The following is a 120,926-nucleotide window of genomic DNA, read 5'->3' on the forward strand; positions in this document are numbered from 1 at the left end:
ATAGCATCTAGATCAAGGGAAGTAATAGTGCCACTGTATTCTGCTCTGGTCAGACCTCACCTGGAGTACTGTGTCCAGTTCTGAGCACCACAGTTCAAGAAGGACACTGACAAACTGGAACGTGTCCAGAGGAGGGCAACCAAAATGGTCAAAGGCCTGGAAACGATGCCTTATGAGGAACGGCTAAGGGAGCTGGGCATGTTTAGCCTGGAAAAGAGGAGGTTAAGGGGTGATATGATAGCCATGTTCAAATATATAAAAGGATGTCACATAGAGGAGGGAGAAAGGTTGTTTTCTGCTGCTCCAGAGAAGCGGACACGGAGCAATGGATCCAAACTACAAGAAAGAAGATTCCACCTAAACATTAGGAAGAACTTCCTGACAGTAAGAGCTGTTCGACAGTGGAATTTGCTGCCAAGGAGTGTGGTGGAGTCTCCTACTTTGGAGGTCTTTAAGCAGAGGCTTGACAACCATATGTCAGGAGTGCTCTGATGGTGTTTCCTGCTTGGCAGGGGGTTGGACTCGATGGCCCTTGTGGTCTCTTCCAACTCTATGATTCTATGATTCTAAGTCAGAGATTCCTACACACACCTCCCTCTCCATCCTCCATCTAAGCATGCAAGAGGGATTGTAATAGTTCAAGGGCAGGATTCAGCCAGGAAAAAGCATTGAAGAAGTGGGTGGCGCAGAGCCAGAGAGGAGCAAGGTCTGGGAAGTGGGGGCAAGGGCCACATTTTGCCCCTGAGCCTGAGATTTCCCACCCCTGCTGTGCAGGTTGCAAAATTCACTATTTCTTGATATGGGAGATTTCCTTCTTGTGACCCACTTGACTAATATAAGAGGCTGCTTTAGTTACCATGCCTGGATTTCCAATTGTTCCGCACCAGCTGAAGTGGCCTCATCAGAATGGTCTGCCCAATTGCTTTTTAAATAACTTATTGTGTTCTACTGAGCTGTTAAAAAACCCACATGTTCCCCCAAGAAACTGGCTGCATTTCAGGCATAAAAGGGCAAACTCCTTCGTCAGTGTGCTCCGTCTAACAATCTGTAAAGCTTTTTTGAAATCTTGGGCAGGGGATGAAAGGCACTATATAAATGCAAGATATTTATAGTCTTCCAAGCATTACTACCCAGGCAAATTGCCAGACAGACCTTGCCGGTTTGCTTTGTTGCCATAACATGAAGTCAGCAAGCAATGCTTTCTAGGGGGACTATTTCCTTGCCATGTTGCACTGCAAATTGCAAACCTCTGTGAAAACCACAAAAAGTCAAGTCAAGCCCTAAATAGAGAACCACCCATCTGCTTTGAGCATGTCCACAATGCAGATTTGCGATGATTTTTTAAATAGTTATCCCCTTTCCCCAGGGAAGTTTGACAGTGGAAAGTGTATTTCTGTCACAGAGCTTAGGAATCTGTAACGGAGAATTCTCACTGACTGCAGTAAAACAACAATTCTCCAGATTCTGTGGAAGAAGCCATGACAGGGAAGTGAGCCCAAAAGCAGAAGGGCAAGGTCACATCCCTGCCATACATTTCGTACACTCTTCTGCTACTTTAACAGTCATGGAGAATCCTGGGAACTGTTAAGGGTTCTGAGAAGTCCATCTCTTTGAGGCCAGCACCCTTAACAAACTGCAGTTCCCAGGATTTCCCATGGCTGTTAAAATGGTGTAAATTTACAGTGGGGATATGATCCAGTTGGCAGTGTGGCTTCTCAGTTGTATGACACACAAATGTTGAGGATATGAAGCTTCCCACCTGTCACTATTGAGACTCTGAGGAAATCTTCATTTGTTCAATTTCTGTGCGTTGAGCTGCTGCTAAAGGCACAGGACCAAAGGCAGTGATCAAGGGACCTAAGAAGAGCCTGCTGGATCAGGCCAAGGGCCCATCCTGTTCTCACAGCAGCCAGCCAGCTGTCTCTTGTGGGAAACCTGCGAGCAGGACCTGAGCACAAAGGGCACCTCCCCGGCTGTGGTTTCAGAAGCATTGCTGTCTCCAACTGCGGAGACAGAGCAGAGCCTTTATGGCTAGAAGCCATTGATAGCCCTTCCTGAATGAATTTGTCTAATCCTCTTTTAAAGGCATCCCAGCTGTTGGATGCCCCCAGTGGGAATGAGTTCCACAGTTTAACTATGCCCTGTGTGAAGAAGCTCTTCATTGTATCTGCCCTGAATCTTCCAATGTTCAGCTTCATTGGGTGTCCATGAATTCCAGTGTGGGGGGCGGCGGACTTTTCTCTATTCCCTTATGCCATGCATAAGTTTATGAATTGCTATCATGATACTTGCCTTTCCTGTATAAACTAAAAAGTCCCAAGCAACGCAACCTTTTCTCACAAGGCAGTTGCTCCACAGCTGGTCATTTGGTTGCCCTTTTCTGTTTTGTTTTGTTTTAATGATATTTATTAAAGTTTCAGAAAAGATTACAAAAATAGGAAAAAGGAAAAAGAAAGAAAAGAAAAAATACAAAATACAGAAAAATAAAAACACTTAAAAACAAATCAATCTTTCCATGTCTTGTCTTTCATTTACTTGTTTCCCTGACCTCCTCACACCTCCCTTTTTTGTATTCCAGTTCAGTTAGTTAATTCAGCAAATCCTTTCCCTCTTTGTTTTTATCTTAATCCTTTAACTTAATATATTATAACTTTAGATTCTCACCTGTTAACAATCCATTTTTACATACTCTTTTGTAACATTGCTGCTAAAACCACTTAACTTCATTCTGACATCATTCTAACATTCATTAATTTTGCAGTATTTCTGTAAATAGTCTTTAAATTTCTTCCAATCTTCTTCCACCGACTCCTCTCCCTGGTCTCAGATTCTGCCAGTCATCTCCGCCAGTTCCATGTAGTCCATCACCTTCATCTGCCATTCTTCCAGGGTGGGTAAATATTGTGTCTTCCAGTACTTTGCAATAAGTATTCTTGCTGCTGTTGTGGCATACATAAAGAAAGTTCTGTCCTTCTTTGGCACCAATTGGCCAACCATGCCCAGGAGAAAGGCCTCTGGTTTCTTCAGGAAGGTATATTTGAATACCTTTTTCATTTCATTATAGATCATATCCCAGAAAGTCTTAATCCTTGGGCACGTCCACCAAAGGTGAAAGAATGTACCTTCAGTTTCTTTACATTTCCAACATTTGTTATCAGGCAGATGATAGATTTTTGCAAGCTTGACTGGGGTCATGTACCACCTGTATATCATTTTCAACCCTTTTCTGAACCTTTTCCAACTCTGCAATACCTTTCTCAAAGTGAGGCGACCAGAACTGTACACAGTATTCCAAATGTGGCCAGACCATAGAGTTGCATAATGCCTTGTCATATGGGCAGCTTTATTTTCAATTCCTTTCCTAAGGACCAAGGGACCGTGTGGTGAAGGGCAGGCTCTAAATTTGTTGGATAAATTAACAAACAAACAAACAAACAAACTCCCAGGTATGCCCTTGACACATGAACTTAGCCCAGTGCAGTGCTCTTTAGGGCCAAGGTATTTTGGAGAAGGCATGCACAAGTTTTGAGTCACACAGAAGACCACATCAAATACAGAATGAAGAGGTTGTTAATGGATGCTTACAAAGAGACCAAATTCTAGTTAAAAATGCAAGCAGTTCAGGTCATAAAAATTCAGCTCTGAACTTAAAATTGTATGGAACAGTCATCCTTGAGAAATTGCACCCCACACATAACCAGATGATGATGATGATAATAATAATAATAATAATAATAATAAGAAGAAGAAGAAGAAGAAGAATTTCACCTGCTTTGCCTGCAGGGTGATGTGGGGGTTTTCAGGCATAGGAAACCACACACAATGAGCTTCATGGCTAAGTAGGATTTGAAACCTGGTCTCCCAGGTCCTTGTCTGACAGACCAACTACCACACACTTGCTTTTGAATTACAACTCCACAGTGGTTGGGACATCTGAAGGGCTCCAGCTTAGTCAATCTACACTTACTGACAGCCGGTCACAAAGGTATTAGACAGGAGTAGCTCTCCGCTTTGCCTGGAGATACCAGGCTCAAACTTAGATTCTTCTGCCTGCAGAGTGTGGGCGCTGAAGCCACGGCCCTTTTCTCTGCTACTCTCTTGTGCATCTTCCTCCCGCCCCCAGCTCCCCCTTATGGTGTCTTTATCAAATTTATACTCTGCTTTTCCATCCAAGATAAAGCTGCTACAGTACAAAAAATATTCATGTACACTATAAAAGAAAATCACCAATGTTTCTGCATTTTTTAAAATCAGACTTTTTAATTTATTTCATAAAAAAATGTAAAACGTTGAATACCCTTCTGGCTTCTTTTTGAAGCAGCCAGTGTTTACAAAGCAGTTCAAGTAGTAGCTGGAAAAAATACACTCAGTTTTTCCAACTGATTTCCTGTAAATTCTTCAGACCTTTCCACCAATAGGGCACAAGTGCCAAAAAGAATATAGCAAAAGCACCTTCCTGGTGTAAGTAGGTCGGGAGTTTCAGTTTGGGTGCTGCCACACTAAAATATCTATAAAAGATATAGAGAGATATTTGTTTAATTCCAGAATTTCAGTAATGGAACGAAAAGCATATGAAACAAGTCAATTCAGTGACTAAAAGGGAGGTAAAAGGTGGAAAGGTACAAATGATAGAGCAAGCATGTGCAAAGTGCCTTTCCCTCCAGAGCATCAGAACTTAGAAGAAAAGGCCACCCACTTAGGTCTGCATTCCTCTTCTCTTCTCCTGCTGATTCCAACTCTGACTGAAACATTGAGTAGAACAACACCATACATTTAAAGCACATGAGTGTGATGCAGCAGCAAAATAAACCAACGCAATTCTTTGGCTGCATCAACAGAAGTCTAGTGTCCAGATCAAGGGACGTAATAGTACTGCTCTATTCTGCCTTGGTCAGAGCACACCTGAAGTATATGACCAACTTTGGGCATCCCAAATTAAAAATAATGTTGTGCAGAGCAGTGTGACCAAGATGATCAAGGGCCTGGAAACCATAGAATCATAGAATTGTAGAGTTGGAAGGGACTCCCAAGGGTCATCTAGCCCAACCCCCTGCAAAGCAGGAATCTTTTGCCCAACGTGGGGCTCAAACTCAGGAGCCTGAGATTAAGAGCCTTGTGCGAAATGACAGCCATCTTCAAATATCTAAAGGGCTGTCAAACGGAAGGTGTAGAAAGCTCTTTTCCTGCTGCTCCAGACGGGAGGACCCAAACCAGGGGCTTCAAATTGAAAAAAGGAGGTTCCGACTAGACATGGGAAGAGCTTTCGGAAGGTGAGAACTGTTCAGCAGTGGAAGAGATTACCTGGGAAGGTGGGACTGGCCTTCCTTGGAAGTTTTAGAACCGCGACTAGCTGGCCTGCGATGCTTTAGCTGCGCTTCCTGCCCTCGGGAGCCCCTTCCAAGTCTGCAATTCTATGAGCCTCCCAAGGCTCGCGGCGGCGGGGGGGGCAACTTGAATAAAATATTGTGGGGGGGGGCTGTAAGCCCCGCCCCGCATAACTGATCGCATGATGCAATGCACAGACACTATTTGAATGAGAATGTCCACCAACTTTTTTGGGGGGGGCGCCTCAAATATTTTATTGTGGGGGCCGAAGCCCCCCCCCCGGCCACGGGACTGGGCTCCTGTGACTCGCGGGAAGTGTAGTTGTTCCGGGTGCTGCTTGGCAGTTGCTCGGGCGCGCCTTGCCCGGTCTGGGGCGCCTCCTTAAGCGGCCGGCCCCGCCCCGGCGCTGCCCGGCCGGCGGGCGGGCGGGCGCTATGCAAAGGAGGCGAGCCCGTGACGCCGCGCGCTCCGGCGGCCGCGGCCAGTCGCAGCGCCCGCGAGCCCCAGTCAACGAGCGCGGCAGGAGCGGCGGGCCGGGCGAGGCTAACATGGCGCTGGGCTGGAGCGGGCGGCCGCGCGGCGGAGGGGGCGAGGCCGGGGCGGCGGCGAGGCTGGTGGCGCTGGTGGCGCTGCTGTGCCCGGCGCCCGGCAGTGCCGCCGCCCGCGCGGGGCCCCCCCGGGTGCTGGGCATGAGGCTGGAGAGCACCGACCTGCCGGCGCCCGGCGCGGCCAGCTTCTCGCCCATCCAGGTGCTGGAGGGCGCCGAGATCAAGCTGCGCCTCTACGGGCTGGGCATGCACGCGCGCGTCTCCGAGCTGGTCTCCTTCTCCGAGGTGGGCCCGGTGGGCAACGCCTCCTCCGCCTTCTGGGGCGAGGCCGCCAACGCCACCTGCCCCGAGAAGACGCAGGACCTGGTGGTGCAGCCGCGCGCCGAGGAGAGCCGGGACACCTCGGCCCTGGTCTCCGTCAAGGTGCAGCTCCTGCGCAAGGCGGAGAAGTCCAAGCTGTACGTCCTGTGCACGCAGAGCGGCCCCGGGCAGCCCTGGCTGCCCCTGGAGGGCCGCGACGCCTTCCTGCAGGTGGTGGAGGAGAAGAAGCACCTGCTGCCCCTCTGGTTCCAGGTGATCCTCATCGGCTGCCTCCTGGTCCTCTCGGGCATGTTCAGCGGGCTCAACCTGGGCCTCATGGCCCTGGACCCCATGGAGCTGCGCATCGTCCAGAACTGCGGCACCGAGAAGGAGAAGCGCTACGCCCGCAAGATCGAGCCCATCCGCCGGAAGGGCAACTACTTGCTCTGCTCCCTCCTCCTGGGCAACGTGCTGGTCAACACAACGCTCACCATCCTCCTAGACGACCTCATTGGCTCGGGACTGGGGGCCGTTGTGGCCTCCACCACGGGAATCGTGATCTTTGGGGAGATTGTCCCGCAGGCCCTCTGCTCCCGCCATGGCTTGGCGGTGGGGGCCAACACCATCATGGTCACCAAGTTCTTCATGCTTTTGACCTTCCCCCTCTCCTTCCCCGTCAGCAAGCTCCTGGACTGCGTGCTGGGTCAAGAAATTGGCACGGTCTACAATCGGGAGAAGCTGGTGGAGATGCTGAAGGTGACGGAACCTTACAATGACCTGGTGAAGGAGGAGCTGAACATGATCCAAGGGGCTCTGGAGCTTAGGACTAAGACCGTGGAAACTGTCATGACCCCACTGCACGACTGTTTCATGATCAACAGTGACGCCATCTTGGATTTCAACACCATGTCTGAGATCATGGAGAGTGGCTACACTCGTATCCCCGTCTTTGAGGAGGAGCGGTCCAACATTGTGGATATACTTTACGTCAAGGACCTGGCCTTTGTAGACCCTGATGACTGCACCACCCTCAAGACCATCACCAAGTTCTACAACCACCCTGTCCATTTTGTCTTCCATGACACCAAGTTGGATGCCATGCTGGAGGAATTCAAGCTGGGTAAGGCAGATGGCTGTTAACCATAAGGTTGGTGGTTTGCAGGGGGTTGGACTAGATGATCCTCGGGGTTCCTTCCAATTCTATGGTTCTGTGAAAGGGGGGGGGTGTGTGCATCTAATACTAGACTGGCAAAGTTAGTGCCCTTGTAGGGCCACCCCACACATTAATATGGGAAACCTGGGTTTGTTACCTAGTGTATTCTCACCCAGGAATTTCAGCCAGTCACAGGTCTCCAGTGAGTGTCTGTATAACACTCGTGTGCGTTCTCATGTTGCATTTACAGCAGTGTGGGAAGAGGCTGAGTCTAGAATGGGCTGAGTTTGGTTGTCTTCTTGAATAGGTTATGTAGCCCAGTCCTACAAAGATTTACTCAGAAAAGCAGAATTGACATTTCATTCTAACAATGATCTTCAATTCTAGCATCAGCAAAACTCTGAAGTGGAGTAATACCCGTTGTATGCTAATATAAAACATCCTTTCTCTTATGCACACACACAAACATCAGATCTGTTTGAAACAAGGTCTTGAAAGCCCGTTTTGGGGGTTACATTGTACGTACATTTTTTCCATGTTGGGAAACTATCTAACAGGGATAAAATAGGATGAAAGTGAGAAATGAGATATTTCCCGCCTTGGAGCAGATTAGCTGGGTGAAGGGCTAAGAAATTACAGCTGATTTCTCTAGCATTAAACCAGAATCACTGAGAATCTGGGCCTTGGGAAACTAAGTTGCAGAGGAAAAATATTTTAAAAGCTTTGAGAGTTGATAAGTGGGGAGGGCAGGTATATTGGACGCCCTCAGCGATTCAGCTAACTGCTGTGATGTTTCCCCCCATTTAATATGCTTCAGTTCTTAGCGTTGTTGATACAGTTTCATTGCCAAAGGGATGTTTCCAACCATTTCTGGAGGAGTACCAGGAAGTCTAGATGTTAAGATGAAGTCAACCCTGCTTGATGCTGGAAGCTCTTAAAGCCACACTGCTAAAGCCGCAACCTGTGTGTTGCTTTGCAAAGACCCCCCTCCCCACCCCCTGCTCCACCCCCGTTTCCCTCCTGGAGGATACAGTAATGTTTTGATTTCTTTGCAAAGCTCCACCGAGGCCCACAGGGCCTCTCAGTTAGTAGAGCATGAGACTTTTAATCTCAGAGTCGTGGGTTTGAGCCCCCGTGAGGAAAAGATTCCTGCCTTGCCGGGGGTTGGACTAGATGATCCTCGGGGTCCCTCCCAACTCTGCAATTCTAGGATTCTGTGAATCATAAAGACACGCTGCACCTGGAAATTCACAAGCACCATTTCTCCTCATTTCAAAGGAGTTCAGCACAAGAAGACTGCACCCTGGTATCGCTGTTGTTTCCAACAATTAAACATGTTGACATGTATCAATAAAGAGAAAGGGGAAGGTTGCCTATGGCTGGGGAGGGGGTTACCCTTATATGAATGTCTTCCTGCATTTGCAATCTAAACATAGCCTCATGGGATGATGGTTGAAATCTTGCCGAAAAAGTGAAACTACTCAGTCTGTACGTGCATGTACTTTGTTCTTCTTCATTTCCTACTTGAAGGAAGTGCATCTGCCCTTTTCTGCACTGAGTCTGTGGGTGAAGAGCAAGCTAGCTGAGGTTTCAAAAGTACTGCGGAGTTCTGATGTGGTTAAATGCCATTGCAATGTTTGTAACATGGCAATGACCCTTTATAGCCAAAACATTGAACACCTCCTTTGGGTGGAAGGAGATTGCCTTTAAGACCAACTTTCACTAAATTGGACCAAAAATCCCATCGGCCGCACTCAGGCTGGAGATGGTTGGAATTGTAGTCCAAAACATCAGGAGGGCACCAGCTTGGCAAAGGCTGTTGTAGACAGTTGTTCTAAACCAGGGGTCAGCAAGGTTTATCTTTCCTGGGCAGAATCGGTCCTGTGTGGATCCCACCATGGTTTGGATTGTGTGCCCGCCTGCGATTTTTGGTGTCTGCATCTGTGCAGATGCGACTTCTGTCACCGCAGAAGCGAGTCCCCATGCTGCACTGCGCCTGTTTAGCGCAGTGCGTGAGCGGGCAACTCGGTTCGGGGCCGGCTCATGGGCCCGTCAAACAACCTCCGTGGGCCACTTCCGGCCCATGGGCTTTAGGTTGGTGACCTCTGTTCTAAACTGTGTGCCCTGAGAGGGGTGTTATGGATGCAGTGAGAAACAAATTAATATTCAGTTGTTTAAATGCATTAACACTAAATTGCTTTTTTTAAAAAAACACAATTAAAGGCTTGGGTGATCTCCATGCACTTGTCCTCGAAGGTGAGGCTGCTTGCTGCTCCTCTGCATGATGCATTGCACAGACTTTGCCAGTTGCCACCTTCCAGTGGGGGTGAGTAACTACTTCTGCATTGGGTGTGATGGCACGGCCTCAGAGGAGGTTACCCATTGCTTCTATGTGAACCATTACCTCTGTTCTAATTAGTTTGTATGGCTGGGGAGTTATTTTGCTGAGTACTGGTTTTGACCTGGTCATTCATTCAGTTACTGCTGATGCAGAGATGATGCAGAATTGCTCACCCTCCAAGGAAGCTGCCCGTTGTGTCCACTGCTTTGCAATGAAGAGGCAAACTGAGATCTGTGACTCATGCAGAACTACAGGATGTGAACTAACAGCACAGTCCTCAGATATATACTTGGCCCGTTTAACACCCAGCCATGGCTTAATATGATGAACATATTGTGGCTGCTTTGCTTCTGCACTGAGCTCAGCTAAGCTGTGCTTTAGCTCAGCCTATCATCCAAACCCTGGCTCATAGGTTAGCTCTCTCCAAACAAACCATGAGCTGTAACCAAGGCTTGCCCAGGTGAGCAAAACCACAGGTCCAGGTTTCAGTGATATACTAAGCTTCTCTCCTAATTGAATTGCTCTAAAAACTGAGATCATCCAGCAGTCACCAGATTTGGGGTGCAGGAGTAGCCCTCCAGATGAAATTGGACTGCCTCTCCCACCTGCCCCAACCAGTGTTCGAAAATAGCCGGGCACCAGGCACAGTTTGCTACTGGAGTGGGACCAATTGTGGAGATTTCTGAGCACCAGATTGGCGACCACAGTTTAAAAATCTGCCTTAGTCCATAGTTAATGCCATTTCCATTTCCACTGTGTGTGTTTCTTCTCCGGTTGCATACAATTCAAAAGTGAATTGTTGGAAGAGCAAGCTACAGTCGAGTTAGTTAAGATCATAGAATCGTATAATTCTTGCATTGGAAGGGACCCCCAGGGTCACCAAGTCCCAACTTCCTGGCGAATAGACATTCTCTTGTGGCGACCTTAACCTAGATTTAAGTTTCTAACAGTGGCCCCAACCAGCATGGACAGTGGTCAGAGCTGATGGGTGTTGTAGCCCAGCAGTATCTGACGGGCACTGTGTTGGCTATTCTTGCCTTAAAATGCAAGAATCTGTCATGGGTGGCTTTGACCCTCTGTGTGAGAGTATAGTCTCATGAACTTTTCCCGCTGCATCTCTTGCTATGTTTGAGTCACCAGAAAGGCTTCCCAAAGGCACGGGGGATTCTGCTTCTTTTCAAAGGCCTAGGACTGAAAGACTTTAAAAGCTTTGTGTCTATACTTTGCGGCAGACTGAAGACCTTGACGCTGATGGTCTGAGCTGGCATGTTCCATTCTCAAAGGACTTAAACTGCTTGCACTCCAACTTTGGTGAGGGAAGGGAAAGTTGTCAGTTTGACTGGGATTATAGACCTCACACAGGGATAGTTTGGGAGACTGGGAACTGGTCCTGGTTTATATAGAAACTTTTAAGGGACCAGAGGAGTTGAAGGAAGGGATCCACAGTCATTCATGGAACCTGAAGAAGCAGCAGATAGAGGACAGTGCTTAAAGTTGCAGTGCTAGGGTCTGGAGGGGTGCATGTTTGGAGGCAAGGGGAGAGGAGTGTTAAGAACAGTGTTCGAAACTGAGATATGAAAGCTAGGAGCTAAATGGCACTTTAAACCAATGTTATGGGTGCAACAACGGAATGTCTGGGCACGCTTTTTTATAACAAGAATACAAAGCTGAAAATGAATGAACTGCAGCTAAAATATTATGTTCATTTTTCACATGGTCTAGTTCTTTCCCTGCCCACCCCCCTAATATGGGGGATGGCTAAAGGAAGTGGGACAGAGTGGCCGTGGCCAGAAAAGCAAGTGTCTGAGGGGGGGAAACAGTTGGTGGACCTGGTGTGCCAAGAAGCTAGTCTGATTGGAGCATTGCTACAGGGGTTCTCCGTTTGTGGACCACCAGTGGTCTGTGAGCTTCATTTAGATAGTACGTGGCATCGTTGTGTATCCCCATAGTAGCTGGGATGTGGAGGGATGCCTTTTGGATTTTCCAAGTTGGACATCAAAATGTCTTTGTATAGCTTTGGGAAAAGATGCCAGCTTGTCTGGGAGCATTTAGCTGGTACAAGAACCAAGCACTTAAAAATGAGCTGTTAAGGAGGACTTGAAACTGAGAATCTACTCAAACCGCAGTAGCAAATATCCTCTGTGGGCTGGAGGGGGGAGAGAGAGCACTGGCAAAAGGCAGAGGCCAAGTTCACAGATGGACGGACAGCTCGCTAGCTGTAAATCGATGGGAGGAGCATGTGACAAGCGCCCAATAGCTCACCCAGCCCAGAGGGCACATCAACAGCAGATGAGGGAAAACAAGAAGAGACAATGGCTGTGGAAACCCAGAGCTTAATTTGAGCTAAAGCTCAGCGAAAGCTAGGCCCCATATCTTTCAATGCAGGCATGCATTCCTGAAGCCTGTGAAAATAATACTGCAAGTTTAGAGCAATTAAGCATGTGCAGAGTATAATTCCCTCACCACATTCGGTCCCCTCTCCCAGTGTCTGTGACAGGCAGAAATGGCTTCCAGGGAGGAATCATAGAATCATAGAATCATAGAGTTGGAAGAGACCACAAGGGCCATTGAGTCCAACCCCCTGCCAAGCAGGAAACACCATCAGAGCACTCCTGACATATGGTTGTCAAGCCTCTGCTTAAAGACCTCCAAAGTAGGAGACTCCACCACACTCCTTGGCAGCAAATTCCACTGTCAAACAGCTCTTACTGTCAGGAAGTTCTTCCTAATGTTTAGGTGGAATCTTCTTTCTTGTAGTTTGGATCCATTGCTCTGTGTCCACTTCTCTGGAGCAGCAGAAAACAACCTTTCTCCCTCCTCTATGTGACATCCTTTTATATATTTGAACATGGCTATCATATCACCCCTTAACCTCCTCTTCTCCAGGCTAAACATGCCCAGCTCCCTTAGCCGTACCTCATAAGGCATCGTTTCCAGGCCTTTGACCATTTTGGTTGCCCTCCTCTGGACACGTTCCAGTTTGTCTGTGTCCTTCTTTAATTGTGGTGCCCAGAACTGGACACAGTACTCCAGGTGAGGTCTGACCAGAGCAGAATACAGTGGCACTATTACTTCCCTTGATCTAGATGCTATACTCCTATTGATGCAGCCCAGAATTGCATTGGCTTTTTTAGCTGCCGCGTCACACTGTTGGCTCATGTCAAGTTTGTGGTCAACCAAGACTCCTAGATCCTTTTCACATGTACTGCTCTCAAGCCAGGTGTCACCCATCTTGTATTTGTGCCTCTCATTTTTTTTGCCCAAGTGCAATACTTTACATTTCTCCCTGTTAAAATTCATCTTGTTTGTTTTGGCCCAGTTCTCTAATCTGTCAAGGTCGTTTTGAAGTGTGATCCTGTCCTCTGGGGTGTTAGCCACCCCTCCCAGTTTGGTGTCACCTGCAAATTTGATCAGGATGCCCTTGAGTCCATCATCCAAGTCGTTGATAAAGATGTTGAATAAGACCAGGCCCAAGACAGAACCCTGTGGCACCCCACTAGTCACTCTTCTCCAGGATGAAGAGGAACCATTGATGAGCACCCTTTGGGTTCGGTCAGTCAGCCAGTTACAAATCCACTGAGTGGTAGCATAGTCAAGACCGCATTTTACCAGCTTCTTTACAAGAATATCATGGGGCACCTTGTCAAATGCCTTGCTGAAATCAAGGTAGGCTACATCCACTGCGTTCCCTTCATCTACCAGGCTTGTAATTCTGTCAAAAAACGAGATCAGGTTAGTCTGACACGACTTATTTTTCAGAAATCCATGCTGACTATTGGTGATCACAGCATTCCTTTCTAGGTGCTCACAGACTGTTTTCTTAATGATCTGCTCCAGAATCTTCCCTGGTATTGATGTCAGACTGACTGGGCGGTAATTATTTGGGTCCTCTCTTTTCCCCTTTTTGAAAATAGGGACAACATTTGCCCTCCTCCAGTCTGCCGGGACTTCGCCTGTTCTCCAGGAATTCTCAAAGATGACTGCCAGTGGTTCTGAGATCACATCTGCCAGTTCTTTTAATACTCTTAAAGATTTCCCGCAGGAATGGCTTTAAGAATTACCGTAAGCGCTGCTTTGGGGATATATTTGCACCTCCAGCTGCCTCCCTTTTAGCATTGAAGGAGGAAAGAAAAAGACCAGTGCAGAGGATTTTTAAATCTCTGAAGGCAGGAGCAGCCTATGCCCTGGGAGACCAGATCCTAAAAAGGCATAACACAAAAGGAAAAGGGATTGGATGGGAGGTGGACGAGAGCAAACCCTGGCACTTGTTCTTGGTTGCAAAGTTCAGCCAGCTGGAATGGAAAGAGTTAATGGAGCAGAGGATCCAAAAGTTGCTGATCTCACAGCAGAGCTGGAAGAGTGCATGGGAGTAGCAATGGGGGGGGGGAGCTGCCCCCAGTCAATAAATAAAAATAAAAATACATATCTAACTGAGGTTCTGCCCCCCCCCAAACATAAATCCTGACTACGCCCATGGAGGAGTGGTCCTGCTCCTCTTCTGCTGGTCTGCTCTAGCTGCTTCTTGTTGTTGTCACAATAAATAGTACGTAGATTTTGCTCAAGGCTGGGCCAAGGCTTGAACCTCCATGGGTCACACTTTTAGTCCGTTCTGGATCCCTGTTGCTGGAAGCCACAGGAAGGGCAAGAGCTCTTGTGCCTTGGCGCTGCTTGCTGGTTTCCCGCAGGCATCTGGGTGACCACTGTGAGGACCACTGTGAGGACCACATGGACCATTGGCCTGATCCAGCAGCACTCTCCTTATGATGTTCTTCCTTGCACAACACCAGTAGAATTCAGCATTTACTGGTGCAATTCTTTAAAAGTCATATTTTGATTCAGACAAGAACAGCAAGCCATTCATAGTTACCCACACACAGTGGCGTAGCGTGGGGGGTGCAAGGGGGGCCGGCCGCACCGGGCACAACATCTGGGGGGGCGCGCTCGCTGCCTCCGGAGTCTCCGAAGAGCCTCGGGCGCAGGCTGTAGCAGAGCCCCATGTCTCGTGGAACCGACGAGCTGTGCTCGCGCCCGGGCTGAAGGCGTCCGGCAGGCAGCGGCTCTCAGCACTCGTCTGGTCCCACCAGGCAGCCCCTCCTCACAGCCCCGCCTCCGCCGCTGCTGCTGCAGCTGCTGGGCCATGTTGCATTTTCCTCGCCTCTCTGCCCTCCTCCTCCTCCGGGCAAGCAGCGTCGTTTGGGCGGCAGCGCCAACGGCAACTCGCCTCAGATCGGCAGGTTAGGGGTTAGGGGGGCGCAAATTACTTGCCTTGCCCCGGGTGCTGACAACTCATGCTATGCCGCTGCCCACACATAAGAGCCTATAGAAGAATACTGTGAACAGTCAGCAGCATCCCATCTTTCCTGTTCCTGCTCCAGACCTTACAATCCTAAAAAGCTTTCAGAGATCAGATTTTCTTTCCAGGTGCCATCATTTCTCTTAAGTGTCCAGAAGGATGCATGTTTGACTGTGTCAGTAAAGAACAGCACACACCCTCGTCCCTGTTTGGTGTTAGGGGGGCTACTTTCAGGAAGGTCGGACTTTTGGGGTCTTCCATCCCACAGATCTGGAGGGGCATCCTTTGAATTTCTGGCTTGTCCAGTGAGGGTACTTGAGAGGCCTCAGTCGTTGTTTTGTGGACTGTGGCTCTGCAACGTTCTCTTGCTCTCTCTGCTGTTTTGGGAGTGGCAGGGGAGACGAACCTTACTCTGCTTTTCAGGTCTTGTTTGCCTAGGGCTGTGTCCGCCTTGAGTTGCAGGCATTACCCTCCCCCCCCCATCCCCACCTGAGGAGAACTTCCTGTCACTGCTGTGACCCATGGCCAACTGGCTGACACAGAGCTGGACTGCCCTCACTACAAAAGAAATGGCCATCATTGATGGCTTGCTGCAGGGGTCGTCAACATGGAGTTCTCCAGATGTTGGATCCCAGCTTAAATCAACCCCAGCTAGCACTGCCATTGGTCAGGGAGGATGGGAGCTGCTGCCAATAACATCTGGAGGCCACCAGGTCCACACTCTAAGGAGCAGTTGCAGCAACTGGGGACCCCTCACCCTCCACCCGTTTATGTACCTTCCTCCAATGGGTAGAGTTCATGCAGCCGGAGACTACACCTTCATGAAAGCTGCTTCTGCTCTTCCCACTTCAATTCTCTCTTGGCTCTTGGAGACAGTGGTGCAGGAGAGGGTGGGGAGGCACTTGCCTGGCCTGCCTCTTCCTCCTCTTCCTCCAGCTCTGAAGCTTCTTCTGCCTCTGATTCTTGCCTCTTGGCTGGTACAGGTCCCCAGGTCACTTCCCTCCGCTCCTCTCCAGCCCCTCTTCCCCGGTGCACACTTGCCCTCATCCTGCCAGTGGCTTGCCAAGAGTATGAGTTGGTGCCAGAAGCAAGATTTGAACTAGGGGTTCTTGGCTTGTGCTCCTAGTTGCAGTGCAGTGCTTCCTCTGAGCTGCTCATGGAACTTGGAGTTTCAGTGACCGATGATCCCGGAGTGTTCTGAGAACTTGAGGTGCTCTGTCCGCAACCCCCACCCCAAGCTGGAGGGTATGTGGTACATCTGAATGTGCCACATGTAGGCCGTGTTACCTCCACCAGAGCCTCACATAGCCAGCCTTACTCCCAAATGGGTGGATTCCTCAGCCTCCTGCCCACCTGTTGCATCTGAGGGCTGACAAGCAGGGATGGACGGATGAGTTTATTTCTGGTCCATGGCTGCCAGGCTGATTGCTGCCAGGCCCTGCCCCCTCTGCCAGTCCCAAGGGTAGTCAGAGCCCTGTGGGTCCCTTTACTTTCAGAGGCCACCTGCTGAGCCCCATCTCTCATCAACCTTAACCCCTTACTTTCCTTCTTCCAGCCTCTTTCTCTTGCAGTATCACCCACTCTCTGCTCTCCTCCTTTCTGGCTTCTCTGACTTCAAAGCCATCCGCTCTACCTGCTTTCTCTCCCTCAGTTTGGGACCCATCCAGGGAGATGCTGCCAGCTGCCTTTTCATTCTGTGGCTATTCCTGCTGTGCTGGAAGCCTCCTTTCTCAGAGGCTGATCAATCCTGCTGGCAAGCCGTGGAACCTGCTCCTCACACCTCGATTCATAAATCGGCTGGACCCTGGTTCTGCAGCAATCTGTGCATTTAAAAGGGGGGGGGGCAGAGAAAACTGCATTTCCCCCCTCACAATATGCATTAGTCCACAGCATCTCCAGGTACGGCCCCACCTGAAATCCCTGAGAGGCTCTCCACTCAGTAGAGACAGTGTGCAGCTAAAGGAACCAAATGGTTTGACTCTAGAAGGCTGCTCCATATGGTACCATGAATATGGGGTGGGAGGTAAAATGGATGCCTCCCCACAAGCCCTTGGTTCAGACCTGTCCCTTCAGAGCAGTAAAGGCCTCTGAATACCAGTTGCTGGAAATCACAAGTGGGGAGAGTGGCTATTTATTTATTTTATTGTTATTTATTTATTTACTTTGTATACTGTCCTATACTCTTATATCCCAGGGCTGGTTGCAACATAAAGTCACAACATAAAAAACAAAAAGTACATAATAAAAACAAAGACAACCCAATAGCCCCCCTTCCGCACCACATTTTAAAAGGGCATCAGATGTCAACAAGCCTGGTGAAAGAGGAACCTTTAAAGGTGTAGAACGAAGGTGGCAGCCGAACCTCCCTTGCCCTCTGTTCCTGCTTTCAGGCTCCATGCAGGTTCCTGGTTGGCCACTGTGAGACAGGATGCTGGACTAAATGGGCCCCCTTTGGTCTGACCCAGTGGCCAGTTCCTGTGCATTAGATGGACAAATAAGTCACAGTGTGCAAACACCCTGCCCCCCCCGCCCCCAACTCAACCTTCCACCAGTTTCCTGCCACAGTCACACCATGCATGTGATACCCCTTAAAACAATCATGGCTTCCCTCAGAGAATCCTGGGAACTCTGTGAGGGGGAAGAGGAGTCACCTAACCACCCAGTGCCCTTAACCGCTCCCAGGAGTCTTTGGGGGAAGCTGCGACTGTTTAAAGTGGTATCATAGAGCTTTAAACATGCAGTGTGAATGTGGCCTCCCTGCACAATCCAGAACGTCAGTGTTTTGAGAGAGAGAAATGGTGCAAAATCTCCTGTCCACTTTCTTCACCCCCTACAGGCCACCTTTGCTGCATCTTGCTTACACTTGGGAAGGTTTGGACGCTTCGATCTGAGGATACTCTCCTCTTCTCTTGGCAAAGCTGAAAAGATTTGCCATTTCTGGTTGTCCTGAGAAAAGAACTGCAGCTGTCATGGGTCTAGTTGGGTGGTTGCTGCTAACCCCTTTCAAAGGCATGTTTTGAAGGATATAGGATTAAACTGGCTCCTGCCAGAGCTGGTGCCTGTTACAAATGAGCTTAGCTCCTGCTTTCCTGCTGGGGTGGAAATGTGATACTTTGGAACAGGATCCCCAAGAGTTTGTTAGGTTCCCAAAAATGTAAAATGAGAGCGTGTATGTTTTCTGTGTGGTGCCCTAAGCCTAGTTCACACAAAATGAGGTAGCTAAAAAGTGTACCAGTCTGAGCTGCAGGTGAGAAGCATCTTATTTACTTAACATATTTTAATTACCCTGCCCTTGGGTTTTGCGAAAACTCCTAGGGCAGCTTACAATTAATTAAGACAACCAAGAAAAACTAGGGATCTTCTGCATGCTAAACACCTGCTCTACAACTGAGCTGTTACCCTTCTTGAAGGATCACATTTTGCTTCCACGAATCCTTTTCCTGGTTTATGCTAACCAGGTTAGTTCATGATTCAGGTTTCCTGGATAACATCACCCCTTGGCTTCTAGCTGTGATTAAGGAGGAACTATGGCTGACATTATGGCAGAAGTTAACCTGTCTTTTGATGTAATGCTTTCCTGGCTAAGACTGGCCCCGGGCAATATGGGCCAGAGAGGAGTGTGGGTGGAGGAACTTAACTGCAGCTAAAAGTTCAGGCAAAACTTTGCTCAACAGCAAATCAGCAGTAACAGCGGCCTGTAGAAAATGAAGTGAGTCAGCACTTTGAGGGTTTTTTGGTGTGTGTTTTTGTAACTTTGCAGAATTACTGCCCACCTTCAAGGCGACTTATGCTGAGTCAAGCTGGGATATGGAAACTTGTAGCACATCTGCAAATATTAGTTGAGAGAGAAAGGGATGCTGGTTACCATGGTGGGTGGAGAAAGCGGGGAGGGGCGGAGCTTGTATGTTCCAAGGAACCAGGGTTAGGTTTCTTTGAGTTAGTGTCACCGTGTGTGGCGAGGTCCCTGGGCCCCGCAGCCTCCTCTGAAATAAATACGCAAACAGAAGTAAATTGGGTTAATGGGATAAATAAGGCCACAACTTTATTGGTTACAGATGTGAGCGGTTTGGCTTAGGCAACTGGGTGAAGCAAGACAATATCCTGACTCCTGCCTGACTGCAGGAAGTCTCATAAGGGTCAACCACCGGAAGGGGGAACCTTATAATATACATCAATTAAGAGCACCCCCAGCATCACAGTTGGGATCATGGCATGGCCCTAGCCCACGCCCAGGCTTTGGACAGGAACCACACACCCCCCCAGATCCCTTTAACGGGATCTTCTTCTTCTTCAGTGATCACTCTTAGCCGAGTAAGATAGTCTTCCATAAACACGGTTTTAGCAGTGAGTCCGTAAGTGACTGTGGAGGCCAATTCTGGATCCACACATCCTTCCACAGTGGGGACAGTAGTTTCTGGGTGGGAGTTGATCATGGTGTGGATTTGCCAAGCGTGCCTGAGGGGCAGGCGGAGGCAACAACCTCCCCTCCCATAATAAGGCTTACCCAATGCCTAACCATACAAATTTGTGACAATTGCTACTAGGTAGGTGACAACCAAATGGCTAGTGCCAATTTTGCCAAGTGAAAAAATTCCTATCTGGCCCCACAACCAGGCGACCGACATTAGTCATAGCAAGGCCATAGTCAATCCACACAAGAAAAGAGGGTGGGCGGGCTGGGAGATCCCGAGAATGGAGGCAAAAGGAAGCGGTTTCCCAGGCCACGCCACAATTTAAACAGTCGTAGCCACACCCCCAGGCAAACCCGATTGGCCGGGCTGCGTGACGCAGCCGGGGATCTTGCTGACATGGGCTGCGTTCCTCCACCCACTGCTGGGTCGCTGCAAGGACCCAGATTCCCGCCCACATAGGGGAAACTGACTTCCCACCGCACAGTCCTGAAGTGATTTACAACAAGAATCAGAGATGGTAATGAGCCTGCATAAGCACCTCTGTATTTAAAGGCCATCTCTCTCTCCTGCCCCTGTCCCCTCAAATCTGAGGATGGTGCCAGAGAACCACGTAGCTGAGGGGACCCTCTCTGTCTCTGGGTTGTTCAGGCCTGAGGCGGGTTTCTGCTATGTACCTGAAACTCCATTTCTGATGCCATCTCAGACACCAGGTTTCTGAAGGCTTCCCACCTCTAGCGTAGCTAAGAGGCACACACGTGTGTGTGTGTGTGTGTGTGTGTGTGAGTGAATCAACCATTTCATTGGTAAATAAAGTAATAAAAGGTTTTAAGATAATTCAGTGCACAGAAGCATTTTAGTGCGCCTTTACTCTTTGCCAAACAGAGAGAAAAAGATGGGATACAAATGCAATGGCAAATAAATAAGTAGGAGAATTTCCCAGAAAACCCACCTTGCTGTGTATAAAGGAGGCCAATAAGTTGGTGGGGCAGAGGTGGTGTGTGCACAGGTATTGGGAAGCGAGTGTAACTGAAGCCTGGAAGAGTCATGAGTACCGGGGCAAAGATGGGTCACTTGGGAGGGTTTGTGTACTGAGAGAGACACTCCCTTCATTATCATCGCCGCTTCTGAAGCAAAGCTCCCCACCCTCAGGGCAGTTAACTTTGTCCTCTTGGACAAGGCTGATAGCGGCTGTTGTTTTCCCCTCTACGTGACAGTGACCCTGCTTCTCTTACCGGCTTTTCTGGTTCAGACGGTCTGCTCAAAGCCCTTGCCCCCAGAGGGGAGGCTGCTTGCTGCTAGACGCTTCTTTGTGTGATGCGTTGTGGTGATTTTGCCACCTTCCAGTGGGCGTGGGTAACCCTGTATACCATGGGTAGGCAACCTAAGGCCCAGGGGCTGGATCTGGCCCAATCACCTTCTAAATCCGGTCCGCAGATGGTCTGGGAATCAGCATGTTTTTACATGAGTAGAATGTGTCCTTTTATTTAAAATGCATCTCTGGGTTATTTGTGGGGCATAGGAATTCATTCATTCCCCCCCCCCCAAATATATAGTCCGGCCGCCCACAAGGTCTGAGAGACAGTGGACCGGCTCCCTGCTGGAAAAGTTTGCTGACCCCTGCTGTATACGGTGCCTCTGCCTTGCGTGTGACAGTATCTTTCAGATAGTCCTGGAATGTCCTGGAATTACCTTTCTGTGCATCCTGGTAGTGTTTTGAATCTCTGGACTTCTAGTCCATATGCCCTTGGACGAGCTGGGATAACTCAGTCAGTAGAACATGAGACTTGCTCTCAGGGTTGTAGGTTTGAGCCCACATTGGGCAAAAGATTCCTGCATTAATAGAATAATGCAGGCGGTTGGACTAGGTGACCCACGTTGTCCCTTCCAACTCTGCAGTTCTATGAGTCTATTATCTTTGTGATGATTCAGAGTGAGCTGGATTCCTCCGGGCAGGGCCAAGAGGGGACAGCTATTTTTACAATTAGATTTTCTGTTTATAGCCCAAATATGTAACCCTGTATAAAAACAGGCAAACCAATAGTTTTAGAATGATCCTTTTGCACAGCTCCCACCATGAATTCCCATCATGAATTTCCCAGGAGAAATTTCCAGGGGACTGTTGCCCCATGGCTCAAGTCTGCTTTGCACATGGAAATTCCCAGGTTCGGTGCCCGACGCCTCCAGGAAAATGAGCCCTGCTTGAAATCTGACTGAAGTTGCTGCTACTTGATAGACCATTCTGGCCTGATGGACCATTGATCTCACTCTGTACAAGGCAGATTACTGTGTTCCTATTCAGAATTCATTTAGAATTATGCGGACTGGAATCTTACTTGGTCCTACGAAGGGCTCCAGCTCACTGACAGAGCCTATGCTTTACACCAGTAAAGCATTTTTTCCAAACCAGTTGTTTTTAGACTGCAACTCCTATCATCCCTAGCTAGCAGGACCAGTGGTCAGAGATGATGGGAATGATGGTGATGAAGGGCCAGCTAGGGCTGCTTGAAACCCTGGAGCTGTCCACTAGTAGACAGACATCTTAGATGGCCCAGTGGTCTGACTAGGGCTGTGTACACACATTCAAATCACACTGCTCCTCTTTTAAGAGCCTCCCCAATCCACCCCTCCTGCCCCACTCATTCAGCTGCCTTTGCTTCCCTTGTGGTCCCTAACAGGAAAGAGTCCAGCATCCTGAGTTTTATCTGCTCCTGTGGAGAGGAGACACCATTAACTGTGGGCAACCACAAGGCTGCATTTCTCGGACTTGTGGTGTGCAGATGCGCCACTGGCTGCCACCAGCCTGCAGATTATGCTTTGGCTTAGATGGGGCAGGAAACTTGCTTTGCTCTGAGGGAGTCCTGGAGGGTTGCTGAGATGGGAATGTGGCTTTTTGGATGAAAAAGGTTCCCCACCCCTGGCCTCTGAGCATGTGCTTAGCCCGGCAATATGGGTTTGTATCAGAAATGATTTTACCGTCCTTTTGCCCAAGAAAACCTGAGCTTTCTTCATTTCTGCTGCATAATGCGGGTGGGTGGGGAGTGATTTTATAGTTGCCACAGTTAAAACAGTTGGGAGTCAGAAACCCTTGCTGATCTTCTCCTTATAACCCCGGCGTCTCCTGGTCTATCTTCTGCTTGCCTCTGCTTCAGCAGACCTTGAAGACTGCCTGGCGGAGCAGCTCTAGCTCTGTGGTGAAGCATCTGCCTGGCATTCAGCTTCAGTCCCTGGCATCACCAGTTAGCGCAGAAACTCTCCCCCATCTGGACCCCAAAGGGCTGCTCTCTGCCAGTGTGGACAATACTGACCTAGACGGAGCAGTGATTTGACCTGGTACAATACAAGGTAGCCTCTTATATTCCAAAGTAGATCCCAGAACTGCTGCCTGGGACCCTGCGGTTTGTGGGAGGGGCCCTTCAGGAGGAATTTGAACATTCCTGTGTTCCCAGGGATTTGACAGCAGAAGGACCCTGAGATCACTGAATGAGACAATTTTTTAAAGGAAAAAATATTTTTAGAATGTTTTAACTGTAACTCTTTTTAGAATGTTTAAACTATTTTTAGATTGCTTTTTTTGGGATTCACTGGCGGAGGAAGAGGAGTGTGGGGGGAGTGCACCGCCCCCGGCAGCGCAATCCTGGTGGGGTGCCATCGCGGCTGCCCCCCCACCCGTGCTGGACACTACACCCCCACCTGCGCTGGCGCACCACACCCCCAGGACGCGCGCCAGCCACGCCCACGCCTTCTCTCTGCCCCCCCCCCCGGTGCTGGATCATGAAGCTCCGCCAATGTGGGGTTTATGGTTGTTAAGGATGCATTTTGCCACCCTGGGCTCCTGCACGAAGAAAGGCTGGATAAATATGTCCAATAAATAAAACAATCTTTTCAATTCATTAAATGAATAAGGGAAGCTCCATTTTAGTTGAAACAACACTACCACTTTCCCCAAAGGGAAACTTCAGAACGAAGCTGAAGTAAACAGAAAATGGATTTCATTAGCAAATCTGACAGTGGAGACCTTGGGTCTTAGCAAATCCTGGGTGTGGCTCCTTCACTACAGAAAATGATTTTTCTCCTTGAGGTGCCTATTTGCCCTGCGGATCTGGCCCTGCCCATGTGCCTCACCCAGCGGCAGCTCGCCAGGAGGGAGTGACACCCCTCTTGATGGGCTCTCCTCTTCCTTGGATTGGATCTCGTGTTCATAGGTACACCTGCGGCGCTTTCTCTCTTGTGTTGCTTGACCTTCTGTCCTTGCTTTGTGGTTTAGTTATTTTTAAATAAATTCTGTACTCAGAGTTGTTGCAGCGACTCAGCTAAGGACCGAGCTAGACGAAGCACCCTAAATGCAATTGGCGATTTTGTGGACGGCTTATTAAAAGTAAAATACCTGGTCCCTAGAGGTGGGGAGGGGGCAATCCGAACTGCATCCTGGTGTGGGAGGAAGGGCATATGGGTTTTAGATCATAGCGGCCACCCCCACCCCCCAGCAGTTCCAATCCAGTTTGGCTCCCCCCCCCCTGCTTCCTGCAGGCCTTCTTCTTGCATTGGGACAACTCCATTCATGCCTATAAAGTTTTTATTATAGTGCAGATAGCAGCCATAACCAGCCTGAAATGGGTCATGATTACCATGGGTGAGGGACTTAAAACCCCTAACCTTCCTTCCCTGTTGCTTTCCATGCATACTATTTAGGTTTTTTTAAGCCGTTCACACTCTTGCTAACTGTGTAAACTGGTGTCTTGTCCAGTTTGGCACCCTGGTGGCCGCTTGGTGTTTCTGATGAAGCCATTCTGGCCCCATGTGCACACAGTGATGAACCTTTTTGGCTTATTGTGGCTTCCTGCTTGCAAGCAGTAATCTGGTGCACACTGCCTTATAGCTCCCACAAAGATCATGGCCTTGGGCTCCCTAACATACCATGAGGGCTAACCAGCCAAGGACTCTTAAGGCTTTTGCCCATTAAAACCTTGTGCCATAGCAAACTGTTCAGTCTTTAAGGTGCCACAGGTCTCTCTGATATATAGAGACATTTCCCCATAAATCCCAGTTTGCAGGGGGTGGTGAGGCAACAACACAGACCGGATGCCTTTAGCATTCAAGCAAGGATGTTGGACTAGGATTTGACCCAGCAAGACCATCCTTGGGTTCTTAATTGGCTTTGGCAGCTGAATTGGCACAGAAAGCCAGTGTGGTGTTGTGGTTAGGGTATTGGTATTGGACTAGGACCTGGGAGACGAGGGTTCAAGTCCCCTGCTCAGTCATCAGCTCACAGGGTTGTTGTGAAGATTATGTGGCGGGGGGAAGGGGGAGTCATGTACGCCACTTCAAGCTCCTTGAAGGAAAGGCGAGATAGAAAGGCTAATGATTATGATAATTGGAACTGTAATGAACGGAGCCTCCAGGCTCAAAGGCTGTAATGCCTGCCATATAGAAACACTGTGCTCTGAGGCTGAGTGGGTTCATCCTGAGTAAGCCTGCATTTCTGTCTGTCTATATACATGCACACCATCAACTGCTTCACTTTCTGGCTTTTGGTGTCCTTTTCACCCGCTCTTTTTAGTGCAGGGCCCAGAGATCCCAGGCAGCGACAGGTAGGCAGAGAAGGACAGGCACCTGGGAAGGGGTCCTGCCAGGACGCGCCTTGCTTGGCAGTGGCAGCCCCCAATGTGCTGCTCTGCCGCCTTTGCCAGGGCAGGGCGGAATTCCTGCCACCAAGCCGGCACCTGTGGATGGGTGCCTGGTTGCGCCCCCTAAAACTTTTGCACCTGGGGCCAGCCCCCCCCCACTATGCCACTGGGTCCCCACTATACCACCCAAGTTCCTGCAGGATCTCGCAGGAGCATCCCGGAGCCTGTGGACCTGGCATGCAGTAAGAGAGCTTAAAAGCTATGGTGCTTGATGCAGAAATCCAGGGGGTGGACTAGGGGTCTCCTGCAATTCCACTTGCCCGAAGTATTTTGGACTGGGGGGAGCAATCCCCCAATCTCTTCCCAGGTTCTTTGATGATGGCATTGCACGGAGTCACTGCTGGCCGCAGGAGCCTTCTTGCTGCGTGAGGTCACCATTGCCTATTTTTGGAACTGGAGTTAGTGTGACTTAATCCTCTTCAATTATGGCTGTCTGGGAACCCGGTGACAGAGCACACAGCAGTCTGGCAGCGCTAGCAGACTGAAACCTCCCAGCAAGAGATGTTTCTGTATGTTGCAGAGCTAGGAGTTGGGAAGCTGCCTTCTGCCGAGCCAGACTGTCCAGCCCAGGACAGTGGTACCTCGGGTTAAATACTTAATTCGTTCCGGAGGTCCGTTCTTAACCTGAAACTGCTCTTAACCTGAGGTACCACTTTAGCTAATGGGGCCTCCTGCTGCCGCCGAAGCACGATTTCTGTTCTCATCCTGAAGCAAAGTTCTTAACCCCAGGTACTATTTCTGGGTTAGCAGAGTCTGTAACCTGAAGCGTATGTAACCTGACGTGTATGTAACCCGAGGTATTGTCTAATCTGGCTGACAGTAACTCTGTGGGGTCCTGGGCAGAGGTTTTTCTGCTCCCCTTATAACTGAGGATGGCATAAACTGAGCCTGGGGGAGAGTGCATGCAAAGCAGACCCCTTCCAGCAAGGCAAGGAATGGGAGTGCTGCATCCGCAGCATATGCTCTTTCCAGCCCAGAATTCAGCGCATTCTTCAAAGGTCTTGAGAGCGAGTTTCAAGCTGTTGTTGGACTACAACTCCCATCCTCCCTAGTTAGCAGGACCAGTGGTCAGGGATGATGGGAATTGTCTTCCAAAAACAGCTGGAGACCCAAGTCTGGGAGAGGCTAGTATAGTGGCTGCTTAAAGGGCCAGGTGGTGCACATTTTGCTCTTACAAGTGCCTCATGTATGGTGAAAACCAAATTTTAACCATCTGACTCCAGTCCTATGCAGACTTTTGCAGGGAGTGAATCCTATTGAATTCAATGGAACTTACTTCAGAGTAAACGTGCGTAGCATCATGCTGCACACAGTTTGGTGCCCCCCCCACCTGACATACAATTAACATGTTTTCACAGCCACAAAGTGTGGTAGTGCCTGTTGGCATTTGGCGATATACTGCCTTTAGCCTGGAGCTTTTACTTAGTCTGCCATGGCTGATATAACCACTGCTGGAACTGTTCTCCATGATTTTCTCCTCCTCTCTTTTTAAAAAAGCCCCCCCAAATTTGTGACCATCATCATATCTTGTGGTAGTTTGATAAAGCAAGGATGGGGGTTGGAGCTGAGCGAGGGGCTGAGTTGAGTCATTTGGATCTGCTTCTCAAGGCTTTGTGTGTTTCCTGCTTCCCAGAGAACAAAAGCTCAGTGCCTTGCCTAAGGTTCAGGAGAAGAACTTCGCACGTGTGTTGTGTGGGCAAAAATGACTAATTTATTTAAATCATTTCTATACGGCTTTATCTCCTTTTTTAAAAAAATATGATAAACAGTTTACAATCTAAATTAAAACATCAAATAAAGCATTGCAAAATGTCAAAGCATTATATATGAAGGTTAAATATACAACATACCGTATTTTTTGCTCATATGACGCACCTAGTTTTAGAGGGGGAGAACAAGGGGAAAAAATCTCTCCCTCTATGTGCAGAGCCCCTTCAGTGAAGCGGCAGGAGAAACGGAGCCCCTTCCATTTCTCCTCCTGCTTGCTCTCCTGGCTTCAGCGAACGCAATGTGAAGCCTCTGGAGTGCAGAGGCAGCTCCCCCTGCGCTCCGGAGGCTTCAGACGGCTATCCCGGAAGCCTGGAGTTGAGAGGGGTTGGTGCGCACCAACCCCTCTCGCTCTCCTGGCTTCAGCGAAAGCAACGCGAAGCCTCTGGAGCATGGCAGGAGCGCTCCCTCTGCGCGTCGGAGGCTTTGCGTTGCTTTCGCTGAAGCCATGGAGCCTGCATTCGCTCCATAAGACACACACACATTTCCCCTCAATTTCTGGAGCGGAAAAAGTGCGTCTTATAGAGCAAAAAATACGGTACATTTAAAGCAGCATAATTAACAGAAAAACAAAATATTCATACAAACGTTTGCATCCCATAGCTTTAGATGTTAGGAAAAACAATATCTTGTCTTTGGCAGGTAACAGCTGCCACCCAAGACATAGTGTCTTCTTTCTGTCTATCTGCAGGTTGTAAAATTGCAAGGACAGCATCAGTTGTTATCTCTTAGATTCACTAGCCAAGGGACATCAGCTTCCACCTTGGACTTCCCAGGGTGATGTTTGATGCTGAAATTGAAATCAGCCATTATTGATACCTGCCAGTGAATGGTGGCGTTATGCCTGGTGGAGGTAAAGCCATATTCTAAGGCTGTGCTATCACTGTAGCCAGAGCTTTCCAAACTGTGTGTTGTGACCCGTTAGTGTGTCGGCTGCAGTGTCATAGGTGTCTTGCACGAGCGCTTCCCACACTCCTCCCAGGACTGGAAAGGGGTTAGTTTAACCTCTGGTTTGCTAGGAAAACTGAATTACTGTGTCGCAAAATGATGCATGTCTAAAAAGTGTGTCATTAACATGAAAAGTATGGAAAGCTCTTTTGTAGACTATAATATTAATTCATTCATTTTATAAAATTTATTCACTGCTTGATTGTAAAAAACCTCAAAGCAGTTTACAAAAAGATAAAACAATATAATCGAGGGAAAATCACAGCCATACATTAAAACATACAAAAATTAAAATACTAAGACAGATTAAAATCACCTCAACTTTCTAAGCACCTGAGTCGGCTTGTCTGACCAAGAATGTTCCAGCAGGTGTCAGGAAGAGCACAGGGAGTCCCAGAGTGCACATGAAGCAACTGAGCACCTTCACATGCAGAACGGGCATTGTGTGGCACCTGTAGCAGTGCCAGCTCCCCCGGTCGAAGCGGCCAAGTGGGCACATGTGGGACAAGCCCATCTCATAAGCAATAGAGATCGTTCTGGAGCCTCTTTGCGACCGTCCACTGCAAGGCCAGGAACTCCAGTTTTCCTGAGTGCTTGCGATACGTTTTCTGTCCTGGTGCTAATGTCCTTGACCCATAGCTAGTATCTCAGCTGGCTTCATGGCATTGGTAGAGAATGGCACCGAGCCCTTCGCTGAGGGCATCTATCAACAGGTAGACTAAATGCAGTGACCTATTTGGGGTCTCCAGCACAGCTCTTTATGTCAGGAGATTGTTCTGGGCCATCAATACACTTTGGAGTTGATCAGTCCAGGTTAACAACACTACTTTAAAAGGATATACTAAAGAGGCTTGTCTGGGATAGCTCAGCTGGGAGAGCATGAGACTCTTAACCCCAGGCTCATGGGTTTGAGCCCCATGTTGGGACCAGATGACTCTTGCAGTCCTTCCGACTCTATGATTCTATATTTTAAAAGCATCATGAATGTGAATGTATCATAAGCATCACTGTTGTGGGACATCTAGGAGGAGATCTTTGTAGAAATAATAAAAAATACTGGGAAAACCTGTTAAAGAAGAAAAAAAAACCTCCCAAAATAGTATTGTTGGGTATATTCAGTGGAAACAACCGGGGGTTATTATATAAACATTTAATTGGTGACTTATTAATGGCAGCAAGAATGCTGATAGCTAGAAATTGGAGAGAGGTAAAGGGTTTAAGTGTTCAAAAATGGTATAATGTCATTGTTTGAAAAACAGACGCAAAAACATTGTGTACTTAGAGGGCAAAAATAGAGGGAGACTTTTATAGTGGATTGATGGCCATTCATCCAGCACAGAAACAAAGAATCTGCGGGACAAACTGTGCCTGCTGCGTTGCATAATACACGATTGCATTAGCATCTTCCTTTATACTGACATAAGCAACTTTTGGACTCTCTCCAGTGCTTACCGTATTTTTCATCCCATAGGACGCACCTAGTTTTTTTGGGGGGGGAAATAAAGGGGAAAAAAATTCCCTTTATTTCCCCCCCAAAAGCAGGTCGGGGAAACTGAACCAGGTCGAGGAACAGTGGGATGGCGGTGCTGCGCCTCCCTGCTGTCCCCCGAGCTTGTGGGGCTGGCCCATGTCTGCCCAGCGCGAGGGGCGCTCTGCTTCAGGGCGCCCCACCCGCCGGGCGGCAGGCTGCTATCCGCAGCGTGGGGAGCCCTGCGGGGAACTCCTGCAAGGTTCCCCACGCTGTGGATGTCTGCCCGGCGCGAGGGGCGCTCTGTTTCTTTTTTTAAAAAAAGATATTTATTAAAGTTTCCAATTTTTTGCAAAACATAAAAAAATAAAAATATTAAAAACACATACATTTCACAGCTTATTTTCTTATAACCTATTTCCCCGACCTCCTCATACCTCCCCTTCTTGTATTCCCAGTTTGAATTGTTTATACAGCAAATCCTTATCTCAAAGCATTACAGCTTAAAGAGAAAAAAAGAAAAAGATAGAGAAAAGAAACACCTTATTTTCTCTCCAACATCTTAAATTGTTGCTTACAAAAAGAAACTCGTTTTATCATAATTACAGCTTTAAACCACTTAATTTCAATCCAACATCATTCAACATTCCTTAATTTTGCAGTATTTTTGAAAATAGTCCTTAAATTTTTTCCAGTCTTCTTCTGCCGACTCTTCTCCCTGGTCACGGATTCTGCCAGTCATTTCTGCCAGTCCCATACAGTCAATCAGCTTCATCTGCCATTCTTCCAAAGTGGGTAGATCTTGTGTCTTCCAATACTTTGCGATAAGTATTCTTGTTGCTGTTGTTGTGAGGGGCGCTCTGTTTCAGGGCGCCCTGCCCGCCCGGCGGCAGGCTGCTATCCGCAGCGTGGGGAGCTTTGCGGGGAACTCCTGCAAGGCTCCCCACGCTGCGGATGTCTGCCGGGTGCGGGGGGCGCTCTGCTTCAGGGCGCCCCTTGCGCTGGGCGGCAGGCTGCTATCCGCAGCGTGGGGAGCCCTGCGGGGAACTCCTGCAGGGCTCCCCACGCTGCGGATGTCTGCCCGGCGCAAGGGGCGCTCTGGTTCAGGGCGCCCCTCGCGCTGGGCGGCAGGCTGCTATCCGCAGCGTGGGGAGCCCTGCGGGGGACTCCTGCAGGGCTCCCCACGCTGCGGATGTCTGCCCAGCGTGATGGGCGCTCTGCTTCAGGGCGCCCCTCGCGCCGGGCGGCAGGCTGCTATCCGCAGCCTAGACATCCCTGCGGGACCTCCCGCAGGGCTGCCTAGGCTGCGGATGTGTTCCTGAAGCCTGGAGAGCGAGAGGGGTCGGTGCGCACCGACCCCTCTCGCTCTCCAAGCTTCAGCAAAAGCCTGCATTCGCCCCATAGGACGCACCCAGATTTCCCCTTCATTTTTGGAGGGGAAAAAGTGCGTCCTATAGGGCGAAAAATACGGTATATGGATTTTATTTGTATTATTTAGATCTGAACTATGTCATACTGGCCACATGACCCGGAAGCTGTACGCCGGCTCCCTCGGCCAATAAAGCAAGATGAGCGCCGCAACCCCAGAGTCGGCCACGACTGGACCTAATGGTCAGGGGTCCCTTCAGGCCTTCAGGCTGGGTCAAAGGGGGGGTCAGTTCGTCACCCCTTCCTTTCAACGCTTAATATAGGTGGTTTTTTACTTCTTTATATAATGGAGGGGGATGGAAATGTAGGTCTTCTGAACTGGCTGTTGGTTTTATAGACTGATACCCATCTGTAATGGTGGGATTTGCCCCAAGTTTCCATCAACTATGGAAAATGTCATGATTCTTCTCCCAGTATTTGTTGGGCTATTTCTTTCTGTGGTTCTGAAAGGCTACACAGGTCTACAGATGGTCCAGATATACTCTCTTGCCCCCTTCCTCCCACTGATATGATTCAGGATCAGTGCTAGAAACTGGGATTTAAAAGCTATTTGCCACATGGCTCCTGGAACCCAGATTGTGGGCACCAAAACAAAATGTCTAGTCCCATTTTTTAATTATTCGACAACACTTTTTATTTTTATTTTTTGAAAAGCAAGGATTAAAGATGTGCGTCTTTTGGTGCTGCACGAGCAAGGTGATCCATTGGGGCACCAAAAGGCTGTGTCTTTTGCCCCCGCGCAATCCCACAGATCAGCTGATTCATGAAGCAGCACAGCACCAAAAGAGGTGACATAGAAGATATGGATAAAGAACCGAGAACGTCTCAGTTTTCAGTTCCATCACAGGCACATAATCACTGATGCTAGGGCCTGAAGGCAAAATTGGTTCACAAGGATGAAAATAGGTCTTCAGAGTCACTCTGTGGGACATATCCTGTCCTTGTCATTGATGACCATTCTTTTGGAGATCCAAAATAAAATCTGCAAAAAAAGATGTGTCAGTTGGTCTTCTTAAGAAAGAAACAAATTTCAGTCCTATGAAGCGGCATAGCATGGGCAGGGGGGCCGTGGCCCAGGCACACAATCTGGGGGGGGGTGCAAACCAGCCCCCCTCTGCAGACATCCCCGTCATGCCCTCTTTGGCTTGGCAGCAAGGGCTGGGGGAGTGTGGAGGGTGCCAGCGGCAAGGGCTGGGGGAGCATGTTCCGCCCCCGCCTGACGAGCACAGTCCACCCCCGCCTAGAATGCTTCCACACGACCTGCCCCAGGTGCCGGCAAATGGCGCTATGTGCCCCTGGTCCTACAGAAGCACAGAGAAAGGGAGAGTTCCAGCAACTATTGAAAATGAATGTAGTGGGTAAGGAAATGAACGTTATCATATTAATAAACATGTGGACAGTGTACAACACAATAAATCACATTGTGAAGCAGCAGCTCTCAGTGAGTCCTGTCCTAAGCAAGTTCAAGTCTTCCCTCATCCTGTCCATCTGGCTCCTTTTCAAAAACAGCCCTTTGCAGCCTGGGCGCTAAGCAGGAAGAGGGGAACAAATTAACGTTCTTGCTGAGCTGTTTGTGCAATTGAACAGAGGCCTAAAACCTGACTGTCCTGGGGCAGTGGGAGGGCATAGCTCAGCGTTAGAGCATCTGTCCTGCTTGCGGAAGGCCCCCAGGTTCAATCCTCAGCATCTCCGGGTGGGGCTGGGAGAGACCCTTGTGTGAGACCCTGGAGAGCCACTGCCAGTCAGCGCAGGCAGCACAGAGCCAGATGGACCCGGGGTCTGCTTCTAGTCCAGGCTTCCCTCTCTTTTCGGAGAGAGCGGCTTGGTTTTTGCTTAAAGGGGCAGCAGCATATTAACATATTAACTAACCATGCAGACAAAGATTAAGGCAGACTATACATTTACATACGATTAAGGCAGACTCCACTTGCCTTGTACTGAGTCCGGCAGTGCCCAGAGCGTCACGACACCCCTGCGCCTGCCGTAAGGGAAGGGCAGTAGGCAGCTCAGTGGGTAGAGCACCCAGGTCCAGTCCTTGGCGACTCCAGGTAGGCCTGGAAGAGGCACCTGTCTGGAACCCTGGAGAGGCACTGCTAGTCCTTGTCCAGTCTGGTGCCCTCCAGGTGGCTTGGACTACAACTCCCATCAGCCCAGGCCCGCACAGCCTGTTGGGAGTTGTAGTCCAACTGGGTGGGGAAGGCTGCTGCTGACAGGCCCTGAGCTTGGTAGAAGGCAGGTTCTTGTGCCCTTCTCAGGTGTTCCTATGCCATCTTCTTTAGGGACAAGGGAAAAGTGGTGGCAGTGGCGGTGGTCTCCGCTGTGATCCCCAGCCTTGCCCAGGCTGCAGTTTCTTAGCAACACCCCTCTCTCTTTCCTGATGCCTCAAGGAGTTTACCACCCACCAGCTGTTTGCTTGTGGATTTCCTAGTCTCCTGAACCCATAATCCTGGGTTTATCAGGCAGAGAGGAGAGGTTGGGAGGGAGGAGCTGTGCATTTGCTTCTTAATTACTTTGGTTTCCCTGCTCTGTGGGATGGATCCCTGGGGGCTGCCTCTTATTGCTGTCCACTTGCAAAGTTCCTACACCGCTGCTCACAGGACAAAGTTCAGACTCAGCGTTGGAGATGTGACTTTATTGGGGTGTAATGGCCACTTCATTCCACCCAAGGGTGGTGAGAATCCACCCTTGTGAGCAGATGGTGCGTAAAATGCCTCTCCAACTAAAATGTTAGTTTAGTTAGCTGTTTGTAGACTGCCTGTCATATGGCATTTGAAGGCAAATCAGCAAGAATGCCACAGTCTATTAAGCAAATAAAAATATCAAAAGATTTAAAAACTTCAAAAAATGAAATTCAACAACAGGGCAAATTAACATAATGCCATTTCTGGAACTAAACATTGCAAGGACCTGGGAACATGGGTGTGAAGGCACCATAGCACCAATAGTTTTGCCGCTCGTTTGCATTCCATTGGGAAGTGATTCCACAAAGAGGGAGCCACCACAGAAAAGGCTCTATTCCCAGTCACCACCAGACACAATTCCCCACAATGGTGTACAGTTAAGGGGGCTCCTCAGCCCTTTGCAGTGACTGGATGGGGCAGTATGAGAAGAGGCAATCCGTCAGATAACTTGATCCCAAGCTGTTTAGGGCTTTGTAGCTCAGAGCCAAAGCCTTAAACCTGTCCTGGAAGCTGACAGGCAGCTGCTGAGGTTCCTTCCGGCATGGTGTGACATATGTCTGATTGGGCCCTGCAGTGCGCAGCCAAGGTGCCACATTATCCACTGGCTGCACCTTCCAGGCGAGCCCTGAGGGCAGAACACGCCAGCCTTCACACCTCCGTCTGCTCCTTCTGCCACTGCTTTCCCCCCTCATTGAGCACACAAATCTGCATCACTCCTGCATGTTCAGCATAGACGTGCAGCAGACTGGTAGCAAAGACACGGACTGCTCTGTTGTTTTGCCACCAGCTCGCTGTGTCTCTGTTCCGGCTGCACAGAAGCCAAAGGCCTGTCCTGGGTGTCTGACACAGAAGCAGCCTGGAGGCATGGATCACTTCCTGCCTTTCGCCCGCTGTGTTTCTACACTAGATGCGCAGGAGATGTGCCTGCTGTGCAGCTGGTGGGCAACAGAAGGAAGGGCTGTGCCTTCTCCCCACCACCAACCCACTGGAAACAAAGGAGGGAGCACACTCAGTGTGGAAATGCAGTGGGCAGCCAGGAGATGGCAGAGTGCCCATGCCTCTGTTGGCAGCCCGCTTGGTTTCTCTGCTGGGTGGGGAAGTGAGGGCTTTCCCCACTTCCTGCCCAGTGCCCGCCATTTAAAAAATGGCTTCCAGTTATAAGAAAGGAGATTCTGACTCAACATCAGGAAGAACTTCCTGACAGTAAGAGCTGTTTGACAGTGAAATTATCTCCCTCGGGAGGCTGTGGACTCTCCTTCCTTGAAGGTCTTTAAGCAGAGGTTGGGTGGCCGTCTGACATAGATGCTTAGCTCAGTGTTTCCCAACCACTGTTCCGCGGCACACTAGTGTGCCGCGAGATGTTGCCTGGTGTGCCGCGAGATGTTGCCTGGAGGGAGGCGGGCGAGTCGGGCGGCGAGAGGCGGGGCGGCGGCGGCGAGGAGAGGCCGCCCAGCGCGGGGCTCTCGCCGTCTGCCTGCCTGGCTGCCTGCGAGCTCGGCGGGCAGCGCCTCCGTCCGCAGCGCCCGCCTCGCGGCTCTCATTCCCTGCCCCTGCCAAAGCTCACCCAGCCAAGCCGCGCTCTCCTTCCTGCCTCGCTTTGCTGCCTCCTCCCCCCCCACCCCAAAGCTTGGAGGTTCCCCGGCAAGGGGGAGGGAAAAAAATTGAAACTTACACTTTCGTGCGTCCCTCCCGGCGTGACGCTGCGCGCTGACGTCACGGGGCTGTAATGGTGGTGTGCCTCGAAATTTTTTTCATCAAACAAGTGTGCCTTTGCCCAAAAAAGGTTGGGAAACACTGGCTTAGCTGAGATTCCTGCATTGCAGGGGGTGGACTAGATGACCCTGGGTCCCTTCCAACTCTGCGATTCGATGAGGGCTGTGGGAGGAGGGGCTGAGCAATCTCTCACTCCCATGGGTGGAATTCCTAGTCACCTCTGGTGAGTGGTTAAAAACAAGGGTGAGTTTGTTGTTGTTTAGTCGTGTCCGCCTCTTCATGACCCGCTGGACCAGAGCACGCCAAGCACTCCTGTCTTCCACTGCCTCCCGCAGTTTGGTCAGACTCATGTTTGTAGCCTCAAGAACACTGTCCCACCATCTCGTCCTCTGTCATCCCCTTCTCCTTGTGCCCTCCATCTTTCCCAACATCAGGGTCTTTTCCAGGGAGTCTTCTCTTCTCATTAGGTGGCCAAAGTATTGGAGCCTCAGCTTCAGGATCTGTTCTGAGTTACATCTTTTTAACTTGCTTGCCCATGAATTGTGTCCAGTAATTTTAAGTTGTTTTAAACTTTTTTTAAAACAACATTGCCTCTCCCCACAGCTAGCAAAAGCAGAATTATCATGTTCTGGTCTGACACCAGATCCCATGCAGTGGGGCAGGTCAGGAGTTGCAGGATCACAGACCAGGCTGAGGTGGCAAATATCCCCAGCAGAAGCCGAGAGCAAACTGAGGCCCTTGAAGCCTCTGTCTCCAGACTGTCCCTTCTGGGCCCTCAGACAGCACTCCTCTATTCCTTGGCTGCCTCCTTGGTGTGTTCCTTGTGCCACTTGGCCCACAAGGTGCTGTGGGAAGGAGCGTGTTTGGTTCCTCAGGGGAAGGCACCCATAAGGATCCTGGCTCTGGCAACAGAGGCTAGCCCACGAGGGTCAATGGGGTGCTGTCCATCCTCCTGCCTTCTTACTAGCTGAACTTCTGTATTCCCTCATAGTGTCTTAAATGTGTGTTGATGTCATTTTCTAATGCACAGATCACAATTGCCATAATTAACGTGTTCATTACTGCCTTTCCCCAAAGATTCATTTCCGCTATTAAGATCAGAGGGGCCGTGTCTCGGTGGCAGAGTGTCTGCTTTGCATGCAGAAGGTCTCGGGTACAGCCCTCAGCCCTGTCAGGTAGGGCTGAGAGAGAGACCCCATCTGAAGTCCTCGAGAGCCTATTTGTGGCGGTGGTAGGGGTCTCAGGGCAGTGAGGGGAGTGTCTGTAAAAATTACTAGCCCACTTGGACACAACATGCTAAGGATATAATCTGTCTGTAGCACATGGAGGTTTTTTTTTGGCGGGGGGGGGGGGAAATCTGTGCCTGGTCACTTGGAGGCAATTCTCTTCTCGCCTTGGGCAAACAGCTGCTTTAGGACATTTCTTGCCTGCAAGCAGAGGGTCATGTATCAGGGCAGAACCTCTGAAAGAAAGTGGTGTGTTCAAGGCGAGTTGTAAGTATACTGTTTATTTTAAATTAAGTTTAGTACATATCATGGTTTTATTTGGTGTTCCATTTTATTGTTTTACTTGCATATATTGCAAACCATAAAAGGTGGCTTAAAAATGGAACAAATAATAACAATTTTAATGGGTGAGGCAGTGAATAAGTGGCACCTGGTTTTCTGCTGCCAGGTTATTGACAGGTGTTTCTGCACAAAGTTAGCCACCATCTTTTTTGCATGTCTCTGTGTTCCTGGGCCCAATTCAAGGTGTTCGTTTCGGCCTGAAATACTTGGGACCCAGGTAGTTCTCAGGGTGCCTTTCCCTTTTGACAGACTGGCCAAGGCCATGAGATCACGGGGAGGGGACAGGAGACAGGGCCTTCTCTGTAGTGGTGCCCCGGCTGTGGAGTGCTCTCCCTCTGGAGGTGCAGATGGAGGCAACATTACTCAGCTTCTAGACCTGGTTACAAAAATGTGTTCTTTTAGGCCTTTGGAGATACCCAAGCTAGTTTGGTTTTACCTGCTGCCCAACCTCACATACTTGGGCGTCAGCTGCCATGCGTCTTTAGATACCTTGGAAATTGCCTTGTGGTTACTTTGTAATGAAGGGTGGTCTGTTAATTTTGTTAATAATAAACAAATGATGATCATAAGGATGCTGCTGTTGGGAGTGCAGAGACCCACTGGTGTTTCCAGAGTAGTTAGCAACTGAGGTGAGAGGTGAAAGGCCACACTCCGTTCTGTAGCAAAGAAGGATTTCATATTAAGCTCTGGCCAGTAGAGTTTAGCAGCATTACTGTTCCAAGGAAGAAGACAATTGCCCTGACTCTGTCTTTGCTGTGCACTGCAGTGGTACAGAAACAGCACATTTGTCATGAGAAATTATGTATTTCTCCTGGAATTAAAGATTAAAGGTGGGTCCTTCCTTGCCTCTCATCAGATTGACTAGGAAATGAACTACTTATTTGCTGGGGGGCTACTTTGAACGGGGATACAGGGACAAAAGGCCCACCCCACAGGGAACCCTCTAATCCCATGAGTCCCATGCAGGAGTGGGTTTTTTCCCCACCCCCGTTTTCCCAGGGCCAGCTCTCTACCTGAGAAGCCTTCTCCTGCTCAAAGTGGGAGAAGAAGGGGGGGGGGACTTCTGGTGCTGGCCCCTCCTTTTGCAGGGAGCGTTTCCAAGCCCCTGGAACTCATTTCTCTCCCAGCAAAATCTCCAGCCCAAAGGACCCAAGCCCAGAGGAGGATGCCTGCCACGTCTCTGCATGATCTGTTAGCCCTGCCTTGCCTCTTGCTAGTTCAACCTCCCCTGGGATCAGGGAATTCTGGCTAATTTCTACACTGGTTTGATTGGGAGACTCAGGCACTTTTGACACTGGAAGTCTTCACCTCTAACGCATCAGGGGAGCAGCAGGACAATGTGCTCTGCTTCAGCCTCCCATCTTTGCATGTTGAGCAGGAGGGTGGGGGGGATTTTTGGACATTCAGCTAATTTTCCTTAGAACCCTCCATGTAACTGGGAAGCCCAGTTTGCACAGGATTCCCATTCAGGTGGAGATTATAAACATACTCAGATGAACACATGACGATGTTTGGGTGGAGCCAGCAATGATGGGACAGGGCATGCGCCTTCCTCAGTGCATTCTGAGAGCACATGAGGCAAATGCTGACCTCCTGGCTCTGAGGCAACCTTTCCAACCTCTAAATGTTTTGGACTACAATTCCCATCAGCCCCAGTCCTGCACATCTGCCAAGCTGGTCAAGGTGGCTCTGAGGACAGGCCGTTCTTGTCCTTTACATTACTTAGTAATGGATCAAAATGTGCCTCTAAACTTTGCTTTTTTGTATTTGAAATGTGTTGCACATTCTTGTTTGGAATCAACGCATGTAGGCAAAATGGCTCTCTGCCCCCCTGCATTAATTAAGACAAGTTTGCCTATGAATAGCATCACACAGTGTTAAAATGACAACATAAATGATTTAGCCTACAAAGATGAGTAGATGGAGAAGACCAATTAAGCATATGAAATGGTAGATACCAAAGGTGAGTTCAGTCGTTATGCTTGGCCAATGTGGCACCTCCAGATGTTAGTTGACTGCAGCTAGCATGGCAAGATGGCTGGGCCAGATCTGGAGGGCACCAGCTTAGTAAAGGCTGACATGTGGTTAAAACATCATCAACCACATGTAAGAATCCTAAAAACCATTCTTTTGGGGAGGGGGAGTAACCCGGGGGCGGGGGGGGGGACAAAAAAAACCCCCAACAGCTCGGCGACTGAAGATACTTAGTGACCAGATAATGTTGTATTTCTGTTGGGGGGGGATGAGTGGGGGATGGGATGGAGTATGTTGCGGGTTCCACTTGTATCACCCTAATTTTTTGGAGGGGTGCTTTGACGATCGGAAATTTGGGGGAACTGTGCAGTAGCGGAGCAGACCAAATGCTCTGAGGAAGGCCTGAGTCCAGAACTTTTCCCACATAGCTCTGCACGGTGATGTATGTCCCTGTTGCATTCTGGAAAGAGGAGAGCTGGCTAGTCCCGCCGAGAGCACCTTCAGAGTATTCACAGCTTAGCAGTTCTAAAGGGCAGGAAAGCTCCCAGCTTTAGTGTCCCCCAGAGTCAGGCTCATCTAGGCATCTTTGCTTCACAGCACCAGGCCCTGCTGCTGATCTCCACTATCTTGTGGCTAGCACATGACCTGCCAGTTTCCAACAATGTGCTCAGGAAGAACCGCAGCGCAGGGAAAGGCAACTGGTTCCAAGGACTTCATTCACCAGGGCAGGATTAAATCAAGAAATAAGAGCTCCCTTCTGTCCATCAGGCAGCGCCCTTGAACTCTTATTCCCAGATTTCCATCATGGGCGGTGGCTTTTTGTCCTCCTGTTATTTAACTGTTTAATTATTTATTTCACAAAAATTATATACTGTGTGATTGCAAAAATCAAGAAAACCTCAAGCAGTTTGCAAATAAAATAAAGCAGTGAAAACAGGCAAAACCAACTTTTTAAACTTTTTAAACGTTGCTACCAAAAGGTAGCTGCAATTCCAAATCAATTCCAGAGATTGTGGCTCTAGGTAGGGAAGAGGGGTCTCCCCAGCATGTTCAGCTCCTTTAGCAGACTACAGTTCCCAGAATTCTTTGGGGGAAGCCATGACTGTTTAAAGTGGTAAGATCCTGCTTTAAATGTGTAGTGCAAATGGGGCTGGCATGGGAACCAAGAGCTGGCACAGATGACATTAAGCACCCAGCGATCTCTTCCAAATTCCCACTCGCCCGTGGCCTGCTCATGTGAGCAGTTCGACACTGAAGGAGAAGAATTGCATGAAATTGCAGCTCCCCTTCCAGTGTCTCAGAAACCACCTTTCCAATCAGCAGTGGCTGAGAAGAATTCCTGCCTAGCCTGGGAGGTCTCCTCCCACCCACAGCGCAGAAGGGGAGAAAAGTGGTTCTCCCCCCTCCTTAATTGCCAGGACATCTAATTGCCTTTCTGTCTCTCTAATGCTGTAATAACAGTCAGAATTGCACAGACTGATCCTCCACCGGGTTTCGTGAATGCCCCAAGAGTGAGGAACAGGAGAGCATTGTGCAAAAGACTTCTGGTTTATTTTTTCAGACTGTATTCATGTGGGAACCTTCTGCCTCTCACTGCCATCCCTGCCTCCAAAACTTCCCACAGCCCTCTCCCTGCTCATGTGCTCAAGCTAGCCTGGCAAACAAGCGCAGCCCTGTGGAGCCACTTGAGGCACAAACTCACTCTGGCCTGCTGTGGTCACCTTGGCCTCCTACCAAAATCATTCAAGCCCTTTGTTTAGAGTGTGTGGTACCCTTCCCTAAATTAAAACGAATCCCTATAGTTTCCCTTGGTCCTTGGTTTGATTTCCTCACAACATTTAGGGTGGTATCCAGTGCTAGTCCTACTCAGAGTAGACCCTCTGAAGTTAACAGACATGACTACCTTAAGTTATTTAATTTCAGTGGGTTTACTCTAAGACATAGTTGAATACAACCCCTGACCCCACATCTTGACACCAAGGGTTGTTTGTGACCAGTGTCAGTCCTACATCAGAGTAGACCCATTGAAACTAATAGACACGGCTAACTTAGATCCTCTAATTGGAGTGGGTCTGTTCTTAGTAGAAGTTTGTTGGATCTGATGCCAAGATTCCAACCTTCCCACCGTCTATGACCAGCTGTCTTTGAGCAAGAGGGACAGCTTAGGGTGAGTTGGCCACAGTCATAGGATTTCATTTTCCCAGGACTCTGCAGCAGCAACCAGGCAGATGATATGTTTCCAGAATGCATAACATTTGTGACTCTTTCTGTGGTGCTGTAATAGCTTATCTCGCTCTCTCTCCCACAGGTAAATCGCACCTGGCCATTGTCCAGAAGGTGAACAATGAAGGCGAAGGTGACCCTTTCTATGAGGTGCTGGGACTGGTGACACTGGAGGACGTCATTGAGGAAATCATCAAGTCAGAGATCCTGGACGAGTCAGATATGTACAGTTAGGTCCCTTCCAAATCTCTGCTATTGCTGGGCAGGGGGGTGTGATGGCAGATCGGCTGTATAGTAATAAATATGTGAATATGTGGATAGGACATTTTGTGGGTCTTCCTATACCATAGGGCAGGGACAGCCAGTGTGGCACCTCCACCTGCTTTGGACTATAACTCCCATCAGTCACAGCTGGCATGACCAATGATCTGAGATGATGGAAGCTGCAGCTCACATCTGAAGCTGCTTGATTGAGGGTCTCCTGAGGATCAGGTTTCATCCATGCAATATGCTGGAAGATTCAGGGCAGGTAAAAGAAAGTACCTCTTCTCACAGAGCACAGTTAAACTATGGAACTCACTTCCACAGGAGGCAGTCCTCTTTTAAAGTTATCTGAGATGGTGGCCATCGCTGCCTCCTGCAAGAGCAGATTCCATAGTTCATGATGTCTTGGCTGGCTCACAGATACTCCAGGCCTCTTCCCTAATGTCAACCATTTCTTTTTTCAGTTGCATACATTTGGCCACATTGCAGCCTGGTCCTCAAGCACAGTGCTTTACTTTTCCCATGAGTGCTGTGTCAACCACACACTTCTCAGGGAGAACTTTAGGGTTGCAACCTGCCCCAGCGTTTGAGAAGGATTTGACTACTCCCAATGGTGTCCATAGTGTTAACTATGGGTCCCATAGAATTTAATTTGAGTTGTGCTCACTTCGAAAGCAGGTATACTAAAATTGGAATGATACAGAATTTAATGTGTAGTCCTGATGACTAGAAAGATGTAAATTATATGAAAGCAGAAGACTTCCAGGAGTCTGAGTTACGTGCCCTTGTGGTAGGCATGAGGGTGCATGGAACAAGCACAGTTTGCAGTAATACACTGAATAGTGAACTTGTTCTTGGGGGGACACCCTTCTTCTCAACCTATCCCCTTCCTCTTCTGCAGCTGACAACCGATCCAGAAAACGAGTGAATAACCAGAAGAGCAAAAGGGACTTCTCTGCCTTTAAGGACAATGACACAGAGTCCAAGGTGAAGATCTCCCCGCAGCTGCTCCTAGCTGCTCACCGCTTTCTCTCTACGGGTAAGAGATCCTTTGGGAATCACTCCCCATTCTTGGTTTGAAATCCTGGTTCGCTGGAGAAGCATCAAGCACCATCTGCTGCTCTTGATATAATGCAGACATTTTGCTTTAGGAATCTCTCCCCCCTACATGTGGAGCACAGAGAGCCAGGGAAGTACTGTAGCTGCAAATGAGTCATGGGCCTTACAAGACACACCTCCTTAACATGACCTTTGACCCCTGAGAGGTGGGTTTTCAGGGCCAACCCTATCATTTGTAATCTATTTTTGTATTCGTAATCTGCTTTAACTTTTTTTCAATTTAAGCCCAAAATCAAAACCAGGGCCTGCTGTTGAAGGGTGCGTGGTGATGATGATGGTGGTATAATAATACTGTACAGGTCATATGGGCTTCAAGAAGCACAGCAGCTTCAGGCTGCCATGGGGTCCCCACCCTCTGTGGGACTGTGCTTTGGCTGAGTGTGAGAATGTGTGGCATGGGGCAGTTTGGGGAGGAACTGGCATATTTACATGCCGCTTAATACTAAAGCGGTCTCCAAGCAGCAAAAAATAACAAAAAAATATAAAGCAAACAATTAAACCATAGGCATATCCGGTCTAAAATACAGCAATACCCTATAAATGCAGTAAAATTTTGGAAAGGTGAAGACACATGGGAAGCAAAAATCACTCAGAGGGCAGACTCCTTGACAGGGGCTGCTTTGGGTTTCTCACAGGAGCCCATCTTACCTTTTTCTTGGCACACCAGTGCTGCCCGGCACATTTTTTGGAAATGTCTGACTTGCATCATTTGCAAGAAATGCATCCACACCTGCGCAGGCAGGTACCCCCACCGTTTGATGTGGAATCATGTTCCCTTTGCTGTCTTATCTTGAGGCCCATAATAAGAGCTGCCAAATCTGATTTCAAAGACTAATACGAGAGCCTTGTGAGAAGGTCATTCCCATTGTCTCATTCACAAATTACAGGGGATTTACCTTCTCAGAAAGACAAGCCCTCCATTATCCTGTCTGCTGTGGCTTTAGGCTTGAATGGGAGGTTGCTGCTGGGTCTGTCTGTTTATCCTCCCCCCTCTTCCTCGGCGTCTCTTCCTTGCATCAAAGTCAACAAAACACAGCCCCAATATGGTTGGCAAGTTTCTAGGGAGGTCAGCCAGCCAAGGATAGGCTACAACTGAAGATAGGGCAATGTAGGTTGTATCCAGTGCTGGTCCTACTCAGAGTAGACTCCCTGCAATTAATGACATGGCTAACAAATGTCCACTGCTTTTGGTCAGTCTGCTCTGAGTCCACCTTAGATACAACCATTTGCTTGTGGGGGCAGGAGCTGCAAGAGGGAGCATTCCTCCTTAGAACGTGGAAATGGCAAAGCCAGCTGAGAAGGAAAATTCATTGCCAGGGAAGCCCCCACTGAGAGAGGCAGAGTCTGAGACCGAGAGAATATATAGATTATGGCGGGGGAAATCCCAGGGCGCTGCTGGTTTTTAATAAGTTGTTATTTATTTCATAAAATTTGCATGTCACTTGATAGTAAGAAAAAAGACCCCAAAGCAATTTACAAAAATAATGGAGCTATAAAGTTATCAATAGAAACATTTAAAGGCTGCTATTTAAACAAACAAACAAAAAACAAAATCAATGGTAAGCTGAAAACAGCAGAGGTACAGTTCCCAGAGTTCCCAGTGAAGACTGATTGATGACCAAACCAATCCGTTGTAGATCTGGGAGGGATTCTCTTTGCAACTCTCCATACCTTTAACAAACTATAGCTCCCAGAATTCTTTGGAGGAAGCCGTGACTGTTCAAAGTAGTATTGTAGCACTTTGAATGTTTGGTGTGAACCTGGCCTGGCTCTGTATCATCCGCAGTGACTGGCTGTGGCTCTCTCCCAGACCTCCCTGGAGAAGGCTTTGGGGACGGGCCTTTTGCATGCAAAGCAGGTGTTCTGCCGCTGACCACTGCCCTTCCCCAACAATTCTCACCCACTGAGGGTGAAGAAATATCAGGTCGATAACAGCCTGGATTTCTGGTTTCAGTACACGTCTCTCCCGCCCCCCCCCCCCCATATCTGCTTTTTTCTGGGTTTCACTGCTCCCACTTCTTTGCAATGCCTGGACCTGCCCTGAAAGGTTGATTCCCCTGGATGTTTCCCTCTGGGGTCTGACTTGCATGTCCCCCGCCTGCTTTTTGCAGAAGTGACGCAGTTCACCCCCTCCCTCATTTCGGAAAAGATCCTGCTCCGCCTGCTCAAGCACCGCGACGTCATCAATGAGCTGAAGTACGACGAAGAAAACAAGAAGTGCCCCCAGCACTTCCTCTTCAACAGGAACAAGCCAGCCGACTTCTTCATCCTCATCCTGCAGGTAATCCAATCCCTTTGGCGTTTGGAAGCAGGGAGGGAAAGATTCTCACCAGTTTAAGGCAGTAGTGGGCGGGGCCAGGGGCAAAAGTGGGAGGAGCAACAGATGAGACTTTGCTGCAGCCAGCTCCATTCCAGCCATGCAAAAGTCAGAGTTTTCCTCACCCGACCACCCAAGGAGTGCTCAGAGGAGGGATGGAGAGGAGCATCCTGAGGGCCAGGTAGAGGGCAGCATTGGACCTCCGACATGAGGCTCACCCCCTCCGTTGTGCCTGGTATGGAACAGGACTGGCTAAACTGATGCCCTCTGAATGATGCTGGACTCCCAACTTCCCTCAGTCCAGAATGGCCGGTGGTCAGGGGTGATTGGGGGTCCCCCCACCCAGGGGACCAGGAGGATTGTGGGAAGCGATACTTGGTGTTCCCACAGTCTGTGAGGGGCAGAGGCCAGCCTGTGAGGCCTTCCAGCGCATGTGTGCTGAGGATGCTGTTCTGCCATGCCCCCTCCCCCTGCCCATGTGGTGCTCGGCTTGAAAAGTCAGATGAGCGCCACACTCCATAGTCGCCTTTAACTGGACTTAACCATCCATGGGGGGTGCTCTGGTACAACCCACAGGCTCCCCTCAACTCCCCTCTGCCACCTTTTCGCTCCTTCAAAGATGTATTGCCCCAAGCCGGGTTTCTGATAGGTGTTTCTCAATTCCCTTTGTTCCTGCTGCCACCACAGATACTTTGTTCTGAACTTTTCTCACCTCTTGCATAGCCAGTCAAGAGGCATGTGGTGCAATTTAGTAGCACATGAACATTTGGCCTCAGTTTGGAATTATCTCTTTGTTCCTTTGTCTCACACAAAGCGAAGGCTGATAACAATTCTGACCCTCCTCTGTTAATCCACCCCTGCTGCCCTCAAATCCACCTCTTGCCCCAACTCAGCTTCCAAATTGTCTCCCACCAGCATTTAAACTCCTTTTCAAGCTCTTATCCAATCACCAGTCATTTCCACCTGCACACATTGCCTCCTGCTTCCAACCTAACACATACCTTAATTTAAATATTATACTTAACCTACACATTTACCTTACAATACTGCACATGCACACAAATACAGATGTTCCCTAAAGAAATGCCGAAACTTCTCCCACACCTGTTTGTTGCAGGTAGAGGCTGACATTCATAGGCTGACTGTGCTCCCCCCCCCCGCTCCCCCCTTGGAAGCTTGTGTGCCATTTTTCACCTTCTCATTGAAAGATCCCTTTACCGTGCTGCAACTGCTGCTGACTCTGGCTGCTACATGGAAGTTCCTGAGAATCTCACATGGCTCTTTGTCTTTCTCACAGGGCAAAGTGGAAGTGGAGGCCGGCAAGGAGAATATGAAATTTGAGACCGGTCCTTTCTCCTATTACGGAGTGATGGCATTGAGCCCGTTGGTCACCACAAGTAAGGACCTGCATGCGGAGGGGGCCAAAGGGAGACAGCCACAAAAGGGGCATGGGGCCGGGCACCCTTCCCAGTGGAGCCCGCTCCCTCTGTCTGTCAGTGGCAGTGGGCGGGAATGGTCAGCTGGCAAGCCATGAGGCAAGCCGGGCCCAGGAAGTATTGTTTTTACCAAGCCCCCTGGGTGGGTGTCCACCAGGGCATGCAAACCCTGATGGACTTCAGCTCCCTTCAGCCCCAGCCAGTATAGCCAGTGGTTAAGGATGATGAGAGTTGTAGTCTGGCAACTTTGGGAGGGCCCCACACACTTGCCACCTCTGCCTTAGGCCTCGCTCAAGGCATGGTAGCAAAAAGTTATGCCCATCATTCACTTATAAGGGAAGGCAGATTCCATGGGAGAGAAGGAGGGCTCAACTCTCCTCTTTAGGCTTTGGATGTGACACACTATCCATGCCAAAGCGCATGTGCTCCATAAATGGGTGGGCCTGATTGTTCGCAGGGGGTGTCTTTCTTGTGCCTACCCTCCATCAAAAGGGGTTGTGCTGCATAATACACATCATGCACCCCCTGTTTGCAGAAGGGGCTGGGCTTCCAGAATACTGTTCAGCCGGGCAGCCATGCCCATCCCAAGATGCTTTGCTTTTCCCTCGTAGCTGCACCTCCCAATCCTGGAGGAGACTGGCAATAGCTGTTTCAGAGAGGGGTCTTTCCCAGCCCTACTCAGAGATTTTGGGGATTAAACCTGGGATGCATGCAAAGCTCAAGTTCTACCAAGCTATGGTCCTTCCATGCTTAGGGCCCCCTTGCAGTATCAGAGGTTTCTGGCGCACAGCTTTTGACTCCTGTGTAGCCAGGCATGAATTCAGGAGCTGACCCTCACTAGGACATTGCAAGAGGTCCTGGCACTCATCTGGAGAGCGGGCTGAAATAACCCTTGAGCTGTGGCAACCAGAAACCACAAAACAGCCCCCCATGAGCATATGAAGTTGCTTTCTCCCAGCTTAGGCTTGTTTCTCCATGTAGCCCAGAAGCAGAAGAAGCTCTCTAAGGTGTCATGCAGGACTTCCCCAGCCCAAGACCTGTAATCCCTTTAAGCAAGAAGTTAGGGCAGCAAGAGGCCGGCCCCCTCCTGATGTTGTGGGCTGCAGTTCTTATTGTCACTAATCATTGGCCTTGCTGGCTGGTGCTGCTGGGAGTTAGAGTTCAAATCTTAAGGGCACCACATTGGCTTCCCCTATGTAAAGGGATTGAACCTGGGATCTTCTGCACACCGTCTTCATGCCCTAAATCAGAAGCCTCTCGCTCCTTGAGGGCCACTTTGTCCTCTGCGGGCATCCCTTTGTCTTGAGAGACAGTGCAGTGCACCTCAGGGCATGAAGTCAGACCCCTGTGTTAGCAGCACTGAAATGACCTGGCCTGCTCAGACAACAAGACCCCTTTCTTGGCCTCTCTGATGTGGTCCAAAGGAAAGCAGAGCAAGACCTTTGGCACCAGCTTAGCTGCAGGAATTGCTGGAAGGAGGCGTACAAGGTGCCATCCAACCAGCTTAGGGACTTCACTCTGGATTTGTGTAGGGTTCACTCCTTAGCCTTTTCTTCTCCCAGTGATGTTCTTCAAGGCAGCGGAGGTTCAGGATCAGAGTTTTCCTTCTCCTAGATGGGTTCCCTTCCCAGGTTGACAAGCCCCATCTGCTCCAACTCTGTCCTCTAGCGGGATGGAAGAACAACAAGAAGTATATTCCAGAAATTGCCCTGCTCAGCTGCAAGCTCTTGAGCTCCATACTCCATATGCTGCCATCTTGCATGAATGAATGGGTGCTTAGTGCTAAATAAGCCATTGATGGAGCAGAGGGGGCCGTCTTAGGAATGGCAGTCCCCCCCCCTTTCAAATCACCACTCAGCTGAATTGGATCTTCCCTTTACTTCCACACAGCAGTCGTGTTACACCCCCTACCGTGGAAGGTAAACAGCCACATAGAAAGCTGTCTTAAGCTGAGTCAGAGCATAGGTCTGTCTTCCTCAGTATTGCCTACACTGACTGGCAGCAGCTTTCTAGGATTTCAGAGAGCGAGTGTCTCCCAGCCCTACCTGGCGATGCCAGGGCAAGGCAGATGCTCTGCCACTGAGCCTCGTCCCCTCCCCAGGACGGGAAAGGCAGAATGTGTGCAGTGCGGAAGGAGATAAGGTGGTGGTCAGACCAAGGAAATTCCACCGCAGAGAGGTCAGGCTCAGAACAGTTCTCAGTGGAGACAAGATCAAAGGACAACAAACAGGGGCAGATATATACAATCTTGTGTGCTGTATTAAGATTTGTTTGTTTGTTTGTTTGTTTTGGGAGGAGTGACTTGCAGGAAAGTTCCCATCAGCCTAAGTGTGCAAGCGTGGGAACAAACTCTCCAGTAATTTAACACCGGACTCTCCCCCCACCCCACCCCCGAGGTGGCACCATCTCATTCTACATCTGTGGCTCTGCTTCTGTGTGCTCACTTCTTGGGTTTCCTCAGCTGGGTCAGAGGGGGCAGAAGGGGGGCATTGGCAAAGAGGAGGAAGGTTAGCCAGCCAGGAAGACTGGAGGTGAAGGTTGAGGGAAGAGTCCACTTCAGGGGCCAGACATAATTGCTCCAGGGGCTGGCTGGGGCTCACAGGCCACCGACTGCCCATCCCTGCCCTGATGCTTGAAGAAAGCGGACTCTGCCGCTTCTTGGGTTGCTGCTGTATTTGATGTTAGACTTCTGCCCCCTCGTGGCCGACCTGCTGCACGTGGTCCTGTGCCACAGAATGCCAGGTGGCTCCTGTCCATCTATAGCAGGGCTGGGGGACCTATCTCAGCACGAGGGCCACTTTCCCTTCTGGGGAATCTTCCGGGGGCCACATGCCAGGGTGGCAGGTCCAAAGCCTGAAGTCACTTTTATCGAGCAAGCTCGTTTCCACACCTCCACATTCCCCTCTTGCTTGTTAGGAAGGAGGATGGAGTTCAAGGAGACCTAGCCATGCCAGGACACTTGGGGGGGGGGGGGTGGCATGAAGCAGGACCTGTGAGGGGTAAGGCCTGTGGGGAGCCCCAGAGTGCCAGACAGAGAGGCCGGGAAGGCAGTGGTCAGCCACTGAGCCTGAGATTCCCCACCCGTGAGCCAGTGTTTCACATTACTGTTTTTTTCATCCAAACAACTACTTGTGGTTCAACACATTGCAAAACTTCCCTTGTACTCTTCCCTTGATATAAATCTTTATCTGATTTTATTCATAAAATATTCTGAAAGTTTTTTCATGATACAATAAGATAAAAGAAAGTAAATAAAAAGCAGAACAGAGAAAGAAAGATCACAGAAAATGCAGAGTCCTCTCTGAAAGGTGGATCATGGCCCTTTCCTCACACAGAAAGGGGGGGCCTCCCAGCTCCCACCAGGGAGCTTCCCTTTCTTCTCCCCGTCTCTCACCCTGGGAGCTCTTCCCTTCCCTGCCTCTCAATCAGGCCTCTGTCTGAGAAGCTGCCTGAGGCCAGGCCAGGTGAGGTGGGCACTGCTGGCCATGGGCTTGGGATGTTGCTGTGAGTGGCAGTGCAGGGGGCACTGATCCTGTCCCTGGCCGCCAGGACGTTCCCCTGCACAAGGTCGACTGGAAGCAACCAGAGCTTCATAACAGCACAACAACAGTCCATTCCCAGGGGGAGGCTTCCAGGGGAGGATGCCCTGTGGCAAGCACAAGCAGGCGTGGACTTCATTTGGGCTTTCCGCCAAGGGCACCAGAATGGGCTAGCAACAGACCCGCAAAGGGGCTGTGTGGTCTTTCTCCATAATCAAAGGTTTCTTTGACTTCTCCTTTTGCATCTCTCTCTCCTTCCTGTCCTTCTCTGTGTCCATGTTGGGTTCTAGCTTTGCCTGTCGCGCCCCAGCACCAGCCTCTTATGCCCCGAGCATCTTTGTTTCCCAGGGTGTCAGGTAAACAACACTTGTGCATGGTGTGAAAGGTGCACATTAACCCCTTGCCTGGCAGGTTGCATTGACTCAGCCCTGCTTTTCTGGGGGGCACCAGATTGACAAAAGATGGTATTTGGGGTACATAAATTAAAAATGCAAATGCACTGGGCTGCAGATTATTTTCTTTACAAAAATTGTGTTGCGCTGCAAAGCCCAGTCCAAATTTTAGCCCAAACAGCCCCAGATGTGTTTACTGGGGCTGATGGGGATGCTGTCCAAAACTTCTGGAGGGGACTGGGGAGGCAAAAGCTGCCTTAATCCAGATCCCCTGCTCCTCTTTGCTTTTTCTTTCTTTCTTGGTTGTTCCTTTTTTAAAGTGTAGTTTTAAAAGCTGGCGTTAAAAGCAACAAACCAGTTGATCCAATTTGAACAAAAAACAAATTGTTCATGCAGCCAGAGAGTGCATGGATAGCCCTTTCCATTGGCTTACACCCCTCTTGGGTGGCATCACTTTTTGCGCGGTTGGCAAGACAGTTCGGAGGGGGGAGGAAGGGCACGGCTTGGTCCCTGGCTCATTCTTCTCTGTGTCTAGTTTCAGAGGTGCGTTCTCCATCTCATTTGAGCAATCTGAATCGGTCGGCCTCCCTCTGCTACCACGAGCGCTCCGACTCCATCTCCTCCAACTTCAGCGGCAGCAACAACCAGCTCAACGCCAGCGGCAGCTCCCAGTACATCTCCGACTTCAGCGTCCGCGCCCTTACGGACCTGCAGTATATTAAGGTGGGTCTTGGGCCTGAGTCTCAAGAGGCACTCAGCTGTAGGGGGGGGGGTGAGTAAATGAACATGTGTTGCCCTGCCCACTTTGGATCCTGGCCCACCACTGACAAGCAGCCTAGAAAGGAATGTGGCCCTTGAGCTGAGAAAGGGCCAGACTTCTGCTTCAGACTACAGGTAGTGGCTTGCAGGATAGCACACAGCTGCCCTCCATATCAAAAAGCAAATAATCTCTTCACAGAGGAAGCTAGTTTGTCAGGGAGAAAGATTTCAGCCTAACTTTTCCTGTGTGAAGGAAGTTATCTTGTGTGGATGAGCATCCCATCAGGTCTGAGGTAGATGTTCCCTTGGGGATCTTTAGCCAGGGCTGTTGGTGTTCTGTGCAAGTGCAGACTTCAGTCCCAAGTGCAGAAATTCCGCAACCTGAGTGTTTCAGCAATTTTCATAAAGTACATTTCTAGTCCTTATGGTTGTTCATGTGCTGGCAATGCCTTGGGAAAATTCAAAAGTCAAGAGGCAGAGATCCAAGGACCTTTTCTGTCAGTCAAAAGGCAGGGTGTCACCTGGATTTCCTCATGATTACCAGAAACAGAATTTGTTAAGCAAAATAGGTAAGTGTTTATACACGTGTGTATTTAAGAAGATGCACTTTTAATAATAATAAATTTACATAACCTATATGCATTATGGAATTTTGCTTTTATCGTGCAAAATTTTGCTTTGGGGGGGGGGGGAATTGTGCACACTGAGCAATGTGTTGAGGGCTCAGCTTCTATCTCCTTCTCCACCTGGCAGATCACACGCCTCCAGTATCAAAATGGTCTCATGGCCTCCCGCCTCGAGAGCTGCCCCCAGTCTCCTGAGGGCGGCACCCCCAAATTGGACACCTCCTTGTCAGAAAAGGCGGAAACCTCAGTGACGGATGAAACAACCAGCCTTTTGAACGAGAGGAACTGCCAACACCACAAAGCAAACCACAGCCCCCCAGACAACGTCGTCTGACCCCGGCCTTTGGGCGACCCAGTCTGGTTGGTTTTGCCTCAGTCCTTCCCTTCCAGAGACGAGAACTGGGGGGCGGTGGGGGGGGGAAACACGCCAGTGCCCACAAGAGGATTCTGATTGTGTACCTACAAACCTCAGGTAGTGGCTGCAGCCAGGGAGGGAGAATATCCAGATAATTTTCTCTCGCTAAGCTCTCCCCACATCCACACGTGCACACACTCTTCCTTTGCAGGACGGTTTGATCCATCAATGGCCGGCAGCCTGACCGTGGAAACAGCTGCCCAGCTGCTGATGAAAAGGATGCGGGTTCTGGATACCAAAGGGAACTTGGTCACGGAGGGCCAAAGCCCAAACTGTGTGCTGCGATCTGGATGCTCCTGTTTTCATTTCAGGTGGGGGTTGGGGAGGGGCTGGCTGCCCTGAAGATTTCCAAAGGGAGTTTGCTCCCTGCTTGCTTTTCTACACCAGCTTTTTATTTAAACAAACAGAAAGAGACGAAGTGGCACCACGGCCAGGCGCATTCAGAAGAGAGGAATCCTATTCTGGAGCACACCTGGCTCTTCTCCAGCTGAGACCACCTTGTGGAGAGTGGCACTCCCTGCCTCCAGTCCAGAGGCTGGCAGGTAGAGAGACCACACAGAACTGGCCAGAAGGAGAGCAGGGCAGCTGCTGGGGTCCTACGAAGGCAACAGCAGCCCCTGCTGAGAGGACAAGAACCCTTTTTCTGTCTCAGGAAGTTCTGTATCTTGCGTGTTGTCTGGGCGTCTGTTCTGTTATTCTGTTATATTTTTGTTTTTTTATCCAGCCCATTGGGCACTGGACAGGAGACGAGTGTCTGACAAACATCTAGGAACTAAGCAGGGTTTAAAGGTTGGTGGAACCTGCACTCTGCCCCTGCCTGCCTCCTGGGGCTGTGGGGAGAGTGTTTCTGCTTGGAGGGAGGGGAACTGTTGCTTCCTCATTCGGGCTCTGATCCCACTGAAGAAAGTGTGCCCCAAGGATAATTAGATGAATTGTGCCGCTTCACGAATGCTTTCCTAGTGTGCTGTACGAAAAGCTCCCTGGAAATCAAAAAATGAGTGTAGCAGGGAGAAGGCAGGGCTAGAATTTGTTGTACTCTTCTCTACTTGCAGGGAGTTTATGTTCTCTTAGTTGTTGCTCTTGTTTGTTTTTATATGGGGGGTTGGGGAACATTCAGAAATGGTAACCTCCAGATACAGACTCAAATGGTACAGTCCCTTCTGCTTCTCCCGTGTAGATCAGGCCAAGAATGAGCAGCTCTGCTAGGCTTCTAGTTTCAAGGTCTCATGCGGAAATCTGACAGAGCCAGTGACAGTTCCCAGTTCCTGTATGTGGTGCCTTTTGGGACTTAACAGAGTTGGAAGTGACAATAGCAGTTGCAGCACAGGAGCAGCCCTGAAGGGTTTCCAGATGCAGGAGTTTTCAGCCATAACTGAAATAATAAATTGTGTTTTGCTTTGTTCCTGTAAAGCCTGATTTCTATCTAAATTGATTGTGGCACATGTGAAAACAGCAAATTCATGCAGTCACTTACTATGGGGGATATGACACCACTTCGAGATGTCCCTTCCATTCTTCTGTAGTTACTTTGGATAGATTACTTTCCACTGGGTGGAATCAGGACACAGCCACTTGAGGATTAATTTTCAGTGGTCAAGAGTCTTTTCATTATGCCTCACTACAGAATTAATCCAGCCCAGCCGTTGCTGCTGGGTCAGTTTGCCCCGAGGGGATTTGGGTGGTGTGCAGACGTCTCTCATTATAGTTGTCTACTCTCCACCTTACTAAATGGAGCTCAGGACCATCTTCAAACACTTTTGTTAAAACTGCTCTGGAGATTTGAAGGGTGACATGTTCAAGACCTCTGCTCCGAATATCCTCCTCTGATCTTTGCCCTCCAGCCCTCAGTCCCCCAAAGATCTCCTGCCCCCCTTGCCTTTTGTCCTTGCTGCCCCTTCATGCCCCCTTGTCTGGCACTGTCCCCAGGGCCACCTGCCTAATGCCACCTCTCTTACTTCCTTCAAAACCTGCCTTCTCCTTGAAGGACACTAACAGCAGGCCACACAGCCATGATCCATTCATCCCCAGCATCACACATGCTGATGGGAGTTGTAGTCCTGTGCATCTTCTAGAGGGCACCTGGTTGGGGAAAGGCTGCCCGGTAACAAAGCTTATGCACCGGCGATTGAAGTGCTGCACACATTTTACCTGTGTGCACCCCATCTCCCATTTTCCTTCCCTTCGTCTGCTTAGTGTCAAATGAAAAAATGTAAGCCCCTCAGGGCAGGGACCTGCCCTTTTGTAAAGCACCAATGCACATCAATGGCATTACATAAATACTACAGTTACTGCTAATAGTAACATTACAGGTTACCCACCATGACTGGTCATTTCCAAGGTTCAGCTGAATCTCTCCAGTAACCTGTGAGGAGTCCTGGGTTTGTGGCTTTTTTGTTTTTGGCAAACTTGTCCAAGGGCAGAAATAATCTGTGTTTGCATGTGCCTGCTGAGGACTCTGCCCTCATGCTCTTAAAAGGTCTGTCTTCACATTCTGATTGACCCTCCAGATTCACTTCCTTTGATCTCCACTGAAACCTGTCAGAAACTCTTTGGGCTGTCCAGTGGCAGGAGGACCAAAAGGGGAGGGGGCTGGTCAGGCATATTTAGCTCTGCAAGAAATGCAGGCATTTTGATGCTGCTGTCCTGATCCCCCTTTTACTTTCTCTTCACCCGGGCAGGTTGTTTTGTTGCAGAGCTGAGGAGCCTGTGACCCTCAGGATGTTGCTGGACTACAACTCCCATCATCCCTGACTATTGCAGGAGCTGGCTGGGGCTGTTGGGAAGTGAAATCTCACAGTATTTGGAGGGCCACAGAGTTCCCCATTCCTCTTACTAAAAGGATGAGGCATCTAATCCAGGAGAAGACACCAAATCCAGGGTAGGAGATAAGGAACCAAGGCAGGATGGAAGACACTGCAGCTGTATCACATCGCCCAAAGGCGTAAGAAGGTGCCCTTCTCCAGGCATAGGCCAGGGATCACTTGGCCCTTTCCAGCCCCTGTCTGCTGGGATTGGGGAAGAGTTGCAGTCAGGTGGAGCTTAGATGATTCAGTCATTCACGCTGTAGAGAGTCAGTGTTGCCTGTTCCCCAGAGAGTGTTCCCCTTGCGTCTCTCAGCCCAGTCTCATGGCTTATTCAGTGACCCTGGCGGAGTCACAGGTGCCTGCTTTTGTCAGAGTGTCTTTCACTTGAGGACTTGTGTTTCATGAGTCACAGTGTAAAGTACAGTTATATATCTGCACAAAAAGCATGTAAAAATTGATGTGGGCAGAATGTGAACGTCTCTAAGTAGGAGTGTTTGGATGAAAGGCAATATTCATTCGCTGCAATTTCCCATAAACCAAAATGGAGTTGGTCCTGAGCCTGTTCACTTGGAAGCAAGTCCCACTGTGTTCAGGTGGGTTTACTCCCAAGTAAGTGGGTACAGGAGTGCAAAAAGTGATCTGAAATTTGGTCACCAGGTTTGGCTTGGGGAGGGAGGGACCATCGCACAGACTGTATGATTGTACCCAGATGTGTTGATGTTCTATTAAATGGTGTAGCAGGATTGTACTTTTATAGCACAGCATTGCACTTCAAACATTGCAGTTTCTCATAGGAAGCATGTTGGTGGGTAAAGACGCCCCAAGAGGTTTTTGTACCTGAAGTAGAAAATACAAATGGTGCCCCCTCCACTAAAAATATAGTTTTAAAAAACTGTCCGCAGTTGTTTTGCCTAGCAGAAGGCGTGTAGATCACAAGGCTGATGAGAGTTGCGTCCAAAACTTCTGGAGGGCACTAAGCTGGCAAAGGCTGGCATATAGGAACTTTGCCAAATTCCAAGTGGCTGGGAGACTTTCTTGGCCCTCAAACCTCTTTTACAGGGCCAAAATTGGTTTGGGAAGGTGATGGGCTTGCAAGGACACCCAGGTTTAGAGCCAAGCAGTGTTACCATTTCCATAGCAAGTTCATGGCTCTGGGCAAAGTCATGGACTCATAGCCCCAGTGGGACATCCATCAAGCATAAAATGAAGGGTTGCCAACATTTTGAATGCCATCTGTTGATATGCCTTCAACAGCAGCTCAATCTGAGGACAGCAGTGGGGAGTCATGTTTAGCTCCAGTCAAGCTGCTATGTAGGCACAACTGTAAGCCTGGCTGCTTCCCCTCCCAACCCTCAGTTGGCAACCCTGAGAGCACTGCAGATCTCCAAGTGGCTTCTGGCTCAGTCAGGCCGTGGGGTGGGGGTGGGGTAAAACCCACAAGGGGGCTATGTCTTGGTTTAGCTTTCTGGCCTCCTGTGGGATGACAACCTGTCTAGTATTCTAAGGGCAGCGTTGAAGGTTCAGCAGAAGGAAAGTTAGAGTGTTGGAGTGGTGAAGTCAAAAAGTTCCAACAAGCAGAACACTAGCACATCAGGCGGAAAAGCAGGGAGAGGGCTGGGTTACATCTTTCTTCCCTGCCGAGCTAGTTCTCTGATTGCAGGGATTTGTTTATTTTTAATAAGAAAAACTGTGACCACCCATCTCATGATTATTCTCCCGCTTGGCCAGGCCAGTGTTTCTTCCTTCTCTTCCTGCATTTTCCTAAGCACAATTGACTTTGAAATGTTGGGTTAGGTTAGCAATACTTGATTCTGGAACTGGGGCGAGGGGAGTAGTTCCTTCATTTGCTTTGTGACTGGTTTTTTAAAACTGCAGGATCCCTTTTCCTGCCTCCAGGGCTATTTCCAACGGATGTCTGTGCTTCTAAGCAGCTTTAATTAGACTGTATATGTGTCTCATTTGAATGTAGCTTTTTGTCTGAGTTTTAAATTTTTGTTTTGTGTGTGGGGATTGTTGCGGTTTTTATTTCCCTTTTTAAAAAATATTGTTATTATTATTATTATTCCTAAGGAAAGCACAATGGTTTTTCAACATTTGCCCCTTTGTGGGTGACATGATGTAATTTATTGTCTTTTTTCTGATTTTAAAATACAAACACTAAACCTAAGATCCTAGCTCCCATGAGGGAGACAAGCTTTTAAAAAGATTATTATTATTATTATGTAATAAATATTACCAAATCAAAGTGTGGTGGGAAATGTTGGTGACTTTTCTTTCAAAGCCTCTAAGTGGGTTTGCTCTCAGAGTCATAGGATAACAAGGTTGTGATCCTGCAGAAACATACCTGAAAGGGGGTTGCATAGAAGTCAGTGGGACTTAATTCGGACTGGGCAATATCTGGTTTCCAACATCATGATAGATCACCAGCTAAACACTGTGATATACTGAAATATCGTGATGTCTGATTTAAGGATGGAGGGATGGAGAGGCACGGACTGGCTCCATGGGTCTTCTCACATAGCATACACACAAATCATGACTTGTGATATAGCCAGGTCAAAAATTATGAAACCAATATCACAATTGGGACTTCAAACCGGCTTTGGACGATATATCACCCAGTCCTAGACTTAATTTCCAAGGCCACAATCCAATGGGGTTGGCAGCTTTTACACTTATCACTGCTCCTGTGCCTAAAATAACAAAAAACAAAGCAGTAACAATGAAAAGAAACAAAATGGTGTGTGTTTTTATACTATTTTGGCCAGCCACCCCAGACAGGGTCCAGTCCCTGTACAGGGCCACTAAAAAAAATTTAAACTGCTCCCCAATTTTGTTTTTAGTTCCATATAAATGACAACAGTGAGAGAGCTGATTGTATTTCCTGAGGAAGCTCCATAAATGTGGAGCCACCACTGAAAAGGCCTTGCTTCTTGTGCTCAATAAGCTAATTTCCCTTCCTGGCAGGTGGACCAGCGGGTGATATTCATCTCCTTGCAGTTAGCAGATTTGTCTACTTAAATTAGCAGCTGCTATTAAAGGCAAAGGAGGAAGCCAGGCTGTGTTTTTAATCTGGTCACTTGACAGTCTTATTTCTGCACTGATTTTAAATGGTGCTCCAGTAGGGTTTGGGTTTTTTTGGCCTGGGTCTGTGCCGCTTGTCCTATCACCTGTCCCGGGTGAACTGCAGTTCCCATTTTGCCTTTGGAGGAGACCTCATTTCAAAGCGTTAATCTGCATTGCTAGAGATAACTCTTGGCAAGCTGAGCCCCCCTCTGAACCTCTGACAGGGAATGCAGATGTGGGCACACGAGGCAGTGCTGGGGGCAGAGCTGGCTGTTTCCCATCCAGCAGCTGGCCAGATGTGTTCTGAACAGTTGACAGCATGATGGTCCTGCTCTACCTCTGGGGTCAGAGGCAATATGCAGGGGGAGGTTGCGCTCTTCTCCTGCTTCTGGGCACCTTTTGCTATTACACTCCAGTGGTTGTACTGGTTTTGTTTTATGTTTGTGCTGTTGATATATAATAAAAAAAATTAAGCACAGCAGAATGAGGGACAGATAAATCTGACCCACGGGCACAATGTGCCAGGGAGCTCAGCTATCAAATGAAATCAGCTGGAGTTGCAGAAGAGCAGAGCAAGGAGAAAGTATCAAGAACTAGAAGACGATCCTGGACATGCCCAGTTTGAAAGGATCAGGTTTCTGCCCCAGACCCTTCTTCTTTTGAAGAGAGAAGCCCGATGGCTAATGTCCCTGGCTTCCGGGGGGGGGGGGTGGACTTCCTGCTTCAAGGTCCTTTTTGCTCTTTGGTGAGGAAGAGAAGAAGAAGTTTGTGGGGTCAGCTGTAGAGGGTTGCAAGATCGGGCAGTCTTGCCAGGGAGCAGTTTGCACATCCCTCCTCTTCGAGGTTAAGGAGATTTGCTTGAGGGTCCCTTGCTGCAAGGCCCCTCAAATCCTACAACTGGCACTGCAAGCAAGAAGGTCCCGGGTCCTTGCGTATCCAGTTAAAGGAGCTAATGGGAGCTTCACACACACACATGCAAGTGGAAGGTGTAGGGTGCCACAATCTGCTTTGAGACCATAGTGGGGTACAATGGTTTAATCCCCCCCCCCGCCCCTCCCATGTCAGGTTCCCAAAACTGGACCAGGAGCCTACTGCAATCTACTTTTTAAAAGCCAGTTGCTAAATGTCTCTCCTTGGCCCTGAGGTTGCAGCAGAGGGAGAGAGAGAATGGGGGCACGCCATGACTCTGCTGCGAGTCCAGCAACATTTGGTCTCCCCTCACCTTAAACACTTCCCATTCCAGCTAGTCATTATAAGACCTTTGCAATTAAGAACCCGAGTCTGGATTTGCCCCCGCTTCTCACTCTCATTTCTTTTTCCTTTTGTGTTGTGTCTTTTGGACTGTAAGCTTGATGGCAGGACCTGTCTCTGTTAAGCCACCCCAGGAACCATTTTGCCTAAGATTGGCTAAGAATGCTTTAAATAAACATATAAATATAATAAACCACAACTGTTGCCTCTCAGCATAGACAATACTGGACTACATAGTTCGGATTAATGGTCTGGCTCACTAAATGGCACTTCTTGTGTTCTTGTCTGGCCTGGTGCCTTTGACTCAGATTGTGTTCAACATATATTTGGAGTGGGCCTCTGTCTCCATGACTGCACACAGGCTTTATGTTCACAAGATCCAGCATCTCCAGTGAATAGGATCTCAGACAGCAGCCCTGCGGAAGACCCTTGCCTATCACCTTGGAGGGGCAGAGCAAGTGAGAGGACCAATCCTCTGAGATGATAGAAGTCTGCTTCCAATGTTGTTTGAGGAGAGGGATCATAGCACAGTGGGACAGAAATGGGAATGTAGATTGCAATTGTTGCTTGTGTGTCCCCATAGGAATAGCCCGGGGGGCAGGGGGGCAGCTGCCCTCCCAGGTCCACAAATATTATTGAAAAGCATCGAAAGTACTCAATTATTTGAGGTACTGCCCCTCCTAGAAGCAGCCTGCCCCGGTATTTTTACCCACACCTTCCCAAGAAACTTTGATTTCTTAAAAAACAACTTTGGCTACTCTCCCCAACAAAAACCATGTCTGGAACAGAAAGCAATCCAGTGAAGTAATCCCCACTACTGCGGGGCTCAAATCCTCCGTGGCCCTGGGACCTGCTCCCGAGTAAGCATGCAACTGGGTCACATAGGAGGGAGAAGCATCCTTCCGTACAGTTAAATGCTATTTGCACCTGTAATTCAGAGTAAGTACCAGTGAGCCGCACAGGGCTTTGCTCCTAAATAAGAATGCACAGAGTCTGAAGCGGCACAACCCGGTGCTATTTGCGCTGGGTGGGGAGGGGGGGTCAAAGCCAGGACTCTTCGTGACCCCCTGGACCAAAGCATGCCAGGCACTTCTGTCCTCCACTGCCTCCCGCAGTTTGATCAGACTCATGTTTGTAGCTTCAAGAACACTGTCCAACCATCTCATCCTCTGTCGTCCCCTTCTCCTTGTGCCCTCCATCTTTCCCCAACATCGGGGTCTTTTCCAGGGAGTCTTCTCATGAAGTGGCCAAAGTATTGGAGCCTCAGCTTCACGATCTGTCCTTCCAGTGAGCACTCAGGGCTGATTTCCCTAAGAATGGAGAGGTTGGATCTTCTTGCAGTCCATGGGACTCTCAAGAGTCTCCTCCAGCACCATAATTCAAAAGCATCCATTCTTCGGCGATCAGCCTTCTTGATGGTCCAGCTCTCACTTCCACACATCTCTACTGGAGCCACGAGAAAGCGGCCCCGCCTCCCGAGACCAGCGCAGCGGAGGGACACGGCCCCTTTAAATCGCAGCTCCCCCCCCCCCGCAGCCCCTCCCTCCTCTTCGCCGCCTTGTTTATAACACGGCGGCGCCGAACTTGCTCCCCGCTCCTCGGCCACGCCCCCTGCGTGCCCATTGGCTGGACGCCTTGGGCTCCTGGCGCGCATTGGCCCGGGCGCCCGCAGGCAAGTTCGGAGGCGCCGGCGGCCTCGCGGTCAGCTGACCTTCGTGGGCGGCCCCTCCCCCTGTCGCTGCTGCTGCTGCGGCTGCGGCGGCTCTGGCGATGGTGGGCAGCGGCCGAGGGCCGGGGGGGCCGCCGCCGCCGCTGCTCCTGCTGGCGCTGCCTCTGCTGCTGCTGGTGCTGCCGCCGGGCGGGCGGGCCGCGCTGGGGCGGAGGGGCGCGGCGGGCGAGCTCCGGGCCCGCGCAGCCACCCAGGCCACCGCTTCCTCCGCCTCGCCCGGGGCCTGGGGCCCGGCGGGGACGCCGCCTCCGCCGCGGGTGATGGGCTTCCGGCTGGAGGAGGGCGCCTCGGCCGCCTGGGCCTCGGGGGGCCTGATCCGCGCCGCGCCGGGGGCCACGCTCCGCCTGCGCCTCTACGGCACCGGCCTCAGCAACCGCAGCTGGCCCTGGGGCGCCTTCGTGCCGGCCGAGGCCCCCTGCGCCGCCGCCTCCCCGCCGCCGCTGCTGCCCCAGGCGGCGCCCCAGGTCCTGGCTCAGGGCGCGCGGGCCGTGGGGGAGCACGCGGCGCTGGTGACGGTGCAGGTGGCGCCCGGCGGGCGCGGCGGCCGCTTCCAGCTGTGCAGCCCGGCGGGGCCCGGGCAGGCGTGGGCTCCGGCCGCCCCGGGCGACGCCATCCTGGTGACGGAGGAGGAGGGCGGCGCGGGGCGGGTGTCGGCCGTGGCCCTGGCGCCCTGGCTGCCGGCCTGGCTGCTGGGCTCGCTGGTGGCGCTGCTGCTGGCGCTGCTGGCCCTGCTGCGCACGCTGCAGCTCAGCACGCTGTGGCTGGAGCCGGCCGAGCTGTACGTGCTGCGCGACTGCGGCTCGGAGCGGGAGCGCGAGGCCTGCAAGGCGCTGGAGCCGCTCCGCCAGCGCGGGGCCTTCGTGCTGTGCTCGCTGCTGCTGCTGGGCTGCGTGGCGCACGCCGCCCTGGCCGTGCTCTTCTACCAGGCGGTGGGGATGCTGGCGCCGGCCGTGCTGGGCGCCGCCGGGCTGGTCTTCCTGCTGGCCGAGGTGCTGCCCTTCGCCCTCAGCTCGCGCTGGGGGCTCTCGCTGGCGCCACGCGGGCTCTGGCTCACGCAGCTCTTCATGCTGCTCACTTTCCCGCTGTCGCTGCCGCTGAGCAAGGTGCTGGAACTGGCCCTGCAGCACGACACCAGCACCTGCCTCCTGCGGGAGAAGATCCTGGACATGGTGCGCAACAGTGACCCCTACAATGAGTTTGTTCGGGAAGAGTTCAGCAAGAGCGCCCTGCGCAACAAGACCGTGGAGGATGTGCTGACGCCGCTGGACGAGTGCTTCATGCTCAATGCCAACGCTGTGCTGGACTTCAACAACATGTCAACGATCATGCAGAGCGGCTACACCCGCATCCCCATCTACGAGGACGAGCGCACCAACCTGGTGGACATGCTCTACGTAAAGGACCTGGCCCTGGTGGATCCTGATGACTGCACCCCTCTCAGCACCATCATCAAATTCTACAATCACCCACTCCACTTTGTCTTCAACGACACCAAGCTGGACGCTGTGCTGGAAGAGTTCAAGCGAGGTAAAAGGCATGCCCCTCAGTTAGGCCACTGACTTGGAAGGTCTGCCCAAGATTCTAGAGCCCTATTTCTCAACCTTGGGTCCCCAGCTGATCTTGGACTACAACTCCCATCATCCCGGACCACTGATCCTGCTAGCTAGGGATGATGGGAGTTGTAGTCCAACAACAGCTGGGGACCCAAGGTTGAGAAACTTCTCTAGAGAGTCATTGCCAGGAGAATAGACAATTGGTTTTCAAACTATCTTCTGTGAAGCCCCAGTTTCCTTAGAACAGACATGGGAAAGCTGCTTCTCTCCAGATGTCGTTGGACTCGAGTCCATCAGTCAGCATGGCCAGTGGTGAGGGGTAATGTTGCAGCTTCATCTGGAGGACCACAGGTTCCCCATACCAACTCCCACCACCCCTGGCTTGCTGGGGCTGGAGGGCACCAGGTTGGCAGAGGCTGAGTCAGGCAGTACAGCAAGAGCTGTGCCAAGTACCTCAGCTTTGCTCCAGCTGTTCTATGAGCCACATGAGCAGGCCAGGTATAAGCTGACAAGTGGGGCTTTTGTAGGTTTGGTTTTTTTGCTGCATACATGTAGTGTCCAAGTTGCAGCCAATCTCAGCATCCCAGCAAATACACACACTGAGGTAATGGCCAGGGGCAACCATGTGGCAGCCCTGTGGAGGTTTCATCTGCTTTCCTCCATGGACGTGGACAGCTAGGGGTTTTAAATACGACTTCAGGCACCGCTAATGCATAGGAACCTCATTTCTTCTTCTCCCACCCCACTTGGTTTTATTATGCTTTCCTGTACAGTCATACCTTGGAAGTCGAACAGAATCCTTTCTGGAAGCCTGTTCGACTTCCAAAACGTTCAGAAACCAAAGCGTGGCTTCTGATTGGCTGCAGGAAACTCCTGCAGCCAATTGTAAGCTGCGGAAGCCCCATTGAACATTCAGCTTCTAAAAAAACAGTACAACTCTATTTGGCTTAACAATCATACTTTGGCTCTCAAACGCCTTGTGAGTCAAACGTTTTGGCTCCCGAACGCTGCAAACCCAGAAGTGAGTGTTACGGTTTGCAAATGCGCTTTGGAACCCGAACAGCCAACTGGAAGCTGCGCCTTGGTTTCCAAATGTTTTCGGAAGTTGAATGGACTTACAGAATGGATTTCGTTCAAGAACCAAGGTACGGCTGCAAATAAGTGTAGATATGTTACTAGTTCAGTAACTAGTCCTTTCTGGTCACCTGAGAGGCTGCAATAATGTCTCCAGCAATCTAGGCCTTGAACCTGCTGGAGTTAAGTGTGTAGGAACCTATTCTGCACTCAGAACTTTTCTGGGTAAGCACAGGCCCTCTAGATGCCGAGCAGAACAAACTCTTTGACTTAAGAAACTTGACCTTACTATATACATCGTGCATGTATAATACTGTCTCTGGAATATATCACTTCTGAAAGGGCCTATATAATGGATTGTTCCTCTGAACCAGCAGAGCACCAACAACCACAGCAAAATGCTCTTCAAGTACAAAAAGGTGTATCTGGGAGGAAGCCAGGTCCAAACCTACCATGCTTCTATGGAGGAGCATTCCATCTTGTCATCTCCCACCTGAAGTGGTACAGTCCAGACACAGGTTGACCACCTCAAAGGCAGCAAGGCTAGTGGTTGCCCAGTGTGTAATGAACCACCCTCTGTTTCCATGGTAACCCTTCCACCATGGTGGTCTGTGGGTAGGGCAAGAGGCCAGTCTTCCTCCCGACTTCAGAGCTGCAGAGAGGGCTGGATGCCATCCTGTTGGGTGGCAATCTCTGCCCCAGCTCCAGTTCTAAGGTGGCTGCAAAGGAAGGCTCTTGAGTTGTGTGACAGCTACACAGAAAAGGAGCTTGGAGAGTCTTGGCTCTGCGGGGCCATATTGGCAAAGAAAAAACCCAACTGCTGTTATTGTTTTATTCATTTATGGAAGTACTAATTTATTTAAGTTTCAAGGCAACTTACCATCGTACAAAAACCCCCAAAACTAATGATAGGTCTAAAAACAATACAAATAAGACCCAAAGTAGAGACCTAAAAACATTATTTTCAGAAGGCTGATTTGAAAAGTTAGTCACAACAATAATGTCACTTCAGTTGTTTCCGTAAACAGGGATCATACCTCAACAGGGATGCTGTTCTGCCAAGCAGGAGAAGCCCCACTCCAGGTTGCTGTGGGGTGGGCTTCAGATACTTAAGGGACAGTCAGGAGAGGGATTCCCACAGGACGCAGTGGCTTGCTGGGTGTAGAAGGAATGAGGCGGTCTCTCAGGTCACCTGGTTCCAAGCTGTACAGGGCCTTGTGTGATGGGATCAAAACCTTGAACCTGGTCTGGTCTCCTGGTTTTCCCTGCTCCAGAGCAGAAAGGAAGGCAGCAGTGGGTTGGATGCCACTGTTGAAAAGTGCTCTGCATGTCCCTTCTCTAAAAGCAAGCGGTGCTCTAGTCATCTTCCAGTGCCCAGCTGCCCATTCTCCTCACCACCCCTTCCCCTAGGAAAAATCACAAGGAGTTTTAGGATTTTCTGTGCATATGCATTCAGAGCACCTTTAAGGGACCAAACCAACAAGCTTCCCTTGTGTCCAGGCCTCCTTGCTTGGAGTGCCTGTAGCATAGGTTGTATCTGCGTAGGCTTCCCTTGAGCAGGGAAATATTCTTGTTTTTAAACTAGTAGGCCTTCCCCAAGACGTTTATCTCCTTTTCCTCCCCTAGCCCTTCTCCCTCCTGAAGCATTTGGCAGGAATAGCTGGGTGGCACCCGTGACCTTTGCATACCTGCAGGGATCTGGCTTGCCCTGCTGAGAAACAGAGCAGCCAAGTTCACGGGTTCAGTTCTCCAGCCTTACCACTTCCAAGCAGGCCCCAGGCCATTTTATTCTGGGAGAATAAGCCTCCTAAGAATCTTACACATCCAGCCCTCCCTCCCCCTCTCATACACACAGATTGGTTGTCCTTACAACTAAGAAGCTGCTTTCCCCTTCTCCTGGCATGTGACGAAAATGAACAGCTTTGCCCCCTTTCACCTCAACCTTTGGAACAAGATTGGCTGCTCCGTCTCCATCGCCTCCTTTCTGTGCTGCCTTTCATTTTGCTTATTTGTTTAGAGCAGAAATGAGGGAACTGTGGCCCTCATTTCTGTTGCACTACCAGCTGCATCGCCCTGACCATTGTTAATGATGGCTGGGGCTGATGGGAGTTGTAGTTCAGCAACACCTGGTGGGGGGTAAGGTTTTCCGCATGCATTTGTACCCAGCTCTTCAGCCATAAGGATCCCAGAGCAACCTATGGACAAGTCAGTCCCTGCCCACAGGCTTTGCAATTGTTGAGACATGACACACAAGTAAAAAGGGACAGGGAGCAGAAAGTGGAGGTGCAGACTGCATGTCCCAGCACAGCTTTGGGAGTTAGAAATCCACAGTGGTGGGAGTCTGATCCTGCTCTAGTAGCACATAAACAAGGAGTAGCACACAGGAGAAAGGGAGAGACACAATAAATCATCGACAACATTGTCCAGCCTTCCCCAGCCTGGTGGCCACAGCTCTTATCAGCCCAAGCCATGGCCGTGCTTGCTGGGGATGAAGGGAGCTGTAGTCCAAAGCACCCAGTGATCGTCACGTTGGGGAGCGGTGGCCTAGTCTGGCAGGCAGCTTTCAGGGCTATTGAGTAAAGGCCTTTCCCAGCTCTGCTTCTGGAGATCATTTTAAAGAGACCCTCGGAACTGAACTGGTGACTTCTGGGTTGCAAAGCAGTTGTTCTTCTACCGCTCAGTTGTGGTCATTGTCACAAACCCTGCTGGATGAGTCCAGTGGCCTACTAAGTCCAGCATCCTGTTTTTGCAGTGGCGAAAGAGATGCTCATGGGAAACCCTCACACAGGACTTGTGCACAAAAGCCCCCTCCCCTCCTGTGGGTTCCAGCAACTGGCATTCAGAAGCAGTGCTGCGCCTGACTCCTACTGTGGAGGCAGAGCAGAGCCATCAGGGCTAGTAGCCAGTGATAGCCTGATCCTCCTCCATTACTTTGTCTAATCTTCTCTAAGTCACCCACTTGGTGGCCATCACTGCTTCCTGTAGTTTAACTGTGTGCTGCAGGAAGAAGTGCTTGCTTTCATCTCTCCCAAACATTCTTGGGGTGTTGAAGTCTGTGGCCAGTTTCAACCCTGTTTCCTCTTCTGCCTTTTCTGTTCAGGCATCTTTGAGGGTGGCAGAGCAGACCCTGGAAGCAAAACCCACCAGGATAGGTGGGAAATCTCAGTCCCAGGGGCCAGGCATGGATGTCCAGATCTCTCTGTTTGGCCCTTGAAACTCTTTCCCCAGGCCACACCCTCACTTGTGTCTTTTCCCTGGCTTGAACATGGCCTTGGGCTGTGACTTATATCTATTTATTTGTTTATCAAAATTTATATACAACTTGATTGTAATAAAACCTTGAAGTGGTATACAAACGTTTAAAAGGTAGTTAAAATTAACAATTGGCTAAAAAGAGATTAAACCACATGTCAGTATTCTGCATGCCTGGGTAGGAATGCCTAGGGAAAATGTTTTAAGCAAGCACTGAAAAGGGCACTGTCAGGGCGCCTGTGTGAAGGCAATAGGCAGGGAAGTCCGAAGTATAGGTGCTGCTATTCCAAAAGATGGATTCTTCCGAGTGCAGAATGAGCTTGCTTGTCTAGATGAATAAATGGTGTGTAGAAAATTCTGGTCTTTATGTGGTTGGAGTGGAGAAGAACCACATCTATGGCTCTGCCCACTGTTTGGCCTCTTGCTCCTCCCACCCCTGGGAGGTTGCCCAGGAGAAAATGCCACCCCTGGGGTGAAAAATGTTCCCCATTCCTGCAGTAGGAATTTCTGCTGCTCTTGCACAGCTCCTGTTCAGTTTACTGGTGCTCACTCAGGAGAACTTCATAGAATCATAGAGTTGGAAGAGACCACAAGGGCCATCGAGTCCAACCCCCTGCCAAGCAGGAAACACCATCAGAGCACTCCTGACATATGGTTGTCAAGCCTCTGCTTAAAGACCTCCAAAGTAGGAGACTCCACCACACTCCTTGGCAGCAAATTCCACTGTCAAACAGCTCTTACTGTCAGGAAGTTCTTCCTAATGTTTAGGTGGAATCTTCTTTCTTGTAGTTTGGATCCATTGCTCCGTGTCCGCTTCTCTGGAGCAGCAGAAAACAACCTTTCTCCCTCCTCTATGTGACATCCTTTTATATATTTGAACATGGCTATCATATCACCCCTTAACCTCCTCTTCTCCAGGCTAAACATGCCCAGCTCCCTTAGCCGTTCCTCATAAGGCATCGTTTCCAGACCTTTGACCATTTTGGTTGCCCTCCTCTGGACACGTGCCAGTTTGTCAGTGTCCTTCTTGAATTGTGGTGCCCAGAACTGGACACAGTACTCCAGGTGAGGTCTGACCAGAGCAGAATACAGTGGCACTATTATTTCCCTTGATCTAGATGCTATACTCCTATTGATGCAGCCCAGAATTGCATTGGCTTTTTTAGCTGCCGCGTCACACTGTTGGCTCATGTCAAGTTTGTGGTCAACCAAGACTCCTAGATCCTTTTCACATGTACTGCTCTCAAGCCAGGTGTCACCCATCTTGTATTTGTGCCTCTCATTTTTTTTGCCCTAGTGCAATACTTTACATTTCTCCCTGTTAAAATTCATCTTGTTTGTTTTGGCCCAGTTCTCTAATCTGTCAAGGTCGTTTTGAGGTGTGATCCTGTCCTCTGGGGTGTTAGCCACCCCTCCCAGTTTGGTGTCATCTGCAAATATGATCAGGATGCCCTTGAGTCCATCATCCAAGTCGCTGATAAAGATGTTGAATAAGACCGGGCCCAAGACAGAACCCTGTGGCACCCCACTAGTCACTCTTCTCCAGGATGAAGAGGAACCATTGATGAGCACCCTTTGGGTTCGGTCAGTCAGCCAGTTACAAATCCACTGAGTGGTAGCAGAGTCAAGACCGCATTTTACCAGCTTCAAGTGCATTGTGCCCCATGTTAACATGGGGTGCCGTTGGGATTTTCCTCCTTGGGCACCAGTAGTCCTAGCCACTGCAGCAGCTGCTCTCTCTTGAGTTCATTCCACTAAACTGGAGGAACCCCGATGGAAAACGGGGTTCTGCCGCTCTCTTCGACTCCCTCCTGTCCTCAAACAAGGCCAGAAGCAGGCAGCCTTGGTGTAGGAGGTAACATTGCCAGCCTTTAAGGAGTTCAGAGTGTTTTCAAAGGAAGAAAACAGCTACCTTCTAATGCTGCAAAGGGCTCTGGTCGCTCCAGGTGGCACATGGCCAGAACTGGCAGATGGGGGCAAATTCCAGGGAGCCAGGCGTGGTCTAAAAACCTTGAGAAGCTCATTGAAGAGAGAGATGGGCTGTTTGGAGCCTTCACGTCAATGACCCTGCAGGAGATCCTTGGAGCCAGCAGGGGGACATTCCACTTGTTTTGCATTGTTCGGCTGAACCCAGCTATTATCGGGAGCCTCGTCTGGGTGCGAGCCGGCAGCCTCCACAGAGAAGCCTATGATCTGAGCCAGTCTGTGGGTGCAATATTCTCGTAATCTGTCATCAGAGCAATTGGCTGGGCTAGAGGATATGTTTTAGCTAGTGAGATGAGGTTTGCATTGTTCACTTTGTATTTAAGAAATGCAAACAGCAAAAACAAGGATACATCTAATGATCCACTAAAAGCGAAACGGTGGGGTCAACAGCAGTAGCTTTAGAGCAAGACTCCCAAGAGACTGAGATTGCAAAATGCTAAATGCTTGGGGAAATTAAAAGTTTTCACCTGGCGCTTAAACGATGACATAGTAGGCACTAAACAAGTATACCCTCCCTCAGACCACATTCAGAAGGTGGGCTGTTAGTGCCTATAAATAAATGGAGAGGGTATTTCATAGTCAGGCTACCGCTACAGCAAAGTCTCTGTCACAGGAGAGACTGAGCCCAAATTGGTGGCTCAGTTGATGGAGGACAGAGCTATCTGTGGCTACTGCCCGTCGCTCCCTGTGCCCTACCTCCAGCATCAGAGGCTGGTTGCCTCTGCATACTGCTTGCTTTGCAGCAGGCTTCCTATTGCCTGGTTGGGCACCGTGGAAACAGGATGCTAGATTGGCCTTTGATCTCATCCAGTAGGGCTCTTTTCATGAGGAAATCAATATAGTTCTTTGCCTTTGCCAACCTGGTGCCCTCCCAAATATTTTGGATCACAGCACCCACCAGCTGCAGCCAGAAAGTGCCAAATGTGTGTTGCAGGCCGGAACATCTGGGGGGCACCAGGTTGGCAAAGGCTTCTGTACCTCCATGTGCTGCACCAGAAAACTTAGGACCCTGCCTTTGGAATATTTGGTGCAATTGTGCATGGACCGCCTGTTTCCATGCTATTATTCTATTTGCACATTTAATTGTCAGGTGCTGAGTGGTAGGAATGTGAAATAGGAGGTGCTGGATGTTGCTGGAGGTAAAGTAGATGGGCAAGGATGGAGACTGTTGCCCAGCCAGGAATCCAGGACTGCATTTTCTGTGGTTGCTCGGTCTGTCCAGGTAAAAATGCAGCCCGGTGGGTCTGGGAACCTTAGCCACTCAAAGCCTGCACAAACCACATTATGTTTTGAACCAGATGCAGGAATATTTTTGTCTGCAATGCTTCTCCTCTATCTGTTTTTATCTTGTGTATGAAGAGGGTCTTGTGGCAACCTCTGCCCATTTCTTCTTCTTAACAGTCTTGTTCTTTACCAATCCCTGTGCCTTCCTGTTCCTTTTTCCCAGGTAAATCGCACATGGCGATTGTTCAGAAGGTAAACAATGAAGGTGAAGGCGACCCTTTCTACGAAGTCATGGGCTTGGTGACATTGGAAGATGTCATTGAGGAGATAATAAAATCAGAGATCATGGATGAGTCAGATGACTACAGTAAGTGGGTTTCGTGCAGGTATGGCCTGTTTGGGGCTTCTCTTCTTCCGCTCCCCTCCCTCTCTTGCCCTTTTTGTTTAGCAAAGACATGTTTTAAACCTCCCTTCCCCTGTAAGGAGTGGACTTGCACCCTAGGTGGTGGTAGCTGCTTAATTTGCTGGTTCAGGTGGGCAGGGGAAGATACAAGGGGAGTATTCAGAAGTGTTATTTTTCACCTGTGTTGGAAGTGGTGCAGTTTACCACCTCATTTTGCTGCATTTATAGTCCTCGTATATAGCTACTAAGTTGGGGGGGGGGTAGGATTTATACAAATTCCTTTTCCTCCTCCAGAATTGGGAAATAGCTTGGCCTATTTATGCACGCGGGAGGATGAAGCAGTAGAAAGCTGATGCTAAAATGGGGGCTGCATCAGGTCAAGTTGCAAGAAGGGGATTACAGTTTTAGATGCTTCTCTTGACTTATTTAAAACAATTGCAATTAAAACACTGGCACTAGAAAAGGTTCTCCTGCACCCTTTTGTCAGTTGGAGAGGTTTTCTATTTGACATAAACTTTTCATGTAGGAGAGCAAAGGAAAGTGAGGACTGATGTGTGCCCTGAAGTTCACTCAGCCAACGGGTTCTGCTGCAAGTCTGTTCACAGCTGGGGGAAGAAAAGCAGGGAAGCCCCAGATCCACAGCTCAGAACCGGAGACAGTGTGTAGCTGCTGTCACAAGTATTTCACTCAGGAGATGGCAGTTCTGTACTGCTAATAAATGGATGTGTGCCCTGCAGGGAGATTTGTATTTGGAGAAGCAGGGAGCACGCTGGGGTGCCATTGAGCATGGGGACTCCTGCAGTGGAAATTCCATGGAATCAAAGATTCAAGTGTGTTGGAGATAACTGATCGCCCTCAGAGTGCAGTGCATTGCTTGCCCTTTTTAGGTAGTTGCAGCTGGAATGACAACTGGTGGTAGTTACTAAAAAATGGCAAGGAAATTTGTTTAGTGCTCAGACTACGCATCTTTATTCCTTGGAGCATCAGTGATTTTCATTTCCTCTTTACACCTAGGGCTGTGTGTGTGTGCCTAAATAAATAAATCAAAAATCTATACCAAGCTATCCTAACTTTTCCACCCTGAATAAATACTGCATAAATTTTCCACCCTGAAAAAATACAAATTCACACAAAATAGGCTCACTTTCTGGGCTGCATCATAATGGGCGCCGGGGGGGGGGGGAGTTGTACACATATGAACAACATGGGCTAGAAACTTAGGGGGGTATTAAAACTAAGATTCCCAGGAAACTCAGTTCTGCAGTCATAAGTATTCTGCATTTTTTCCTGTACTTGTGCAGAATTGTTGAATCCCTACCGTCATGTTTTACAAGAGAACCCACCAGTGCTAGTAAGGATGGATGGCTTGATTCTTCTGCCTCCTGTTGTCTTTTTTGGCTTTCTCTCCCATCCCTCTAGGGGAGAACAAATTGAAAAAGAAGCCGCCTGCACTTGGGACCTTGATGGACCGCAGGAAAGAAGATTTCTCCTTGTTCAAAGTGTCCGACAATGAGTACAAGGTGAAAATCTCTCCCCAGTTACTCCTGGCTACGCAGCGCTTCTTATCCAGAGGTAAGAGCAGGGAAGAGATCTTGCCGTCTGGCAGTTTTTGTTCCTTCCCTCCACCAGCACCACCACCTTCCACCATCTCTGCTCAAGGGGCTACACTGGGTTTGGATGCTTATTCCAAGGTTTATTTTCCCTCTGAAATGTGTGTTTTTAATCCAGTTAAGTGGCTGATAACTGTGTTACAAGGATGGGAGATGCTCAAAGTCCAGCTGATAGCTATGTCCCAGTCTGCAGATTAGTCCAAGAAGCAGGGAGCGCACCATGTCTTACAGCAGCTCTCCCCAACCTGGTGCCCTCCTGATGTTTTACACCACAGCTGGCATTTGTGCTGGCTGGGGCTGGTGGAAGTTGTAGTCCCACAGCATCTGATGTATGCCTCTGATGTATTGAAGAAGGTTGTCATTAGAGCATGTTAATTTTTTCATTTTTCAAATTCCCAAAACGAGGGGTGCTTAAAAAGTTGCAACATAACTTGGGAATTCAAAATATATTTTGGTTATGTTCATATAATTTTGTTTTGCTTGGTAAGTAAAATGTGTGTGAAATTGCATAGAAATCATTAAAAATGATTGCCAAGTAGTTGCAGTTATGGCATATATTCAGATTATTCATTATTATTATTGTTATTATTTACCATTGCCTGACATTTTCAGAAGGTTTTCGGAAAGCAGTTTATGTGCTTCTTCATTAGATGTAAACTTATCAAGCTAAATGTTGTCCATTCACAAAAATAACAGATTTGAATTCCTCACAACCAAAAACATATTTTTAAGACCTCTCACTGAAGAAATTAAGTTTCACCCCCTAAAATCACACGCCCTGTATGCCGTATGGGAATTTGCAAATACAGAAGTTGTTGAGCATCCCTTTCAGCAGCTAAGAGAGAGATTTGCTTTTCAGGCTCCCTAAGGACAGCACAGCAACGAAAGCCCCTCTGCAGATGCAAGACCACACACTATATTGCTGTATCCTTCATTTAACCGTCTCTTTTGTCTGACGAGAGCCGGAGACTGAAGGGTCTCTTCCTCAAGCTGATACATTTCAAGGCCATGCTGAAATTTAAACATATTCCACCAAGGGGCAGTGCTAGTTGTTGGACTACAACTTTCATCAGCCCCAGCTGCCGTGGCCAGTGTTCATGAATGAAGGAAGTTCTAGCTAATGTTCTGAATGAGAGCCAGTGTGGTTAGAGTGTCAGACTAGGGTTCAAATCCCCTGCATAGCCATGAAGCTGAGTGGGTCATTGTCTCTCAGCCTAACCTGCCTTACAGGGTTGTTGTGAAGATAAAATGGAAGAGAGGAAGAGCCATGTATGACACCTGTTCTCCTCCCAACTTGGGGAGAAAGCAGAGGCCGTGTGGCCTCACATCGCCACCTCCATTGGGCTGCTGTGAGTGAATAGGGCCTTTTTGGTGGCAGCACCTCCCCAGACACACTTGACTGCTCTGTATTCTTCTAACCTTTAAGGCACCAGGTTAAAATTTTATTTTCTCAGGCATTTAATGAGATGACTGTTTGCTATGCTGGGTCTTTTGTAAAGCAGTTTGTTCTTTGTTTTGTTGATGTTGAATCCTAAATGTGAAGTTTCTCCTTTTATTCTTTCTGCCTATTTTTACTGTTGTTTGATTTCTAAATTTCTTAAGTCTGAACTGGCTGATGCTACCTTTTCTGTCTCCTCCACACGCTTCCCTGCAGAGGTGGATCTCTTCAGCCCAGCCCGAATCTCTGAGAAGGTCCTGCTGCAGCTGCTGAAACACCCCAGTGTCAACCAGGACGTCAAGTTTGATGACAGCAACCGCCTGGCTGCTGAGCATTACCTGTACCAGCGCAACCAGCCAGTCAATTACTTCATCCTAATCCTGCAGGTACCACACTTCAAACATGTGGCCCCCAAAGTCCCCATCTGGCCCTTACAATACCCCTCACTGGCCCTATTTCACACAATCCTCAAATGTAGGGTTATATATAAAAAGAACACTATACAGTGGTACCTTGGTTGTCGAACTTAATCCGTTCTGGGAATCTGTTCGACTTCTGGAACCATTTGAAAACCAAGGCTCGGCTTCCGATTGGCTGCACTCAATTGGAAGCCACATTGGACGTTTGGCTCCCAAAAAACGTTTGCAAACCAGAACACTTGCTTCCAGGTTTGCAGTGTTCAGGAGCCGATTTGTACAGGAGCCAAGCCCTTCGGGAACCAAGGTACCACTAGGTACCACCAAGGTATATATCTAGAGAGAGAGTGGGGGGGGGGGAGAGGGAGAGAGAGAGAGAGGTTTTATCCCCTCCTTCCTCCTAAGAGCTCATGGTTCTTGCCTCTCCTCCCATTTTTATTTTCACAACTACAGTGGTGCCTCGCAAGACGAAAAGAATTCGTTCCGTGAGTCTTTTCGTCTTGCAATGCTTTTCGTCTTGCGAAGCACGGTCCGTCGCAACTGCGCCTCTTCAAGCGGCTTTAAAAAAAAAGTGCAAGACGTTTTCGTCTTGCGAAGCAAGCCCATAGGGAAATTCGTCTAGCGAAGCAACGCAAAACCAAAAAACCCTTTCGTCTAGCAAGTTTTTCGTCTTGCGAGGCATTCATCTTGCGGGGCACCACTGTACTTTGCTTGGTGGATTAGGCAAAGCAGCTGGCCCAAGGTCACCCATTAAATTTCATGGCTGCACAAGGATTTTAACCCAGATCACCCCAGCCCTGGTCCAGCATTCTAATCACTGCACCTCTCTGCCTGTTCAGCTGTGAGACAGGCAGAAATAATGCAGGTAGAGCATGCAATGAAGTCGGGGGGAAGGGAAAGCTTTACCCTTCGAGTCAGCCTGGCGTGCAGCATTGGGGTAATAATAATAATAATAATAATAATAATAATAATAATAATAATTTATATCCCAGCCTCCCCAGCCAGAACCGGGCTCAGGGCAGCTAACATCAAAATATACAATATACTAAGACATAAAATTCAGCAATCGACTGAAATACAGCTTGAAATCGGATTAAAATCAAAATAAGAACAGTTGGCTACCCAATAATAAATTTTATTTAGAGTTATTTAGAGTAGAGTTAGAGGTGCCTTGGTTCAACCCCTGGATCCACTGTGAATCCACAGGTGACCTTGGGTCAGTCCTTCCCTCTTTTCTCCAGCATAGCCTACCTCACATGGCTGTTGTAAAGATGAAATTCATGCACAGGAGCACTGTGGCAACATCTTGGTCTACAACCTACCATTTCAGATACTACTGCCATACAACTTTGTTTACAAATACTAATGGCATGTGATTTTTTAATATATTGTTTGCATTCTCTATCCTTTTACCCCGCCTCCCCTAAGGAGACCAAGGTGGAACACATGGATCTCCCCAGCCCAAGTTTTCCCCTCACAACAACCCTGTGAGGTAGGTTAGGCTAAGAGAGAGTGAATAGCCCCCGTGCTGCCCAGTGAGCATCCCAGGAGAGCGGCAGTGAAGTCTAGCGGAGGACAAACTCAGGTCCTCGACTCTTTTTCTGTGCAGAAGCCATGAGGTGACCTGCCAGACTTATTGACAGAGTCGCCTTGCACTTGCAAGGAATGAGGTGGTAGCAGTTGCTTGTGATTGATTAGCATAAAGGAAATTGGAGAATGAGCAGAACATCCAGCAGAGGCAGAACCCTTTATTTTGTTCCCTGCTTCCAACTAACCATTTTCATGGTTCCACTTCTTTGCGTTTCTAATGAAATCTAAAGGTTTCACTGCAGCTGACAGGAGAGCTTTTGTTAAAGCTTATATGTTTTGCAAAATAATTTTTTCTGTGACTCTCAGCTGGTCCTAATTGTGCTCTGTGGGTGCAGTGCATGTGTCTATATGGACCAACAGAGGGGCTTGCACTTTGGGGCAAACTCTTGGAGGATAAGGCTAGCCACGGCTGCTGCTAGATGACAGCTATGTGCCGCCTCTCGCCCTGGAAACGGAAGGCTTCTGCATACCGCTAGCTGGGGAGCACAAGGGAGCGCAGTTGCTCTCGTGTCTGGCTTCTGCCCAGAGGTCGACCTCTCTGAGAAGAGAAGGATGGACTAGATGGGTCTTTGGTCTGCTCTGGCAGGGATCTTCCATCGTCGGAGTAGACTCTCCACAGGGCCATTGCAATGAGCCTCAGCACTGCACGATTCACCGCTGCCTCACAGGAGAGAGGATTTATACCTGGGCTTCCCGACAGCCCCCGCCATCCTCCATCATCATCATTTATTTATTTGTATACTGCCCTTCATTGGAAGGTCACAGGGTATTGCTGGACATCTCCATCACTTTTCTGCCAAGGCATCCAGGACTTAGCTATTAGCCCGAACAAATGGTACCAAATAGCTCTGGGTCCCTATCAGTGGGATGCTCTCCCTGGGCTGACTCCTTTTCACCCTCCCCCCCCCCGGCCTTTGGATAGACTGAGATGCTGCTGCTGTTTCTGGGGCGCTGGCAAATCTTCCTGAGGCTGTGGTGGGGCTGGTTCTGTTTCTGTGCTGTAACATACAGTGGTACCTGCAATTTCAAATTGTCTCCTTTTTTTTAATAAATTTTTTATTGATTTTACAATTTTTTTAAAACAATACAGACATATAAAAAGACATACACACATGTATAGTTTCATAACCTTCTTTTCATGAACCATGTTTCTCAGACTTCCCCATACCTCCCCTTTCTGCATCCCAATGTCCAAAAGTTTTTAGCAACTCTAAATATTTCTGTCAGTCCTCTGTCCTCTTAATCTTTCCTTTAGTCTAATCTTATATCGCTGTAACCCTTTCTTACTCAAAACCTCGACATTCTAACATTCAACAAGTTTATAGTAGTCCTTAAGGTAAATTTTAAATTTCTTCCAATCTTCTTCCGCCGTCTCCTTTCCCTGGTCGTGAATTCTGCCAGTCATCTCAGCTAATGTCATATAGTCCATCACTTTCATCTGCCATTCTTCCAGGGTGGGTAGATCTTGTGTCTTCCAATACTTTGCGATGAGTATTCTTGCTGCTGTTGTGGCATACATAAAGAAAGTTCTGTCCTTCTTTAACACCAATTGGCTGACGATGCCCAAGAGAAAGGCCTCTGGTTTTTTGGGGAAAGTGCATTTAAGTACCTTTTTCATTTCATTATATATCATTTCCCAGAAAGCCTTAATCTTTGGGCACGTCCACCACAGGTGATAGAAAGTACCTTCAGTTTCTTTACATTTCCAACACTTATTATCAGGCAAATGATAAATTTTTGCTAGCTTGACTGGGGTCATGTACCACCTGTAGATCATTTTCATAATGTTTTCCTTTAAGGCATTACATGCCGTGAATTTAATACCGGTGTTCCACAACCATTCCCAGTCAGCAAACATAATATTATGCCCAACATCCTGTGCCCACTTAATCATAACCGATTTAACTGTTTCATCTTGTGTGTTCCATTTCAGCAGCAAATTATACATTCTTGACAAATTCTTAGTATTGGGTTCTAGCAGTTCAGTCTCTAATTTTGACTTTTCCACCTGAAAGCCAATTTTCCTGTCCTGTTTAAAAACCTCCATTATTTGAAAATATTGAAGCCAGTCTTGTAATTTAGGTTTCAGTTTCTCATGACTCTGTAATTTCAATTTATCTCCATCCTGTTCCAGAATTTCCCAATACTTTGGCCATCTGGCCTCCATATTGAGTTTCTTCAATGCCTTAGCCTCCAAGGGTGACAACCATCTAGGGGTTTTGTTTTCCAACAAATCTTTGTATCTTATCCAAACATTAAACAATGCTTTTCTGACAATATGGTTTTTGAAGGCCCTATGCACCTTGATTTTGTCATACCATAAATATGCATGCCAACCAAATGCATTATTAAACCCTTCCAAATCCAACATGTCTGTGTTCTCGAGGAGCATCCAGTCTTTCAGCCAGCAAAACGCAGCTGCTTCATAGTACAATTTTAGATCCGGCAGGGCAAACCCCCCTCTTTCTTTGGCATCTGTCAATATCTTAAATTTAATTCTGGGCTTTTTGCCCTGCCAGACAAATTTCGAAATATCTTTCTGCCACCTCTTGAAACAGTCCATCTTGTCAAGAATCTGTAAGGTTTGAAACAAAAATAACATTCTAGGCAATACATTCGTCTTAATAACTGCAATTCGGCCTAACATTGACAGTTTCAAATTTGACCATATTTCTAGATCTTTTTTAATTTCCAACCAACATTTTTCATAGTTGTCCTTATACAAATTCAAATTTTTAGATGTCAAATAAACCCCTAAGTATTTCACCTTCTTAACCACTGTCAAACCTGTCTCTTCTTGAAATTTCTCCTTCTCCATGACTGTTAAATTTTTTTCTAAAACTTTCGTTTTTTGTTTGTTCAGTTTGAATCCAGCTACCTGGCCAAATTGTTGAATTATCTCCAACACCCTTTTCGTACTAGTGTTTGGCTCTTGTAGGGTCAATACTAAGTCATCTGCAAATGCCCTTAACTTATAATGTTTAACTCCGACCTGTACGCCTTTAACCTGCTGGTCGTTTCTAATCATATTCAGCAACACCTCCAGGACAGAAATAAAAAGCAATGGGGAAATTGGGCATCCCTGTCGTGTTCCTTTTTCTATTTTAAGTTCCTCAGTTATCACATTATTTACAATCAACTTGGCTTTTTGTTCAGAATATATCGCACCCATACCATTCTCAAATCCTTGGCCTACCCCCATCCCATGAAGATTCTTTTTCATAAAACTCCAAGAAATGTTGTCAAAGGCTTTCTCCGCGTCCACAAAGATCAGCACTGCTTTAGTGTTTATTTTCACCTCTAGCAATTCTAAAATGTCTATTATATTCCTTACATTGCCTGATAGGTGCCTTTTTGGGAGAAAGCCTGCTTGGTCCTTATGAATCTTCTCCATCAACACTCTTTTAAATCTTTTTGCCAAAATGTCTGCAAAGATTTTGTAATCCACATTAAGTAGTGATATTGGGCGGTAGTTCTTGAGTTGAGTCTTTTCAGTCTCTGTCTTTGGTATGAGTGAAATATACGCTTCTTTCCACGATTCCGGTGCCTTTTTCCCCTCTAAAATCTCGTTGCAGACTTCCTTTAACGGATAAACCAACCACTCCTTCAAAGATTTATAATATCTGGAAGTCAGTCCATCTGGCCCTGGAGATTTGCCCAATTGCATGTCTTGAATGGCACCCTCTATCTCTTGTTCAGTTATTCTCTGGTTTAAGTCCACCTTGCTTTGATGAGAGATTTTCTGTAATCCATGTTTATTAAGGAATTTATCTATATCCTCTTCGTTTTGTGGTCCTTCAGAATAAAGTTTTTTGAAATAACTCAAAAAGCAGTTTCTAATCTCATTGGGCTTAGATATATTCTTTCCATCCACTTCTAGGCTTGTAACTGTATTTAGTTTCTGCCTTTTCTTCAATTGCCATGCCAGAAGTTTGCCACATTTATCTGCCGATTCAAATGTCTTTTGTTTCATTTGCTTTATCTTCCATTCAATCTCCTGATTCATCAATTCCATATATTGTGTTTGATATAACTTGATCTCTCTCAAAATCTCCTGGGACTTCGGTTTTGATCTTAATTTTTTCTCTCCTTCTCTTATCTTTTCCAAAATCTTTTCCTTCTTCTCATTCTGCTTTCTCTTCTTGATTGAATTTTGTTGAATCAGAAATCCTCGCATCACAGCTTTACTTGCGTCCCATATCACTCTTTTTTCCACATCGGCCTTTAGGTTTATTTCAAAATAGTCCTTTAAAGTTTTTTGGGCCTTCATGTGAATCTCTTTATCTCTAAACAGGGTGTCGTTCATCCTCCATCTGAATTGACCAGTTGTTGTAAGTTTCATTTCCATCTTCAAGGCGTTATGGTCGGAGCAGGTTTTTGGGCAGATTTCTATTTTCTTGATCTTTGGAGCCATCCCACTAGTAATCGAAATTTGGTCGATTCTGGTCCAGGTCATCATTGTTTGGGAGAAAAAGGTTCCCTCTCTCTCCAGAGGGTTCCTTGTTCTCCATATGTCTATTAGGTCCATATTTTCTGTCATCTCAAAAAAAGGTTTTCGGAAGTCTCCCTTCCTTGGAGATTGTCAGTCTTTGTGCTTTGTCCATATTTGTAGAAACTACGCCATTCATGTCTCCCATGATTATCATATTATAATCCAAATAGTCCATCAAAGTTTCATGGAGTTTCTTGAAAAATTCCGCTTTGCCTTCATTTGGTGCGTAAATTCCAACTATTAGATATTTTTCTCCTTGCACTTGTATTTCCACTGCCAGGTATCTTCCTTGTTCATCTTTAAACATCATTTTTGGGGCCCATTTTTCTTTTACATAAATCACGACTCCTCTTTTCTTAACTTTATCCGATGAGATAAATTCTTGTCCTAATCTTTTATTTATAAGTAGTTTCCTGTGTACTCTGGTTATATGAGTTTCTTGTAAGCAAATCAAGTCCAATTGTTCCCTTTTCAAAATGTGAAATACTTGGCGTCTCTTCAAAGGCATGTTCAGCCCATTACAATTCCAACTAAGGAATTGCAGGGCCATCTTGTTATTTTTCTGTTACTCCTCCAACCGCTCCAAGTTGTTGCTCTTCCTCTGATGGTGCTGGGTCAAGTCCGTACGATAGGTTAAGAATGTCTAGTGCTCTCCTTTGTTCTGCAATTGGATCCACAGTTCCCTTCTGTAAGTCCTCTTGATTTCTTTCCAGGAATCTTTCTTTGTCTTGTATTGTCTTTATTTTCACCTTCTTTCCCTTATAGTCAAAAGACAGTCCTTGTGGGTACTCCCACCTGAGCGGGATGGTGTTCTTCTTCAACAGATAAACCAAGTCCTTATAGAAGGCTCTCAGCTCCAAGATATGTTTAGGAATATCTTTAAAAATCTGTATAGGTGAATTTTCAATTTGCAAGGCCCTTCCGTAATGTAATTTTAATATTTTGTCCCTTTCTTCCTTCGATCTAAGGGTAATCAAGCAGTCCCTCGGGAAAGTCCCTCGGGGTCTTTCTGTTCTGTCTTCTGCCCAGTCTGAATGCTGTTGTTATTTTTATTTCTTCATCCTCCAGGTCTTCCCAGAAATCAGCAAACTCTCGTGTCAGAAACTCCACTAGGTTATCTCCTTCGCTCTCGGGAATCAGTCTTAATTTCAGATTTCTTTCCTTTCTCTGTAAATCCCACAAAGCCAGAGTTGTATCATGCTCATAAACTTTTTTAGCAATCGGTTCTAAATTCTGTTGAGTCTCTCCAGCAATAGCTCTGGCTTCCTCTGCAATCTTACGTGTTGCGGAATTTTCTTGGACCAGCTTATTTATGGATTCTGTGTTCAAATCCAATCTTGCTGTTAACTCTGTTAATTTCTGTGTATTTTCTGTACTCTGCTTTGTCAAGTTCTCCAAAGACTGATTTATCTTGAGAAGCGCTTGTGTCACTGACTCCATGGAAGCAGCTGTCACTTTTTCTTGTCCTGTTGCTCCTAAAGGAGTTGCGCCAGTGATTGAGCCTCTTTTCTTTTGTTGCTGTTGCTGTTGTTGTTGTTGCTTTGCCTTAGCTCTTGTGGTTATCTCTTCTGCTGAGCCACTCATGTCCCAAGGTCGTTCCCAAGGGAATAGTCCTCTGATGGAAAATTCCACTGTCCTGAGCTGTTACAGCCGTTACTTTAGCCCTCTAGAGGGAGCAAACCAAAATGTCCGAATACGGAGACAAAGAAGTTAAAGACAAAGGTATCAGGAGGCTTGTAAAAGTCTTTTACAGCACCTTTCCCAGTAGATACAATTTAAACATACTCCAATAAACTGTAACAACAGAGTCAAAAAACTTTGTAACAGAGAAGACTTCAACTATGTAACTTTCCCAGGAGTTAAAAACAATTCCGTGCTTTAATGCCTTATTTGGCAGTCCGCTTCAGGGCAGTGAGGCAGCAGAAGAGTTTTCCCTTTTTAAATAGATCGTGCAGTTCTTAATGTTCCTTTTTCCCTCCCCTCTGCCCTGCTTGCTAGAGGGGAGATCTAAGTTCAATGTCAGGTTTAAGTTGTCAAATAAAAAAGTCACATACGGGTGCAGCTTTAAAGTTCCGTTGCTTTAGCTGTCATGCAGTCAGGGGAGGCAGACTTCCTTAATTTTTACCATCCCCGTTTTCAGCCGAATTTTCCTTTAAAAGGTTCCAAATTAGCGTTCAATCTTACTCACAGGTTTATTCAGTCCAGATTTGTAGGAAGGAATCAGCGCTCTCCGTCAATGGCGACGCGGCTTCACTCTGCGGGCTGGGTAGCGACTCTCAGCACCGCGCTCTCCCGATGCCGTTCCAGAGCCTTTAAAAAGGCTCTGCAGTAAGGGGGGGCGCTTTTGGTGCCCACCGAGTCTCCTTGTTCACAGGCTTCTGCACCTGTGATTTTAGGGGTCCCCCGCTTGCCGTAGCGGGTCAGACCCGAACTCGCAGAGCAGTCCTCCTCCGGAGCTCGGAAAGAGGACCGCCATTAACGCTGGCGCTGACCGGAAGTCTCCTCAAATTGTCTCCTCCTTGTTCCAAAATTTCCCAATATTTCGGCCATTTGGCCTCCATATTGAGCTTTTTCTGAGCCTTTGCTTCCATCGGTGACAACCACCTTGGGGTTTTATTTTCAAGTAGGTCATTATATCTTATCCAGACATTAAACAATGCTTTCCTGACAATATGATTTTTAAATGCTTTATGTGCTTTGACCTTATCATACCATAAATATGCATGCCATCCAAATACGTTGTTAAAATCTTCTAAATCCAAAATGTCTGTATTTTCAAGGAGTAGCCATTCTTTCAACCAGCAAAAAGCTGCTGATTCATAATAAAGTTTAAAGTATGGCAGGGCAAATCCACTTCTTTCCTTTGCATCAGTTAATATCTTAAATTTTATTCTAGGCTTCTTGCCCTGCCAGACAAATCTAGAGATATCTCTCTGCCACTTCTTGAAACTGTCCATCTTGTCCACAATTTTCAATGTCTGAAACAAAAACAACATTCTAGGCAATGCATTCCTTTTTATCACAGCAATACGACCCAACAATGAAGCTTCAAATTTGACCAAATTTCTAAATCTTTTTTCACTTCCGTCCAACATTTTTCATAATTATCTTTAAATAAGTTCCCATTTTTGGCTGTCATATTAATCCCCAAGTATTTCACTTTCTTAACCACAGTCAGACCTGTCTCAATCTGAAACCTCTCTCTTTCAATCGGTGTTAAATTTTTCTCTAAAACCTTAGTTTTTAACTTGTTCAGTTTAAATCCTGCTACTTGACCAAATTTTTGAATTAATTCTAAAACCCTTTTAGTGCTAGATTCTGGCTCCTGTAATGTCAATACTAAGTCATCTGCAAATGCTCTCAGTTTGTACTGTTTGGCTCCGACCTGTATACCTTTAACCAACCGGTCCCTTCTAATCATATTCAGCAGAACCTCCAGGACCGATATAAAAAGCAGTGGGGAGATTGGGCATCCCTGTCGTGTCCCTTTTTCTATCTTAAAATCTTCTGTCACCACATTATTTACAATTAATTTAGCCTTTTGTTGAGAGTATATTGCACCAATACCATTTTCAAAACCTTGGCCTACCCCCATCCCCTGTAGGTTCTTCTTCATGAAACTCCAAGAGATATTGTCAAAAGCTTTCTCCGCATCCACAAATATCAGAACTGCTTTAGTGTTTATATTCACTTCTAGTTTTTCCAAAATATCAATTATATTCCTCAAGTTATCAGACAAGTGTCTTCCCGGGAGAAAGCCCGCTTGGTCTTTATGAATCTCTTCCATCAAAACTTTTTTCAATCTCTTGGCCAAAATGTCTACAAAGATTTTGCAGTCCACGTTAAGTAACGATATAGGGCGTTAGTTCTTAAGCTGAGTCTTTTCAGTCTCTGTTTTCGGTATAAGTGTAATGTACGCCTCTTTCCACGACTCTGGTGCCCTTTTCCCCTCCAAAATTTCATTGCAGACTTCCTTCAAAGGTTTCAATAACCACTCTTTCAAGGATCTATAATATCTAGAAGTCAGCCCATCCGGTCCTGGAGATTTGCCCAATTGCATGTTTTGAATGGCACCTTCCACTTCCTGTTCAGATATTTTATAGTTCAGCATTAATTTACTTTCTTGAGAGATTTTCTGTAATCCATTTGTCTTCAAGAATCGGTCTATGTCCATTTCTTTCTGTGGCCCTTGCATATATAATTGTTTAAAGTACCTCTGGAAACAGTTTCTAATCTCAGTTGGGTTGTGTATATTCTTTCCTTCCACTAGAGGTCCCCAGCCTTTTGGACACAGGAGCACATTTGGAAACCTAAGAATTTGTTCTGGGCACCACAGAATATCCATTTCACAGAGGAAAAACTGGTGTTGCTCAGAACACACTCCAGCACCTCTATACACCCCAAAACAAAACGCAGGCCTCCCAAAAACTGCTCAAATAAAATAAAATGGGAGTGTGTCAAGGGGTGCCCACAGGGGCCATATCAGGGAAACCATAATCCTGCAGTAACCTTTGCCAGCCTAGAACTGTATTCAACGCTGGCCATCCAATCTAATGCTCAGAAGAGACCCACGGAAATTAATACACACAGCTAACTTAAGTGCATTAATTTCATTAGGTCTACTCTGAGTAGAACTTGGTTGGATACAAAAATTAGTGTTTTTGGACCTCCACTCGGATCAGCCCCAGTTAGTATGCCTGTGCTTGCAGGGGTCTGGAGGGCATCAGGTTAGCAGAAGCTGTCCAGTACAAACGCCCCCCCCCCCCCCGAGAAACTTCCATGGCGGATTAGTGGCCATTTATCCAGCACATGAACCCTCCAGGGGAAACTGTACCTGCCATATTCTGTAAGATACTGTTGTGTTAACGTCTTCCTTTATACTGACATCAGTAACATTCAGACTCTCCTCTTCAGGGCTTATATGAATTTTGCTATTGTTATTTAGATCTGAACTATGCCTTTAGGTTGGGTAAAAGGTGCTTAGTTTGTTACTTTTCTCTTTTTAATGCATAACATATTAAAACTTTGTTTTTTGCAACTCAAGAGTGGTAATACTAAAGTAAAAGCAGGGACTGTCTTAAACTAAAAAAAGGGTTGGTTTACGCAATAAAAACCAAACCAACTTGTGCTGAGTGAGCTACAAGAATATGGGATCAGGATCTAAGATTCAACAAGGTCAAATCTCAACTTGCTTTCTCCTCTCTCTGCATTGCTCCCTCCCTCCCTCCCTCTCACCTTGCCTTGCATTGCTTTGTCTTCTCCTTCCCAGGGCAGGGTTGAAGTCGAGATTGGGAAGGAGGGACTGAAGTTTGAGAACGGAGCCTTCACGTATTACGGTGTCTCTGCCCTGACAGCTCCTTCTTCAGGTGAGTCGCACGTTTCTTCCCACCTCTCCCCACCACTGAGAGCCCTTTCAGGATGAGAGATTTGCACCAGAGCTTGAGCTGCTGGCTACTTTTTTAAAGGGCCAGGGCTGTAGCTCAGCGGTAGAGCATCTGCTTTGCATGCAGAAGGTCCCAGGTTCAATCCCTGGGAGTGTCCCTGTGTTGAAACCCTGGAGAGCCGCTGCTGGTGATTAGACCACACTGTGTTAGATGGTTCTGACTTGGTACTGGGCTGTTTCTTATGCTCCTGTATTTTGAACCGAGCACAGCCTTGAAGGACCGGCAGTGTTGGCTCTGCCCACAGATTGGACCCCTGCAAGCCCTTTAGCTCCCTCCTCTGCAGCCTAAGCCTCAAGAGAGGCATCCACAGACTTCTTCAGCTGCTGAGTCACTTGGTTGTCCATCGGCATTTATTGTTGGCTTTTTTAAACATACAACAGCAGAGGAAGGGGAGCATTCAGGAAAAGCTACAGAACTGCATTTAACAAGAACAGATAATAGGTTTAGATAGTTGTTGTTTTGGCTGCATTCATGAGAACTTGAAACAAAGAGAGAGGGACTTGCAGAGTTCTGGGTTAGAAGCCATATTCCTAAACTCCCTGCCTCTCATTTGCAACACTGATGTGTTTTCCTTCAATAGTTCATCAGTCCCCAGTGTCCACTCTCAGGATGAATCAGGAGCTTGAATGCACAGAGACCACCACTTACTGTCCTGACTACACTGTCCGGGCACTCACTGATCTGCAGTTCATCAAGGTAAACACCATAAAAAGAAAGACTCTGGAGAAGTAGGCTGTTGACCACCAGCCAAAGATCTTTTGAAATCAGTTCAGCAAATAGGATTTCTCTTTGAAATCTGTAGCATTTCTCCATAGTGTGTGACTTGGGCTCACCTGCTTGAGTAAGTTCCTTCTTTTGACCAAATTGCAATCTTAGGCCTCCATCCAGTCGTGTGCTGATCCACAGCATATATGATGCCCTGCTGGGGACTGGATCATCTCCCTGCTTTTGCAATCTCAGGAAAGTGACAAAAATATGAGGTATATTGAGCTCCTAGGGGGCCGCATTCAGCTAGGCAAGATGTACAGGCAAGACTTTGGCAAAATTCTCTGGTGATCACAGATCACTAGGGTCGCACCTTTAATTGATTGCATAACCAGTTAGAAACCCCAAAGGCTCATCTGGGAGGTCCGCAAGGAGGATCTGAGTGTGATGGCACTTTCCCCTCTTTGCTCTTAGCCAGGGACCCTTGGCGAACACAGAACAAACCGAGCTGATGGTGGCTGTGAGGTGCAGATCATCTCTCACTGACCTGTGGCTTCTTTTCCACAGGTTACCCGGTTGCAATATCTCAATGCTCTCATGGCCTCGAGGATACAGAACTCCCCACAGTCACCTGACATCGTTGAATTGAAAATCATCCCCAGCAGCCAGACAAAGCTTCTGAATGACAAAAATGCCACGCCAGGTATGTGCTTGTTCCGTTGTGGGTCACCAGGTGGCGCTGTGGCTCAGCTCCCTTATGCCACCTGTGCCGGGACCTGCCATTTTCTCCTCCTGTTTGGACCATGGCTGCCTGCTTGGGTGGAGATGGGGCAGGATTCCTACAGGCACTGCAGATGCAACACCAGGGAAGAGGAGCGCGTCAGGAAAATCGGTTGGTGTATGTGCACAGAGTTATCATTATTGTCTAGTCAGTTTATTATGCACCCTTCATCCTCAATTCCGAGGGCAGGTTGCAATTTAAAATTCAGTATCAAAAGCACGTAAAGCAAATTACAACCACAGAAATAAGGTGGTTCCTAACTATATATACCTCAGGTGCCAAATGCCAAGGTAAAGAGCTTTGTCTTCAGCATTCCCTGAAAGCAGGACAGTGAAGGTGCCAGGCACAGCTCTGTGGGGAGGGAATTCCACAACGTGGGGCTGCCACAGAGATTGTCCTCCCTCAGGCCACCACCTCCCAAACTTCTGAAGAAGGTGGAACGACTGGGGGGGGGGGGGCCCTCTGCTGATCTTACATCTGTCTGAGAAAATTGGCAGGGAGGAAGGTGGCAAAAGTCGTTTGGGGCTTTAAACACTAGTATGAGCACCTTAAATTGTGCCCAGAAATGAAGTGGCAACCAATTGTCTCTCCAACTTCTGCCAAAAGATTTGGTGGTGGCTGCTGGCTTAAATGACTTTAGATGTGGCTTAGACCATTTTGTGGAGGATTGGTCTCGCCATGGCCCGGTGGCTAGGTAGGAGCTCCGTGCGCCAAGGAATGACACAACGGAGCAATCCCTGCTGAGGAGCTTTAGTAGGCCTTTGTCTTCATGTCCTGCTTGTAGATTTTTAGAGGCTGTGGGATGCTGGACTAGGTAGACCAGAGGCAGCCAACGTGGGGCCCTCCAGGTGTCTCTGGACTGCAGCTCCCATCGCCCCTCACCACCAGCCAGTTGGAGTTCAGCAACACCTGCAGGGCATATCTGTGGATGACCCCTGATCTTCTCTAGCACAACTCTCCTTAGGCTTCATTCATTTTTTCCTTCCACGGACTTGAGCACTGGCTCCGGCTGATGGCAGTTGTAGTCCAAAAGAGGGGTTCCCCACCCCACCCCCCAGATTGACCACTTGGAAATTACTGAGGGTCTTGGCAGACCTCTAAATTATTTTTCTGCCTGTTCTGAAAACCTAAGAAGATCCTGCTTGCTCAGGCCAGTGGCCAATCTAGTCGAGAATTCTGTTCGCACAGCGGCCAAGCAGTTGCCCCCAAGGGAGACCCAGCAGCAGAGCCTCGGCAGAAGAGCACCTCCCCTCCTGTCGCCTCCAGCAGCCGGGCTCAGAAACATGACTGCCTTCGACCGCAGAAGCCGAGCAGAGCCCTTGGGAACCTTGGCCTCCTCTGGGAGCACGTTCCATAGAAAGAAGGACTTTGTTTACCTGTCCTGAACCTTCCAACAGTCAGCTTCATGGGATGTCTGTGAATTCTCGTGTTATGAGAGAGGGGTGCACACTTCTCTCTATCCGCTGCAGCAATTGTAATGTGCTATATGATTGCATTTTTATGGCTTCTTTTATTTATTATATTGTATTTTATTGTCTTTCCGTAGACTTCAAATTGTTATGTGATAAAATAAAAATAAAATAAATAAAAAGAAGCAATAAAAATGCAATTAAGGCTCAGTATGAATGCTTAATGTGGACACACTTGAATGCATTCATTGCACCGCTGGCCTAAAACATCTGGCAGGGGGCACCTGGTTGGCGAAGGCTGCCAAAGGGCATGGGGATCAGGGGTGTTTACCAAAGGCTTCATGAAAAAGGGAGGTGGGGTTTCAAGGGAGGGGTTTGAAAGAAGGAAGGGAGAGGAGGCTTGATTTTCTGGGAGGCAGTCCCAGGCATGACAATGCGCCTGAGACACAGAAAGTCATGACAGTCGCAGGCAGGGCTGTATCTGTCACCTGGGGACATAAGAGCTCAGAGACAGGCAGGTGGGGGAGGCAGTGAAGGTGAGAGTTTTGAAGGTGAGGAGGCGGCACTTGGTCTGGATGCAGGAGCACAGGGGCATTGTCAGTGGGGCTCCTTACCCAGCAAAGCTGTATGTCTTTCCTTTCCACGCGTTTTCTTCTGCACTGTCCTTCCAGGAGCTAAACACTGCCATCTCTCCTCTTCTCTTTCTTTCTTCCTTTCTCCCTCCAGCCTTCCCGCTCAATCTCTCTTTCTTTGGCACAATTGAGAACTGCATTTAATACAGGCCTCTCTGCCATAGTCTGGAGTGCCTTTTTTGTTTGAAAACCACAAGGTAAATATATCCAGTTGGTTCCCTTCCTGCATTTCCCCTCCTTGCAGTGCCCTCTGGACCCAGGGGAAGGGGCAGCAGCAGGCCCTCTGGGGGTTATTGGCCTTCAGCCCCACCTGCATGGCTCATGGTCAGCAACACCTGGAGGGCCACAGGCTGCCTAGTCCTTGTTTAGTCTCCCAGTTGTGTGATTGCTGTAGGACAAGCAGACCCCAGTCACTCCTCCCCTCCTTCCCCACGGAATCTGCATCTCATCAGGAGGGAGCTGCCAGGGGGAAAGGCTCAACTAATCAACCCCTGGCCTGATGGATGGGTCATTAAGAGCACCCATCTTAGGTTGGGTCTACTCAGAAGTAGTAGAATGATTGTATCATGTCAGACTGCAAGTGGGAGACGCCAATTTGCATGCTTCCCTTACTTCTCTTCTGCAGGTTTTCTGCTTGCGGGGGTTTGTGTTTGTTGTTTAACGAGGGCAGCACCGACCCTCCTGGCTGCACCCTAAAGTGGAACAGTTCTTTCTACCATCTAATTTTTGTAGCATCAGCAAACCAGACCTTTGTCTGTTGGATCGCTAATTGCCCCCCCCCCCAATCCTGCCTTTCCCACCTTAACCCGATGTGGCTCTTCTGTGCAGGGGAGGAAAGGGTGGGCCCACCTTGCAAGAGGGCAGGGGAGATCCCTGGGGGGGGGCGGGGTTGGATTTCACTGTTCTGATTCCATGCTAGCCTGCTTTCCTCCTCCCTTCCGTGAGACTTGAGGGAGAGAATCTGTCTCATTCCCAGGGCTAAAGCATGTCTCCTCTCTTCACACGGCAAGAGTACAGGTGGTAGTTTATCAAGTGGGTATTTGCCACACTGTGTTATGCAAGCACTTGGTGAACTGGCTGACTGTATTATCCTACCCCCCACCATGCACAACCATATTTGCGGGGTTGTGTGTGTGTGTGTTCCAATTTCGTGGGAGCAGAGAAATTGGCACTGGACAAGATGTTCAGCTTCCCAGAATATCAACTTATTTGTTATTTATTTATTTCTTGCACCTTTCTCTCCCAAGGAGGTCAAGGTGGTGTGTACATGGTTCTTCCCTCCCTCCCCCACCTTCCTCATTTAATTCCCACGACAACCCTGTGAGGTGGATTACGCTGAGAGGCAGAGTGACTGGCCCAAGGCCGCTTATGGCTGAGTGGGAATTTGAACCCTGGTTGCTTCTCCTTGAAGGCAGCGGTGTGCTTGAAAGAACCAGGGTGGCAAAGTGGTTGGCATTTCAGACTGCCAAGACCCAGGTTCACATCTCAGCTCAGCCATGAAGCGTACAGGGTAGCCTTGGGCTTCCTCTCAGTGCCTCACCTCCCTCGCAGGGCTGTTGCTTGCTATGAGGATGGAAAGCACGCCACCTTGAGCCAGAGGCAAAGGTGAGCAGAGCGACCGCTGTGGAGCTGACCTTTCTGCAAGTGGCTGCTTTCTGCACACACCTCTCCATTCGTTCAAACAAACAGACAAGCAAGAGGCAGGATTGCAGCTCAAGAAGGGTGAGGGCTAAGCCTGGGGAGAGAGCAGAGGGCCAAAGAGAGGGCCTTCCAGTCCTGAGGTCCCATTTGGAGAGCTGCAGGCTCCCCATTACTCTTTCTTTCATACAGGATGCTCAGTTCCTGCTCATGGCTCAGTTCTTTGTTGCCAAACCACCGAGAGCCCAGCAGCGATGGGGTATAAACATTGCCATTCTTTCTCTTCCTTGCCCCCCCCCCCCATTCCAGGGAAAAGCAGAAGCAAGCTCAACCTTCTGGAAGAGGAGAGCCAGAGCACAGGGGTCTGACCCGCTAGAGGCTTTGGGGGCAAGGGGTCTCGGGAGGCCCCCTCTGAAATCTCGGTCGCCTTCTCCTGGAGTCCACCCGTCCTTCCGAGGAACCTTTCACTTTGGCTCCTGCGTCCCAGAGAGACTCCTGGAACTGTGAGGAAACTGGCCAGCAGCCTCTTGGGTTGCTTCTGGTGCTCTGACCCGGCTGCAGCACCCAGGACGTCCTCTGAGCAGCACTTGACGGACAAAGGGTGGTTGAGTTTGGGGGGTGGGAATCTCTAAGACAGTGAACAGCAGAGAACAGCCACCCTGTGCCTACGGACTGGATTACTTTTGCAGGAGTCAGTGTGAGCAGGGACCGGCAAGGGTGTCATTGCAACGGCGTTCCCTCTGCTCCACTGACTGTGTTGATCTTTTCCTCCCCGCGTGCAACAGATCTCCCTTCCACCCAGCAGTCTCCTATGTACATTCCACCCACCCTCCAGGCACACTTCAGTTTGTTAGTCCCCCACTGGTGGCTCCAGCGCTTGGCTCTGGGGCACCCCCACCCACCAGCCTCCCCCTGCAGCTGTTGCGCTTCCTGCCTTTGACTGTAGCTGCACCCAGCCGCCATGCCAGGCCTGACTCCAGGACCTGAAACTTGCTCCTCCCACATTCCAAGCACACCCGCCTTGCTGGTCGTCTGAACGCCAGCACCAGGCTCCAAGGGCATTTGACCCAGCCGTGAGTCTCATCTGGCGCCAGGCAGGGCATCAAACCATCCTCCCCAAATTGTGCCAAAGTCCACACTCCCTAGAGCCACATGTGCAGCCTGACTCTGTCTTGCCAGGATTGCACTGCTCGCCCTCTTTCCAGAAAGTGGGTCCCCATGGCGATCAGGTGGTGGGCTCTGTCTGTGCCAACCCAGGAAATGCTGCTCTTCTGCAAAGCAACCCTTCCTTCCCAGAAGATGCCTGTCTCCTGGCCACTTTCACCTAAAGTTTCATTCTCTTCCCCCTTGCTTTGCGTCTCTAGTTCTTAAATCCAACACAGGTTTAAAAAACAGTTTGCACAGGTGGGAACTGGGGTGGGAGCCATTTTGACCCCGTGTTGGTGTTTCCCAAATACTGGAGTTTAAGTGACTCCTCATGTAAGCTGTTGAGGGGTTGGGGATGGGACAACAGGATTTGCCCCATCAATCTGCCGGCATCCCAGGCACTGAGTCTCCCACCTTGTGAATGCTTGCAGTGCATGGAGGATCTGCAGCATTTTGCTGCAGTTTACCCAAGAAGGCCTGCTGGGTGGAAGAAAGTCCTAAAGGACCGTCATTCCTCCTCTAACTGCTCCTTCTGGCTCCTTGTGTTCGTGCTTAGAAGAGCAGCTGCTGTTGCATTTCCCTCTGGACTAGCCTTCCCCAGCCTGTGCACTTCAGATGTTTTGGACTACACCTTCGCATCAGCCCCATGTGGCACGGCTCCTGCTCAATGGCTGATGGGAGCAGGAGTCCAGCACAACTGGAGGCCACCAGGTGGAGAAGGCTCTTCTCGGCTGTCCTCCTTGGCTGCCGGGTTCTGGCTGGAGAGGCAGCACAGGATGCTATGCTGGCCCTCCATGCGAGCTTTGGCAGAGAGAAACAGTCCCCCCACCCTTAGTTGCTACTTACAGTATTCCCCCACTGGAGTTCTTGTTTTTAAAATGAAATAAAGGACTGAAGAGCAAGAGAGGGAAAGAGAAAGTTGGTTTCCCTTTCTCCCTCTCTCGTCCTCTCCCTGTCCATAACCAACAGCAGAAGTTGTCTAAAAGCAATGTATAATTTCAGGTAAATTATTTGTAACCTGCCTTTATGTTGTAGTTTTTCTGCAAGGACTGTACCTTCAAAATGGAATAGTCTAATCTTATATATCTATTTATAAGTTACTGGCTTTAAGGAGTGTTTGGTACGCTGCGTGTATAAGGACCTCTAAAAACAATTCGGGAGCTGTTACCAGGAGCAGCTTCTGCGAAGGGGATGTAAATGCCACCTTTCCTCTTACTCCTTAGCTTGCCCATGGCTCTGGGAAGGAGGACCTCCTTTGGTTTCCACCAAAGACAGTCTTGCTTACCTATGGTGACAGGGGCCACAGCCAGGCTCTTGCCAGGGTCGCCTCCCAGTCTGCCATGTCTGGTTGAGGAGTCCCAGGCTGGGGGGCCCCTTTCCACAGGCCACATCCCCAGTAGCCCTTTTCTCTGTCCTCCAGAGTTGGTGCTGGGCTCAAATGTGTCCTTGAACTGTGAAAATGGTCTCTGGGAGGAGTTGTAAAGGTAAAGGTACCCCTGCCCGTAGGGGCCAGTCTTGCCAGACTCTAGGGTTGTGTGCTCATCTCACTCTATAGGCCGGGAGCCAGCGCTGTCCGCAGACATTTCCGGGTCACGTGGCCAGCGTGACGAAGCTGCTCTGGCGAGCCAGCGCAGCACACACGGAACGCCGTTTACCTTCCCACTGGTAAGCGGTCCCTATTTATCTACTTGCACCCAAGGGTGCTTTCAAACTGCTAGGTTGGCAGGCGCTGGGACCGAACAGCAGGAGTGCACCCCACTGCGGGGATTCGAACCGCCGACCATGCGATTGGCAAGTCCTAGGCGCTGAGGTTTAACCCACAGCGCCACCCGCGTCCCTGGGAGGAGTTGTAGAAAACTATAAATTGGTGGATGGCTGGCACGTATGACCAGTCACCCTTGACCCTCCTCCCCACAGGTATGTGGCTCCCCAGAAGATTCCCCACCCCCCGATTGAGGCCATGGGCTGTAGGGTTACCAGCAGTGGTTGAGAGGGGGCCCTTTCTTGTTTCAACCTTTGAGGAGAAAGAGTTGATGCCAGAGCATTGGAGAGAGAGAGGATTTCAGGAGCAGCCCTTTCCTAAAACACAAAACTCTCTGCACAAAGCCAGGGCTTCCGATGATTTATTCTTCTTCAAAGAGGAATCGCCATATTCCCAAAAAACACAACACAAGCCTTTTGGGTGACGGGTTTAGCCATCCATAGTCAGCCCCTCGCAGTCCCTTAAGTAGGGCCTTGTTTGACATGCCAGTTGTGGGGGAGAGGAGGGCTGTCTTCTCGCAGATTGAAGGGCCAGAAATGTCAAGGTCAACAGCCTTTGAGAAAGTTCCACCACCCGATTGGCAAAGAGAGCCCATTCTCCAGATGGCCATGCTGCCCAGAGCTGCTTGAATTTGTCAGAATTCCCCCCCCCCAAAAAAAAGTAGAGGCTAGAACATTGTTTTCGACACATTTAGATTCAAGATCAACTTGAGAAGAATTGAGACCTCACATTGGTTTGCAAAGATCCATTCAAGTAATTTCCTCCAATCCCCTCTGCACATTTCTCTGCAGAATGGAAGGGGCATAAGGGTACCCCTGACCGTTAGATCCAGTTGCGGACGACTCGGGGGTTGCGCAATCATCTTGCTCTATAGGCCAAGGGAGCTGGCGTTTGTCCACAGACTGTTTAGCTTCCCGCTGGAGCGGTACCTATTTATCTACTTGCACTTGACGTGCTTTCGAACTGCTAGGTTGGCAGGAGCAGGGACCGAGCAACGGGAGCTCACCCCATCATGGGGATTCGAACTGCCGACCTTCCGATCAGCAAGCCCTAGCTCTGTGGTTTAGACCACAGTGCCACCCGCGTCCCACGGAAGGGGCACAGACATGTATTAAAAGTTCATTCTCCAGAGTCCAGTGTGACCCATGTACCAGAGAGCAAGGTCAACAAGGTAGACCATTGTGGTAACCAGACACTGAAGGGCAATGCCCATCCTGGCTCTGGGGCTCTTTCACTGATTACCTTGGAAAAAATCCATCAACAGGTATGTATGTCAGGTATACAGAACGTGAAACCCAGTTCCACGGTGAAGGTCAGTTAGCAGAAAGGGAGCTGCTCTGCACTCTCCAGAAACAACAACAACAGTAAGGGGATGATGCCAAGACCAGCTGTGCCAGCAGTCTGCAAACTCTGGAATCTGCAGCACTTGAGATCCATTTTGCATCAGAGAATAAATCCTTGGAGGATCATGTTTTGGTTGGGGGGTCATGGCCTGAACCAGCAGTGCCAAGATCCTGCTTCTCCAACAGACAAGGAATGAGAGGGCCGTGCCTGGAGGCATGTGGCTCCGCAGCGGTGGCTGGGAATGGCAAGGAGGAGGCAGTCACTGGCACCTTTTAAGGGCTGGGAGCAAAGAGGTTATGCCCTTTGTGGCATGTGCAAAGCCCCACCCCAGGGCGTCTCCCAAGGGAACAGGCACAGGGATGCTTGACAGGAAAGAGCTGGGGTGCTTCCCTCAGGCCTCGAAGGGGAAATTAAGGCAGCTGAGAGGATCCTTGTTTCTGCTTTTGGAGAACAGCAGAGGTTTGGCTCATAACCAGCCGTGGCCTAAGTGTCTCAGGCATGGCTCCCCAGTCTACAAGGAAGTTGCTTCCAGTCCTCACTATTGAACCAGGGAGGGCTGCAACTAAGCTCCAGAGGTGGCCTCCAGGATCTGTGAAAGGCAGAAGCTGTCTGCCTTTTCCTCCAAGGCCTCCTTGGACTCTCAGCCCCAACAGAACTGTTAAGAAGTGAAAGGCGCTTGGGAAGGGCAGTTCTCTGTCCCCCTATCATGCGGCAGAGTGAGGAGGCTGTCTAGGCGGTAGATGGGGAGGGGGCGCAGTACAAGAGGGCCAGCTCCTGCCCTCCCCAGACGTTCCTCCTGAGCTCCCTGTGACGATGCTGGTGGGCTGGCTGGCTACTTTGTCTCTTCCCAATGCCTCAACACACCCTCACCTGCGAGCGCCCTGGCTGGCTCCAGCAGGTGAGTTCAATGCGCTGCGCTGCTTACCCATTGCTGCAGCTAATGCCCTGCAACAGGCCCAGGCGGAGCAGTGGAGCACTGGAAGAAAAGCTGTGTGCCCCATGGCCTGCCCTGCACCCTCTAAGCTTGCGTGCCGCCCATCACCAGCACTGAAGTGAGAGTTGACTGCCATTAACAACCAGCTTCTGGGAGCAGAATGAGGCTGGTGTGCCATCCTGTCCTTTGCCTAGTGTCTGGCGGGGTGGGGGGGACTAGCCCTGCAGCCCCCCTCCTAGGTGTTCCTGCGCAGCAGGACCACGGCCACAGCATTCCCCTCACCTCCTGCTTGCCCTGCCTGATAGAGCTGCTTTGGGAGTTCCTGAAGGGGCTGTGCATCTACCCACATCCCTGTAATAAAAGCCTTTTTCCCCCTCCACCCTTCTCGCTGGCCAGAGAGGACAGCGGATTTCCCTGTTTCCGAAGAAAGACCATCATTCCCGCACACGCCTCAGATCACAGCCACAAGGTTTCCAAGTGCCATCTCTTGTGCCTTAGTTTCTCCTCGGGTGACAGCCTCCACAGAGAGCCACAAGAGGGAGGGAATTTGTCAGCTCCACCAGGAAGAGCAAGTGGGGACAGGCCCAGCATGGCTGGCTCCCAGCCCACTCCGAGGAGCAGAACACTGACCCTCAAAGCCTGTTGAGACAAAAGACAATCTCTCACCCCGAGGGTACCAAATAAGTCCCTGGTGCCTCGCTGGCACCAGAGTCATGACGGGGTGGGGGCATATCTGCTGAAGGGCAAGGGGAGTGAGTTGGTCCCCAGCTGGTAGAGGGGTCGGGTGGAATGTTAGCTCACAGAGCCAGCACCCCACCACCCAAGATCCCCCACTCTCAGCAGCTCCTGAAGGGGCCTCGCTGCCGGTTGGCACAGGCCTGCAGTGTCTCTCGGATACCCATCTGCCAGTCTTTCACCAGGTCCACTGGAGTCACCGCCTCCTGCCAGAACAAAAAACGGCATCAGAGAGCTCTGCCTGCCTCTCCGCTTCCTGCCTCAAGCTGGCAGGCCAGGAAGAAGCAGAAAGAAGCCTTCCAATCTCTCTGTTAGGGGTGGGGAGCCTGAGACATGCCAGGGGTTGTGGCAGGACTGACCACAGGGCAGCAGGCTGCACCCTGGAGAGCCGCGGCTTCCATGCTCCCCACACTACAGGCTCAGCCTGTTTGGGCTTCTTGACAGATGGGATGGCAGGCTATGTCACAGGCCCACCGCTGGCTGCAGAAGGCAAGCAACGGGGGCTTTTCTCGCCCAGGCAGCAGCCTCTACCCATCCTCGTTGAGCATCAGCTTAGTTCTCACTCTGCCAGTAAATCTGCCTGGGCTTCTGAGTGCAGGTATGGACACTCATTAAAAAAGCCCTCTATACTGGGAAATTACATGGTGCTGAGAAGGGTTATAGACTGACCTTTGCCCTGAACTGCTACCTTTCTACGTGAAGGGCCCTTTTATGCAGGAGCATTTAGCATCTGAAGCTATCACCTGCAGCCTGCTATGATACAGCCCAGACACAAGTTTACAGACTCAGTGAGCCTAGAGTAGACTAGGCCTTAAGAGTGGTGCAGAAAGCAAATGGTACATTTGCACCAAGGAGCAGTGCCATCATACCCACACCACACAAGCTCTGGGGGCCCAAGAATCTTCCCTGCTTGCTGCCCATTCTGAAAGGGTGGTAAAACCTCCCCACTGTCCATGCCTCACCTCATTCTGTATGGCCAGGTTTGCCCCGTACATCAGCAGCGTCTTCACAGCCTTGAAGCGTCCCAGCCTGACTGCGTCGTGAAGGGGCGTGTCTCCTTCCTGGGCAGGGGGGGGCAGAGTAAGTGCGCCTGGCCTCCTCCACACCAGGGCCAGTCAAAGGGCAGATTCTTAGCTCGGCAGAAGAGCTGCTGCTTTGCATGCAAAAGGATCTCTGGGTCGATCTCCGGCTAAAAGGATCCCAGGCTAGGAAAAAGCTCTGCTGGAAGTCTCAAGGACCCACGGAAAATGGCAATGAACAAACTGACCTGGGCTAGAAGGATGAATGCTCCAACTCAGTAAAAGGAGGGCTGTGTGCAGAGTGTGTCAGATAAAAAAAAATTCTGTGTCTTGCATATATTATGCAAACAAGCGCAATTGCTTTTATTTTGCATAATTTCTTATGCTAAAGCAAAGAGCTCACTGTGAGGCGAGGGCCATTTCTGAAAGTGCTTGAGGATACATCCCAAAGTGCCTGGAAGGAAAGACCATCAGAAGAGCCCTGCAGCTGGATCAGGCCAAAGGCTCGTCTGCTCCAGCATCCCATCCTCAAGGGCCATCCAGACACCAAAGAAACCTGAGCAGCCCCTCACTCCTCGCAGGGGCTTCCCAGCATTCAGAGGCGTAGCTCCTCTGGCGGCAGGGGGAGAACTCAGCTGCTGAACTCAGGAGGGTTTCTGCTGCCAGCTCGCCTCCCAAAAGCAGTGCAGACTTTCGGGCAGAGCCAAAACGAGGGCTTGGCCACCCCAGCTGCTCCCCACAGCCCAGAGGCAGAGAGCACCCCTCCCCTCCATCTCATACCTTGTCTTGCGCATTGATGTTTGCCCCGCAGGCAATGAGGTGCTCGGCGCAGTCACTGTGCCCTGTCCGGACGGCCACGTGCAGGGGGGTGCTCCACAGCTGCCAGAGAAAGAGAATTCCTCAGAGCCCACCCCGTTGTCCCGGTGGGGAGTCCGTCACGGAGGCAGCGCCCCCCCCCCCCAGATGGGGCAGGCAGCATTGGCTGAGGCTGCTCACCTTGTCCCGTGTGGAGATCTTGGCTCCCCTGCCCATCAAGCGCTTGAGGATCTCCAGCTGCCCCCCACGACAGGCCCAGAGCACAGGGGTCGCGTCCAGCTGTGTCAAAGCAGAACCCACTCATTATAGGGAGAAGATCATTTGGGGCACAAGAAAGTCTGGCTGCACAGGAGCGGGGAGGTGGGGAAGGGCAGTCTGTGGCATAAAGCAGCCTTTGCCAATGGGTGCCTGCCACATTTCGGACTACAAATCCCATCATCTTCAGCATCATGCAGCCGTGCTGGCTGGGGCTCTAGGGAGCTGTGCTCTAAAGCATCTGGAGGGCACCAGGTTGGCAAAGAAAATGGTGGGGTAGGTGTACCCTTCCTACTTTTTGGAAAGGGTCCCAACCTCTCCCTCCCTGCCTCTCTTTCCCTCTTCAACCACTAGAGCTTCAGCCAGACAGGAGAGCGCATGCCTGTCCTCTGGCCCCAACAACAGCCAGCCTGGCTTGCTCCTGCTTTTTAGCAATTTTAAGCCAGTGAGTGAAGTTAAAGTAGCGATTGATGTCAGGAATCCCTGGGTGCTCACCATGTCTCTTGGTTCCAGCTTGGCCCCAGCGTCCAACAGCTTCTCCACGATCTCTGCATGGCCCCGCAAGCAGGCCCGGTGCAGGGCTGTACATCTGAACTGCAGGAGGAAACACGAGGGAGCACCTTGGTTTGACGGGTCGGCACCCTGCAAGCCTGCCCACCCCTTTCACATCCACCCCGAGGGTCTTCTGTGATGGATACTTGGCACAGCCCATCAAGCCAAAACAGCATCTCCTGGGGCAGGGGAGCTCCTTCCTAGTGCAGAACTGCACATTACTCTAGGATAGCCTTTGCCAACCTAGTGCCCTCCAGACGGTTTCAGTTACAACTCCCATCAGCCACAGCCAGCACTGGAGGGCACCAGGTTGACAAGGGCTGCTCTAGCAAATGCAGACCTTTGTCAAAGTTATGCGACTTGAGGGACAGGGCAATGGGATGTTTGTAGGGGAGAACTGCTGGGAAGAAGGGCGCTTAAGCTTCTCCCTTCCACTGATTCCCCCTCTCCACGCGTATCTCTACCCTCACTGCCAGGCTTATAGCCCAGCAGAGGAAACACTTCAGGGTAGGGGGACCCAGAAGAAGGATGTGGCAAGGAGGGAATTCTCCTTTGCAGGGGATTTTACCCCTGCAGTGAAACACATTTGCCTACAGAGAAACTGGTGATCAGAGCCACATAGCAGCTTTGACAAGCATTTGTTACTTTGGGGTTGGGGGAAGACAGCTTCATTCACCATGAACCATGACATTTTGAATCCCCTCCAAACCAATGGCAAAGTTTTGTAGTTGTTTTGTAGGTTTTTGATGCATCAAACAGAGGTTCATAATTGATACTGTATATCAATTACTCAGTTTGGGGGGCTACAAACCCCCCCCCCAAAGTTCATGCTACAAAAACCCATGAAACGACTACAGAGGTTCAGCACCCGTATGGAGGGGACCCAAAATCTTGGGGTTTGTAGTGAATGAAGCTGGGGAACACCAAAGGGGAAGTTTTATTTCCACCAGGGGGCTGTCTGCTTCTGGTGCCAAGCAGCTTAAAAGGTTGCTGAGCAACTGTCTCCGTGTGAACATATTGTGCAGGGATAGTCTGCCTCTGACTGCCAGATACCGAGAATCAAAAGTGGGCAAGAGAGGGATCCAGGACAAGAGGACAGGACAAATTCACGGAGGAAGACAAGGCTCTCGGCTCTCTCCCTGCTGAGAGGCAGCGTGAGTCTGAATGGAGGCTGCTGGCCATCGCACGCAGAGAGACATCTGGCTTGGCCACTAAGAGAACAGGATGCTGGTGGGCCTTTGGCCTGATCCTGCAGCCACGCTCCACTTGCACTCTTGTGGATGTATATTTTTGATACAAGCACCTATCAAAACTGCAGATAGCAAAGGGCCATCTTAGCAACCATTCATCGTGTGAGAGGGAAGCAAGAACCGCACTTCTGAGGTGATGCCTGGCACAAAACACCTGGAATTTTAAAACCATCCTTTGGGAATGATTGTTTTCCACTGATGCAAATTTAGACAGATGTCATCAACTCAAACTCGTGCATTGAATCAGCTAAGATGGCTTTAGTGCGGCAATGGGGCATCTGCGGCTGGGTCTTGGGGTTGTTGGCGCGTGGCGGGGGGGGGGAGCAATCGAATGACCATCCCAGAGAGTGGCAGCTGATGGAAGAAGTGACCAAAAGGCCCAACGTTGGTCCCTGAGCTGGCAGGGCTACCCCAGGCCCCTCCAGAACTGGCACTCATCACCGCAGCAACATCCTTCCTTTCAACTTATTTTTTATAGTTGGGGGTGGAAGCCTGAGCTCATGTTGTTATTTTTACTGTAAAATATATTATCCTCTTCTACACCAAAATGAGGCTATTCCAAAGTAAATGTGCTTTTGCATCAGGGCAGGAGGAAAAGCAAACTCAATTTTATCCCAGGAGCCTCGGTAGTGCCGTGATTTAAGTGAGTTTGGAATGCAAAGCTGCATATGCTGGGTCTTTTTGTTTTTTATCATCAGAGCTGGCAAACTGCTTTTTGCTGCTGTTTGGTCTAATGCATCAGGAATGTGGAAGTGCTTATAGTGCAGGCAGGGGACGAAGAAGGGAAATGTTAATTGTGTGTTTCATAACTGAGTGTCTAAAGGGGGTTTCCCATAAGACCATTCAATCCAACCAAAGAAAACCAAGGCAGCTGCCTCCAATGGAGAGAATCCTGGGGAGCAATTTGGGGAGGCAGAGAGGCCTGACATGACTGGCAGAATCCGAGACCTGGGAGAAGAGGCAGTGGAAGAGGACTGGAAAAAGTTTAAGGACTATCTACAAAAACATTGTAAATTGTATGAGTGTTAAGAAGGATGCAGGACTGAAAATAGCACGGCACCAGCAATTTAGTTGAAAGAAATATGAGAATAAGTGAGATTTGAGAAAAAGATAAATTTTGGAATAACATTATGTCTAAATTAAGTGTTTAAGTATTTGATAAAAATATTTGAAAGTCGGAGATATAATATTTGAAAATTACAAAATAGGAGTTGAAACAAGGTGATAAATTGCTGTTTATAATTCTATAATTGGGAACGCAGGAATGGGAGATGTGAGGAAGTCCAAAAGGTTAAGAAAATATGGTTCTTGGACATTTGTTTTTGTTGTTTGTTTGTTATTATATTATCATTGCTTTTTTCTGTTATTTTGTTTTTCCTTTGTTTGTTGTATATGGGTGATGGTTTTATATGTGTTTGGTGAATTTAATGTTTAAAACTCTCAATAAATATCTTTTTTTTAAAAAAAAAAACAATATCAGGTAGGTTCCTTTCAGTGGGGCTTGTGCAAGAGAATGTCCCAGCGGATTTCACCCTTTAAGGCTGAATAAAAGGGGAGGTGCTTTTTGGCTCTTGACACCAATATATCTTGGGCAAATTTGCCTCTTTCTCCCTTCCTTCGCTAATATCCTCCACCCCAGCTGCCATCCTTGCCTTTGCCGTGGGTTCCCTGGACTGACCCCCATCCCCTATTTCATCATTAGGCAAATTCCGGATGGAAGCAGGAGCCTTGCGTTTCTTAGCACCCCCTTTACCTTGTCGTGAGCATTGGGGTCCCCTCCATCTGCCAGGTATTTCTCAATCACAGGAATCCGGTTCTCCAGTGCTGCTTGGAGAAACTTCACTGGACCCACAGGCTCTGTCTATAGAGGGGAGGGATAGGAGTCAAACTCTGCTATTCCACAAGGTGCCTGTCCCCTTTTGAAGGAGAGGGGACACTCAGTCTGCCTTGTCCACCTTCACCCCACCCCAAAACTAAGCAATACTACTGCGATTACTACTACTACTACTACTACTACTACTACTAATAATAATAATAATAATAGGGTTTTTTCAGTGAACAATGTACAAATTCTGTTTAAATAATTAATAATTTTACTACTAATAATTCTACTAATAATTTTACTTACAAAAAGAAAGGTTTAGTTGGTGCCTCAGAGATAACAATATGGCTGTTCCATTGCAAAGTCTGCAGCCAACTTGCTTAGCCCTGAAGCTGGATGGACAGGCACAGCCCTACCACCAGGCAGAGGGAGGCATCTGCTTCAGGTGCCAATGCTGGTGGGCAGAGCATCCATCTCCCAGCATTCCCCTGGGGACCCTTAAGCCAGCCTCTGCTCCCAGGGATGCGGAGGAAGACACTGTCCTGCTGGTGGTGTGGAAGGTGAAACTTGAATTCCAGGAGTGGAATGTGATGGCACCATCTTGCCCTTTGCTTCAGGTAGCAAAATGTCTTGTCCCCGCCCTATAAAGGGGACCTCTAAAGCCGATCTGGGTATGTTGAATAAGTTCATATGAGAGATGCACCAGCCCCTAATTAATTTAGGGCTTGCAAGGGGCAGCACTTTGAATTGCACCCAAAAATAAATTGGAATCTGTCTTACGATGGGACCCAGTTGGTAACCTGGGCACCATAGTAGCTCGCAAGTGCTGATCACAGACAGTCCCACAGGCAGTCTATCTGGGATGCTATCGAAGCATGAATACCTGTGACTGACAAGACCAGGTTTTTCTGAGAAGAGATGCAATTGGTGGTGCACCAATGCAAGAACCTTTGGGGGATGAATGCCTGCCAAGCTAGGTCCAAGCCACAAACTTCCTCTTGCAGGGGAAGCGCAGCCCCCTCCCTCTAAAGCCGTGTGTCAAGGCTACCCCTGTGCTGCAGCACACAGTCTTCTGGCAAAGCCTGTGGAGACTCACCATCACTTCTGGCTCCCGTTCTTTGGGGCGGACCACTTTCTTCAACCTCTTCTTATTCTTGCGAAGCTTGACAATCACCTCCAAGTCCTGCAGGCTGTCTAGCTTCAGCCTGGAATTGCTGAGTGTCTCAAGCTGGAAAGGAGACAGGGAAAAGGAGATGTGTGGGCAACCGGCTTCCCCCACAGCACCCGCCACAGTGGGGAAGGGGAGGCCTGGGACGCCCAGTGGGAGAGCTTTGCCGCGCCCCCTTGCAAAGCTTCCATTCATTTCAGTGGGGTTTGTGCAGGGCTGCTTCGCAGCAGGGAGGTGTTTGCTTGTCTGCCACAGTTCAACTTATCCTGCCACTCTTCCTGGTGCTCACTGTATTCTGCTTCACAGTAAACCAGGGGTGGAGAATGGGATCCAGCCACTGGGCAGGATGCTGGCAGCCCTCAACCTGCGTGGGCCACTTGGGGTGCAGCCACCCACCTGGTATCCCCTTGACAGGGAGCAGCTGCAACTGCTTAGGGGCAGGACCCAGCTCCATGCAGGGGCTCCGACTGAGAGCTCCCGAGTAGAACCAGACCCAGAGAGAGTCATCAGGAGTGCCCTTTCAGGCTCCCAATTGTCTGTTGCTTTCTTGAAAAAAATGTTTTGTTATGAATGTATTTGCTGCCCTGAGCTCCTTTAGGAGGAAAGACAGGATATAAATTCAATCAATCAATAAGTGCAACAGAGCCAACAGAATCTTGTGGCCCTTGAAGGGCTAAGAGATCAAAGCAGAAAGAGGATTCAGTCTTCAGTGACATTTAATAGAAGCAGAGCATCGAGACCATAATCTCCCTGAGGGTAGACCAGTTTTTCTTAACCTTGGGTCTCCAGCTGTTGCTGGACTACAACTCCCATCATCCTTGATCACTGGCCCTGCTAGCTAGGGATGATGGGAGTTGTAGTCCAACAACAGCTGGAGACCCAGGTTTGAGAAACACTGGTGTGGACGATCCATTGCATTGCTATTCCAGATCTGTATTCATATAGATTGCTCAACCATTCTCTAGAATGTGCTCTAGCCATTTCCTTTTCTGTAGCCTGTCTCTCTTTTGTAGGAATCAGCTCTATCACTTTCACTCTCTCCTTCCCAAATATCATTGCCTTTACATCTGTTTACACACATACTCCAAACTGCTACAGGAAGCAGGGTGTGTGTGATCACATTCAGAGAATACAGTGCAGGGAGTATTTAGTCCTTTCCCCACATACAATAGTCCCATAGCATTTCCCCCTCCCCACATTGAAGTCTGGGGGGGGGGGAGTGGGGTGGACCTGCCCAGTTGACTACATTGAGTTAGAAACCTGGAAGCAGAGCTGCTCTTCCAATTCCGGCTTCAAGCAGAACTGCCTAAGTTTGCTGCTGCTAAATCATCATGTCTGGAAGCACCTTTCAAGTGCCATGTGATGCCTTGGGAATGCAGGTCAGCTTCTGGCTCAGCTGCCTGAAGAGATGCCAGGTGCACACCTTTGCGTTGTCTGTTTAACCCATTGACTGCTGGGGGACTAAGGAACAGCTGGCCAGCTGGCTTGCCAGACAAGAGCCTTCTGGTCCACTATTAGCCGCCCTGAGCCCAGTCTTGGCTGGGGAGGGCAGGGTATAAATAAAATTTTATTATTATTATCATTGCCCCCTTGTGGCTGCGAAGGAGATAGGCCCCTGTCCACCCCCCCACCCCCACGAGCAAGGTGGAACTTCTCACCCACCTTTTTCTTCTTCGCATCTTCTGCCTTCTGCCTTTCCTTGCTGACTGCTTCCCACACACCTGCCGGGCCTGACCGCCATCTCCCTGGCTCCCTGGCCGCGCTTCCTGCCAGCACTTCAAAACCTCTCCCTTTCTCGTCATGTCGTTCGCCACTTACCTGGCAGGAGAGGGAAAAAGGAAGGAGCATGAGGACTGTCTTGGGCCCCTCTCTCTCTTCCAGTAAAGTGTCTACCGTATATCCCTCCTTCTGGCCGCAAATTCTGGTGGTGGGTGTCAATAGCTCAGCTGTGGAGCATCTCTTTGCATGCAGAAGGTGCCGGGTTCAATCCCTACCATCACCAGGGAGGGCTGGGAATGTCTCCTGCCTGAAACTCTGGAGACCTGCTGCCTGAAAGCACTGACATCACTGAGCTCACTCACTATAAGGCAGTTTCCTGCGCTGCTGGGATTGTAGCACTAGGTTGCATTAGGACCTGGGAGACCAGGGTTCAAATCCCACACTCAGCTGTGAAACTCACTGGGTCCCCCACCTTGATCTCCTTGTTGGAAGGAGGTCTTTATGACAGCAATGAATTCATAAAATGGACCAGGGCAGGGCAGGAGGGCGGGAAACAGGGTGGGAGGGAGCGGGAGAGCCCCAAGTTTTGCAGGTGTACAAAATAACGTAAGGAGGTCATCTCACAAATGCACCAAAGGTGCACAATCTGCCTCAGTTGCATCAGAATCCACAGCAGCCTACCTGGCCCCAGAATGCCCATTGAAGTTCTTGAGCTGCTCTTAAGCTCCCACCCTGCCTACAGCCAGTTGCTCCCTCAGCCCAGTTTATATGTTTCTGCAAGTTGCTGATCCACCTTGCTCTCCCGCCAAGTGGAAAGGGTGCCCAGTGCCAGGGCCAACTTGCAACATTCCCCCCCTCCCTGCCGCCTGCTCCTCCTGTCCCTGATGAAGCAACTTCTATTTATATGGATATGTATATAAGCAGCAGCCCCTGGCTCAGGAACACACATCATGTGCGGCAAATGCCCCCTCCTCTCGCAAGGGCAAAGTCAGCATGGTCCGCAACAGGGCCGACTAGAGACATTTGGGCGCCTGAGGCAGGACGTCTCCAGGGTGGAAAATCCCCAGGCACTAGCAGGTGACTGGGGACAGCCGCTGGGCAAACTTCATTCCGATGAAGCCCCAGGCTCTCATGCCCGTCCCAGGCATTTCAAGAGGGCGATCATTTCCTGACTGCTTGTAGCTCAGCATGGTCTGCCCACACCCAGCCCCACACTCTCCCTGGCCAAAGGAAAAGGCGCTGCTTGAGATGTCTGACATCAATACCAGGGAAGATTCTGGAGCAGATCATTAAGCAAACAGTCTGTGAGCACCTAGAAAGGAATGCTGTGATCACCAATAGTCAGCATGGATTTCTGAAAAATAAGTCATGTCAGACTAACCTGATCTCGTTTTTTGACAGAATTACAAGCCTGGTAGATGAAGGGAACGCAGTGGATGTAGCCTTCTTGATTTCAGCAAGGCATTCGACAAGGTGCCCCATGATATTCTTGTAAAGAAGCTGGTAAAATGCGGTCTTGACTATGCTACCACTCAGTGGATTTGTAACTGGCTGACTGACCGAACCCAAAGGGTGCTCATCAATGGTTCCTCTTCATCCTGGAGAAGAGTGACTAGTGGGGTGCCACAGAGTTCTGTCTTGGGCCCGGTCTTATTCAACATCTTTATCAACGACTTGGATGATGGACTCAAGGGCATCCTGATCAAATTTTCAGATGACACCAAACTGGGAGGGGTGGCTAACACCCCAGAGGACAGGATCACACTTCAAAACGACCTTGACAGATTAGAGAACTGGGCCAAAACAAACAAGATGAATTTTAACAGGGAGAAATGTAAAGTATTGCACTTGGGCAAAAAAAAATGAGAGGCACAAATACAAGATGGGTGACACCTGGCTTGAGAGCAGTACATGTGAAAAAGATCTAGGAGTCTTGGTTGACCACAAACTTGACATGAGCCAACAGTGTGACGCGGCAGCTAAAAAAGCCAATGCAATTCTGGGCTGCATCAATAGGAGTATAGCATCTAGATCAAGGGAAGTAATAGTGCCACTGTATTCTGCTCTGGTCAGACCTCACCTGGAGTACTGTGTCCAGTTCTGGGCACCACAGTTCAAGAAGGACACTGACAAACTGGAACGTGTCCAGAGGAGGGCAACCAAAATGGTCAAAGGCCTGGAAACGATGCCTTATGAGGAACGGCTAAGGGAGCTGGGCATGTTTAGCCTGGAGAAGAGGAGGTTAAGGGGTGATATGATAGCCATGTTCAAATATATAAAAAGGATGTCACATAGAGGAGGGAGAAATGTTGTTTTCTGCTGCTCCAGAGAAGCGGACACGGAGCAGTGGATCCAAACTACAAGAAAGAAGATTCCACCTAAACATTAGGAAGAACTTCCTGACAGTAAGAGCTGTTTGACAGTGGAATTTGCTGCCAAGGAGTGTGGTGGAGTCTCCTACTTTGGAGGTCTTTAAGCAGAGGCTTGACAACCATATGTCAGGAGTGCTCTGATGGTGTTTCCTACTTGGCAGGGGGTTGGACTCGATGGCCCTTGTGGTCTCTTCCAACTCTATGATTCTATGATTCTATGATTCTATGTCCATACAGAGACAACAGGAGACATGTGGGCAGCGAGGCAGAAAACCCAAACACCTAAGAGCCCTTCAAGTCCACCATCCTGTTCTCCCTGTGCCACCCAGATGCTTTTAGGAAGCCCAAGGGGAAACCAGCAAGAAGCACTGGGGGTCCAGGACTCTGGGGAGCAGAAGAGAGCCAGGGGGGGGGGTGGAACTGGCCTCTCAGCCTCACCTACTTCGCAGGGTTGTTGTATTAAACAAGGAGCAGGGAGAACCATGTGTGTCACCTTCAGCTCGGGGGGTGGAGTGGAGTTGGGCTATAAATGTAGCAGATTAATTGTTGAATAAACTCTCCTGGCTTGCCATGGCCTTATGCCATCACTAGTACCCACTGATAGCCTCATCCTCCAGGAATTAGTCCATTCCTCTTTTAAAGCCTCCATTATGCTTCCTTTCCAAAATATATATTACAAATACATTTGGTTGCCTGGGATGGAACCCAAAGGGTGCCCCTCTCACCCCCCACCTTCTGCTGGGGTCAACACTAAAAAGTCTTGCTGCACCTTTTAGGCTCTGCTCCTGCCTTTCCTGATTCCCCCCTCCCCCACTTTCAGAGGACCCCCCTGAAGCTTGGCAGGGATGACCCCAGAAATAATGAAGGCAGCCTAGAGGTTAGAAAACACCCCCCACACACTTAAATAGTGTTTCAACATGTGCCACCTGAGGCAGCCCCCCCCCCCGCTGCGCAGCGCCTGAGCATAACATTGCTGGAGTAATGCGATAGCTTCTAGGCCTTGCGGCTGCCACAGGCCAAACATGAATGGAATGGCTCTTTTCTCCCCAGTTTCAGTCACTCCAGGGCGGTCAGCGGCTCCCTTCCTTCTTAGGTCTCCAGGGAAGAGGACACACCCAGAGGTCTTGGGTGACCTCCATGAGGGAGCAAGCAGAGCTTCAGCTGGACACAGCAGCCAAAATAAGACACCAGCTTAAGTGCCAGGCCATCCTCACGCCGGGGAGGCCTAGCAGGCTTGCTTGTGACATCCCTCCATCTGCACATATAAGGCAGTTGAAGGAGTTCGTTCAGTCTCAGCTCATTCAGCAAAGGAACATAGGAGGCTGCCTTCGACCGATCCATGTAGCTCACTATTGCCTGCACTGACTGGCAGCAGCATTGGGGGGGGGGGTTCTCGCCCAGCCCCACACCTGGAGATTCCATTGGGGATTGAATCAGGGACCTTCCAGATGCAAGGCAGATATTCCACCACTGAGCCACGACCCGTCCCTTGACAGCAAATTGAATTGTTGTTTCATACAAGAGACTTCCTCAGCCCCACCTGGAGATATGGGGCATTGACCCTAGAGCCTTCAGGTGGGCTACCATGCAGCTGCAGCAGGCACACCCCCATCACCTGCTGGTCGGCTGTATTGTACTGCATTCCTATTGAAATGAGCACCATTCTAAATTTGCATGTATACAACTAAATGGCCATATGGAAACTGCTGGCCCTTTTGTCTTCTTTTGGGGGCAATGCATAGCTGGCCACCCCAGCCCACACCGCCCGACACTTGGGGTGTCCTGGATCAGAGAACCTTCCCACCCAAATACGGTCTATGGCAGGTGTGGGAAGAAAGCACATTGGAGCCTTTGAGTAGATTTCTAGGTGATGTGCAGTCTGCCTGCAAGGGCTTCTAACTAATTGCCTCAACAATTGCAACAATCCAGCTCAGTCCTGGTCCTGGTCACAAATTCCTGGGCTGAGCAGACACTCACAGAGACATGGTGTTCCTTAATTCTCAACGCACACATGCCTGGCACCAGACTGGTTTGCATCAAACTGTGGCTGGTGTACCTCAAGGCTCTCATTAAAAAAACAAAAGCCAAAGCCTGTCGTTTGCCCACCTCTGAGCTGAGAGCCCATCCCACTACTCCCACTTTGCTCTGGATTGCCCTCAGCCCCCCACCCGACCCCTCCATCGCTTACCAACTGCTGAATGCTGAAGATCTCCATGGTCCCCCCTACCTCAGAGCCACAACGCTCACTCCTTGGCCGCCAGACACAGCAGCTGTTTTTATTCCACCCGGCGGGGGGGGGGGGGAAGGCTGCCTTTGGGCTTTGCTCCAAAGTTCTCCCTCCCCTCCCGCAAACTGGATAATTCAGGTGCCATGTCACGCGGGCTAAAATAACTTCATAGTTTAAAGGTTTCCAGAGCTTGCAATGGGATTCCCAGGTCCAGAGAGGGAAACGTGTGCAATTGTTTGGAATGAGAAGAACTCCAGATAAACCAGAGCCGTTGGGAGTCCCATGACATTGGGCACAGGCTCCCTACCGCCATGCTACTTGCTCCCAACGGTGCTGCATTGGCTGCCAATAAGCTACCGGCCCCGATTCAACATTGTTGGCCTTGACACACAAAGCCTGGACCAGCTGGGGCCCCAAGTACCATAGGAAGCTGCCTTAGACCAAGTCAGCCCGTTAGTCTATCAAGCTTAGTGTTGCCTACACAGACCGGCAGCCCTCTCCAGGGTTTCAGGCAGGGGGCATTCCCAGATCTGCCTGCAGATGCCGAGGGTTGGACCTGGGACCTTTTCCATGCAAAGCAGATGCTCCGCTGCTGTGCTTTTGCCCCTGCCTAGTTGCCGGCAGGAACGCCTTCCCCAGAACTTGCACTCTGGGTTCAGGGTGGGTTAAAGAAGCGGGGAGCAGGTGACCATGTGTACAGGCAGGTGGAGTGAAGCCTGGATCTAAAAAGCGGCAGCCCAAACGGCAGCCTCTGCTTCCTGTGGATTTGCCGACAGTTGAGCAGAAGAGATCCTCCCAGAGCAGTTTAACAACCAATCCCTTTTCACAGGGGACTCTGGGAATTGTAGCTCTGCGAGGGGAACAGGGGGTCTCTAACAACTCTCAACACCCTTAACAAAGCACAGCTCCCTTATTCTTTGAAGGGAAGCAACACCTGTTGACATGTAAGGTGTGGATGTGGTCTATGTCTACAATGTTTGATCATGCGTCACTGTTTTACCATTAAACCTGAGGATTTTGGTTTTTTTAATTGTAAGTCACCTAGGAAGCAGTTTTATATCAGACCAAAAAAACTGAATGAATGAATAATCTGGTCCAACAAGAGGGGAAGTTTCAGAAGTAAATTACTCTCATGGACTGAATATAAATTACAAAAACGCATGAGATCAATAACACTTAAGAGGATTACTGAAGAAATGAAGTAAGACCTTTGAGCAGCTGAAACCAGGCAGGGAAACTTGTGGCTGGTCAGATGCTGTCAGCCCACCACCATCCAAAGCATCCAGGGAGCACCAAGTTGGCGAAGGGTGTCCCAAAGTGCCGCTCATTTGTTACTGTGGGCTGCGCGGCTTCTCTTTCTACCACCATATTGCTGGGTGGGGAAACGACGTGGCTGAAAACCTCTGGGGCAGAAGCCGTCCTCTGGCAGAATGCACTGGAGCCCCATTCCGCTCTGCCAGCCTCCTGCTGCTGCTGTCAAAGTCTCACAGATAAACTACTGAGGTCTGGTAGAAGGTGGGGAAGGGAGGAGGTTACAGGAATTTGAAAGCCAAGATTCTCTGTCGCTGAAGAGTTCATGTTACAGGTACAGGAGGAGCAGGATGGAAATAGCTGCCAGATAGGATGATATTCCATCTCGTTGAGATGCTATTCCCACTGCCCAAGCGCTCAAGGTGACATAAACACTCCAGGATTCTGCTTCAGGAAGTGCAGGCATTGGGTGTTTTGGGGGGGTGGGGGAGAAGAGAGCTGCTTTTTAATTTGTCAAAAGTTGATGCAAAAGCTAGTTGAGGAAATGCATGAAATCAGAGAGTTGGTTCAGTTGTGTGATGGGTGATAGGAGAGGAAATTTTAAATATAAAAGGCTTCCATTGCTTAAATATCTAAAAAAAAAATTGATAGGGATGTTGACAAAGATATTTTCCATACAGTAAGATTAAGAGGATACCGTGATAACTTCATTGATTATTGACTAGATGTGTGTGTATCTATCTATAAATCTCTATCTATACAGACACAGTCTTGGTAGTGTGATGTGCGAACAGTGTTATTATTTAGTGTTTGGTCACAAGGAATATTTCTTTAAAAGGAAACACTAAGTTGATTCAAAAGTTCAAGTGGGGAGACAGGTGAGCTCATTTCCCTTTGCTGATCTCAGAGGCCAAGGGCACAGCGAGATCCTTCTGCTCGATAAACAGTATCCCGTTACAGGACAGCGCTGCATCAGCCGAGCCAAGAAGAGTTCATTCACCTGCTGCAACCCCCTGATGGAGAAGATGCCATCGCTGGCCAGTCCTGCCCTCTCCCAGCTTCCGTATGGAATCCAGTCTGACCTCTTTGTAAAATAATGAATGAGCAATGAAGCTGAAAGCCTAAGGAGACCAGCTAAGAGAACGGTCCAGCCTCCTGGGCCATTTCATGTTCTGATCTTTCCCTATTTGAAGAGCCAGATTAGATGCAACACAAGAGACAAATGAAACAGCTCCTTCTCCAGCCTGGTGCTCTCCAGATGTTTGGGACTAGAACTCCCATCAGCCATAGCCAGCACATGCTGATGCAGCTCCAACACATCTGGAGGGCACTGCCTTTGGGAAGGCTGTTGCAGGGCCTTAATTACATTTTAATGCAGCTACACACAAGGTTGGTGGGTCCAAATTTAATTGGAGCAGCAGAGAAGGGCCAGCTGAACCCTTTCCCTGGGGGATGCTATCTGATCAACCACCCCCTCCCCATCTCACCCCAGTCATTGTTCCATCCACGGGAAGAAATATATTGGGCCCATGTATCTTTTCAAATGTAACAAGAAAAACAGCTGGGGTTGATTTTTAGTGGATAAAGAGCTTGCAGTAAAAGGGTTAAATGTGTGCCCCATTCACATTCAAAGGCCCACCTCACTTGCACTGAAGTTTCTTTTTTTAAGTAGGAGGACATTTCATACGGAGCCCCATGTCATGTCTGGTATAGTCAACTTCCCTACCTTGCCACTTCTGTGAAAGTGTGAAGCAAACTCATGGCTCTGACGCCATCTCCACCTACTGGATGGGTCCGTTGGGAGCGAGCTGGGTTTGGTGCCAGAGGCCTCTTGGTCGCTGCAGCAGAGCTCCTTTTGCACACTGATGAGCTGGTACAGTCCAAAAGGGCAAACTTCGCCATTTTGAGTCTGCAGGCTGTAACTCATCTGGAAGGGTGGGGATGTGGTTGTTTGTTAAGAGCTGGAATTCATGTTTTGGATAGCCTGTGCTTTTCTTTAGGTGTGTACTGTTATTGGGAGTCTCTGATGGAGCTGATTAAGAATTACATGTGACTAAGCTTCTGGTGAGAAAAAAGTTCTAAAGGGGAAATAAAATGCATACTTTTGATTCAGGCTTAGTCATCCTTACTTTGTCCCATTAAAAATCAATGGGTTTAAGTGAGCCCTGTTATTTTCTATGAGTCTTTTCTAAGCAGGACTACACTAGTGGCCAAAATTGTGGAAACCTTTTGGAGAAAGTGTATTTCCGAGGTTTGATGGCTCACAACACCACTTTTTTTTTGGAGCAATACCATAAAATTATACATCAGTGGAAAGATAATTTAATGAAGAATGTAATGCAACAATGTTTGTTCAATTATCAAAAGTTATAGCCAGATAACCAGAAAATGAAGTGTTTAGAGAGCCAATCAGGTGTCATCTTGTTTTGGCAATGATGGCTCACAACACTACTTTTTTGGAGTAATATCATAAAATTATGTATCAATGGAAAGATAATTTAATGAAGAATGTAGTGCAATAACTTTTATGAAGGATTATTTATTACAACATAAATAAGGAGGACATTTGTCAGTATGTTATATGATTGCTATCAGGTTGGTTGGGGGTTTTTTTGTTCTTTCATTTAGTGAGCTTGTAAAACATAATAAAATTTAAAAAATGGTGCAAAGAGTTGACTAGTCACCCAGAAGGTGATGTAGAATAGTACTATTAAGTGAAGAAGGCTACAGTTATGAAGAAATTAGAAGAAAAAATGGTGGAAACTTAACCAACGGTAGAAACAAAATAAAAAATCCCTTCCAGAAGCACCTTAGAGACCAACTAAGTTTGCTATTGGTATGAGCTTTCGTGTGAATGCACACTTCTTCAGATACTTTTCCCAGAGCCCCAAATCCAGGGACAGACGCTGTAAGCCGATTGAAGGAGCTTGACTGAGGAAGCCCACCTGCCTAACACCTGAGCAATGGCCATTCCCAAGATCCAGCTGCTTTTAGGGGTGGGAGTAGCCCTCCCATACCCCACAAACTCTCCTTCAGCCACCACAGGGACCCCAGCATAATCCCAGAGCCACAGCCAGGGCCCCCCCTTACTTTGGTGGCTCCAAAATCTAGGCCAGGCCTTGAAGAAGAGCAATTAGAACTGTGCGACTGCTTACACCTCCTACACAGATACAGGTCACAAGTGGACTTGGTTCACACACGCCTTTGTAATACCAGAGGGCGTTAGCAGGACAGTGGAAATGCTTGCTTAAGAGAGCACCTCGTCTCCTCAAGAATCAGTTCCCTACTCCAGAAGCTTCCTCAAGTCCTCGTTCGTGTCAGGAACCAAATCGCAGGCGCGACGAAGGCTCTTGTCCTGCAGGCGTCTCAGGTCAGAGTTGTGCTCCAGGAAGAGGAGGCAGAGGTCTCTGTGTCCATTCTCGGCTGCCTGCAGGGAGGGAGGGAGGGAGGGGTCCTCAGGCAAGCTGAGAGCAAAGGGTTGCCCCTTGTTTATTGCATTTATAGCCCCACCGTCTTTCCTCTAAGGAGCTCAAGTTCCCCCGACTGCAGAGTTAATCCCCACAACAGCCCCGTGAGGGAGGTCAGGCCGAGAGACAGCGACTGACTCCAAGATCATCCGGTGAGCACCATGGCCAAGTGGGGATTTCAACCCTGATCTCCCAGGTCCTAGTCCAACATGCTCTAACCACTGTACTACTCTAGACCACCTTGGCCTCCCACGGAACAGCCAGACTCACAGGACGGTCCTCACGGGAGGGAGGTGCCAATGGGAGCAAGGGAAGGACATCGCATCCCCTCCCCACCCCACCCCCCCCAAATAAGGAAAACCCACAGCCCATTAGGAACTGGAGGGGCAGGCGCTTGGCCTTCCTTGGGGCTTGTCTGGAATCAGCCCTGGGACTGTGACCCTTCTTGCAGAAGGCTTGCCTGAACAGAGAGACGTGTGGGCAACTTCTGCATGGCCAGAAGGCAGCTGACTGGAGAAAGGGAAGAGTCCCTTGCGTTGCTCCACCCACTCTGGCCCCACCCATACAACCGAGTGACCCTACGGGCAAAGGTGTCTCGGTGCATCACTACACATTTGCCTGCGAATGAATGAAACGGCCAAGGAGCCACTCGGTACCCCACACCTTGTGCAAGCAGGTCTTCCCGTCGTCATCGGTGGCTGCTGGATCAGCCCCGTAGGTCAGCAGGAGCTCAGCCACCTCCGTGTGCCCACAGTAAGAGGCTCGGTGCAGAGGGGTGGCCCCGCCATGGGTCTGAGTGTTGCAGGCAGCTCCGCTCTCCAGGAGGAATCGGCAGACGTCATAATGGCCATTGCGGCTGGCGTAGTGCTGCAAGGCAGAAAATGAGGCATCTTGGGGGGGTCTGGGCCATTTCAGGCAAGCCACCTTCCCTTGCGCCTTGTAAGACGTAGGATGTGAGATGTGGGGCAGCTGAAGATGCAGCTGGATTGAAAGGGCCCTGGCAGCCACCTGCAATCATGGGGCTTGCAACATGCCATGCACAAGTGCCTGCAGAGCCCCACTTCTGCCATCCCTGCCCCACACCTCCACGGCCTCCGTGTTGGGCAGGTGTGTGTGGCTTGGTTGAAACAGTCTGGTGGGTCAAATGGGGAGGCACTTGCTCAGCATGATGTCTGGGGCTTCGCACACAGAAAACAGGGGAAACTGCCTCAACCCCCTCAGGCCACTGGTCCACCTTGCTCAGTACAGTGGTGCCTCGCAAGACGAAATTAATTCGTTCCACAAGTTTTTTCTTCTTGCGAGTTTTTCGTCTTGCGAAGCACGGTTTCCCATAGGAATGCATTGAAAATCAATCAATGCGTTCCTATGGAGACCGTCCGGGGACAGAGGGGAAGCGCCGCGCGCCTTCCCCTCTGTCCCCGGACCTGTTTAAAGCAAGGGGTGGCGGGCCCGTTGCCTGCCCCGCAATCTCCGGGGACAGAGGGGAAGGCGTGCACGCCTTCCCCTCTGTCCCCGGACCTGTTTTAAAGCAAGGGAAGGGGCAGTGGGGAGAATCGCTTCTCCCCGTTGCTGCCCCTTGGTTCAAAAGGGGTCCGGGGAGAGAGGGGAAGGTGCGTGCGCCTTCCCCTCTGTCCCCGGAGATTGCGGGGCTGGCAACGGGGAGAAGCGATCTTCTCCCCGCTGCCCCTTGCTTCAAAAGAGGTCCAGGGACAGCGGGGAAGACGCGCTGCGCTTCCCCGCTATCCCCGGAGTTTGCGGGGCAAGCTTCGTTTTGCAAAGCAAGCCCATAGGGAAATGCGTCTTGCGAAGCGGCTAAGAAAACGAAAAACTCCTTCGTCTAGCGAGTTTTTCGTCTTCCGAGGCGTTCGTCTTGCGGGGCACCACTGTACTGTCTGTGCTGACTGGCAGCAGCTCTCCAGGATTCCAGATGGAGGTTTCTCCCAGTCCTACCTGCAGGTGCCAGGGAATGAGCCTGGGGCCTTCTGCATGCAAGGCAGGCGATCTGGCCCTGAGCGACGGCCCTCCCCCCTCAGCTGATCCTCAGCACTTGCAAATAACTGTGCCTTTGCGTGAATGGCTCTGCAGGCAAAAAGAGGTCACCTGACATCACTGTGATGTCACACCAGCATGAATGGAGCCCACCTGACAGCAGATGCATCTTCCTTCTCATAAAAGACAGAAGGTGCAGGCACTATGCATTGTTGGGGCATCTGGCAGGGGACACTAGTAGCCAACTCTGTTGTATGGTTGCATTCTCATGTATTTTTTAAATCTGACCCCCACAGTAACCTTGGACACTTACCAAAGCTGTGTATCCAAAGGGATCTGGCTCGCTGGGATTACTGCGGTTTAGGATCTGTTTTTTGACCTTCTCAAGGTCTCCATTCAGAGCAGCACACCAAATCCCTACACATAAATAAATTTCAATTTATCTTTATATTGGCACTAGTCTGTCATTGAGCAGCCCTGTGCCTAATCACCACTCTGCATTTACCTAACGTAATTTACCTGACTATGGGTACAACACAAAAAGCTAACACAACAAACTATTTCTCAACTCGTGTCTCTCTGCCCTCAAGTCTTGTTTTAAACCACCACATTTCCCCTCTGTGTCCTTCCCTGCTTGCTCCACTCAAAGCTTTGCCACTGTTTAGAACTACCAGTTTTCCCTCTTACCATTGCTGTTTTACTCAAACCTCTGCCATTGTTTGAAACTATCACTATTTTCCTCTCAATGCCCCTCTCTGTCTTCCAACCAGGAAGCAAGAGGCATTATCAGGGTTCAAAAATGCATTGCAGCCAAACAAGGGCCAGTGCAATGCAGGGCCAGTGAAGTGTAGCTTGGGGAGACAGGGGGTGGTTGGGAAAGGGGAGGGGCACAGGAAGAGTCTATTTTGCAGGCCAGACAGAGAGGCTCAGACAGCTGCATTTGGCTCCTAGGCCCTGGCTCTTCCCGCCCCTGCTTTGGACCATAACAACTTATCTTTTTTCTCTCCTCCAAACAGGATAAGGAGGCAAAGGAAGGGGGCAAAGAGAGTTTTAGTGAAAGCTCATCTCCTTATCCCCTTCTCACCCCTCCAAAGACCCACAACAGACTCAATGCCCCATTGAGCCTCTGTACCTCTCTCAAAATCCATCTCCTCCAGAGTCTGGTGAACACTTGGCACGGCCACATGGTGGGAGCAACAGGAGCCATCCTTGGAGTGTCCAGGTGACAATGCCATTGTTAGCCCCTTTCAGGTTACTATTTTGGGAAGCAGCTGTAGGTCCTGCTGAAGAGGAAGAGAAAGGATGTGACACAAAGCAGAAGAGAAGGCTCCTCTCTCTAGCACAATGTCCAGAAAGAACAATTGAGAGCCCAAGATAATAATGAATGCTGGAACAAGCACAGGCAAAGCTTGGGGAAGTGACATTTTCTAACGTATAATGCCCAGCAGGTGACGGAGCACAACCTATGCTGGATCTGTCTGAACCATCTCTTTACTTAGCATCCAATTTCTACTGAAAGGGATGAAAACAATTTTGTTCTGCATCTGCACTGTGTTTTTATTCTGGTCAATTGCCCATCTATCCAGGAATGACCAAGGTGAGGTTTAGAGCAGGGATGCCCTCCAGATGTTGTTGGACTCAAACTCCCATCACCAGCCACTGCTCATGCCAGCAACAGCAGGATATTAAGGTACATCCCAGATGTGGTGAATTCACCATAGCCAAGAGCAAAATGCGCCCTGAAGCTTCTCACAGGGCGAAGCCTTCAGCCATTCTATTTCTCAGAGCAGGTTCAGGTTCATACTGGTACAGTGTGCCTCACAAGACGAAATTAATCCGTTCCGCGAGTCTCTTCATCTAGCGGTTTTTTCGTCTTGCGAAGCAACCCTATTAGCGGATTAGCGCTATTAGCGGTTTAGCGGCTATTAGCGGTTTAGCGGCTATTAAAGGCTTAGCGGATTAGCGGCTAAAAGGCTATTAGCGGCTTAGCAGATTAGAAAAGGGGGGGAGCGAAAAAAATCAGAACACTTGCAAGATGTTTTCGTCTTGCAAAGCAAGCCCATAGGGAAAATCGTCTTGCGAAGCAGCTCAAAAACGGAAAACCCTTTCGTCTAGCGGGTTTTCCGTCTTGCGAGGCATTCGTCTTGCGGGGCACCACTGTATAAGACAGCTTCCCAAAAACACTTCCCAGAGGGGTTACTGTGTTAGTCTGCCAGAGCAAAACCAGCAAAAAGCCTCAGGGCATCTGAACACTGTTTGGCATCTCTGTCTTGAGAGACAATGGGGTGCACCTCCAGGGGTGACGTCAAATCCCTGCATGGGCAGCACTGAAGTGACCTCCCTGGGGTGCTAGCCTGGGCAGTGTCTGGAGGTCCTGGGCTGCCCAGAGGACAAGACCAACCTCGCTGGTGTGGACCAAAGGAAAGCAGAGCAATATGTTTGGCACCAGCTTGGCTGCAGGAGTTGCCAGGAGGCGGCATAAAAGGCGCCATCGAGACTCCAGAGTTCTGTAGGATTTACTCCTTAGCCTTTCCATCTCTCGAAGATGTCCCTTAACAGATACACCTTAAGAGATGTACAGTATAAGAAATGTGTGACTGAGATCAGCACAAATGCCACAAACGTAGTCTGTTTTCACAGTGAATTATAAGCACCTTTGAGCTTCTTTCACATGGTGTGTGCCAGAAACTGGGTTAGACAGACCAGCAATCTGCTTTGATATAAACTGTTTCGTATGTTCTGGGGTTGGGGCCTGGCCTAGCGGGAGAGTCTGACCACTGGCCATGCTGGCTGGGGTTCATGGGATGCTCAATGGCATCTGGGGGGCTACAGGTTCCACATCCCTGAATGAAAGGGATCCGACCGTGTGTGGTGGGAGAGGTTTCTTTCACTGAGACTCTAGAGAGCTACTCTCAGTCAGAATTGAGCAGAAATGGGAAGCAGGTAGATCTAGGATCTACTTGTAGGCCTTTGGATGTTGGCAGAAGATAAGTTACAGAGAATCAGAAACACTGGGTTAACGGTAGCAACAAACAGCCACCCTCCCAATCTAGATTCCCCTGTCCAGATGAAGAAGACTTAGGATGAAAGGAAGAGTAGCTTCTTCTTATGTGACAGGACTGTCAATGGAAACAAATTCCTGGACCAAGGACATGCTCAGAGGCACCCCGTCCCTCATTCTATGTTGCCCCAACTGAATTATTCTGAGTGCAGTTCCTGTTGGGGGTCCCTAGCATCTTAGTTGAAAAAACAACACAGACCCAACCAGCCTTATACTGCAGACCCGTTATACTTGCCCATGCAATTAACTCATTTATACAAAATATAATATAGGTTAAAAATGGTAACTGTTAAGAATTGCTATAGACCTTTTTTCTCTTTACACTTCCGGTTTTCTTTTTAAGAACTTCTTATGTGTTGCATTTAAATTTCAATAAATAATAATAATAATGTCTGTGCACCCACGAAGCAGACCAGCCTTTCCCAACCAGGTGCCTCTCCTCAGTCCCAGCAGCACAGCTGTCTGACTGGAGGAAGACGCCAGAGCCCCGCCGGGCCAGACCCAAGGCCGGCTCCTGTCCCGGGGGGGGGGGGGCGGCCAGCCAGGAAGCCCTCCAGCGCGGACCTGGAGCAAGGCGGCTTCCTTCCAGCCCCCCTGAGCCTCGAGGGATGCTGGGGGCCAGGCGGGGGGGACCCTGCGGCCCCCGAGAGGCGGCTCCCCTCCAGCAAGTCTGGGCCGGGGAGTTGGGGCTGGGAGTTGTAGTTCAGACCCCCCCCCTCCCGGGGCCGGCAGGTCCTGCCGGGGGACCAGGGGCCTCTTCCCCCCCCCAGGTCACGTGGGCGCCGGCTGCTCCCAAGAAAGGGAACCGGCCGCCATCTTAGCTCTTACCTGCCACGGCCGCCCGTTCCGCCCAATCGGAGAGGAGCTGGGCGGGGAAAGGCAGCCAATGCGGGCGCACGAAGGGAAGAAGACCGGAAGCAGCCCGGGGGCGGGGCGAGGGTTTCCCTGCGCGCAGTAGCGGCGAGCGACCGCTAGAGGGAGCCGGCGACTCGGGAATGGTTGGCGCGCGCGCGGCCTGCGGAGCACCTGGGCAAAGAATGGAAATGAGGCTGGGGGTTAATGCGGTGCTGTTTTTCTGGAGGGGACGCATCCTCCCAAACATTTTGAGAATCTTTGTACTTTTGTCCATTTACTGTCTTTATTTTCCCCGATGTGAACTATAAAAAGGTGGTTTTCTTGAGTCAAAATGAGAGTGCTCCTAAACATTTTTTTGAAGAAGAAAAGAAAAAAGCACTGGCTTAATGTAAGCCAGGAGGGAGCCCTCCTCCAGCCTCCATTGGCATTGGATGCTGCCTGTGTGCTTTCCAGGTTGTTTGTGCATGTGCTGTTTGAGCATGTGCAGAGACCGTCTCCTCCACTAAGCACCCCAGAGACCCACACTGAGCCTGGACACCTCCAAAGACTTTTAGTCACTGCAGGAAGACAGAAACGACACCATTTCACTTGACGCTTGCTCTTGCCTTGGTCTCTTGAGGTGGGCTGGCATATGAGGATACAGTGATACCTCGGTCTAAGAACAGCCCTGTTTATGAACAATTCAGTTTACAAACTCCACAAAACCGGAAGTAGTGTCCCAGTTTGCGAACTTTACCTCGGTCTAAGAACGGAATCCGAATGATGGAAGGGCACTGGCAGCGGGAGGCCTCATTAGGGAAAGCGCTTCTCAGTTTAAAAACGGACTTCAGGAACCAGTGGCGTAGCGTGGGGGGTGCAGGGGGGTCCGGCCGCACCGGGCGCAACATCTGGGGGTTAGGGTTAGGGGGCGCAAATCCACGGGTTAGGGGGCACAAATTACTTGCCTTGCCCCAGGTGCTGACAACCCACGCTACGCCACTGTCAGGAACGGA

At 49.3% G+C, this 120,926-nt stretch overlaps 4 protein-coding genes across 11 annotated transcripts; 2 read left to right on the forward strand and 2 right to left on the reverse strand.

The window, feature by feature from the left end:
* Window positions 1–5,759: 5,759 nt before the first annotated feature.
* Window positions 5,760–56,742, forward strand: CNNM4 (cyclin and CBS domain divalent metal cation transport mediator 4; the record flags this gene model as incomplete). Of its 3 annotated transcripts, none has more annotated exons than XR_014009895.1 (8): window positions 5,760–7,293; window positions 40,912–41,055; window positions 41,992–42,129; window positions 44,321–44,490; window positions 45,824–45,923; window positions 50,429–50,616; window positions 51,406–54,508; window positions 54,726–56,742. XR_014009895.1 is itself a non-coding variant. In XM_081200944.1 (8 exons), 8 exons carry the CDS (start codon window positions 5,874–5,876, stop codon window positions 51,610–51,612), a joined length of 2,433 nt encoding a protein of 810 aa, XP_081057070.1. In that variant the 3' UTR covers window positions 51,613–56,742. The 3 variants fall into 3 exon arrangements, 2 of the variants coding, with proteins under 2 accessions (XP_081057069.1, XP_081057070.1); XM_081200944.1 differs by adding an exon at window positions 49,792–49,857 and having other exon boundaries at window positions 5,874–7,293; window positions 51,406–56,742; XM_081200943.1 differs by having other exon boundaries at window positions 51,406–56,742.
* Window positions 56,743–60,569: 3,827 nt separating this feature from the next.
* Window positions 60,570–93,747, forward strand: CNNM3 (cyclin and CBS domain divalent metal cation transport mediator 3). Of its 2 annotated transcripts, XR_014009896.1 has the most exons (9): window positions 60,570–62,070; window positions 69,856–69,999; window positions 71,455–71,607; window positions 73,300–73,469; window positions 84,851–84,947; window positions 85,606–85,721; window positions 86,298–86,433; window positions 88,647–88,749; window positions 90,500–93,747. XR_014009896.1 is itself a non-coding variant. In XM_081200945.1 (8 exons), the coding sequence occupies exons 1-8, from the start codon at window positions 60,585–60,587 to the stop codon at window positions 90,556–90,558; spliced, it is 2,361 nt and encodes a 786-aa protein (XP_081057071.1). In that variant the 5' UTR covers window positions 60,570–60,584; the 3' UTR covers window positions 90,559–93,747. The 2 variants fall into 2 exon arrangements, 1 of the variants encoding a protein (XP_081057071.1); XM_081200945.1 differs by lacking the exon at window positions 88,647–88,749.
* On the reverse strand, window positions 93,444–109,396 carry ANKRD23 (ankyrin repeat domain 23). Its single transcript, XM_081201017.1, has 9 exons — window positions 109,273–109,396; window positions 104,656–104,811; window positions 102,922–103,053; window positions 101,757–101,864; window positions 98,697–98,795; window positions 98,127–98,225; window positions 97,911–98,009; window positions 97,074–97,172; window positions 93,444–96,317 (listed from the first exon to the last, which is right to left on the reverse strand). The coding sequence occupies exons 1-9, from the start codon at window positions 109,297–109,299 to the stop codon at window positions 96,213–96,215; spliced, it is 924 nt and encodes a 307-aa protein (XP_081057143.1). The 5' UTR covers window positions 109,300–109,396; the 3' UTR covers window positions 93,444–96,212.
* A 3,472-nt stretch (window positions 109,397–112,868) lies between these two features.
* On the reverse strand, window positions 112,869–120,005 carry ANKRD39 (ankyrin repeat domain 39). Of its 5 annotated transcripts, none has more exons than XM_081201046.1 (5): window positions 119,908–120,005; window positions 117,151–117,298; window positions 116,332–116,435; window positions 114,693–114,896; window positions 112,869–113,989 (listed from the first exon to the last, which is right to left on the reverse strand). In XM_081201046.1, exons 2-5 carry the CDS (start codon window positions 117,251–117,253, stop codon window positions 113,846–113,848), a joined length of 555 nt encoding a protein of 184 aa, XP_081057172.1. In that variant the 5' UTR covers window positions 117,254–117,298; window positions 119,908–120,005; the 3' UTR covers window positions 112,869–113,845. The 5 variants fall into 5 exon arrangements, with proteins under 5 accessions (XP_081057172.1, XP_081057171.1, XP_081057170.1 ...); XM_081201045.1 differs by having other exon boundaries at window positions 117,151–117,301; window positions 119,908–119,977; XM_081201044.1 differs by lacking the exon at window positions 119,908–120,005 and adding an exon at window positions 119,387–119,775 and having other exon boundaries at window positions 117,151–117,301.
* Window positions 120,006–120,926: the final 921 nt, after the last annotated feature.

Source organism: Podarcis bocagei, assembly GCF_964188305.1.
Source record: "Podarcis bocagei genome assembly, chromosome: 7".
Taxonomy (NCBI): domain Eukaryota; kingdom Metazoa; phylum Chordata; class Lepidosauria; order Squamata; family Lacertidae; genus Podarcis; species Podarcis bocagei.

Bases quoted from the DNA above. Each gene is read 5' to 3' on its own strand.
- CNNM3 (XM_081200945.1), top strand. From the start codon at position 60,585: ATGGTGGGCAGCGGCCGAGGGCCGGGGGGGCCGCCGCCGCCGCTGCTC. The intron at 73,470-84,850 runs GTACCACACTTC...TCTCCTTCCCAG, and splicing joins ACTTCATCCTAATCCTGCAG to GGCAGGGTTGAAGTCGAGAT. The intron at 86,434-90,499 runs GTATGTGCTTGT...CCCCCATTCCAG, and splicing joins TGACAAAAATGCCACGCCAG to GGAAAAGCAGAAGCAAGCTC.
- ANKRD23 (XM_081201017.1), bottom strand. From the start codon at position 109,299: ATGGAGATCTTCAGCATTCAGCAGTTG. The intron at 104,812-109,272 runs GTAAGCGATGGA...CTCTCCTGCCAG, and splicing joins TCTTCAGCATTCAGCAGTTG to GTAAGTGGCGAACGACATGA. The intron at 98,796-101,756 runs GTAAAGGGGGTG...TTCCTCCTGCAG, and splicing joins ACCCCAATGCTCACGACAAG to TTCAGATGTACAGCCCTGCA.
- ANKRD39 (XM_081201046.1), bottom strand. From the start codon at position 117,253: ATGGCATTGTCACCTGGACACTCCAAGGATGGCTCCTGTTGCTCCCAC. The intron at 116,436-117,150 runs GTACAGAGGCTC...ATTTATGTGTAG, and splicing joins GGAGATGGATTTTGAGAGAG to GGATTTGGTGTGCTGCTCTG. The intron at 113,990-114,692 runs GTGTGGGGTACC...CCCTCCCTGCAG, and splicing joins GGAAGACCTGCTTGCACAAG to GCAGCCGAGAATGGACACAG.